This window comes from Balaenoptera physalus (assembly GCF_965194825.1).
Source record: "Balaenoptera physalus genome assembly, chromosome: 9".
NCBI lineage: Eukaryota > Metazoa > Chordata > Mammalia > Artiodactyla > Balaenopteridae > Balaenoptera > Balaenoptera physalus.
The window spans coordinates 107,476,184-107,620,362 of record NC_138888.1 but is presented as its reverse complement, the minus strand read 5'-3'; the positions used below and the strand labels follow the sequence as shown (position 1 = coordinate 107,620,362).

The 144,179-nt window shown below is 37.5% G+C and overlaps 1 protein-coding gene across 9 annotated transcripts; it reads left to right on the top strand.

The window, feature by feature from the left end:
* Window positions 1–36,048: 36,048 nt before the first annotated feature.
* On the top strand, window positions 36,049–133,927 carry PHF3 (PHD finger protein 3). Of its 9 annotated transcripts, none has more exons than XM_082474058.1 (16): window positions 36,049–36,685; window positions 48,761–49,029; window positions 88,968–89,129; window positions 99,019–100,759; window positions 106,401–106,710; window positions 109,279–109,462; window positions 112,298–112,445; window positions 112,528–112,684; window positions 113,934–114,050; window positions 123,016–123,147; window positions 124,012–124,147; window positions 125,912–126,107; window positions 126,641–126,788; window positions 128,993–129,082; window positions 131,107–131,302; window positions 131,525–133,927. In XM_082474058.1, exons 2-16 carry the CDS (start codon window positions 48,786–48,788, stop codon window positions 133,630–133,632), a joined length of 6,069 nt encoding a protein of 2,022 aa, XP_082330184.1. In that variant the 5' UTR covers window positions 36,049–36,685; window positions 48,761–48,785; the 3' UTR covers window positions 133,633–133,927. The 9 variants fall into 9 exon arrangements, with proteins under 9 accessions (XP_082330184.1, XP_082330186.1, XP_082330188.1 ...); XM_082474059.1 differs by lacking the exon at window positions 36,049–36,685 and adding an exon at window positions 37,419–37,543; XM_082474060.1 differs by lacking the exon at window positions 88,968–89,129.
* The last annotated feature ends 10,252 nt before the right edge of the window (window positions 133,928–144,179 follow it).

Here is a 144,179-nt window from a genome sequence, read left to right as displayed (position 1 = left end):
ACTAACTGGCTGACTACCTGTGTCACGTGTGCTACTTAGAGGAGCTCTTTACAAGCCGTATACAGGGGACATGTGTTATTTTCTATCAGCACTTCAGAATCTTAACCCACTGCCTAACTTTGAGAAATTTCCCACTCTCAGGGTCTTGGTGGGGGTTAGAGCCCGTATTCCTCTAGAAAGTTGGAAGAGGCTGAAACCTTCCTCCCCAGGCACCGTGTAAGTGGGGCCTGGGCTCCACTTTTAGACGCGTCTTTCCTGACTGACCTTGGAGCTGGTGGCACAAGAAGCGAGGAGAATGGAGCATCCTCCTTGGCTGCAGGGACAATTGCAACAAGTATTTAGCTTCTCTTCTTTCCTGTGTCCAAATTTGAGACCTAGCCCTGGAAAATCTGTCTTCAGAGGCATTAAGGAGGTCTCTACTTGGTCCTTTCGTGTCTGGAATATACCTTTGAATAATGTTGATACAATAAAGGCAGTTGTATCTTCATGTTTAGAGTTTAGAAAAATTATTAGAAACTTGAGATTTCAACCTTTTTCTGGGAATAATGTTGATACAATAAAGGCAGTTGTATCCTCATGTTTAGAGGTTAGAAAAATTATTAGAAACTTGAGATTTCAACCTTTTTCTGGGAATCCTGCAAGCAAGCTCAATGTTTTTTTGAGTTGTGGCTCAAGGATAAAGTAAATTTTCCAAATATCCACCCCTTAGCTGAGTTATTATTTGTGCTGCCAAGAATTAGCAACCGTTTAAAATGCACTTATTTATTTGTTATGGTGTTGGTAGAAAAAGGCCATTGGAAAACTTCTAACTCTAATTAGATGTGAAGAAAAGCTGAGATGAAAATAATTCAAAAAGTAAAGAAAAGGATAATTGAAGTAAGGCAGATTGGATGTAATCTTAAGGCCAATGCCCACAGTTATCCCAAGAATATCTAAAAGACTCTGAATGATAAGCTTAACTTCAATTCATTAGACATTTTTGTTTTAATGTTAATAGCTGTAATGTACTAAGTTCTCCTTACCTAATAAGTGAACTTTTGTACTGCAATATGTTTGTATTAAAAACTGATGAAGTTGTAATAGAAATACGCTATAACTTTGTTATCACTTTAGACCTGATTTATCTTAATCATATAAGATATAGGCATTATAAGGAGAAAATGTACTTCCCAACCCTAGAAGTGTTCTCTTTTGTACTAAGATAGTGCCAAAGGTATTTAGATTGTTGAGATCATGACACCAGGTAGAACAACAATTCATTTACACATTTACTCAAGTAAAACCTGACATTTGGTTTACTGTAATGTCATGACTGTTAAGCAGAAGTTAATTACTCTAGAACACATTATGAGTTCTGAATGTCTTTTTTTTTTTTTTTTTCTATAAAAAGTGTTCAGTCATGTTTCCTGCTGCTTCTTGTTCACTGGGTTTCAGTATCACCCACAAATGCTCTCCTGGTTTCTTGCTAACATAGGAAGCAATCAATAACAACTATGTGCACATACTGAAGAAATAAACTTGATTAAATAAAGCTAGTATTTGCTCGTGTGTTAAGGAATTATTGGAAACCTGCCATAGAATTTGAAAATTGAATAAAATTTGAATAAAGATCAGAGCAAGGCATTTTCTAAGGTGCAAATGTTTGCAATACTTGCCTCTGTGTAAATATATATATATATTTTTCAAATATGATTTTCTAAAGCTGGTAAGAATGCTTATTTATTTTGAACTCATGGAAGTTATTTGCCCAAAATTTTGGTATTTAAGTGCATGAAGCATAAAATGACTTTGACTTAACATTTATTGTTTTGTCTTACTGCATATGTAGTTCATTACTTTTAAAAATTGTAAATATTTCCCAGTGCTATCACCAAACTGAAATTCTAGAGTGATAAATATAAGGGGAATTAGGTAAGATAATTTTCCTTGCTGGAATTTGAGCAGCTATTAGCTGCTGTACCATATTACAGCATTTATTAGTTATCCTACACTAATTTATAAAACTTTTGTCTTATATAGGCTTCCACTTAAACTTCAACTGACCTCACAGAGAATGAAAACAATGATGTAATAAATACAAAATGAAAGTATTTAATTAAGGGATTCTTTCCATTGTACTTTTTGACATCTGGGAAACATTTTGTTACATTCTTAAAAAAAAAAAGTAGGAAGAAAAGGGAAAGATGGAAAATAAAAGAAACCTGATATGGCGCAAAGTAATAATTTTAGAAGAATGAGTAAGACCTGAATCTAACCCCTTTGGAACTCATCTACTACGGGAGTGAGCTAAATCTTCACAATAAAAAGTGATGGGGCTTCCCTGGTGGCGCAGTGGTTGGGAGTCCGCCTGCCGGTGCAGGGGACACGGGTTCGAGCCCTGGTCCGGGAAGATCCCACATGCCGCGGAGCAGCTGGGCCCGTGGGCTGCGATTGCTGAGCCTGCGCGTCTGGAGCCTGTGCTCCACGGCAAAGAGAGGCCGCGATGGTGAGAGGCCCATGCAGTGCGATGAAGAGTGGCCCCCACTTGCCACAACCCACAACTGGAGAAAGCCCTAGCACAGAAACGAAAACCCAACACAGCCATAAATAAATAAATAAATAAAATTTAAAAGAATAAGGCTTTAAAAAAAAAAAAAAAAGTGATGAATGTGTTTTCCACTGTCATGGTAACCATAGATTTGGAGCCCAAACTCCAGAGAAAATTCAGGAGAACACCCTTAACTTCTGACCTCCAAATTTTGGAATCTTTATTCCAGGTGAGCAGGGGGAAACACTTTGATAAGTCTCAGCAGTGTTCTCAATTTCTAAGATATAACACTTTTGAACATTTAGGTTCCACTCAGTATTTTTCAATTGTATGCACACTTTCTAAAATCTTCTCATGTCCACTAAAACAGGTAGTAGATCTGAATGTAGTCAATATTTAAGTGTGTATTAAGATAATTAACAAAGACAAGTTTCTTTTTTTTATTGAAGTATACTTGGTTCACAATATTGTGTTACTTCCAGGTGTATAGCATAGTGATTAGTTTTTGTTTGTTTGTTCTGCAGATTATATTCCATTATACAGTATTACAGATACTGAGTATAGTTCCCTGTGAGATACAGTAAATCCTTGTTGCTTATCTATTTTATGTATAGTAGTTTGTATCTGTTAATCTCGAACTCCTAATTTGTCCCTCCCCACCCCTTTCCCCTTTGGTAACCATACATTTGTTTTCTATGCCCATGAGTCTGTTTCTCTTTTGTATACAGATTCATTTGTATTATATTTTAGATTCCAATATAAATGATATCATGTAGTATTTGTCTTTGTCTGACTAAGCATAGTATTATCTAGGTAGGTCCACCCATGTTGCTACACATGGCATTATTTCATTCTTTTTTATGACTAATATTCCACTGTGTATATATATATCACATTTTCTTAAGCCAGTTATCTGTTGATGGGCAATTGGGTTGTTTCCACGTCTTGGCTATTGTAAATTGTGCTGCTATTAACACTGGGGTGCATGTATCTTATTGAATTAGTGTTTTGATTTTTCCTGGATATATACCAGGAGTGGAATTGCTGGATCATATGGAAACTCTATTTTTAGTTTTTTAAGGAACTTCCATACTGTTTTCCACAGTGGTTGCACTGATTTACATTCCCACCAACAGTGTAAAGGGTTTCCTTTTCTCCACACCCTCTCCAGAACTTATTATTTCTAGATTTGTTTGATGATAGCCATTCTTAACAGTGTGCGGTGATACCTCTTTGTAGTTTTGATTTGCATTTCTCTAATAATTAGCAATGTTGAGCATCTTTTTATGTGCCATTGTCCACTTGTATGTCATCTTTGGAAAAATATAAATTTAAGTCATCTGCCCATTTTTTATTTGGGTTGTTTGTTTTTTTGATATTGAGTTGTATGAGCTGTTTGTATATTTTGGATATTAACCCCTTGTCAGTCACATCATTTGCAAATATTTTCTCCCATTCCATAGGTTGTCTTTTCATTTTGATTATGGTTTCCTTTGCTGTGCAAAAGCTTGCAAGTTTGATTAGGTCCCATTTATTTACTTTTGTTTTTATTTATTTTGCTTTGGGAGACTGATCTAAAAAAATATTGCTACAATTTATGAAAAGAATCTTTGCCTATGTTCTCTTCTAGGAGTTTTATGGTATCACATCTTATATTTAGGTCTTTAAGCCATTTTGAGGTTATTTTTGTATATGATGTGAGGGAGTGTTCTAGTTTCATTGACTTACATGTAGCTGTCCAGCTTTCCCAACACAACTTGTTGAAGAGACTATCTTTTCTCCATTGTATAATCTTGCCTTCTTTGCCATAGATTAATTGGCTGTAGGTGTGTGGGTTTATTTCTGGGCTCTCTATCCTGTTCCATTGATCTATGTGTCTGGTTTTGTGCCAGTACCGTGCTGTCTTGATTATTGTAGTTTTGTAGTATAGTCTGAAGTCTGGAAGAGATATATCAATACCTCCAGCTTTGTTCTTTTTTCTCAGGGTTGCTTTGGCAATTCTGAGTCTTTATTGGTTTCATATAAATTTTAGGATTATTTGTTCTAGTTCTGTGAAAAATGTCCTGGGTATTTTGATAGGGATTGCATTAAATCTGTAGACTGCTTTGGGTAGTATGACCATTTTAGCAATATTAATTCTTCTGATCCAAAAGCTTGGGATAGCTTTCATTTCTTTGACTCATCTTCAATTTCCTTTATCAATGTTTTATAGTTTTCAGTGTATAGGTCTTTCACTTCCTTGGTTAAGTTTATTCCTAGGATTTTATTTTTTTGATGTGATTTTAAACAGGATTTCAAAATAACTTTCTCTTTATGCTATTTCATTATTAGTATAAAGACATGCAACATATTTCTGTATATTAATCTTGTATCCTGCTACCTTGCTCAATACATTTTTTTAGTTCTAATAGTTTTTGGGTGGAGACTTTAGGGTTCTCTATGTAGAGTATCATGCCATCTGCAAATAGTGACAGTTTTATCTCTTTCCTTCCAATCTGAACACTTTTTATTTGTTTTCCTTGTCTGATTGCTGTGGCTAGTACGTCCAGTATTATGTTGAATAGAAATGGTTAGAATGGGCATCCCTGTCTTGTTCCTGAATTTAGCAGAAGGGCTTTCACCTTTTCACCGTTGAATATTATGCTGGCTGTGAGTTCATCATAAATGGCCTTTATTATGTTGAGATATGTTCCCTCTATACCCGCTTTGGTGAGAATTTTTATCATGAATGAATGTTGAATTTTTTCAAATGCTTTTTCTGCATCTACTGAGATGAACATGTGGTTTTTGTTTTTCCTTTCATTAATGTGGTGTATCACATTGATTGACTTGCATATGTTGAACAATCTTTGTGACCCTGGAATGAATCCAACTTCATCATGGTGTATGATTTTTTTATGTATTGTTGAATTCTGTTTGTTAATATTTTGTTGAGGATTTTTGCATCTATATTCATCAAAGGTATTGGCCTTAATTTTCTTTTTTTGTAGTGTCTTTCTTTCTTTGTAGTGTCTAGTTTTGGTATCAGGGTGATAGTGGCCTCAGAATAAATTTAGTAGTGTTCTCTCCTCTTCAATTTTCTGGAAAAATTTGAGAAGGATAGATGTTAGTTCTTCTTTATGTGTTTGGTAGAATTCCCCTTGAAGTCATTTGCTCCTGGACTTTTGTTTGTAGGGAGATATTTAAATTACAGATTCTGTTTCACTTCTAGTGATGGGTCTGTTCAAATTATCTGTTTCTTCTTGACTCAGTCTTGGCAAGCTGTATGTTTCTAGAAACTTGTCTATTTCTTCTAGGTTGTCCAATTTTCTGGTATAACTGTTCTTAGTATTGTCTTATGATTTTTTGTATTTCTGTGGTATTGGTTGTTAATTGTGACAAGTTTTTTTTAAGTCAAAGATTCTTTAATTGTTCTCTCTTTTGGTGTAATTATCCCAAGCTGACATTGCAAAATACTTTCTGTGATTATAACTTATCAAATCTCAAATAGGAAATTGATGCAGTTAATTTGCAATATCTTTTGCAGAATTTCTCTTCTAAATGTATGGCATGTACCTGATTTTAGACTCATGAGGACTTGCATTTAGAACCTTGCTCTATCACTAACAAGCTGTTTGACCTAGAAGATTATTAACCACTGTGAATCTTAGTGTTCTCATCTGTAAAATAGGAATAATAGTAACTGCTTGTGCTTATTCTAGGTCCTGAGTTATAGAAAGCACTGAATAAATTACTACAACTTCATGGTCCTTTCCATAAGGCACGTCCATAATTAAGTAGTCAAAGCAATGGTGTTCGTGGCTTGAGAACCTGGAAAGTGATTAGTAAAACAGAAATTATAATCCTTGTGTTACCTACTTAAAGTCAGGGTCTGGAAGTTTATTTTATCCTTCCTACAAACTGACAAGTTAGTATGCTACTGTTTTGTGAATACTGGCCAAACACACACCACTGATGGGCAGAGACAAAGGGCTCTATTACTCACAGCACAATAAGCAGCATTAGCTTCAGGTGGATGGTATGTACACAGGGACTGGCCTGGAGACAAGAATACTGAGCTTTGGGGATCAAGCAAACCCACTCATTACCTCATACCTCAAGGTTGTTCATTGTGAACACAACCCTGAGAAATGTCCCAGGTAAGGAGCAGTAAGAGCTTTGCATCTTTGACATACCTAGCAAGAGTATGCAGGGATGTTCAGGGCCCATGGTGAATTGCCTCAACTCCTACCTACCTCATCAGTGACATTGGTACTGAATATAGAATGAAAAGTGCTTTTTGAGCTTTTTGGGAAAAATTAGTAAATGTGACAACTCCTAGAATTTAGCCTAATGCCTAACACTCAGTGTTTAATAAATGAGAAATATGCCAACAAACAATCTAATTAGTATGTTTCTTAAGTTGTTTTTTGTCATAATTTTATTTCAAAATTAAGATAAATTAGAGGACAATAATTTGTTAATTAAAGTGAAATTACTGTATTTTATAAAACCAGGAGATAGCCTGAGTCCCTAGTAGGAAATGTAGAGATACATGTCTGAGAGAGATTAATAGAAATAAAGAAGAGGACTTGGGTGTTGAAACAGGTAAGTATCCAGAATTGACAATACAAAAGTAAACACATCCATAATTATTGAATTTGCCTATTATTTTTAACTGTCTTCAACTATTCAAGTTGTAATTTAGAGAGAGGAGTAAATACAATGAGTAACTGACTGACTGTGCTGTGTTTAACCTCAAGACCCACAGGACTACTCACTAATCAATGTTGCTCTGCAGAATTGCCTTATCCGGATCTGCTCTTTGGCCTTCACATGACACCACCTCCTTTTATCTTTTCAAAGCCAACTTTCTATATCATAAGGCAGCTGCTTGATTAACCTCAGTATATTCATTGGGCAATAATTTCTTAACATGTACTGATTATTTTCAATTCTGCCTGCATATCACGTGCAGAATGTGAAGGGTGTGCTCAAGAGCTGCCGTCACCCCAAGCATAGCAGGGTGTGAATTAAGCAGTCCACGCTGTCAGAGCGGACGCTACCCTGCTCAGAGTGCACTGTTACAATTTCCAAAATCGCCTGAAATATTGAACTGCCACTAATTACACCATAAAATACGAAAACTTTAACCACATTTGGAAGATAGAGAAAATTGAGCCTTAACAGAAAGAAAATCTTACAGATGAATGATCAAACCCCACAGAGAGCAAGCAGGTTTCTTACCACTGGACCACTCCGAGTTTTCTGCAGACAGGCCTTTTGTCTCCCTCTCTCTTCTTCTCCTCCCTTAAGATCCCAGTATGCTTCTTCATCCCTTTCCATCTCTCCCCTCCCATCCTCCCCGCATACTTCCTTTTCCTCACTCTGGCTGAGCTTCTGAATCTGACTAACTGCCTGAGCTAGAGGATGAGAGAGGTAGTGGGGACAGGAGGTTAGGGGGAGGACTGCAGGCTCTCAGGTTTACACATGAGGGAGGAGAAGAGAGGAAACTGATTACCCGATTCGGTCTCAAGGTCAAAACCACCAGGACAACAAACCTTTATTTTAATATTGAATGTAGTGTGTAAGTTTGCTGAAGAGTATTATATATTTTTTCTATATCTCCTTGTATTATCCTGGCTTGGGTGAGTTACATCCCCAGCAGAGTTGTGGGTAACTGTCCAGTCCCAGAAAAGGACTGGGGGGAAGTGGGGTCTCAACAAGAATACATGGTTATTTTTACATATTTTTGGTTCACTAGCAACATCACATAATATTTCCTTATCCCCTGAGCCCTATTTGTCAACCCCAGTGATGAGCCTACATCTTAGCTTGCTTCCTGCTTGTCATGAAGCACACCATACTAACAATTGCTAAATTGCTCTATTTTTATTACATCCCTCACTTTTGTTCTGTACCAAACTTTTATCATGTGATGGTACTTACCAGATTCTATCATATACAAAAATTATTTATATTTGCGTCCATTATATTCTCTGCTAGACTGTAAACTATCTAAGAACAAGTTGCATTTCCAATTTTTTATAAGCTCAGCACTTAACACCTCATACATATTAAGGACATATAGATGCTCAATACATATGGGTTGAATAATAGTATAAATAACTATTCTCTTCTGCAACTCTGTGATGGCTCTGCCTTTGTTTGGCATCTTTAACTCTTTGGTAGTTTTACTACATAGCTCTCACTAAAATGTTTCCATCACGTTTACTTTCTCAGGCCATTAGATATTGCCTCTCCACACTGCTTCTATAGGTGTTGTGATATGGTGACACATTTTAATAGATTTGTAATGTGTTTTCGAATCTCATCTTTTATGACTATGAGATGAACTCTATGCAGCTACATGGCAGATGAGGCACTTTCAGCCAGAATGAGCTCAGATTACTTTCTCCATTTGGGGGCTATTCTCTGCAATCTTCCTAAGTATGAACATACTAATATCTAAAACTGAAAGGAAGCTATCTTTCAGTTAAGAGAACTTTTATTAAGTGTGACTGAGTGGGAAGTTTGAGAGAAAATGATAAGTATAAAATTTAAAAAATATTATGCACATATTAAATAAATTACTATAAAGCGTGGTTTAAAATGGAAAGTAAAATGAGAAGTACTCTGCTGCTCTGCCTTCAGTCCTTCTAGTAATTGCCTTCAGAGCTCTGGAGTTCTAAATAGCTTATATTTCTAGATTCATCAATTTTATTGAATATATACTATATATTGACCCCTAATACAAATTGTTTTTAATACTGCCTAATTTTTCATCCACACCTTCTTCCAATTAAATAGTTGTTTTTTATTTCCATTTGTGATCCACCATTACTAGGTATGCGAACTTGGGCAACTTACTTAACCCTCGGTGATTCAGTTTTTCTGTCTCTCAAATGGAGAAAATCTGAGTACTTCATAGGATTGTCGTGAAGGTTAAATGAGTTAATATATTTAAGGAACTGTGCCCAGCACATAGTAAATATTATGTAAGTAATAACTATTATTATTGTTGTTGTTTTCTTCAAATTTACATTTAAAAATTAACATTATATTCTTAAATTTAATTTCCCCTTCCATCAACTTAGAACATATATATTGGCTCCCTACTCTGTAAGCTACTCTTGCATTTTCCTTCATCTGTCCTTCCGATTTATGGAAATTAAGTAATAATTTAATTTAATTATTAATTTAATTAAATAATTAATTCAGTTTTGTAACCAAAATTAAAGTTTCTGCAACGAGGACCTACTGTATAGCACAAGGAACTATACTCAATATTTTGTAATAACCTATAAGGGAAAAGAATCTGAAAAAGATTCAGTTATACATGTATAATTGAATCTAACTTTGCTGTACACCTGAAACTAACACAACATTGTAACTCAACTATACTTTAATTAAAAAAAAGTTTCTGTGTTTTAAATAGAATAGTCTTGAAAATTAAAACTCCCCACCAAAAAGATAGCATTTACATTATGACAATGTAAATATTACTTGCTCTACAGTGAAGTAGATGATATGATTATTCTTCACTATATGTCTAACATCAAAAACTAATGTTTCAAACATTGATAAAAGCTTTTCTCACATTCAATCAACTATTCAAATCATTCCATATTTTAGTTTGCTATATTTAAATCATCGTATCTTATAAAGCTTTTATTTTTCGCCGGTATTTCTAATTGCTTTTCTTTTGCCTTGCTGGTAAAAGAAGCATAGCCCTTTAAAATATGCTGAAGGTTGTCTGTCTTCTACCTATTGATCTCTGCTGCAGTACTACTGCAGATTCCCCTGGTTTCCTGCTTCCATCTGGACAAACTTGGTCCTGACTTTCCTCTGGCTCAGCTTCATTGTTTTCATACTTGATCCTCATTTTCCATTTTATTCCTTGTTTTGCTAAACTATATATTCAAATAATGTTCTCAAAAAAGATTATTGGGATGCAAACTTTCTGAATTCTTGCATGTCTAAAAATGTATTTCTTTCCCTTCTGATTTCTTATAATTGCCTGATAATTTAACTGAACATAAACTACTGAGTTCAAAATCATTTCCCTTAGAAGTTTATAAACATGTTTCATTATTTGCTCATATCCAGTGTTGCTAATTAGAAGACAGATGTCAGCTGGATTCTCATTACTGTGTAAGTGAAAGTAGATTTTCTTTATGGAAGCTTTTAGAATTTTATCTTTATCCTTGGCAATTTGAAATATAATGAGGACATGTATATATGTAATATTTGATTATACTTTTTTATATAGCTTACTTGATTCTTCATAGGTATTTTTGGTTTAAAAACTTTATGTTTTCGCAGTCCCCCCAAATTTCTTTTCTCTAATAATTTCGTCTCCTCTATTTCTTCAATTCTCTTTTCCTAAAATACATTGTTAATCAAATGTTGGCATTCCAGGATTGAACCACTACATACTATCTGTCCATCTCTGTATTTTTCCTCTTCATTCTGGGAGACTTCCTTGCAGTCCTATTGATTTTTTTTTTAACAATGACTTTTGTTTCCCGAACCTCTTTGTGTCTTCTGACTGTTTACTTTTCATAGTATCCAGCATAGTTTTATGAAAAAAAAACCCTCCCCTCAAACAGCTTGCATTCTAGTTGCTGCTTGATTGGGACAGAAGTTAGACTAGTGCGTGGTGACTGAGTTCGGGAAAGCAAGTGGAACCCAATGATAAATGTCTATATATGTGTATAGAAATAGTGAGAAGGATACACATTACACGGAGTGAAATTTGGTGGTGATGGTGAGTATTAGGGGATTGAAGAATTTTTACTTTATAATTGCTATTGGGTTTTTAAAAAATCAATGGACATGTGTTACTTTTATAAGAAAATTATTAGTCCTTTTTTAAAGCTTGTCTGTGAAGGGAAGGAGAGGGGACATATGAGCATGATTACTTTCTGAAGAGAAAGGGTCAGAAGACATTAGGAGGGAAACAAGCCAGAGAGGAAAGGGAGCGACCGGTGAAGCAAGGTCTCTGTGCACCTGGGTAGGACGGTGTGCAAACACACATGGAAATATTAGCACTGGGCAGGGGAAAAAGCCTCTCCTATGTTGAAACAAGAAGGAAAAAGAGAAGGTTGAATGGAGAAGATATGTCTGAATACAGTTTGAAGCAAGTTCGGCCAAAGGAGAAAGTTTTGAGGAAAGAGCATAGCCTAGGAGGCAAAAGACCGAGGTCCAAACCCTCGCTCATGACTTGCTGGCTGGAACGCAGGGCCAGTCACCTAACTTTTCGTCTCTTCCAAATGAGGCTAACAGTCGTGTGGGGCTGTTGAGGCAATTAAACGTGATAGAGTGTGGACAGTGTTTGGCAATCATTCTCAGCAAATGGTACTTGTTTTCTCTATTATCTCTCTGCCTGGCTGCCTGAACAGAACATTTGTAGGAGTAGAATTCCAGAGCTGTTATTCCACAGCCCAACATGGCCAGTCCTGCTGTTGCTTCAGCTCTGACCTTGGCCCCAGGCCCCAGTGCATGAGTCTGTCTAAACTTCCATTCCATGTTGTTGGTGGGCTATCCCACACACCACCCCTCCCCAGGACCAGGATCCAACCCGCTCACCTGCCCTTCCAGTGACGGCTTCCCACTTGGATCCTTGGTCCTACTGTGGCTGGAGTATGTGCCATTTCATCCATGATCATACTTCCTAATACTTGTTGCCAGAATTCCAAATTTCTGCCCTCATTGCCTTTTTACCATCATGCAAATTGACTAAGGAATCTGTGGCAATGCTCCAAGGTTCAGACACCTAGCCTTCATCTAATTGTGTGGGTCTGGCTGAGTTGCACATACTGATCTCACAAATACTTCAGAACATAACTGGGTTTACTGATGCCCCTGACATTGGAATTTGTTGGGCCACTCTAACCACACCAGTTAAGAAAATTCATATTTTATAGTGAGAAGAGGTATTCTCAACTACCTACTTTATTGTAGATTCATCTCTTCTCTCCCAGTATAAGTCACACAGGCTACACTGTCCTCCATTCCCCTTTGTAGTCCAGCCTCTGCCCTGGTTACAAGCTCATATATTCAGTTTTACTTTGGTTTTGGCCTTTCTTTGGAAGCTCGAAGAGCTGAATACCTTTTTCAGCATCATTCTGGGCATCCCTGAACTTTGTATATGATCAGTGATTCTATGAGCACACAGATTATTATCATAAGCAATAAGTCTGACAACCTACTAAAAAAACTAAGCATGTCATTTGGATGTATTACTGATACCTGAATATGCACCTTAAAATATAGGTACGCTTCCTAGAAGTAGAGTAAGCATGTCTTAATGTGCTTTATATTTTGAAGTTTATCAATTACTTGAAGTATAAATATACATTTTTATTATTACAAGAATAAACAATGGGGGGGGTAGAGAGGATGGCGGAAGAGTAAGACACGGAGATCACCTTCCTTCCCACAGATACATTAGAAATACATCTACATGTGGAACTGCTCCTACAGAACACCCACTGAACGCTGGCAGAAGACCTCAGACCTCCCAAAAGGCAAGAAACTCCCCACGTACTTGGGTAGGGCAAAAGAAAAAAGAAATAACAGAGACAAAAGAATAGGGATGGGACCTGCACCAGTGGGAGGGAGCTGTGAAGGAGGAAAGGTTTCCACGCACTAGGAAGCCCGTTCGCGGGCAGAGGCTGCGGGTGGCGGAGTGGGGGGAAGCTTCAGAGCCATGGAGGAGAGCACAGCCACAGGGGTGCGGAGGGCAAAGCGGAGAGATTCCTGCACAGAGGATCGGCGCCGAGCAGCACTCACCAGCACGAGAGGCTTGTCTGCTCACCCGCCGGGGTGGGCGGGGCTGGGAGCTGAGGCTCGGGCTTCGGTCGGATCACAGGGAGAGGACTGGGGTTGGCGGCGTGAACACAGCCTGAAGGGGTTAGCGCACCACAGCTGGCCGGGAGGGAGTCCGGGAGAAAGTCTGCAGCTGCCGAAGAGGCAAGAGACTTTTTCTTGCCTCTTTGTTTCCTGGTGCACAAGGAGAGGGGATTCAGAGCGCCACCTAAACGAGCTCCAGAGACGGGCGCGAGCCGCGGTGATCAGCGTGGGCCCCAGAGACAGGCATGCGACACTAAGGCTGCTGCTGCCACCACCAAGAAGCCTGTGTGCGAGCACAGGTCACTCTCCACACCGCCCCTCCCAGGAGCCGGTGCAGCCCGCCACTGCCAGGGTCCCGTGATCTGGGGACAACTTCCCCGGGAGAACACACGGCGCGCCTCAGGCTGCTGCAATGTCATGCCGGCCTCTGCCACCGCAGGCTTGCCCCGCATCTGTACCCCTCCCTCCCCCTGGCCTGAGTGAGCCAGAGCCCCCGAAGCACCTGCTCCTTTAACCCCGTTCTGTCTGGGCGGGGAACAGACGCCCTCAGGCGACCTAAACGCAGAGGCGGGTCCAAATCCAAAGCTGAACCCCGGGAGCTGTGTGAACAAAGAAGAGAAAGGGAAATCTCTCCCAGCAGCCTCAGAAGCAGCGGATTAAAACTCCACAAACAACTTGATGTGCCTGCATCTGTTGAATACCTGAATAGAAAACGAATCATCCCAAATTCAGGAGGTGGACTTTGGGAGCAGGATATATTAATTTTTCCCCTTTTCCTTTTTTTGTGAGTGTATATGTATATGCTTCTCGGTGAGATTTTGTCTGTATAGCTTTGCTTTATAATAGCTTTATTTTACTTCACTATATTACATCTTCTTTCTTTCTTTCTTTCTTTCTTTCTTTCTTTCTTTCTTTCTTTCTTTCTTTCTTTCTCCCTTTTACTCTGAGCCGTGTGGATGAAAGCCTCTTGGTGCTCCAGCCAGGCATCAGGGCTGTGCCTCTGAGGTGGGAGAGCCAACTTCAGGACACTGGTCCACAAAAGACCTCCCAGCTCCACGTAATACCAAACGGCGAAAATCTCTCAGAGATCTCCATCTCAACATCAACACCCACCTTCACTCAACGACCAGCAAGCTACAGTACTGGACACCCTATGCCAAACAACTAGCAAGACAGGAACACAGCCCCATCCATTAGCAGAGAGGCTGCCTAAAATCATTATAAGGCCACAGACACCCCAAAACACACCACCAGACATGCACGTGCCCACCAGAAAGACAAGATCCAGCCTCATCCACCAGAACACAGGCACTAGTTCCCTCCACCAGGAAGCCTACACAACCCACTGAACCAACCTTAGCCACTGTGGACAGGTACCAAAAACAACGGGAACTACGAACCTGCAGCCTGTGAAAAGGAGACCCCAAACACAGTAAGATAAGCAAAATGAGACGACAGAAAAACACACAGCAGATGAAGGAGCAGAGTCAAAACACACCAGACCTAAAAAATGAAGAGGAAATAGGCAGTCTACCTGAAAAGGAATTCAGAATAATGATAATAAGGATGATCCAAAATCTTGGACATCGAATAGACAAAATGCAAGAAACATTTAACAAGGACGTAGAAGTACTAAAGAGGAACCAAGCAACGATGAAAAACACAATAAATGCAATTAAAAATAGTCTAGATGGGATCAATAGCAGAATAACTGAGGCAGAAGAACGGATAAGTGACCTGGAAGATAAAATGGTGGAAATAACTACTGCAGAGCAGGATAAAGAAAAAAGAATGAAAAGAACTGAGGACAGTCTTAGAGACCTCTGGGACAACATTAAACGCACCAACATTCGAATTATAGGGGTCCCAGAAGAAGAAGAGAAAAAGAAAGGGACTGAGAAAATATTTGAAGAGATTATAGATGAAAACTTCCCTAATATGGGAAAGGAAATAGTTAATCAAGTCCTGGAAGCACAGAGAGTCCCATACAGGATAAATCCAAGGAGAAACATGCCAAGACACATATTAATCAAACTGTCAAAAATTAAATTTAAAGAAAACATATTAAAAGCAGCAAGGGAAAAACAACAAATAACACACAAGGGAATCCCCATAAGGTTAACAGCTGATCTTTCAGCAGAAACTCTGCAAGCCAGAAGGGAGTGGCAGGATATACTTCAAGTGATGAAGGAGAGAAACCTACAACCAAGATTACCCTACCCAGCAAGGATCTCATTCAGATTTGATGGAGAAATTAAAACCTTTACAGACAAGCAAAAGCTGAGAGAGTTCAGCACCACCAAACCAGCTTTACAACAAATGCTAAAGGAACTTCTCTAGGCAAGAAACACAAGAGAAGGAAAACACCTACAATAACAAACCCAAAACATTTAAGAAAATGGGAATAGGAACATACATATCGATAATTACCTTAAATGTAAATGGACTAAATGTTCCCACCAAAAGACACAAGCTGGTTGAATGGACACAAAAACAAGACCCACATATATGCTGTCTACAAGAGACCACCTCAGACCTAGAGACACATACAGACTAAAAGTGAGGGGATGGAAAAAGATATTCCATGCAAATGGAAATCAAAAGAAAGCTGGAGTAGCAATTCTCATATCAGACAAAATAGACTTTAAAATAAAGACTATTACAAGAGACAAAGAAGGACACTATATAATGATCAAGGGATCGATCCAAGAGGAAGGTATAACAATTGAAAATATTTATGCACCCAACATAGGAGCACCTCAATATATAAGGCAAATACTAACAGCCATAAAAGGGGAAATCGACAGCAACACAATCATAGTAGGGGACTTTAACACCCCACTTTCACCAATGGACAGATCATCCAAAATGAAAATAAATAAGGAAACACACGCTTTAAATGATACATTAAACAAGATGGACTTAACTGATATTTATAGGACATGCCACCCAAGAAAAACAGAATACACATTTTTCTCAAGTGCTCATGGAACATTCTCCAGGATAGATCATATCTTGGGTCACAAATCAAGCCTTGGTAAATTTAAGAAAATTGAAATCACATCAAGTATCTTTTCCGACCACAACGCTATGAGACTAGATAGCAATTACAGGAAAAGATCTGTAAAAAATACAAACTCATGGAGGCTACACAATACACTACTTAATAACGAAGTGATCACTGACGAAATCATAGGGGAAATCAAAAAATACCTAGAAACAAATGACAATGGAGACACGACGACCCAAAACCTATGGGACGCAGCAAAAGCAGTGCTAAGAGGGAAGTTTATAGCAACACAAGCCTACCTCAAGAAACAGGAAACATCTCGAATAAACAACCTAACCTTGCACCTGAGGCAATTAGAGAAAGAAGAACAAAAAACCCCCAAAGCTAGCAGAAGGAAAGAAATCATAAAGATCAAATCAGAAATAAATGAAAAAGAAATGAAGGAAACAATAGCAAAAATCAATGAAACTAAAAGCTGGTTCTTTGAGAAGATAAACAAAATTGATAAACCATTAGCCAGACTCATCAAGATAAAAAGGGAGAAGACTCAAATCAATAGAATTAGAAAAGAAAAAGGAGAAGTAACTACTGACACTGCAGAAATACAAAAGATCATGAGAGATTACTACAAGCAACTCTATGCCAATAAAATGGACAACCTGGAAGAAATGGACAGATTCTTAGAAATGCACAACCTGCCGAGACTGAACCAGGAAGAAATAGAAAACATGAACAGACCAACCACAAGCACTGAAATTGAAACTGTGATTAAAAACCTTCCAACAAACAAAAGCCCAGGACCAGATGGCTTCACAGGTGAATTCTATCAAACATTTAGAGAAGAGCTAACACCTATCCTTCTCAAACTCTTCCAAAATATTGCAGAGGGAGGAACACTCCCAAACTCATTCTATGAGGTCACCATCACCCTGATACCAAAACCAGACAAAGATGTCACAAAGAAAGAAAACTACAGACCAATATCACTGATGAACATAGATGCAAAAATCCTCAACAAAATACTAGCAAACAGAATCCAACAGCACATTAAAAGGATCATACACCATGATCAAGTGGGGTTTATTCCAGGAATGCAAGGATTCTTCAATATATGCAAATCAATCAACGTGATACACCATATTAACAAATTGAAGGAGAAAAACCATATGATCATCTCAATAGATGCAGAGAAAGCCTTTGACAAAATTCAACACCCATTTATGATAAAAGCCCTGTAGAAAGTAGGAATAGAGGGAACTTTTCTCAACATAATAAAGGCCATATATGACAAACCCACAGCCAACATTGTCCTCAATGGTGAAAAACTGAAACCATTACCACTAAGATCAGGAACAAGACAAGGTTGCCCACTCTCACCACTATTATTCAACATAGTTTTGGAAGTGTTAGCCACAGCAATCAGAGAAGAAAAAGAAATAAAAGGAATCCAAATTGGAAAAGAAGAAGTAAAGCTGTCACTGTTTGCAGATGACATGATACTCTACATAGAGAATCCTAAAGATTTTACCAGAAAACTACTAGAGCTAATCAATGAATTTGGTAAAATAGCAGGATACAAAATTAATGCACAGAAATCTCTTGCATTTCTATACACTAATGATGAAAAATCTGAAAGTGAAATTAAGAAAACACTCCCGTTTACCATTGCAACAAAAAGAATAAAATATCTAGGAATAAACCTACCTAAGGAGACAAACGACCTGTATGCAGAAAATTATAAGACACTGATGAAAGAAATTAAAGATGATACAAATAGATGGAGAGATATACCATGTTCCTGGATTGGAAGAATCAACATTGTGAAAATGACTCTACTACCCAAAGCAATCTACAGATTCAATGCAATCCCTATCAAACTACCACTGGCATTTTGAACAGAACTAGAACAAAAAATTTCACAATTTCTATGGAAACACAAAAGACCCCGAATAGCCAAAGCAATCTTGAGAAGGAAAAATGGAGCTGGGGGAATCAGGCTCCCTGACTTCAGACTATATTACAAAGTTACAGTAATCAAGACAGTTAGGTACTGGCACAAAAACAGAAATATAGATCAATGGAACAGGATAGAAAGCTCAGAGATAAACCCACGCACATATGGTCACCTTATCTTTGATAAAGGAGGCAAGCATATACAGTGGAGAAAAGACAGCCTCTTCAGTAAGTGGTGCTGGGAAAATTGGACAGATACATGTAAAAGTATGAAATTAGAACACTCCCTGACACCATGCACAAAAATAAACTCAAAATGGATTAAAGACCTAAATGTAAGGCCAGGCACTATCAAACTCTTAGAGGAAAACGTAGGCAGAACACTCTATGACATAAATCACCACAAGATTCATTTTGACCCAGCTCCTAGAGAAATGGAAATAAAAACACAAATAAACAAATGGGACCTAATGCAACTTAAAAGCTTTTGCACAGCAAAGGAAACCATAAACAAGACCAAAAGACAACCCTCAGAATGGGAGAAAATATTTGCAAATGAAGCAACTGACAAAGGATTAATCTCCAAGATTTACAAGCAGCTCATGCAGCTCAATAACAAAAAACGAACAACCCAATCCAAAAATGGGCAGAAGACCTAAATAGACATTTCTCCAAAGAAGATATACAGATGGCCAACAGACACATGAAAGAATGCTCAACATCATTAATCATTAGAGAAATGCAAATCAAAAGTACAATGAGATATCATCTCATACCAGTCAGAATGGCCATCATCAAAAAATCTAGAAACAATAAATGCTGGAGAGGGTGTGGAGGAAAGGGAACACTCTTGCAGTGTTGGTGGGAATGTAAATTGATACAGCCACTATGGAGAACAGTATGGAGGTTCCTTAAAAAACTACAAGTAGAACTACCATACGACCCAGCAATCCCACTACTGGGCATATACCCTGAGAAAACCATAGTTCAAAAAGATTCATGTACCAAAATGTTCATTGCAGCTCTATTTACAATAGCCAAGACATGGAAGCAACCTAAATGTCCATCATCGGATGAATGGATAAAGAAGATGTGGCACATATATACAATGGAATATTACTCAGCCATAAAAAGAAATGAAATGGAGGTATTTGTAATGAGGTGGATGGAGTTAGAGTCTGTCATACAGAGTGAAGTAAGTCAGAAAGAGAAAAACAAATACAGTATGCTAACACATATATATGGAATCTAAGGGGAAAAAAAAAAGTCCCTGAAGAACCTAGTGGCAAGACAGGAATAAAGACACAGGCCTACTAGAGAATGGACTTGAGGATATGGTGAGGGGGAGGGGTGAGATGTGACAGGGTGAGAGAGTGACATGGACATATATACACTACCAAATGTAAAATAGATAGCTAGTGGGAAGCAGCCGCATAGCACAGGGAGATCAGCTCGGTGCTTTGTGACCACCTAGAGGGGTGGGATGGGGAGGGTGGGAAGGAGGGAGATGCAAGAGGGAAGAGATATAGGAACATATGTATATGTATAACTGATTCACTTTGTTATAAAGCAGAAACTAACACACCATTGTAAAGCAATTATACTTCAATAAAGATGTTTAAAAAAAAAGAATAAACAATGTATTTTAAAACCTGTTAATTTTATGTATTGAAACAATTTCTGAGAACTTTCAAATGATTAAATACATAAGGCAGTATATTTTATAATTAATATGAATGTTAAGAGAAATAATTGCTAGATAACTTTAAGAACGTTATATCCATCTTGAACTGACAGATGTTTATAAAAATTTAAATAATAATAAAATAATAACAGATTAGATTTTATCATCATTATAGTTACAATTTTTGTAAAACGTTCATAGAACTGTTTGGTGTACTAGAATTCATAGCAACAAACAAAATAATCTTTAAGAGGTATATTTCATTGTTAGCTATTTAATTTCATTTATATTTTAAAGTCTTTGTAGAATAACATTCCTTTTGGGATTTTTTTACTTCTGTGAGGAGGAATTATAAATAGAATATTAATTTCTTCAACTCAGCTTTTTGAGTTTCTTGTTCACACTCTTATACAAATTGTTCAAGTGAGATAGGTTATCTGCTATTACTTATACAAAAGGCTGATAGAACAAAAGAAAGCCTTTTTATTATACTTTGAAGATTACAAAACTAGCGTAATAGGATTTACTAATAACCAATGCTTGCCTGCAAAAGAAGTTCATTTGCTGCTGAAGAAGTAAACCGATATGCCTGGAGAAGGCAAGTATTTCTCACATGACACCTGCCAAAAAGTCCTTCCTCTCACTCACCTCCAAGGAAGATTTTGCAGTTGGTATGCATGTAATGAAAACTGAGAAGAAGATGGGAATTCAGTGTTGATTTTATTTTCCTTAAAGCCAAATCCATGTTCCATTGTCACATTTTTAGATCTAAAGCTTAAGGAAGAGAATGTTTGTGTAAAGGAAGTAGTTCATGAAAATATATTAAAATACATGTGTTTATTAAAAGCAAGAATTTTAAAAGTTCACTCTCTATTGTGAAAGTTTTCAAATATGTGCAAGAGACCCTCTTGTACCCATCACCTAGCACCTACAATTATCAGCATTCTATTATCTGGTCTCAATTCATTACTTTTAAATTTTGTTTCTATTTTCTGGAGTCTTTTTAACTTAAATTCCAGATATTGTTCACCCATATGAATTTCCATATCTAAAAGATAAAGATTCTTTAAAAATAACATAATTAGTTTTAATCAGCTCATGGTTCCATAGCTACCAAGAGCCAGATCCAGGACTGGACTTAGGCTTCCTGGTTTCCAAGTTTGAGCTCTTAACCACTCACATGTACTATATATGATTCCTTCTAAATTTCTATTATAAATATTGGCTTTTAAAAAGGCCTAACAGAGGAGCTGAGAGACAAGATGGTGGGGTAGAGACTTGAGCTCGCCTCCGCTCATAAAAACACCAAAAAAAACCCCTAACTGCTGATCAAGCACTGACAAAAAAGGCTGGAACCTACCAAAAAATATATTCTACATCCAAAGATGAAGAAGAAGCCACAACAGGATGGTGGGAGAGGCGCACTTGCAATACAATCAAATCCCATACCCACCAGGTGGGAGACCCACAAACTGGAAAATAATTATATTGCAGAGATTCTCCCACAGGAGTGAGAGTTCTGAGCCCCACATCAGGCTCCCCTGTCAGGGGGTCTGGCATCAGGAGGAGGAGCCCCAGAGCATTTGGCTTTGAAGGCCATCAGGGCTTGATCACAGGAACTCCATAGGACTGGGGTGAACAGAAACTCCACTCTTGGAGGATGCACACAACGTCTTGTGTGTACCGGGACCCAGGGAAAAAACAGTGACTTCATAGGATCCTGGCCAGACCTACCTGTAGGTCTTGGAGGGTCACCTGACAAGGCAGGAGTTGGCTGTGGCTCATTGTGGGGACCAGAACACTGGTGGTGGAGGTACTGGAGAATATTCATTGGCATGAGCTCTCCTGGAGGCCACAATTTTGACACCAAGAGCTGGCACCACCCAACAGACTGTTGGCTTCAGTGCTGGGATGCCTCAGGACAAACAACCAAAAGGGCAGGAACATAGCCCCACCCATCAGCAGACAGGCTGCCTAAAGCCTTCCGGAGCCCACAGGTGCCTCTAAACACACCCCTTGACACTCCGCTGCCCACCAGAGGGACAAGACCTAGCTCTACCCATCAGGAAACCTGCACAAGCCTATTAGACCATGGGTGTCACCCACCAGGGGGGCAGACACCAGAAGCAAGAAGTACTACTATACTGCAGCCTGCACAACAGAAACCGCAAACACAGAAAGTTAGACAACATTAAATGCACCAACATTTTGGGACAACATGTTGGTTGGGACAACACTTTGGGACAACATTAAATGCACCAACATTCGCATTATAGGATTCTCAGAAGGAGAAGAGACAGAGAAAGGGCCTGCAAAAATATCTGAAGAGATAATAGCTGGAAAATTCCCTAATATGGGAAAGGAAACAGTCACACAAGTCCAGGAAGTGCAGAGAGTGCCATACAGGAGTAACCCACAGAGGAATACACCATGACACACTGTAATAAAAATGATAAGAATTAAAGACGAAGAGAAAATATTGAAAGCAACAAGGGGAAAGCAACAAATAACATACAAGGGAATCCCCATAAGGTTATCAGCTGATTTTTCAGCAGAAACTGCAGGCCACAAGGGAGTGGCATGATATATTTAAAGTAATGAAAGGAAAAAACCTACAACCGAGAATACTCTACCCAGCAAGGCTCTCATTCAGATCCAGTGGAGAAATCAAAAGCTTTACAGACAAGTAAACGCTAAGAGAATTCAGCACCACCATATCAGCTTTACAACAAATGCTAAAGGAACTTATCTAGGAGGAAAAGAAAAAGCCACAACTAGAAACAAGAAAATCACGAATTAGAAAGCTCAGCAGTAAAAGCAAATAAACAGTATAGGTAGGAAATAATCCACACACAAATATGACATGAAAACTAGCAATCATGTGGCTTCCCTGGTGGCGCAGTGGTTGAGAATCTGCCTGCCAATGCAGGGGACACAGGTTCGAGCCCTGGTCTGGGAAGATCCCGCATGCCGCAGAGTGACTAGGCCCGTGAGCCACAATTGCTGAACCTGCACGTCTGGAGCCTGTGCTCTGCAACAAGAGAGGCCAAGATAGTGAGAGGCCCATGCACTGCAATGAAGAATGGCCCCCACTTGCCGCAACTAGAGAAAGCCCTCGCACAGAAATGAAGACCCAACACAGCCATAAATAAATAAATAAATAAATAAAATTTTAAAAAAAACAAAAAAAAACTAGCAATCATGAGAAGAGGAGAGTACAAATACAGAATACTGGAAATGCATTTAAAATTAAGAGACTGGCAACTTGAAACAATCTTGTGTGTGTGTGTGTGTGTGTGTATATATATATATATATATATATATATATATATATATATATATATATATATATATAGACTGCTGTAGCAAAACCTCATGGTAAGTGCAAACGAATATACACACAAAAACGAAAAAGGAATCCAAACACAACACTAAAGAGAGTCATCAATTACATGAGAAGAGAAGAAAAAAGACCTAAAAAAACAAATCTAAAACAATTAACAAAATGGCAATAAGAACATACATATGTATAATTACCCTCAATGTAAATGGATTAAATGCTCCAACCAAAAGGCATAGACTGGCTGAATGGATAAAAAAACAAGACCCATCTATATGCTGTCTAAAAGAGACCCACTTCAGATCTAGGCACACATACAGACTAAAAGGGAGGGGATGGAAAAGGTAGTCCATGCAAATGGAAACCAAAAGACAGCTGGAGTAGCAATACTCATATCAGACAAAATAGACTTTAAAATAAAAACTGTTACAAGAGACAAAGAAGGACACTACATAATGATCAATCCAAAAAGAAGGGATCAATACAAGAAGAAGATTTAATCATTGTAACTATATATGCACCCAACATATGAGCACCTCAATATAAAAGGCAAATGCTAATAGCCATAAAAGGGGAAATCGACAGTAACACAAAAATAATCAGAGATTTTAACACTCCACTTTCATCAATGGACAGATCATCCAGACAGAAAACCAATAAAGAAACACAGACTTCAAATGACACATTAGACCGGAGGGACTTAATTGATATTTATAGAGCATTCCATCCAAAAGCAGCAGAATACACATTCTTCTCAAGTGCATATTGAACATTCTCCAGGATAGATCACATTTTGGGTCACAAATCAAGCCTCAGTAAATTTAAGAAAATTGAAATCATATCAAGCATCTTTTCCAACCACAGTGCTATGAGACTAGAAATCAATTACAGGAAAAAAAAAAGATGTAAAAAACACAAACACATGGAGACTAAACAATATGTTACTAAATAACCTATGGATCACTGAAGAAATCAAAAAGGAACTCAGAACAGTACCTAGAGACAAATGACAAGGAAAACACAATGATCCAAAAAAGCAGTTCTAAGGGGAAGTTTATAGCAATACAATCTTACATCAGGAAACAAGAAAAATATAAAATAAACAAGCTAACCTTACACCTAAGCAACTAGAGAAAGAAGAACAAACAAAACCCAAAGTTAGTAGAAGGAAAGAAATCATAAAGATCAGAGCAGAAATTAATGAAACAGAGACAAAGGAAACAGTAGCAAAGACCAATGAAACTGCTAAACAAAATGATAAACCTTTAGCCAGACTCATCAAGAAAAAAAGGAGAGGACTTGAATCAATAAAGTTAGAAATGAAAAAGGAGAAGTTACAATGGACACTACAGAAATATGAAGGATCATAAGAGACTACTACAAGAAACTATATACCAATAAAATGGACAACCTAGAAGAAATGGACAAATTTTTAGAAAGGTACAACCCTCCATGACTGTACCAGGAAGAAACAGAAAACATGAACAGACCAATCACAAGTACTGAAATTGAAACTGTGATTTAAAAACTTCCAACAAACAAAAGTCCAGTTCAAGAAGAATTCACAGGTGGATTCTATCAAATATTTAGAGAAGAGTTAACACCTAAACTTCTGAAACTATTCCAAAAAGTTGCAGAGGAAGACACACTCCCAAATTCATTCTATAAGGCCACCATTACCCTGATACCAAAACCAGAGAAAGATACACAAAAAAGAAAATTACAGGCCAATATCACTGATAACATAGACACAAAAATCCTCGACAAAATACTAGCAAACTGAATCCAACAATGCATTAAAAGGATCAAGTGGGATTTATCCCAGGGATGCAAGGATTCTTCAATATCCACAAGTCAATCAATTTGATACACCACATTAACAAATTGGAGAATAAAAACACTATAATCATCTCAGTAGATGCAGAAAAAGCTTTTGACAAAATTCAACACCCATTTATGATAAAAACTCTCCAGAAAGTGGGCATAGAGGGAACATACCTCAACATAATAAAGGCCATATATGACAAACCTACAGCCAACCTCATACTCAATGCTGAAAACTTGAAGCATTTCCCCTACAATCAGGAACAAGACAAGGATGTCCACTCTCGCCACTTTGATTCAACATAATTTTGGAAGTCCTAGCTATGGCAATCAGAGGAGAAAAAGAAATAAAAGGAATCCAAATTGGAAAAGAAGAAGTAAAACTATCACTGTTTGCAGATGACATGATACTATACATAGAAAATCCTAAAGATGTTACCAGAAAACTATTAGAGCTAATCAATGAATTTGGTAAAGTTGCAGAATACAAAATTAATATAGAGAAATCTGTTGCATTTCTGTACACTAACAATGAAAGATCAGAAAGAAATATTAAGTAAACAGTCCCTTTTACCATCACATCAAAAAGAATAAAACACCTAGGAATAAACCTACCTAAGGAGGCAAAAGACCTGTACTCTGAAAACTATAAGATGCTGATGAAAGCAATCAAAAATTACACAAACCGATGGAAAGATATACCATGCTCTTGGATTGTAAGCATCAATATTGTCAAAATGACTATCCACCCAAGGTAATCTACAGATTCAATGCAATCCCTATCAAATTACCAATGGCATTTTTTGCAGATCTAGAACAAAAAATCTTAAAATTTGTATGAAAACACAAAAGACCCTGAATAGCCAAAGCAATCTTGAGAAAGAAAAATGGGGCAGGAGGAATCAAGTTCCCTGACTTCAGACTATAATATAAAGCTATAGTAATCAAAACAGTATGGTAGTGGCACAAAGACAGACTTACAGATCAATGGGACAGAATGGAATGTCCAGAAATAAACCCACGCACCTATGGTAAATTAATCTATGACAAAGGAGGCAAGAATATACAATGGAGGAAAGACCGTCTCTTCAATAAGTGGTGCTGGGAAAACTGGACGGCCATATGTAAAAAAATGAAATTAGAACATTCTCTAACACCATACACAAAAATAAACTCAAAATGTTTTAAAGTTCTTAATATAAGACCAGATACTATAACACTTTTACAGGAAAACATAGGCAGAACACCCTTTGACATAAATTGCAGCAATATCTTTTTGGATCCACCTCCTAGGGTAATGAAAATAAAAACACAAACAAACAAATGGGACCTATTAAACTTAAAAGCTTCTGCAGAGCAACGGAAACCATAAACAAAACGAAAAGACAACCCACAGAATGGGAGAAAATATTTGCAAATGAAGTGATCTGCAAGGGATTAATTTCCGAGATATACAAACAGCTCATGCAACTCAATATCAAAAAAACAAACAACCCAATCAAAAAATGGGCAGAAGATCAAAATAGACATTTCTCCAAAGAAGACATAAAAAAATGGCCAAAAAGCACATAAAAAATGTTCAACATACCTAATTATTAGAGAAATACAAATCAAAACTCCAATGAAGTATCACCTCACACCAGTCAGAATGGCTATCATCAAAAAGTCTACAAAAAATAAATGCTGGAGAGGATGTGGAGAAAAGGGAAGTCTCCTACACTTTTGGTGGGAATATAAATTGGTACAACCACTATGGAGAACAGTATGGAGTTTCCTTAAAAATCTAAAAGTAGAGGGCTTCCCCGGTGGCGCAGTGGTTGAGAATCCACCTGCCAAGGCAGGGGACATGGGTTTGAGCCCTGGTCCACGAAGATCCCACATGCCGCAGAGCAACTAAGCCCATGTGCCACAACTACTGAGCCTGTGCTCTGGACCCCATGAGCCACAACTACTGAGCCCACGTGCCACAACTACTGAAGCCCATGCATCTTGAGCCCGTGCTCCGGAACAAGAGAAGCCACCGCAAGGAGAAGCCCGCGCACCACAACGAAGAGTAGCCCCTGCTTGCTGCAACTAGAGAAAGCCTGAACACAGTAACGAAGACCCAATGCAGCCAAAAATTTAAGAAATAAAATAATAAATTAATTAAAAATAGAGCTACCATATGATCCAGCAATCCCATTCCTGGGCATGTATCTGGAGCAAACCATACTTTGAAAAAGTACATGAACCCCAATGTTCATTGCAGTACTATTTACAATAGCCAAGATGTAGAAGCAACCTAAATGTCCATCAACAGATGAATAGATAGGGAAAATGCAGTTCACATATATATGATGGAATATTAGTCATAAAAAGAATGAAATAATGTCATTTGTGGATTATCATACTAAGTGAAGTAACTCTGACAGAGAAAGGCAAATATCATATGATATCACCTATATGTGGAATCTAAAATAATGATACAAATGAACTTATTACAAAACAGAAACAGACTCAACAGACTTTGAAATCAAACTTATGGTTACCAAAAGGGAAAGATGGGAGGAAGGGGTAAATTAGGAGTTTGGGATTAACATATACACACTACTATATAAAAAATAATCAACATGGACCTATTGTGTAGAACAGGGAACCCTACTCAATGTTCTGTAATAGCCTATATGGGAAAATAATCTGAAAAAGCATAGCTATATGTATAACAGAATCACTTTGCTGTACACCTGAAAGTAACACAACATTGTAAATTAACTATACTCCAAGATAAAATAAAAATGTTAAAAAAAGAAAAAAATACCATTATCACAACCAAATTTTTAAAATGCCTTAAATACCTAGTCTATGTTCAATTTTCCCTGATTACTTTAAAAGCATTTTTATAGTTTAGTTATGTTTGTCCAGATATTAGTTTGTTCAATTGTTTATTAGTTTGTTCAAGTAAGAATCCAAAGAAGATTCATACCTTGTATTTATTTTGTGTGTTTTTAAAATTTCTTTTAATCAATAATATTTCTTCCTTCTTTTTAGTTCTTTTTTTTAATTTTTGAATTTTATTTTATTTATTTTTTATAGAGCAGGTCCTAATCAGTTACCCATTTTATACATATTAGTGTATACATGTCAATCCCAATCTCCCAATTCATCCCACCACCACCACCACCCCTGCCACTTTCCCCCCTTGGTGTCTATACGTTTGTTCTCTACATGTGTGTCTCAAGTTCTGCCCTGCAAACCAGTTCATTTGTACCATTTTCAGTTTATTTTAAAAAATGGTATTAAGTTGTTGAAGAAACTCTGTGATTTCACTTGTAGAATTTTCCACATTTTTGATTTGCCTATTGTATCTTTGTAGTGAAGGGAACAACAATCTTCAGACTGCTTCTGAAAATAATCAGAAACATCTTTTTGAGGTAGTTCACAAAGCTTTATATCATAGGATGGTCTTAAAAATATACACATATTGAAAGCATCAACCAAATCTTCAAGCCCAGAAGTAAAACAAAATCTTTTCTTTAGTCAGTTACTACTGGAGAGGAAGGAAAGCATAATCCCACCAGCAGCAGCATCAGAGTCAGCAGTACCTACTCTGGCAGACCTGGCCGTAGATGTATGTAGCTCCTCTAATGATCTCAGGTGAAAGTAAATTATCACAAAACCCCCATTTGATACTTCGTCTCACAAATGCACATAGAGTGACCATAAGAGCAACATCGTGGATGTGGTTGAGCAATGATTTTTCCTGCACTGTAAGATCAAACTGTTAAAATTGAATTAATAATAAACCTAATAACAATGAAAAGTTTTTAAATTTCAGATTAATTACTGTTTTGTAGAAGTTTATTCTTTTGTGGTATCATTTGGTTTGGCATGCAGTTTTGCTGAACATTAACTTTACCATTCAGACATTTGTTGTTTGCCTAAAATGTTAATCTGTGCATGTCTAAATACTTCATTATAGCATGACAGCGATGCCCACTTCCTTCTACCTCAGCAGAAGCTGGAGCTGGGGTGCTCCAGCCCATCTTTAATGTACAGGTATTTGATCTCCTCATCCTCTAGGCAGTGATAACATATTTAAACCAAATATCCCTCTTGTCACCTTTAGTGGGAACAGGCTAGGGATGCAAGGGTCTCACTATTCCATAACAAATGTCAATGGCTAAGGTTTCTGGTTTAAACGTATTTGACTCAATCTGCACTTGAGCTCAGTCTTCTGCTATTATCTTGCCCCCACTTTCCTCACGTTCATTACCTACTAGGTCACTACTATTGTATTTGGGGAGAGGGAGACATTGCAACAATGGTGATGGTTGGACTAAGGTCACGTCTCTCAGAGCCTCCAAAACTGTGGACCCTTAAGTTACCAACAAACCACCACATCCCCTGAAGTCTGGTAGGTGCTAAAGCCATCTGTGTTCTGCTCCAGAAATGGATGAAATGACTCCAACCCTTCTACACCACACTTGGTCTTCTGGTACCAATGGAGCTGAGCGTTGTACCTTCATATCTCTCAGATTCCTTTATTGAACACAGTTCCCTTGGCTTCTGTCTACAGAAACATTGGGACAAAACTATACTGGACCTGGCTCATGAGAGGTGTTCAGTCTCATGAGACTGGCTGTTCAGTCTCCACTCCCTTTGATGCCTGGTGTCTGGGGGGGTGCTGGAGTGGGTTGACTGGGGCATCAGTGGGTAAGGACAGAGTGATGATGATGACACACAATAAAACTCCTTTCATTGATACATTAAATGGAAAGATATCCCGTGTTTGGGATTAGAAGAATTAATATTGTTAAAATGTCCATACCACTGAAAGCAATCTACAGATTTAATGCAATCTCTATCAAAATACCCATGACATGTTTTGCAGAACTAGAACAAATAATCTTAAATTTTGTATGAAACCACAAAAAAAACCAAATTTCCAAAGCAATCTTGAGGAAAAAAAAAAGAACAAAGCTGGAGATATCATGCTCCCTGCTTCTACAAAGCTATAGTACAAAGCTATAGTAATTAAAACAGTATGGTGCTGGCACAAAACCATAATCATAGATCAATGGAATAGAATAGAAAGCTCAGACATGTAACCATTAAGTAGCAAATCCCCAGTCTCCCATTTCTGTCCTTATTCTGTTAATTGACCATCTCTCTGTTCCTCAGACAGTCTCATGCCATTTTTTTTTTAACTGTGATAGTTATATTAGCTCTTCCATTCTCCTAGATTAACTTCAAAATCCTCTTGCTGAATTAAAAAAGGAATGGTAATACTTTCATGGGTGATTTTGGGGAGAATTGGCATTTTTATTATATAATTGGCATTTTTATTATATTTTTATTATATCCTACAACATAGTATATGTTTTCATTTATTCAAGTTTCCTTTTTTAAAAAGTAACAGTTTTATTGAGGTAAAATTTACATACCATACAGCACCCATTTAAAGTGTATAATTCAATTGTTTTTAGGAGATGCACAGAGAGGTGTGACCATCATGACAGTCAATTTTAGAACATTTTCATCATCTTGAAATGAAACTGTAAACATTTAGCCATCACCCCTCTGTCACCCCTTCCCCTCCTAGTTCTAAGCAACCATTAATCTACTTTCTGACTCTATAGATTTACCTATTTTGACCTTTTCATAAAATAAATTTTGTATTTTGTGACTGGCTTCTTTCATTTAGTATAATGTTTTCAAGCTTCATCCATGTTGTAGCACATATTGGTACTTTTTAAAATTACCATATCATATTCCATTGTATGGATGTACCACATTTTGTTTATTCATACATTTACCTTGTTTCCACCTTTTGATATTATGAATAACGCTGCTATGAACATTCATGTACAAGGTTTGGCATGGACATATGTTTTCATATCTCTTGTGTATAAACCTAGGAATGGAATTACTGGGTCATATGGTAACTCTGTGTTTAAGTTTAAGAACTGCAGACTGTTTTCCAAAGCAGCTGCACCATTTTACATTCCCACCAGCAGTGTACAAGTGTTCTGATTTTCCACATCCTCACCAATAATTGTTATTATCTACCTTTTTGATTATAGAAATTCTAGTGTGTGTGAAGTAGTATCTCACCTTTTTTTTTTTTTAATTGAAGGAGAGTTGATTTACAATATTATATTAGTTTCAGGTGTACAGCATAGTGATTCAGGATTTTTACAGATTATACTCCATTAAACGTTATTACAAGATAATGGTTATATTCCCCTGTGCTGTACAATATATCCTTGTTGCTCATCTATTTTATGCTTAGTAGTTTGTATCTCTTAATTCCCTATCCTTACTTTGTCCCTTCCCTTTCCCTCTTCCCTTTGATAATCATTGGTTTGTTTTCTATATCTGTGAGTCTGTTTCTGTTTTGCATACATTTATTTGTATTATTTTTTAGATTCCACATATAAGTGATATCATACAGTATACTTATTTCATTAAGCATAATATTCTCTAGGTCCATCCTCACTGTGGTTTTGATTTACAGTTCCCTAAAGACTAATGTTGAGCATTTTTTCATATGTTTATTGGCTATTTGTATATCTCCTTGAGAAATGCATATATAGATACTTTGTCCATTTTAAATTGGGTTATTTGCCTTTTATTGTTCAGTTGTAAGGGTTCTTTATATATTTTGGATACAAGTATCTCATCAGATTTATGATTTGCAAATATTTTCTCCCATTATGAGTTGTCTTTTCACTTTCTTGATAGTGTCCTTTGAAGCACAGAAGTTTTTAATTTTGATGAAATCCAATTTATCTATTTTTGTTGTTGTTGTTGCTTGTGCTTTGGTGTCATATCTAGGAAACTATTACCAAATATGAGGTCATGAAGATTTACTATCATGATTTCTTCTAAGAGTTTTATAATTTTTTCCCTTCACTTAGGTCTTTGATCCATTTTGAGTTACTTTTTGTGTATGGTGTGAGGTAAGGGTGCAACTCCATTTTTTGCACATGTCTATCTAGTTATTCCAGTACTATTTATTGAAAAGACTATTCTTTCCCATTGAATGATGTTGAGATCTTTGTTCAAAATCACTTGACCATTACCCATGGATTTATTTCTGGACTCTCAGTTCTATACTATTGATTAATATGTATATCCTATGTCAGTATCACACTATCTTGATTACTGTTGCTTCATAGTAAGTTTTAAAGTTGGGAAGTGTGTGTCTTCCCACTTTCTTCTTTTTTTTTCAATATAGTTTTGGCTACTCTGGGTCAAGTTTCCTTTTAAGTATAGTTTTTCTTTTTCTGCATACATGAAAAAAATGCACATTTTTTTTCTTGTTAGGTTAAGTGTTATATATTTTTGTTGGAATTTATTTTCCCAATTGTATTATAATTGGCGTTTGCTGTTAATGGGAAAGCTATTAATTTTTTTTACTGATTTTTTAATGACTGGCCTAGTACTCAGGTAACTCCTTTTTGCTAGTAGTCATTTAATTGATTCTCTTTGGTAGGCAGTTATATCATATGCAAATAACTGTCATTGTGTCTTTTCTTTTCCTATATCTATGTATTCTTTCTTTTCTGGCCTTTTTGTATTGGCTAATATTGAATAACAGTGGTCATAGTAGGAGCCTTGCTCATCCCTGGCTTGAGTGAGGATGCTTCTAATGTTTCATCATTGAGTGTGATGGATTCAGACAATTATCATCGAACTGCATCTTAAAAGGATGAAGGAGCGATCTAGATAAAGTGGTGGGAGGAATTGTGGGGACGTTTGGGGTCAGTTGGGTGGAAGGCATTCTTGTCAGAGGTAACAGCACGAGCAAAGACTTCAGGTTGAGGGACAGTATGCGTGCATGTAGGAAACAGCAAGAAATTATATGTTGCTGTATCATAAATTATAAAAGTAGAGACTAGGGAGAGAAGAGGCTGAGGAGCTGGAGAAGGACCAATCCTACAGGATCTTGATGGCCATATTGAATTTTATTCTTTTTATTTTGGAGAACCATGGAAAGATTTCAAGTAGGGAGGTGACATTGTCACTGAGGGACATTATCACACCTTCTTTGTTAAAAGAATTTAAATTATTTTCATGGCTACAATATGTCCAACCAGGTAATGAATCATTTGCAGTTCCTGAAATGCAGCAGATTCGCTGGTACTTTCTTGCCCTGGAAGGCATCCCCTCTGTCAGAAATGCCCTCTGCCCACTCTGGGCCAGGTAGAGCATGAATACATGTCTCATGTGCCACCTGCTGTCAAAGCATTTACCAGGTTGCAGTGTAATTGTCCACTGGCCCATCTTTCTCACTCTTCTGAGTTCCTTGAGGCCAGGAAGAAAGCTTTTTATTTCTGAAACCCACTGGGGGTGCATAATGGAATGGATTAAAAAAAGGACCAAATAAATGTAACAGCTGTGGATTGGCAGGGAGAGTATTGTAGAGGGGTTGGGAGAGGTAAGTCATACGGATCGTTAAGGACACAACTGGTTAGAAAACTGGTGTCTCACGTCTCTCTTTGCTCCTTCCTTGTACCTTAGAGTTGCTGAAGTGTGCAAAGCTTCTTTTATACCTTGTGCAGTCCTGGTGCATGGAAAAGCTTTATGGTATTGTTTGACCCACGCTCTCTAGATCTCCCTGAACTCTGGTATGCTGTGCAAATTATTCACCCTGGGATGAGGCATGCAATTCCTCTTCACCCATTGTTTGCTGCTGAAAGCCTGAGTGGCTGGGAGCCATCTTTCTGAATAAAGCAGGCAGAGAAAGTGTGGGAAGGGAGCAAGCCCGTCAGTCATGAGGTGCACAGCGTTCTGGACGAAGCGTCTAAATTCCATGATGATCTCAGTAAAATGAGTTCAGGATATTTTAACCCCACTGTTTTGATCCCATGTTTAGGAATAAAAACATTTACATCTCTCTTAAACTAACTTGAAAGTGTGTCTAGTGTATGGAAAGTATTTTCCAGAGAAAACCCCATTAAATAAATTTAATATTTTTACTGACTTTCTGTTCATTGCAGTTAACCCTTTCAATTTTTCCCCATCTTTACTCTGATGATACTGTAGGGATCAGTGTTTTAGTGATGACAAGCATTTTTTATGCCAGAATTAACCTTCGTATCTGCATCGTGAGCTGTCTTCCATGGCCGCACTTTCTGCCAGACTCAATTTTGCAAGATCCAAATTTTGTCAATTTTCATTCTTTCATTTCTTTATAATCAATTATAAATGTACTGTCAGTTTTTGCTATTGTTAGTTGTCTTGTTTTCTATCATATTTAATTTTCCTAAGTTAATTTGTAGTTTTCAATATTACCAATACAATCTGACTTTTCAAAACGTCTTTTAACTGAAACAGCGTCATGCATTAAGTTAGAGCTGTTCCCAGTATTATTATGCTGGTCCTTTCTTCTAGTAACCTTTCTATGGATTGGGTAAAAGAGACATAGTTTGTGTTTACATCTGGATGCAAAAAGCAAGACAAATGTGAACCTGGGTTCTTGGCTGGTTCAAAATAATAGAGTTAAAACATCATGCTCTGTGGCAAGCTGGTTGGCTTTTTAAGGATAGAAATTTTTGTTTTGTAAATGTGACAGGCTTATGGTTCCTATATTTTTTACTTCCATTTTGTTTTTTCATAAATTTATGAAAATTTCTCTAACAAGGTAAGTTTTCCCCCAGCTCCTCTAAGGGGATTTTCCGTCTAATGATTTTCCATTCAAGCTCTACTGTATTGAATTCCTTTAGGGTGGAATTTTGTTTCTGACAATAATCTTATTCTTTTCTAATGACTTTTGCAAATTTCACATTGAGGTCCAGGAGAAGAGTAAAGATAAAGTTAGATTTATTTTGCAATTCATCCTAGACATTGCAAGTGAAAAAAACCCTTGACTATTCATTTCTTTTCTCCTTTCTCAGAAAAACACTTTAAAAAAAGAGAGATTGTAAAACAAGGTTCTGAGGGATTGATGAATCAAGACAGGGGATTGAATTCTAGGATTCCAGAATTAGGACAATCTAAACCTTCTTTGTGGAAGAGCATTTGGTTTGGAGAGTGCTTGAAATGCCACAAGACCGGAGAGAGTAAAGAACAGATCTTCACCACATGCCTGTGAGCTATCATTCTACTTGGCACTGCATCCTACAATGTGGCCTGCTGCTGGCTTGAGGCTTAAATCAACAAGTAAAGGTTTTAGAAGAGCACAGCAGGTGCTGGCTGGCTATCATTTTTTAGTGGGTACTGTCATGGTCCCTGCAGTTAGGAGACATTCCTGGTCCTTAAGGGGCTCGTCTTGGTCTGGGGGACGACTAGCAACAATTACCCGACAGTGCTTGTTAAGGGCTGAGATTAGGGGTCCGCCCAAGCTGCTGTGGAGGCACATAACCTAAACCAGTGGTTTTCAAACTTTTTGGTCTCAGAACCCCTCTTCGCTCTTAAAAATTACTGAGGGACTTCCAAGAGTTTTTGTTTATATGGGTTAGTGATATGTATTGATATTTACCGTCTTAGAAATTAAACCTAAGAACAATAAAGAACATTAAAAAAACCCGAAATTCATTGTTACCATAAATATTTATTATGAAAAATACGTTTACCAACAAAATTTAATGAAAGAGTGGCATTGTTTTAAATTTTTGCAAATATCTGCATTGTCGGGCTTCACGGAGGATGGCCGGATTCTCCCTTCTGCTTCTGCCTTAAATCGGTTGCTACCCGTTGTTTCGGTTGAGGGAGATGAAGAAAATTGGGCCTTATGCACGTGCCATTGCAAAAGAACTGCAGACCCTCTGAAAGGGCTTGGGGCCCCCTCCGGAGATCCTCTGGCCACACTTGAGAACTACTTAGATCGGGAACATTTCTTGGAGGAGGCAGCTTGAGTCCTGAACGCAGGCCGGCTTGCTAACAGGGGAACGACGAGGGCGAGGCGATTCACGACGGGACTGCAGTGCAAAGCCCGCAGGGATTCCTGGGCAAGGGGCTCAGTCCGCGCCACCCTCGCCCGCCATTCTGGAACACACACTCAATTCGTAAAAAGCACCTAAGGGGGAGCAGATCTGCCCATCAATATCACGTTAAGCAGGAAGCTTTAGCGGTTACTACAACCGAGAGAAAGCAACTGTGTGTAGCCTTAGCCCTGGCCCGCGGGCGGTGCCGCGCCCTCGGAAGCCCGGGAGGCTCGCAGCGCGCAGGCGCGGCGCGGCCCCGGAACGGTAAACAGTGCGGTCACGTGACGCGACCCCGCTCCAGCCCCCGCGCCGTCGCCGCACGCCGATGGCTGCGGGGTCTCGCGCCGCCGCACGGTCCCCACGAGGCGAGCGACCCTCGGGCCCTGGGCGGCGGCGGCTGCAACGAGGATAAGGAGGGCGGCGCGGAAGACGGGACGGCGTGGTCCGCAGTGGCCGCCCGGGCCGCGAGGAAGCAGAGGCTGTGGCAGCGACGCCTGCGTCCTGCGCGTACCCCCTCTCGGCGCAGCCGGCCCCCTCCTCCGCGGCGGCGCGGCCACCATCTTCCTCTCGCTGCCAGTGGTAGCGCTCGTCGGCGGAGCTGGTGAGTTGCAGCGCGGCCGGGCGACGGGCGGCCCTCCCCTCCCCCAACCCCAGCCCCGCGCCTCCGCGGCCTCCCGCCCTCCCGCGGTCGCGCTCCGCGCCTTCCTCCCGCGCAGCGGGAAGCAGCGGGAAGGCGCCTCTCGGCTTTTTGCGCGCCACCCTCGGCCCGCCCGCGCCGCCTCTGCCGCCCAGGACCGTTTGGGCCGCTGTGGCGGGGCCGCCGGGCGGAGGGTCGGGGCCGCGGCCTCCCCGCCGGCTCCGCGCCCGGGCCTTGGGGTGAGTGCGCCGCCGCGCGGGCGCGCAGGCCGGGCTGCACGGCGGGCGCTGCCGGGGAGGCCCAGCCCGCAGGCCCCGACCCGGCCCTTCGGCATCGAGCTTTGGGCCCCGGCCCGGCAGCCGGCGCTGGCCTTGGCCGCGAAGCCGAGCCGGGTGCCCGCTGGTGGGGACGAGGAGTCGGCGCTCCATCCACCCTCCTGCGACCGCGCGCTTTTGTGCCCGGGACCCAAACTGTCGACTCCTTTTGCATAGTTTGAAATGAGAAACCTGGAATCTGGCCTTCGATAATACGTGTAATTTAATGAGCCACTTGTCGATACGTGGGTGTTCATGGTGCTAAATAACTGATCACCTGACCCGGGGGGCGGGGAGGAGGGAGAAAGGGAGGGAATGTTGGTACCGCGCACAGTCCAGTGCCCCTTCTTTTCCCCAGCTGTGTATTGCCGGGTCCGATGACTTTTTCCCCATCTTTGAGTTTTTAAATGCTGTTTCTCGAAGACCGTGATTCGAAGTAATTTGAGTGTGTGATTATTGGTGCTGCTCAGGAATCGTTTGCAGAACATGATCATGAATAGTCATTAATGTAAGTGGCAACAACGACTTAGTATCTTCCTAGTCCTGATCTTCATCACATATAGAGATACTTAATTTAAAATGAAACATCGGTAGCTGAGCCTTAGCAAATACGAACTTTACCACGTTATTTTGGGATGGGGGGGTGGAGATACAGTCAGCTACTTAGGGAGTGCTTAAATAGTACATTGTTCTACTTAGTTACTGTTTTGGGTTTTAACTTGTCTTCGCTTTTATAAACTGGTGGTTTGAGATCTTCCAAAACTGTGTCTCCATTACTCATTCATTACCTACCATTTTTTGATTCTTGAATGAAGTGTTTGGGATTGTGAAAATGTTGGTGGTAGATGTGTTTCTCTGGTAAAGACACTAGTCAAAGAACCAGGAAATCTTTGCAGCATTCTTGTTTTTGAATTTGTCTCTTCATTCCAGAGCATAAAAGGTGTGTTGTGAAGATTATTGTTTCAGATAGTGATTACTTAACGGTCATTACCACTTAGACCTTTCTTAATTTATTATTATTTCTCCCCAGTTCTCTTTACTGGCCATATATTACGATAATGAATGTTCTCTTCATCAGCATCTTCATCATCACTATTTTAAAATATATACTCCATTTCCCCATGATAGTAACAGAATTTAAGGAAGTACTTTTAATAGCTATCATTGCGCTGATGAAGCCACACACAGTTCAGTCAGTTCCTTAGCAGCAGAAAGACATCCACTCAACTGAAGTGAGCCACTTGTTAAGTATGCAGAACTACAGCCTTAGAGTTTAAGCTTTATTTGGCAGCTGTATGGGAGATTTGTGAGAAGGATAACACATGAGTTAGTGATGGGACAAGTTTTCCCCTGTTCTGTGCATGTTTTGTAGGTCCATTTACTGAAGAGCTTGAAAATATAATTTATTATACTGCTTTTGCATCCTTTGGGAGGATAGTGAACTTCCTTATCGATCACACTGAATTAGTTATGCATTCTGTGCTGTGGGGATAGACCTCAGATAACTGTCTAGCTGATCCTGTGATATACTCATCTGTTGCATGTTCAGTTAAGTCAAATCTATGAGAAGTGGTTTGTGTAAATGTAGGTGAAAAATAGCTTTGGTCCGAAGTAACTTTAAGGATAGAAAAATGGAAAGGAACTTGTCTTTATATTAATCATTTAAAACCATAATATTAAAATTTCAATTGTATTGAGTATTGAAATCAGGGAAGATTGATAATTTTTGACATATAATAGCATGTTAATAAAACTGTTTTTGATAAAAGTTAGTTTTGGGGTACTAAAATATAGATAATGGTTGTCTTCCTTGACATGGTAACTTGGTGCTTGCCTTTTTGATACATTTTGCTTTCTTAAATGTGCTATTTTTATTATTTTTTTTCTTTACACAGATTTCTCATGAAATCTTTTTTACTTAATTTTTGTCTGGAGGTAAGATCTTTATTATATTTAATGAAGAAATGAGGTTTATTGATTAGCATTTCAGGTTTGTGGATTACCACCACACAGTGTCAGGGAGTGCAAGGTTCTTGGAGTGCTGACCTCTAAATATTTTTGTTCATCTACATTTCATCAATTCTTTTGGACACGTGGTTGCTGGATTTCTTTTCTGCAACAGTACATCTTGGGCTCTATTTCTTTCATTTCTTCTTTGAGCACCCTCTGAGAATCCTGGAGTATCTTTTCAGAAGCATAGACAACTTATTTTTTAACTACAAAAGACTTGGCAAATTGTTACACATTTCTGATGCTGTTGCATTTTTAAGAACAGTAAAAAAAACTTCTCTTTTAATGTTGCCCTTTGATTACACAGCGAATGTTATTTGACAGTATTGATTTGATTCAAAATATTTGAGACCCAGGTGCTGTTTGTATGCTCAAGGAACATAATCTAGGTTGAGAAACCAGATTCAGACATGAGATGTTAAATCACTGTATTAGAATTAAAAAAGGAAGATATTTCAAGAGTTACAAAACACATTGTGTGAGGAATTGCCAAATGTATAGACTGGACAATTATGGTCATGCATCGTGTATTTAATTTAGATCATTTTTTAATGGTCGGGATTAAAATTTTTATGGTCGTTTGTATAATGGAGAGAGGATGGAGAGAAATAGTTAAGCAAAAACTTCAAAATAGTATCCTGAAGTTTTATCTTTTGGCACAGTCTAATTTTATTAGGAAAATTTTGAATGGCATAGTAGATTGTACAGAAAAGCTAAAGTTTTAATTCACTCATAATTTGTGTGAGATGGCCACATGAAACCATTCTAAAATTGTAGTTTTTGAAAATAAATTGTGAAGTTCGTGGTCGATCACTTCCAAAATGATGTTTGTTCTATAGACACTGAGGACAGCCATTTTATTTTTTATATGTAGGGAGTGGCTAAGTGCATATTTCCCAATTTATTTTGGAAGTGGGCATGTCACTTTGTTTCCAGTATTTTGATATGTGTTATGAATGTAGACTGCATAAAGTATAGTAGTTTAAAAGTGCAGGCTCAGGAATCTCACTGCCTGGATTCCAGTTTGGGTATACGGGCATACCTCTTGTATTGTGCTTCGCAGATACTGCGTTTTTTACAAATTGAAGGTTTGTGGCAATCAAGCATGGAGCAAATCTATTGCCGCCGCCCATTTTTTAAACAGCATTTGCTCACTTTGAGTCTTCTCTGTCACATTTTGGTAATTCTCACAATATTTCAAACTTTTGCATTATTACTATATTTGTTATGGTGTTTTGTGATCGGTGTTGATGTTACTATTGTCATTATTTTGGGGCACCACAAACCACAACTCTATAAGATGGTGAACTTAATTGTAAATGTTGTGTGTTCTGACTGCTCCACCGACTGGCTGTTCCCTGCCTCTCTCCCTCTCCTTGCGCCTCCCTATTCCTTGAGATGCAACAATATTGAAATTAGGCCAATTAATAACGCTACAATGGCCAGTAAGTGTCCAAGTGAAAGGAAGAGTCCGTGTCTTTCACTTTAAATCAAAAGTTAGAAATGATTAAGCTTAGTGAGGAAGGCGTGTTGAAAGCCGAAATAGGCCAAAAGCTCGGCCTCTTGTGCCGAACAGATAGCCAAGTTGTGGATGCAAGTGAAAAGTTCTTGAAGGAAATTAACCGTGCTATTCCAGTGAACACATGTATGAAGAAAGTGAAACAGCCTTATTGCTGTTACGGAGAAAGTTTTAGTAGTCTGGAAAGAAGATCAAACCAGCCACAACATTCTCTTAAGCCAAAGTCTAATCCAGAGCAAGGCCATATTAACTCTCTTCTATCTTGTGAAGGCTGAGAGAGGTCGGAAGATAACAGAAGGAAAGCCTGAAGCTAGCAGAGGTTGGTTCATGACGTCTAAGGAAGGAGGTCATCTCCGTAACATAGAAGTGCAAGGTGAAGCAGCAAGTGCTGATGTAGAAGCTACAGCCAGTTATCCAGAAGATCTAGCTAAGATAATTCATGAGGGTGGCTACCCTAAACAGCAGGTTTTCAGTTTAGCCAAAACAACCTTGTATTGGAAGAAGATGCCATCTAGGATGTTCATAGCTAGAGAGGAGAAGTCAGTGCCTGGTTTCAAAGGATGGGCTGGCTCTCCAGTTAGGGGCTATTGCAGCTGGTGACTTCAAGTTGAAGCCTGTGCTCATTCACCATTCTGAAAATCCTAGGGCCCTTAAAAATTATGCTAAATCTACTCTGCCTGTGCTCTGTAAATGGAACAACAAAGCCTGCGTGACAGCATGTCCCTTTACAACATGGGTTACTGAATATTTTAAGCCCACTGTTGACCCACTCTCAGAAAAAAAGATTCCTTTCAAAATATCACTGCTCACTGACAATGCACCTGGTCACCCAAGATCTCTGATGGAGATGGACAGTGGGATGAATGGTTTTCATGCCTGCTCACACAACATCCATTCTGCAAGGAGTCACTTCAACTTTCAAGTCTTATTTTTTACGAAATACGTTTTGTAAGGCTGTAGGTGCCATAAATACTGATTCTTCTGAGGGATCTGGGCAGAGTTAGTTGAAAACCTTCTGGAAAGGATTCACCATTCTAGATGCCATTAAGAACATCATGATTCATGGGAAGAGGTCAAAATATCAATATACACAGGAGTTTGGAAGAAGTTGATTCCAGTCCTCATGGGTAACTTTGAAGGGTTCACAGCTTCAGTGGCAGAAGTAATTGTAGTTGTGGCAGTAGCAAGAGAACCAGAATTAGGAGTGGAGCCTGAAGATGTGACTGAATTGCTGCAATCTCATGATAAAATTTGAATGGATGAGGAGTTGCTTCTTATGGATGAGCAAAGACACTGGTTTCTTGAGAAGAAATCTACTCTTGGTGAAGATGCTGTGAAGATTGTTGAAATGACAGCAAAGGATTTAGATATTGCATAAACTTAATTGATAAAGCAGCTACAGGGTTTGAGACTACTGACTCCAGTTTTGAAAGAAGTACTGCAGTGGGTAGCATGCTATCAAACAGTGTGTCATGCTGTAGAGACATTGTGGAAGGAAGAGTCAGTCATTGCAGCAGACGTCGTTGTCTTCTGGTTTCAAGAAGCTGGCAGGTGCGCCAGCCTTGAGCAGCCACCACCCTGATCAGTCAGCGCCACCAACATGGAGGCAGGACCCTCCACCAGCAAGACGATTACAGCTTGTTGAAGGCTCTGATGATGGTTAGCATTTTTTAGCAATGAGGTATTTTTAATTAAGTTTTGTACCTTTTTTTTAGACATAATGCTATTGGATACTTAATAGACTATACAGTATATTGTAAACATAGCTTTTATGTGCACTGGGAAACCAAAAAATTGGTGTGACTTGCTTTATTGTGAGCAATATTGACTTTATTGTGGTGGTCTGGAACCGACACTGCAGTATCTTTGAGGTACATCTGTCCTGGGTATGTGACCTACACAATGGTCTGGACCTCAGTTTGCTCCTCTGCAAAATAGAAGTAATAATTGCACCTACCTCACAGGGTTGTTGTGAGAAACTAATGAGAATCGCATACAGTATAGTTAGCACAGGGCCTGGCACATAGTACATGCTTAGTACATGTTAGCTTGGTCTCTTATTACTTAGGCCAGTTTTGATGACTTGTACTGTTGCTGTGGTTAATCCAAACTGCTAGAGCTTCTCATAATGACAGTAGGGTATGGTTGTAAACTTTGAAGGTAATTTTCTTACTAATAGCTAAGTAATTCTGCTTTTGCCCGTTTCAACTTGCACTCGATAGTTCTTTTTCGAGGTTCTTAGGTCTGCTTTGGTCTTAGTATGGCAGTCATCTTGGATTCTTATATATTCTTTACCTGATAAATTCAGAAACAAAGTTATGATCCTTTTTTTTTTTCTTAGTTAGTCTTGCCAGTAGATTCTAACGAATGAAACTGGACCAGAATTTGAAATGGGTGTGTAGAGCAGGTGGGGAGGTTGCATTGCTGCTAGAATTGTACTTTTTAAAATTGTGTTATACCACACGTCTTAACCATTTAGTGACTTTCCTTGACTTTGTCTTGGAAGGATAACTTATTCATCTTTAACATTGTTATATCATGGTGGTGAAGAACTGACCTTTGTGTCAGTGGATTTGAGTTCTAGCTCTGTCACTTATTTATTCTGTAATATTGGGTGTAACTTTGCTAAGCTTTAGCTTCTCTCTTATAAATTGAGAATAATAATAATAGCTGCTTAATTGTGTGGCTGTGAAGTTTAATGACATTATACATTTAAGTTAGCACGGTGCCTGGCACGTAATAAATAGTGAATTTAACTGTGTGAAGAGATAATTCAGGGCAGTGGTAAGTGCATTGACTTTTGATTGAAGATTTTTGCCTTCAGATTTCAACTCCACCACTTACTATAGCAAGTAATTTAACCTCTTTGATCCCAGTTTTATTTATTTTTGTATAATCAAGATTATAATATAGCATTGTTGTGAGGAGTAAATTAATAAATGTAGAGCAGAGTTTCTTAACCTCAGCACTGTTTTTTGGCTGGCTAATTCTTTGTGGTGGGGCTTTCCTAGTGCATTGTAGTATATTTACTAGATGCCAGTAGCATGCCCTCCAGTTTTGATGACCAAAAATGTCTCCATTTTCAAATTAAGCCAGAAGTCCTCTGGAGAGGCTTAATCACCTCTGATGCTCTGATGGAGAACTAATGTAAACCATGTCGACCGTTGCCTGGTCTGAAGTTAGAGCACATTAAGTTTTATATATTATCATTGTTTTAGTAGTGGTACCTTTTTTTTTTCCTACTGCTCCTACTACAGCCTGTTAGAAATTTGCTAATAGTGAGCATGCCTGATGAATTGACAGCTTAATTTATTTAATCTATGGTGTAGGGGTCGGAAGGCAACAAGCAGTTCCATTCTCAGTGCCTTTGCATTTAGGTCTTTGCCTGAATTGCTGTTCCCCATTTATGCATGGATCACTCCCTCATTTCAGGTTTTGGCTCACATGTTGCCCTTATTAGCAAGGCCTTCATTTACTGTCTTACGTAGAATGCTCTCCTTCTCCCATCACTATTACAGTGTTTAATTATTCTTCATAGATTTTATAATCTCCTGATATATATTTGTCCTCCCACCAACATCCTCATACACACTCACGCGCGCATGCCTTTGATAGCTTTAGTGATTTATTGGTAGGCTTATTCTGTGCAATTTTTTAAGGAAAATAAGATAAAATGCATAGTTTTACTTCGAGGATGTTTCTGAGAAGTTGAGGTAGTCAATTTTAGTTTGCTCTTAATTTACAGGGGATTTTGGTAGAAGTGTAAATTTTTTCCCCTGTTGGCGTTTTCTAAATCTTTTCGCATTCTATTCATACACGAAACACTTAGAAAACAATATACACTGGTTTTATCAGTGTAAATGAAATTTGGCTGCAGTATAATTCTCTGAGTGACAGGTGACACAAGTGGGAAATATCTCTGGACTCAGATTAAATTTTATTCAGGGTGTTAGTACTGATACTTATTTTTAGTTGTATTCTGAATCTTTCTAAATGGTCCATTAGGACCAAACTCTGGTATTCATAATTAGCACCTGCTGTTCTTTTGCCTGGAGTAGCCTCTGGACCTTTAGGACCAAGCTCACATGTCACTTACTTACCCTTTCTTGGCCTCATGGATTTTACCTTCCTCTGTGGTACTGAGCCCTTCAGTATGACACTTTCATATTTTGTTGTGATGTTTATATGTTGTCATATTTGTTTATATGTCCATACTTGATTTTGGATTATGAGTTCCTTGAATTTGAGACTGGGGTTTGTTTCACTGGTATACTTATGATAGTACTTTTTTTTTTTTTGATAGTACTTTATAGTAGATACTTGATAAATACATGAATAAATGAGTAATTTTGAATTAAGCAAATTATCCAATTCTCTGACTTAGCTGGATACATCCTATTGTCTGCAAACTTGAGGTGTGACTGTGAACCCATAAGTAATTTCTGATTTGAGCATTATGTATTCCCAAGTTAATAGTATCAATTCAGTTGCATACATGCATATCATTAGCCTCTCAAAATACATCCTAGATAGGTTTGTTATGTTCTGTTATGTTTTAATTATTAAATTTGTAATGCCGAATGTAAGGAAGCATTTAAGTAAAATTTCAGTGTAAGAAACAGGAATTTGTCTATTTATTTACTTATTTTTTGACTGTTTTGCACGGCCTGTGGGATCTTAGTTCTCCAACCAGGGATTGAACCCGGGCCCTCAGCAGTGAAAGCGCAGAGTCTTAACCACTGGACCGCCAGAAATTTGTTTAAATCAAGCAATTTGTTTAATTAACAGACACTGAATCATCTCTTAAATTTTTCCTTAATTAGATCGATTATCTTTATCTACATGGCTAGGTATTTCAGGACATTGTATTTTAGGTTAGTGTTCTTTTTTTTTTTTTTTTAAAAGACCTTATTTTGGAGTAGTTGTAGATATATAGAAAAGTTGCAAACATAGTGTAGAATTCCCATATACCCTTTATCTAGTTTTCTTGATTGTTACATTTGACATAATGTTAATGTCTTTATCAGAACTAGAGGTTAACATTATTATTAACTAAACTGAAGACTTTATTCTGATTTCACCAGTTTTGTTTTTCCACTACTGTCCTTTTTCTGTTCCATGACCCAAATCAGGATACCACATTGCGTTTAGTAGATGAGTGTGTTCGTGTTAAGTAAGGTTAATATTTCTACAGTTGGCTAACATTTGTTTAACAATTTGGCATGGAGAGTTTTAATTTTATTTTTGATATATTGAACACTTGATATCTAAAACTGATTTTTTAAAATAAATGACTGTTTTATATCTGCATTCATTGTCACTTTTAAGATAACCTTGCGATATGGCTGTATACTGTGATTTTGGGCATTCTTCCTTTGGAATTGGTTCCAGAGCCTGTTGGAACGACTTAAGAAAATTCAGTCTTACCAATTTATAACAATTTCACAAAACACTTCTGTAAAAATTGTTTACTTTGGATCCATAAGTTTGGGGTGCTTTATACCATATTTTTTCCTGTAAGATCCCCAGTTGCATTGGTATATTAAAGGTGTCTTGCACAATGGTAGCTGGTTAATGAACACTTTTTGAATAAATTAAAGGTATTTCTCGACATTTGACGCTTTTATGCTAATCTGTTTATTTAATCCAGGGTAACACACTTTATATAAGTCATACTAGTTTTGGCTGGAAAAAAAACACCCCATACTGGAAAATTCGGTTCACCCATCTTATTTACAGTATGCTTTACTTTTTTTAAAAAAAATTGATCTTTAAATATTGTCTGCTGTTGAGATTAAAAAATATGCCACAGGCTCTGAAGGCACGTTTTAGTAAAAGAGTTTGGGATGATTCACTAATAGTATCATTGAAAAAACAATGTATTGCTCATTTAGATCACCCTTTAGAATGGGCTGGTGTTCTGTATAGCTAGGTGATTTCGAGCCGTGTAACTGTACCTTCTGAATGTTGTGAATGTCCCCACCACTTAAATGTACATAGGCAGAAGTTGGTGCAACAGAAAGACTAACCTCAGGTGAAGTATGTAGAATTTCCCAGACTTGTGTTGCTATGGGAATGAGTGTGTTGTTAGTAGATTCAGCATATTGTTTTTATAAGGAAAGTCAACCATTTGTTTCTAGAGCTGGAATTGCCTTTTTTTGTTTGTTTCATCTGGGATGCAACTCTGAAGAGGAGGTTGTTTCGGCTTGTGGTAAACTTGGATCCCAGCATATTCAGATAAACAAATTTGTTGATAGTTCTAGCTAATTAATTTTGTAGACATTTAGTAATGTTTTTGTAAATTATTTTTAATTACCAGAAATTTATTATACTAAAATTTCTTTGGAACCTAAAAACGTATTAGTGGAAGTATTGGTGATATATGATAATTGAGTCTTTCTTAGGTACTGAGATCAGATAGTTTCAGGGAATTAAAACTTTTCCTGACTTTTCATCACCATTGTAGCTGTTTTCTCTAAATGTTATAAAGAATGCATGTAAGATAATCAGCCAGTCAATCAAACAGTTAACATTTTATTTTGGTGCTTTATTAATATTTCAATATAAATAAGTTGCAAAGTTTGAGAAGAGATATTGAAATCCTATATTTAGCAGAGGATTAACTTTTGTGAGAATGAGGAAATTTTCTTTCCTTTTGTTTAAATTTTGAATTGAGTTACAGTGAACTGCATCCATTTAAAATGAACAGATTGGTGAATTTTGGTGGGTATATACACTCATAAAACCGCTGCCACAATCCAGATTTAGGACATTTTCATCATCTTCCAAAATATATTCCTGTTCCTTTGCGGTTAGTCCCTCTCTTATCCAAGGCCCCAGGCACTTACTGATTTGTTGGAAAATGTTTTTAAAGAAGAACCTTTAATGAGTCAAATCTAGTCAATTTCTAGCTTTGTAGCTCAGTGTGAAAGGGGTAGAGTTACCACCTTGGGCTATGTAGCCTTGAAACCTGGGTTTGAATCTTTGGCTCTGTTTTGTGACTTTGGGGAAGACGATTAAACTATTTAAATGCATTTTGTATACAAAACAAGGATAGTAATAGAGTGTATTTATTATCACTGGGCATAAATGAATTGAAAATGTAGGTAAAATGTTTAGTAGCATATAAAATATACCTGGTAAATTGTATAATATTTTTGAACTTCTTATTCTCTTACTTTTATAGGGGAAAGAATTCAAGGACAGTTTGAGGAAATTTTGGTAGATTTGGAGCTAAGAATTTTGGAATCCAAGAAGTTCTGTGTTAATTAGTGGAATTTTGTAGCTAACTGAATATTACTAAATTTTATTTAGTTGACTCTTGCCCACCACCCAAAATACATTGGTTCAGTATTCTCTGAAACCAACTTTTGATAATCGAGGCTCCTCCAGAGCATGAAGTGACCTTTGCTGAGCAATGCCTGGAGTGTAGGTATAGTTCAAATAGGAGATCAGCTCCATATCTTTATAGACCGCACATAACTCCCTAAAATAAATTTAAGTCTCTGGTATATTGCTTTGTTGTTTATCTCATTTTATCTTAAAAGGGGTTCTCCCCCAAAATGTGTGTATGTGCACGTCTGTGCCTGCGTGTATGTAGTTTTTTGAGTTTTGATTTGTTGGGTTTAGTTAATAGATTCTTTCCGTTTTTTTCTCCTTACCCCTACAAAAAAAAAAAAAACCTTTTTGTTTTTCTTTAAATAATTTAAATGCATTGTAAATAAGACAAGGCTATTTTACAGTTTTAATAGGTATGGGACAATAATTTAAATGATTTGGTTTTAGCTCTTTTATATGGATTTTTACTAATAAGCAGTGTCTGAGTCTTAATTTATGAAAAGATTATGGTTAAAAACATATGGTTTTTATGGTTTAAGCCATGTAATTCTTTCAGATGTGTCATATTAATGGACTATATATACATAGTTTTTTTTTCCCTAAAAAAGTGAATTAAGTAAACATTTAATAGGATCTCTGGTAAAATGAAATTTTACATGCATGATGAAGAAACATTGTGTAGCAAAGATTCATTCTACATGTCCAAATGTATATTCTAAAAGCAGTGAGGATTTTTTTTTAAACCATTCAGAAATACCAAAGTGTGTTCTAGACTCAAAACTATTAAAATAATTTGGTTTTAGGTGATTATCAATTGATAGCTTTATTTCTTATGGTATTTTTTTTGTCTTTCTATAGGGCTGAAAGACACACAGAAGTCTTCATGGATATAGTTGATACATTTAATCATTTAATTCCTACTGAACACTTAGATGATGCCCTATTTCTAGGATCCAACCTGGAGAATGAAGTCTGTGAGGATTTTAGTACAAGTCAAAATGTCTTAGAGGACTCGCTGAAGAACATGCTCAGCGATAAGGATCCTATGCTAGGATCTGCAAGTAACCAGTTCTGTTTGCCTGTTTTGGATAGCAATGATCCCAATTTCCAGATGCCTTGTTCAACAGGTAATTCTTACTTTTTTTTTTTTTTTTTTTAGTCTGCAATTTAAAGTAAAGATTTTTTTTTTTTTTTAGATGAGGGTAGTGCATTTAGGGTTCTTTTCTTTGAATTTAGAGCTCCTTTTCTAGGCATCACAATTAGAATTTAAAATTTAAATTTTCTTTCAAGGAATGTGGAATTATCTTCAAGGATATTACGGATATAGATAGGGTTACCATATAATTTGTCCAGAATGGGATGCTTTTTTGAGAATCCTAGGGGGTGCTGTTAATAATTACATCATGACAACAGGTCATGATTGGGACTCTTTCTAGCAAATAGGGATTGCCTCGCCAGTGGGGACATGATGTCATCCCAGGCCTATTGGAGTCAAGGGGAATGGCTGAATTGACCTTTTTCAGTGCCCCTCCCTGCCCTTCAAATTTAATACATTGTGTGCTCCCATTTCAGATCTTTTAGTATTTTGTATTTGTATCTCAAAACCAGAGAAAGAACTGTAGACCTTTGCTGTCCAGCATAGCATCCACTAGCCACTTATAACTGTTGGCCTAATTGGAGATGAAATGAGTCTTTTCCTAACTGGAGATGTGCTCTAAAATGCACATTTGATTTCAGTGTGAAAAAAAGATTGTAAAATATTTCATCAAGTTTTAAAAATTTAGATTACACGTTGAGGTGATATTTTTGGTTAAATAAAATATTGTATTGAAATTAATTTCACCTGTTTTTACCTTTTTTTTTAAAGTGGCTCCTTGAACATTTAAAATTACTTATGTGGCTTGCATTATATTTCCATTGGACAGCACTGCTTTAGGATATATAGTTGAAGTAACTGAAAGATAGTAACTTTCAGAGGATAATAACTTTCTGTAGGGCTAATCAAATTCTTAATAAGAGAATACTTCAGAGATACATTAATATGTGGAAAAAATATGTAGGTTTTCCTTTATAAAGCAAAGAAAATACTACAACAAACTTTGGAGCAATTAGCTATTTTGTAAGCTAAAATTAGACAAAGGAAAATCAGTTTCACATGGAGAAGTTAGGCTTTTTTTCCCCTGTCCGTTCCCTAGAGTAGTTCAGGTTTATGTGGTGGTGTTCAGTTTTTTAATAACTCTAGACTTCTTCTGCACTACAGTTTTTCAGTATTTTTCATTTCCTTTTAATATTTTCTACATAATATTTTGATATAATAGTACTTAAAGTCTGGATTAGGTGGCCTGGTATTCATCAGATTTGTCAGATTTCTCTGCCTGAAGACTCAACACTTTGGCTTCTAGGAGTTTTTTCATTTTAACAACTCCTTAATACTGAAGTCTTTTGAGTTGTTTGCTAATAATGGTATATCTCTGAATTATATACATTGTGTTGTGTTATCGCATAGGTTTACATTGTTTTTGTTGTTGTATTCTTAAATGTTTTAAAGCTTTTAAAATTTTGTTTTATGTATGCACTGTTCCTGTGTCAGTACAATATATCTAATTATTGTGAAGCACTTTTGACACTGGTTATATGCACAAAGTTTAAAGTTTATGTGCACAGTTTAGTCTAAATTCAGGAAGAACGTTTATTGAATACATATGTGCTTATTACTAGAAATACAGTAACCTTTTCAGGGATGTTATATTGGGCCTGGAACTGGCAAATGTATCATCCTTTTAGACTTTCTTATAAAATTACAGCCCCTTAGAAATACTGGTATTCTTACTTGCAGTCTTTTTTTTTTAAATTTCTGTCGATGTGAAAAGTTTTTTTTTTCATATGAAAAGTCTGTTTGGTTGAACATTTCTTTTGCTAATAGAAGACTTAGAACATCTTTAGTGAAGTACTTAAATTTTTTTGAGGTCTGATTAACAGTTGTGTACGATTTCATTGTAAACTAACTTTTATTTAAGAATCTATAAGTAGAAATATTTTCTCAATTTTCCTATTTTAAATTTGTTTGCTACAATTATTTATTTTGGTTTTAAAACAGAACTATTTGTGTTAATATATGTGGTATATATCTATATGCTTTTAAGATATGTAAGGGAATATGTGGGGGAAACTTAAAATTGTAAAGCTCTTTATAGGATTGCTTAGATTTCATTGTGCCATCAGGCAGGGGATTTATTTTGATTGTTTCAAAGTTCCTTTTGCCCTTTGGGATATTTGGTTTGGTAAAAGGCCAGTATATTTTCTAATGATAGCAAACTGGAAAACATTAAAATTAAAAAAAAATTTGTTTTGAAATAGAAATTCTGTTGTAAACTATTTAGTGAAAACCATACATGTGTAAGTTTCAGCTATTCACAAACGGCTTCAACTTTTTGCTATAAGATAAAAATTACATAGTTCTTATCCAGATGTTTGTACCTGGCTCTATACGTTTTTACTACTTGTCTTGACTGAAGCATAGCAGGGAAATGGCTCTATCAGTATTCCTCAGGCCATTGAAAGCTATAGATCATGGTTATTTTGTAACCTTGGTCTTAACAGTGCAAAAGGTAGCAAACAATAACTGCTGTCTTGTTCTCTACTATTCTGATGTAGGTTGGTTTGCTGTAATTGTTAAAGACCAGTTGTTGAATGTCTTGCATTATATTTCAGCTGTCTCCAGAAATCATAGAGAAGCTTTAACAATTATAAAAATAGGAAAGAAAATGGTAGATCACTTTTAGTGCTCTACAGGTGCACAAAAGTTAGGATGCTTATTATTTCATTTTGAGAGACAATAAGTAGATTTCTCATCCTCTTTTTGAATGCCTTTGACTCCATAAAGTATTTCTTTATGAAAATGCAGTGTTTGCATCTGGTTTTTAGATTTACCCAGTAATACATTATATTTTTTTAATTTGTTATTTATTTTTTACAACATCTTTATTGGAGTATAATTGCTTTACAATGTTGTGTGTGTTTCTGCTGAACAACAAAGTGAATCAGCTATATGTATACATATATCCCAATATCCCCTCCCTCTTGAGCCTCCCTCCCACCCTCCCTCTCCCACCCTTCTAGGTCATCATGAAGCATAGCGCTGATCTCCCTGTGCTATGCAACAGCTTCCCACTAGCCATCCATTTTACATTTGGTAGTGTATATATGTCAACGCTACTCTCTCACTTCGACCCAGCTTCCCCTTCCCCCGCCACGTCCTCAAGTCCGTTCTCTACGTCTGCGTATTTATTCCTGCCCTGCCACTGGGTCCATCAGTACCGTTTTTTTTTAGATTCCATATATGTGTGTTAGCATATGGTATTTGTTTTTCTCTTTCTGACTTATTTCACTCTGTATGACAGACTCTGGGTCCATCCACCTCATTACAAATAACTCAGTTTCGTTCCTTTTTACGGCTGAGTAATATTCCATTGTATATATGTGCCACATCTTCTTTATCCATTCATCTGTTGATGGACATTTAGGTCGCTTCCGTGTCCTGGCTATTATAAATAGTGCTGCAGTGAACACTGTGGTACATGTCTCTTTTTGAATTATGATTTTGTCAGGGTATATGCCCAGTACTGGGATTGCTGGGTCATATGGTAGTACTATTTTTAGTTTTTTAAGGAATCTCTGTACTGTTCTCCATAGTGGCTGTATCAATTTACATTCCCACCAACAGTGCAGGAGGGTTCCCTTTTCTCCACACCCTCTCCAGCATTTATTGTTTGTAGATTTTTTGATGATGGCTATTCTGACCGGTGTGAGGTGATACCTTATTGTGGTTTTGATTTGGATTTCTCTAATGATTAGTGATGTTGAGCATCTTTTCATGTATTTGTTGGCAGTCTGTATATCTTCTTTGGAGAAATGTCTGTTTAGGTCTTCTGCGCATTTTTGGATTGAGTTGTTTGTTTTTTTGATATTGAGCTGCATAAGCTGCTTGTGTATTTTGGAGATTAATCCTTTGTCAGTTGCTTCATTTGCCAATATTTTCTCCCATTCTGAGGTTTATCTTTTTGTCCTGTTTATGGTCTCATTTGCTGTGCAAAAGCTTTTAAGTTTCATTAGGTCCCATTTGTTTATTTTTGATTTTATTTCCATTACTCTAGGAGGTGGGTCAAAAAGGATCTTGCTGTGATTTATGTCGTAGAGTGTTTTGCCTATGTTTTCCTTTATGAGTTTTATAGTGTCTGGCCTTACATTTAGGTCTTTAATCCATTTTGAGTTTATTTTTGTGTATGGTGTTACGAAATGTTCTAATTTCACTCTTTTACATATAGCTGTCCAGTTTTCCTAGCACCACTTATTGAAGAGGCTGTCTTTTCTCCACTGTGTATTCTTGCCTCTTTTATGAAGGATAAGGTGACCGTATGTGCGTGGGTTTATCTCTGGGCTTTCTGTCCTGTTCCATTGATCTATATTTCTGTTTTTGTGCCACTACCATACTGTCTTGATTACTGTAGTATAGTCTGAAGTCAGGGAGCCTGATTCCTCCAGCTCTCTTTTTCTTTCTTAAGATTTGTTTGGCTATTCGGGGTCTTTTGTGTTTCCATACAAATTGTGAATTTTTTTGTTCTAGTTTTCTGAAAAATGTCATTGGTAGTTTGATAGGGATTGCATTGAATCTGTAGATTGCTTTGGGTAGTAGTCATTTTCACAATGTTGAGTCTTCCAGTCCAAAAACATGGTATTATCTCTCCATCTGTTTGTATCATCTTTAATTTCTTTCGTTAGTGCCGTATAGTTTTCTGCATACAGGTCTTTTGTCTCCTTAGGCAGGTTTATTCCTAGATATTTTATTCTTTTTGTTGCAGTAGTAAATGGGAGTGTTTCCTTAATTTCTCTTTCAGATTTTTCATCATTAGTGTATAGGAATACAAGAGATTTCTGTGCATTAATTTAGTATTCTGCTACTTTACCAAATTCATTGATTAGCTCTAGCAGTTTTCTGGTGGCATCTTTAGGATTTTCTATGTATAGTATCATGTCATCTGCAAACAGTGACAGTTCTACTTCTTTTCCGATTTGAAATCCTGTTATTTTTCTTTTCTGATTGCCACGGCCAAAGCTTCCAAAACTATGTTGAATAATAGTGGTGAGAGTGGGCACCCTTGTCTTGTTCCTGATCTTAGAGGAGATGCTTTCAGTTTTTCACCACTGAGAATGAGGCTGTGGGTTTATCACATATGGTCTTTAGTATGTTGAGGTATGTTCTCTCTATGCCCACTTTCTGGAGAGTTTTTATCATACATGTTACCCAGTAATACATTAAAAAAAAAATTCCAGTAAGTGAGGAAATTCATTAAGTATTTGGGAAGTATTTGATCTTGATGGTCAGACCAATTATTTGTATTCTTAAAAATTCTTGTTATCCTTAAAATAAAACTAATATTTTCCCAAGTAATAGGTTCAAGATACTGACTATGTTGGTTATATACTATGTGAGGAATGTATTAAAAATCATTGAAATGGTGTTGGAAAAACTGGCATTATCAGTGTCATAAAGAAATGTTAATTTTATCTTACTTTACAAACAAATGTGCCCCTTTTATGTAGACAGCTATGATTCATAAGTGTGAAACAAATCTTGTATTTATGAACCATTTCTTTACATGATATATTGAATAGAAACGTTCAGTGGCTGTAATTTGATTTATTTCTTTAAGACCAGGAAGATGGGCGCACTGTAGATAATATGGATATTCAGAGCAGCCTGTCATTCACGTAGCGCTTGTAGCTACTGCATCCTTCAGTGAAACCAAGATGTCCTTTCCAGGCTATATCATGGCTTACAAAACCATCATTCACTAAATTGAAAAAAATAAAAATCCCTTCTGTAGCATGACTTTTGGAGATTAAAAACATCAAACAGTTATTGAATTCAGTATCTTACATATTTGTTAAGAGTTGATTCATATTGTGTACTTAAGTGTTTTTTCAGTTGTATAGAAATTCATATTGTTTAGTTTCTTCAATTGTAAATTTCTGCTAGCATGCATATGTGATAGTTGTTTCCTATCAAGAAGGCCATTGATAATATATAACATCAAGTAGCATTGTTTAATAAGAATTTTAGCTTGTGCTGCCTTTCTTTTGAGCAAAGTATTGTTAATACATGTTAAGACTGGTTTTACAAGTTTCTTAGCAGTAGTGTGATTTGGTCCTTTTTTTAGCACACAGATTTTTAACTTTTAATCATGGCTCTGTAGTTCGGGGCTTCTTCATCATTAGAGGCAGAATTCATCTGTGTAATACTTTAAAAATTATGATACTTTTTCTGAAAAGATGATTGTTGTCCTTTTGCATCATTGAGATTTGCTTAAAAGGTATTTATAAGTTTTCATGGCTTCGTGCTTCTCTTGGACAACATTTCAAGTCAGTACATTGAACTAAACACGGTGGACCCCTGGTCCAATAAAATTCAGTTGTCAGTTATTAATTATTGTTTTCCTTATTTGTACTTTATTTGTGGGGACAGTAAACTCTTAGTGCAAATTTATTATACCTGTGGATCCAACTACACATATACATTCATTACGTATTTGCACTGGGGTCTTTTTTCCACTGTTTTTATTATTCTGAGTAGTAGTGTTTATTGATTTTTTTAAAACTTATGTGCCTAATGAACATCTTTTTGCCATTGATCTTATTTTTGAGAGTTGCATTTGAATAAGAAGATACAAATTTAGTACATGTAAAGTAGTCATGCAAATGAGATGAACATATATTGGTTAAGATAAAGCGTATGCTCTTTAGCTGAATGTTAGTGGCGAGTAACTGATCAGCCTTGTAAGAACATTCATAGTCTTTAAGAATAGAACTTTATTTCTGTAAGATTGATCATTAATATTATATATTTTGAGTTATACTTAGAGGGGTTTTGGTGAAAGTGGGTGTGTATAGAAGAGAGCAACCAGAAAAGAGAGGCAAAAACACCTTGTAGAATTAGTGGAGAAGAGAAAATGCTGGAAAGTGGAAAGAGTAGGACATGACAGCAGCCATAGCTCCTTGAAAGTTTGTTACATTGGTAAGAGATTTGACTTTTTTATGGAAAGTGGGAAGGAGCTAGATCCAGTAGGTTGCAGTTAGAGGGAGACAGTGATTGGCTAAAAGGAAGAACTTGGGGTTCCCTCAAATAGAGTAATAGGTTCCCAGGGGACATGGGATTTACACTCGCTGGGTATGACCACCTTGATCAAGGTATTGTATTTCTTTGGGGGTTCATGTCTCATATAGTTTCTGTTAGGTGACTTTTTATGGCCAGTGTCCTCCTAGCGTCCTCTGTCATTGTGTGTTCTAACATAAAGTGTCTCTGTTTTCTTTATTAGAAATTAGATTGTTTGCTTTAATCCTAAATCTCATTTGTAGGCTTACTGTATTTCATTGCTTCTTTAAATTATTTGAAATACAACTTTAAAAGCATAGTAATAACTACATTTATGTAGGCAATTTTCATTGCTCTTAATTCACTGTTTCTTTCCATCGTATTTCTTCTGCTCTTTCTATGTTCAATTTAGACATTTTAAATAGATTGTCAATTCTTCTCAAACAGGTAGTTTTCATTAATCACTGCTACAAGTGATCCTTACTACCAAAAGAACAGAATTGAACTCAGAGATAAAACAAGTCCTTTAATACCAACACTAAAATATCACTTTCTAAATTCAGAAAATGCAGAAAGAGGGAATTTTTGGACCAAGGCTAGAGTTTTCCAGTTTTTGGTTTTGTGGCCTTTCTCTGGTTTATGTCTATTTGATTCAGTTGACTTTTGCTTTCCTTAGCTTGATATAGTATAAAGTGGAACATACTTTAATTTTACTTTGCATTGACTGAGCATTTAATTTTCTGTCTTTTAAATTAAAAATGTGGAATAAAATTAATCATGTCTTCATCACTATGCCCCTAATATCTTTCCATTTCTTCCTTTCACCTGTTACTTACAGTTCACTCTGTATTACTATTTTTTAGCTTGCATTTCTGTGCTGTTGTATAGCAGGCCTCTCTCTTTATCCACGGTCTTGGGCATGCTTCTGGAGTTATTCAGTCTTCCTGCCTCCCAGCACCCTTTGTCGCTGTCCTGTCCCTATCTGGGTTTGCCGTTCTCCAGGCCTGTAGTATGTGTCTGTTGTCCCTAGTGTCTCTGCCCTCCTTGAGTGGAGCTGTTGTCTTCCTGGATTTCATCTCCTCTCTTTATCTATGCCCTCTTAATGACATCCTTTTAGTACCTTTCTAATATTATTACACTTGACTAATAATTTGTCTTTATAGAGAAAACAGAATTGATTATCACCTTTTCTTAAAATTCTGTGTCTGATATTGCTGATGGGTTGGTTGCCTGGGTTTGTATAAGGCTTGTTGCTTTGTCAGGTGGCCTTTTCTGCACCCCCACTTTAGGATCTTCTTATCTTTTGGTGTTTAGTCTTTGACTTATTTTTGCTGGCACTTGGTGGGCCTTTTCAATTTGGAGAGTGATCAGTTCTGGGAAATTTTCTGTGTTTTCTCTGCAAACTCCTAGGAGATGTTGACCCTTCTGGATTAATTGCCCATGTTTCATGTCTCTTTCTTGCATCTTTACCATCATTTTGCTTTATGTCTTTTTAGAGATTCACTGCCGTATTTTCCATTTCTTTGAATATTTAATTTTGGCAGTCACTATTTCTAAGAAGTCTTCTGTTCTCTTTATTCATACCATTTTAAAGTAGTGTTTTGTGTCATAAATATATGTAAGAGTTTATAGTCTGAATTCATTTTCCTATTTGTTTATTTTGATGTTTCCCATAGTGTTGCAACCTTTCCCCAAATGATTATTTTTGGTTGCTTGTTGTTTAAAATGGGAGGAAATAGGACGTTTCAGTTTTGCCTTCACATACATGAGTGCTCTTAAGATCAAGGCTCTAGAAAAATTAGGGTACGTTTTCTTTTTTTTAAGTTCTTTTAAAAGAACAAAGGAGATAGTAGGTATTCAGTAAATTTTTTTAAAGGTAAAGTCTGTATATATATATATATATTTTTTTTTTTTTTTAAATTAATTAATTTATTTATGGCTGTGTTGGGTCTCCGTTTCTCTGCGAGGGCTTTCTCTAGTTGCGGCAAGTGGGGGTCACTCTTCATCGCGGTGTGTGGGCCTCTCTTGTTGCGGAGCAAGGCTCCAGACGCCCAGGCTCAGTAGCTGTGGCTCACGGGCCCAGTTGCTCCGCGGCATGTGGGATCTTCCCAGACCAGGGCTCGAACCCATGTCCCCTGCATTGGCAGGCGGATTCTCAACCACTGTGCCACCAGGGAAGCCCCTCAGTAAATTTTTTAACTGAAAAAAAAAAAAGTTAAAGGAAAAGAATACAAGGAACAGAAAGAAGTAGGGTAGTGGGACCAGAGGTTAAGATAGTAAATAAAGTGCTGTCTGCAGGTGGGGTACAACTTTGGCTCTCAGATTTCTAGCAGTTGTGGAAGAGGAAAACAGGTAAAAACAAATCCGGTGCCCAGGAAAAGGAAGACTAATTCTGATACTAAAACTAGGAAGACATTTTATCCACAGTTTTATTGTGATGTGATATAATAAAAGATAATCCTTAACAACATACTTTCAATGAACATAGGGCTTTTTCTTATGATATCCCTCATTATGTGTATAAGCAGTATTACAGGGACTAATACAATGAATGGTCTGACCCAGTCCCCTGTTAGATTTTAGGTTATTTTTCAAACAGCTCGCCTTGGATACCATTTTTTAACACCAGATTTCTAAATATATTGAGAAATATAATGTTCTGTCTGAGAACTGTTGGGAATGCAATTATCCCCCTTCCCCCCGCCACCTTTTTTTTTTTTTGCCAGCTAAGTGCATAGACAAGCTTTATAAACAAACAGGGCTGTGATGGGATATGAAAATTTAAAGGCACTGATGGGGGCATCTGTGTGAATAGGAGGCCGCTCTGTCCTCCCTGGGTAGAGCCAAGATTTTTCTCAGAAAATGATTTTGGGACCCTCTGTAATGGATGAATAGTCAGGAGAAGCCTAATTTCAGACATAAATGAAGAGCATTCTGGCATAGGTGACTTTTGTTTTACAGCCGTGGTTGAAGTGGCAACTTGTTGAGTAAAATTCATAGATTTCTATCCCTTTTAGTTCCAACTGATTATTCTTGCAGTTTTCTTCCAGTCATGGAAGGACTGCAGAATCCCTTGTTGCCATTTTCACCATAATCATTGCCTAGATTCTTTTTTTTTTTTTTTAAACCATCTTAATATGGTTTTTAAAGGCACAGGGTTTTTTTTCTTTTTTCTTTTTTTTTTAAAGATTTATTGATTGATTGATTACTATGTTGGGTCTTCGTTTCTGTGCTAGGGCTTTCTTTATTTGCGGCAAGCGGGGGCCACTCTTCATCGCGGTGCGCAGGCCTCTCACTATCGTGGCCTCTCTTGTTGTGGAGCACAGGCTCCAGACGCGCAGGCTCAGTAGTTGTGGCTCACGGGCCTAGTTGCTCCGCAGCATGTGGGATCTTTCCACACCAGGGCTCGAACCCGTGTCCCCTGCGTTAGCAGGCAGATTCTCAACCACTGCGCCACCAGGGAAGCCCAACCTAGATTCTTTTAAAACTCTTTAGGCCTGTACTTTCTACTTCTTCCCCTTGTACTTTTCTCTCTTCCATATTTATTATGTTTGCTTTAGTTGAGAATGTTCTGAAAAGATTTCTAAAGTGGAGCTATTGTTGTTGGTACTGCCCTCTGTGGTCTCTTCTTCCCTAAAATACCTTCGTTCTCTAATTTTGACTTTTTATCATAGACTTCTGATTATGTCTCTAAGTCCATCTTGAATGATAAATCAGTTATTCAATGTATAATTACATAGCAAAGAGGTAAATTGTCATGGGATGATTAATTAGAAGTTTACTAAAACAGAGGAATCCAAAATGATGACATTGTTCTAAACACAATTGATTTTATTCCTTTTGTCTGGTAAAGATATTTTCCTGTAACCAGTTTAAGATTAGGATGAGAGCATTTTACTGCTTGGTTTGTACAACTCCAGTGAGTACCAGTCAGAGAATACAGTGTGAATCATGCCCCCTTGAGTGGATAGCAGCCTAGGATAGTTTAAGGGAGTGAACATTAATTTATTTTTAGATATTAGATTTAAAAAAAAATAAGTTTACTTATTTGGCTGTGTTGGGTCTTCGTTGCTGCACGTGGGCTTTCTCTAGTTGCAGCGAGTGGGGGCTACTCTTTGTTGCGGTGCGCGGGCTTCTCATTCTGGTGTCTTCTCTTGTGGAGCATGGGCTCCAGGCGCGCGGGCTTAAGTAGTTGCAGCACGCGGGCTCAGTCGTTGTGGCTTGCGGGCTCTAGAGCGCAGGCTCAGTAGTTGTGGCGCACGGGCTTAGTTGCTCCGCGACATGTGGGATCTTCCTTGACTAGGGCTCAAACCCGTGTCTCCTGCATTGGCAGGCAGATTCTTAACCACTGTGCCACCAGAGAAGCCCCTATTTTTAGATATTTTAATTTAAAATGATGTCTGATAATTATTTGTTCCATTATGGTAATTTAAATAGTTTTAAGTTTTCTTAAGTAGGAGAAATAGCACATCTGACAAATCTCACTGTAAGACCACTGGTTTGGCACTCTAGTCTAAAACTTCATTTCTGTCTGTGATTATTGGACTGCTACCTCCTGGTGGTGGTGTACTCTAATTGCAAGAAAAGAGAAAACTATCCCCTGTGTTTTGAGTCAGAAAGGCAAGGTGTTTTCTTCTCTTGTCAGAACAAAGTATAATCTGATAATTTTATTGCTTTTATCACAGTCCGGAAATATTCTTTTTTGGTTATTTAAAAATGTAGAATTCATAAAATATGGTTGGTACAATATTTTGAAGAGAATACATGTCAGATTTTAAAGATATCTTATATTGTATTAAAATGCAATTTAAAATACGAGAAGAACATAACGGACATGAGTCAGTTCTGAAGATGTATAAATTTGAATTTACTTTTCTCTTTAACAAGGTTAGGATTGGGCATATTTTCAGATTAGCTTTTCACAAGCTTTTTAAACCCATAACTTTGTTGATTTAGAATAATAATACAATGAGCCTGACCTGTGAGTCCTGGTTTTGTGCAGAGGTATGAAAGAGAAGTGTTTTTAAACCCCTTATCCTACACCATTTTGAAAACATGTATTATGCTTGTTGTTGACCATCTTTTATTTTCTGAATTCACTCACCTTTCTACCCCTTCCTTTCTTTTCAGCTGAATTCCTTTCCACCTCATTCTTTATCTGCAAAATGTTTAATATGTTTTTTTTCCTCCATAATTAACTGCTTACTCTGTCTATAATGAAAATTAATTTTTATACCTTGTCTGTGATCTTAGCTCAGAATTTAAGCAAGTAGGCTTATCCCATTAGTATATAGCTAATTTAAACATGATTGTTAACTCTCTAACAGTTCCAGAACTGTTTGCATTATTAAATGTTTTCTAATGCAAGTGATCTCGCAATTTATTGAGGTTTGTACATTTTAACATAGTGGAGTAAAAAAGTTTTATGGTACCATGTGTGGATAGTGGGTAGTGTTCTTCGGGCAGAAAGGCTAATAGTCTATGATTTTGCAATTTGAAAGATTAGGGTTCTTAATTTGGTAATTGTTTAATGTGGTACCAACCGATCAAATATACTTTATTTCTCATAATCATAGAATATTGTTACATACTAGAGGTGCAAAAGTTGGTTGAACAGTTGGTATTTATGAATGGTTTATGAACAGCTTTTTAATCTTTAAAGTAGAGAATTATTCTACTTTGTAATTTGAAAATAATTTTGATATAAACAAAACTAAGGATCCTTGCTTCCTTGATCTTGATTTTCTATTCTTGTCTAATTAATCTCCATAATTTTTATTCTTACCATTTTTTGTTCCCCATCAGGGAGAAAAACGAATAATAAAATCTCTAAACTCTGTACTTTGCCATCTTTTGAGGATATTGACCAAAAAGGAATTCTGATAACGGAGCTGCATGTGCAGTCTTCTTATGAGATCTCGACGAGCCTGTTTGACTTAGGGGCCAGAGAGAGAGATGAGCTTGTCTTAGGGCCCTATCCCTGGCCCACCCTCCCTATCCTAGAGATGGGTGTACCTGGCAGCCAGAGGAGTTGAATTTCATAATTGCTTGGCAATGGCAGATCCCTGTTATTAGAGAATTAGGGAAGTCTGGTTACCTGGATTTTCCCAAATCGTAGACCTAGGCATCCTCAGTCTCCTGGCTGATACCAGAAATCCTTTACCTATTCAAGACTTCCTGTTCTTTTCCTAGTCTGTTGCTGTCATGGATTTGGTTCTCATGGATTGTGACTCACTGGGTCATCTTAATGAAAAAGTTTTGGCCTTTTGGCCTAGGATTAGGTTCAGCTGGGAGTGACGGAATACTCCAAATAACAGTGGTATAAAGACAGAAATGCTGCCAGCTGAGAACTCCCTTCAGAATTGCCTTGGTGGTAGCGTTGCCTCACCCCAAATCACACCCTCTTCCCAGAGCAACCTGCATCCAATGACTGGTTGCCATGGGGGTACAAAAGCCTGGTACCATCACCACAACTCAAGCTGACTCTGAAGATTCGCCCCAGCTTCCAAGCTCCCGAAGGGTTGGCCGAGTTGAGGCCTCTGTTCCCGCTGCACCACATCTCAACCTTTCCCTCACTCCAACTCTGCTCCCTCCCTCCTTCCCTCCCACAGATGTCCCTCCCAAGAGCACTCTAATAAATCTGCATGCATTCTCATCCCACCTCCGTCTGGCATACTGGCATAGAGTTAAGCACCCCACATGTGTTTGGTAAGATAAATACATCTTCTGAAGTTTGAGAAAAAAAAAAAATTCATTTTATCACGTAATAGCTCAGAAGAAAGTGACTGAGAGCTGGTTTGGGGCTCCACAATGTCAGGGACCTAAGTTCCCTCTTCCTTGCACTACCAAGTATGATCCCTATCTCCAGATTCACCTCATAGTTTCAGATGGCTCTTCCAGCTATCAAGTTGGAGTCTAGCCAGTAAAAGAGAAAAGGGAAGGGGAAGGTATGTCCCCTTTCTTTATGATCATCTTCTGAGAGTTGCACGTACCATTCGTCCTTTAATTCTGGTGGTCGTTACTTAGACATTGGCCACATCTGGCAGTAAGGTAGATTGAAAAGTGTAGTCTTAATTTGGATGACCATGTGAAATAACAGGAATTCTAGTGAATGAGGAAGGATGGCTGAATGGACATTGGGCAGCTGCTAGCCAGCTGGCTCAGGCACAGTTTTTTTAGTTCACTCTGTGGGGATGCTGAGATCAGGACCTTTTTCTTGGTAGGCCTGTCCCAGCTCACAGGTCAGCCTGGGTTTGAATACTTGGCCTGTTTAGAGGTGAGCCTGCTTCACTCGTCAAAGATTTTTCTAGGCTGAGTATTTTTCACTCCTAACTAATGGAACTTAGATCTTAGTTTGTAAAATTTAGGTCTTTGTTCATAGATCATGATCATCTGCTCATATCAGAAATTTTAGAGGGAGAATGAATTCTTGTGTTGTTTCAGCCCAAAGAGGGGGTGGGTGTCAGAATTACTATTTGTATATCAGAGGCTTCATTTCATTGAGGGAATGGTGTCCAAACCTTTTGACTGTACGTGTTTATCAGTAAGACATTTTCGAGTACTCATTCATACTTGCATGTGTGTTTATATACTTGTCCTACTTTACTAATATATTAATGTCCATTATATAACACATACAGTAGATATTTTAAATGAGCTATAGATATCATAAATGATATTTCTACTTTAAAATTAATTAGAATTATCAATTGTACAAGAACTTTTTTGGAGTGCAGTATGATTGAATATATTTTTGAGAATTTCACTTTGTCATTCTGATAAAATCTTTTATACATCAGATTCTAAGTTGAGTTTATTGAAGTGTCCAGATAAAAGTTTTCATAGGTGCCACATTTCGTTTTTAGTCACAAATTATATAATGATGGAAACATTTTTAAACGGGCATTTGCTTAGCCAAAGTTTCTTTTAGAAAAGCAATTATTTTCTGACTCATTCCTAAAATGTCACTTTCATCTAGAAGGGACAGACTAAGGTGCTTATTTTTTCATATAACTTATCATTTACAGCTGCTTTATAATAAAAAAGGCAGTATATTTGTAGCACTTGTCTCATTTGTAAAGTATTTGTCTCACTTTGTGTGAAAGAAAGATGTATAACTCACTCTTAGGTAAAACAGTTTTTCAGGACTTTGCTGTGAGTTAATGGAGAACCTCTGTGTGGTATAAAGATTTTAATAGTCATTTCCCATTTCATTAAAATTACTGTAAGCAATCTACTGTTTATAAAGTTTTTTAAAAAATATAAATAAAAAGCTACATTGATGACATCCTGAAACACAGCAAAATGTTGAAGGCAAACAAATGCCATTAAAGGTGTCAACTCCTCCATTTTATGAAATTCTCACTCTTCTCTCAGATCTTTCTCTTTAGATAATTGTGACTGACATGAATACAGCAGAGATTACTAGTGTCAGTTTGATTAACTATTGGTAAAGTTTAATTTCTTTTTAGTTTTTAGGTAACAGTTAGTATACATAGTAATATTTTCTTCCTGGTCACAGATTGATTGTGTATGCATCCCTTTAGGTATAGTCACATCCTTAGGAGACCACTGGCTTAATGTATACTTAAAGTCTAATGAAAGCTGCTATATGGGTGTCTGTTGAAATGGTAAAGTATTTTACTTAGAGGCAGTACTTTTTAAATGTATAATGACTATTTTTTCCCCTGAAGTGTTTTGCTAAGTGCCTGACAAACTTTGACTTTTAAGCTTCATTAGAATCAGGGAACTCCTACTAAAATGTAAATATTTGTAACTCATTCTGGGTACTGACATCATCCTTGACTTCACCTTAGTTTCTTACCTGTACTTTTCTTTTGCTTTTTCTTCCTTTTTTTCTTCTAAAATATTACCTTATATTTTTTATCTCTTTATTTTTTATTTTATTTTTTGGTTTGAAAGTAAATATTTATTTAGAATGAAAAAAGAAATAAAACGCAAAGTTTAAGAAGCTTTCATATACCACAACCATTACAAAATCCAGAAAAATAATAAAATTATTTTTGTTAATTGCCTGACACATCTCTATAATGCTTTTTTGGGGGGGGGAGGGTGCATCCTCTTTGATTACCTCGTCATATTACATTTTGTATAATCATTTTTCTATACAGAGAAGAGAGAGAGAGAATATTCAGTCTTGTCTTTAGCATGGTAAATTGACATTTGGTTTATTTATTTTTTTTTCACTGAAATTTTCTTTTCTTAGACTTAACATACCCATGACAAAAAAATATTAAAAACCACAATATACATTACAGTACAAAAAGGACAAAAGTAATGGATTAATATTTTTAGGAACATTACTATGTTCTTTAACATGTGGAAAAAACACATGAAACATTGGTTCCAGTAAGTAAACTCTGCAAAGATGAGAGATTGATTTGCACTAAGAATAACAGCATTGAAGTAAGTAATTCAAGTTGTTTCTTCAGTTTTACAATCACTGTGCTATCTATCACTGCTTATTTAAGAGCTACTGTTTAAATGCAGGGTATATATTATCACAGAGGTTAAAGACACATCTGTGTTTGAAGCAAACTGAAGTTATTCTGCACCATTATGATGAACCTACTCTCAAAAAGACATGTGTGGCTGCATCAGTGTGTGTCTGAGGGTACCTGTATAACTGGGAGTTTATCAAACATGACTCCCATGTGGAATAGAATGCTCATTAAAGGATGGGTAATTAAAAATGGACTAATTTAACCTGTATACAACTTTTGTGTTATAAAATCTCAATAGTAAAGGTAGCCATGGCTTTGAACTTAGACCAACAGAAGACTTTGTGAGAGAGGATTTTTTTTTATCACTAACAATGTTAAGAGTTACAGGAATATGGCAGTATTAAAATCTGGATTTTTGTTGATGGTTCAGGAAACTTCTTGCAGCTGTACAGTTCACTGTTGAAACATGATATAAATTTTTAAGATTGTTATCAAATCTAGGAAAACCTCTATCAAGTTTTTTTATATGAGTTATAAGATTCCAGGCCTTTCAAGTTTCCTGTAATTCTCAGTTACTGTAATAGTGACCCATCTTAAATGCTCCTCCAATTGACAGTTCTCATTAACCATTTTGCCATTAACGTTCCTGTGGTAGTCATGTATTCAGTTTTTTTTTTAAATTTAATTAATTTTTTTATACAGCAGTTTCTTATTAGTTATTTTATACATATTAGTGTATACATATCAATCCCAATCTCCAAATTCATCCCACCGCCCCCACCCCCCTGCTGCTTTCCCCCCTTTGCTGTCCATACGTTTGTTCTCTACATCTGTATCTCTATTTCTGCCCTGCAAACCGGTTCATCTGTACCATTTTTCTAGGTTCGACATACATGGCGTTAATATATTTGTTTTTCTTTTTCTGACTCACTTCACTCAGTATGACAGTCTCTAGATCCATCCACGTCTCTACAAATGACCCAATTTCGTTCCTTTTTATGGCTGAGCAGTATTCCATTGTATATATGTACCACATCTTCTTTACCCATTCGTCTGTCGATGGGCATTTAGGTTGCTTCCACGTCCTGGCTATTGTAAATAGTGCTGCAATGAACATTGGGGTGCATATGTCTTTTTGAATTATGGTTTTCTCTGGGTATATGCCCAGTAGTGGGATTGCCGGGTCATATGGTAGTTCTATTTTTAGTTTTTTAAGGAACGTCCATACTGTTCTCCATAGTGGCTGTATCAGTTTACATTCCCATCAACAGTGAAAGAGGGTTCCCTTTTCTCTACACCCTCTCCAGCATTTGTTGTTTGTAGATTTTCTGATGATGCCCATTCTAACTGGTGTGAGGTGATAACCTCACTGTAGTTTTGATTTGCATTTCTCTAATAATTAGTGATGTTGAGCAGCTTTTCATGTGCTTCTTGGCCATCTGTATATCTTCTTTGGAGAAATGTCTATTCAGGTCTTCTGCCCATTTTTGGATTGGGTGGTTTGTTTTTTTTAATATTGAGCTGCATGAGCTGTTTATATATTTTGGAAATTAATCCTTTGTCCGTTGATTCATTTGTAAATATTTTCTCCCATTCTGAGAGTTGTCTTTTCATCTTTGTAGTTTGCTTTGCAAAAGGTTTTAAGTTTCATTAGGTCCCATCTGTTTATTTTTGTTTTTATTTCCATTACTCTAGGAGGTGGATCAAAAAAGATCTTGCTGTGAGTTATGTCACAGAGTGTTCTGCCTGTGTTTTCCTCTAAGAGTTTTATAGTGTCTGGTCTTACATTTAGGTCTCTAATCCATTTTGAGTTTATTTTTGTTTATTTTTGTGTATGGTGTTAGGGAGTGTTCTAATTTCATTCTTTTACATGTAGCTGTGCAGTTTTCCCAGCACCACTTATTGAAGAGACTGTCTTTTCTCCATTGTATATCCTTGCCTTCTTTGTCCTAGATTAGTTGACCATAGGTGCGTGGGTTTATCTCTGGGCTTTCTATCCTGTTCCATTGATCTGTGTTTCTGTTTTTGTGCCAGTACCATATTGTCTTGATTACTGTAGCTTTGTAGTATAGTCTGAAGTCAGGGAGTCTGATTCCTCCAGTTTTTTTCCCTCAAGACTGCTTTGGCTATTTGGGGTCTTTTGTGTCGCCATACAGATTTTAAGATTTTTTGTTCTAGTTCTGTAAAGAATGACATTGGTAATTTGACAGGGATTGCACTGAATCTGTAGGTGGCTTTGAATAGTACAGTCATTTTCACAATATTGATTCTTCCAATCCAAGAACATGGTATATCTCTCTGTTTGTATCATCTTTAATTTCTTTAATCAGTGTCTTATAGTTTTCTGCATACAGGTCTTTAGTCTCCCTCAGTAGGTTTATTCCAAGGTATTTTATTCTTTTTGTTGCAGTGGTAAATGGGAGTGTTTCCTTAATTTCTCTTTCAGATTTTTCATAATTTGTGTATAGGAATGTAAGAGATTTCTGTGCATTAATTTCGTATCCTGCAGCTTTACAAAATTCATTGATTAGCTGTAGTAGTTTTCTGCAGGCATCTTTAAGACTCTCTATGTATAGTATCATGTCATCTGCAAACAGTGATAGTTTTACTTCTTCTTTTCCGATTTGGATTCCTTTTATTTGTTTTTTTCTCTGATTGCTGTGGCTAACACTTCCAAAACTATGTTGAATAATAGTGGTGAGAGTGGGCAACCTTGTCTTGTTCCTGATCTTAGTGGAAATGGTTTCAGTTTTTCACCATTGAGAACGATGTTGGCTGTGGGTTTGTCATATATGGCCTTTATTATGTTGAGGTAAGTTCCCTCTATGCCTACTTCTGGAGGGTTTTAATCATAAATGGGTGTTGAATTTTGTCGAAAGCTTTTTCTGCATCTATTGAGATGATCATATGGTTTTTCTCCTTGAATTTGTTAATATGGTGTATCACATTGATTGATGTGCATATATTGAAGAATCCTTGTATTCCTGGGATGTACCCCACTTGATCATGGTCTGTGATCCTTTTAATGTGTTGTTGGATTCTGTTTGCTAGTATTTTGTTGAGGATTTTTGCATCTATATTCATCAGTGATATTGGTCTGTAGTTTTCTTTTTTTGTAGTATCTTTGTCTGGTTTTGGTATCAGGGTGATGGTGGCCTCATAGAATGAGTTTGGGAGTGTTCCTTCCTCTGCATTTTTTGGGAAGATTTTGAGAAGGATGGATGTTAGCTCTTCTCTAAATGTTTGATATAATTTACCTGTGAAGCCATCTGGTCCTGGACTTCTGTTTGTTGGAAGATTTTTAATCACAGTTTCAATTTCAGTGCTTGTGATTGGTCTGTTCATGTTTTCTGTTTCTTCCTGGTTCAGTCTTGGACGGTTGTGCTTTTCTAAGAATTTGTCCATTTCTTCCAGGTTGTCCATTTTATTGGCATAGAGTTGCTTGTAGTAGTCTCTTAGGATGCTTTGTATTTCTGTGGTGTCTGTTGTAACTTCTCCTTTTTCATTTCTGATTTTATTGATTTGAGTCCTCTCCCTCTTTTTCTTGATGAGTCTGGCTAATGGTTTATCAATTTTGTTTATCTTCTCAAAGAACCAGCTTTTAGTTTTATTGATCTTTGCTATTGTTTTCTTTGTTTCTATTTCATTTATTTCTCATCTAATCTTTATGATTTCTTTCCTTCTACTAACTTTGGGTTTTGTTTGTTCTTCTTTCTCTAGTTTCTTAAGGTGTAAGGTTAGATTGTTTATTTGAGATTTTTCTTCTTTCTTGAGGTAGGCTTGTATTGCTATAAACTTCCCTCTTAGAACTGCTTTTGCTGCATCCCATAGGTTTTGGATCATTGTGTTTTCATTGTTACTTGTCTCTAGGTATTTTTTGATTTCCTCTTTGATTTCTTCAGTGATCTCTTGGTTATTTAGTAACGTATTGTTTAGCCTCCATGTGTTTGTGTTTCTTACTTTTTTTCCCTGTAATTGATTTCTAACCTCATAGCATTGTGGTTAGAAAAGATGCTTGGTATGATTTCAGTTTTCTTAAATTTACTGAGGCTTGATTTGTGACCCAAGATGTGATCTATCTTGGAGAATGTTCCGTGTGCACTTGAGAAGAAAGTGTAATCTGTTTTTGGATGGAATGTCCTATAAATATCAATTAAATCTATCTGGTCCATTGTGTCATTTAAAGCTTGTATTTTCTTATTAATTTTCTGTTTGGGTGATCTGTCCATTGGTGTAAGTGAGGTGTTAAAGTCCCCCACTATTATTGTGTTCCTGTCGATTTCCTCTTTTATAGCTGTTAGCAGTTGCTTTATGTATTGAGGTGTTCCTATGTTGGGTGTATATATATTTATAATTGTTATATCTTCTTGGATTGATCCCTTGATCATTATGTAGTGTCCTTCCTTGTCTCTTGTAACATTCTTTATTTTATAGTCTATTTTGTCTGATATGAGTATTGCTACTCCACCTTTGTTTTAATTTCCATTTGCATGGAATATGTTTTTCCATCCCGTCATTTTCAGTCTGTATGTGTCCCTAAGTCTGAAGTGGGTCTCTTGTAGACATATATGGTCTATCTTGCCTATTTTCATCTTGTCTATCTTTCTGTGAATGTGGTTTTTGTTCCACAGGCTGCAGGATTGTAGTTCTTGCTTCTGCTGTCTGCCCTCTGGTGGATGAGGCTATCTAAGAGGCTTGTGCAAGTTTCCTGATGGGAGGGACTGGTGGTGGGTAGAGCTGGGTGTTGCTCTGGTGGGCATAGCTCAGTAAAACTTTAATCCATTTGACTGCCGATGGGTGGGGCTGGGTTCCCTCCCTATTGGTTGTTTGGCCTGAAGCGACCCAACACTGGAGCCTACACGGGCTCTTTGGTGGGGCTAATGGCGGACTCTGGGAGGGCTTATGCCAAGGAGTACTTCCCAGAACTTCTGCTGCCAGTGTCCTTGTCCCCATGGTGAGCCACAGCCACCTCCTGCCTCTGCAGGAGACCCTCCAACACTAGCAGGTAGGTCTGGTTCAGTCTTCTACGGGGTCCCTGCTCCTTCCCGTGGGTCCCGATGCGCACACTACTTTGTGCTCTCCAAGAGTGGAGTCTCTGTTTCCCCCAGTCCTGTCAAAGTCCTGCAATCAAATCCTGCTAGGCTTCAAAGTCTGATTCTCTAGGAATTCCTCCTCCTGTTGCTGGAACTCCAGGTTGGGAAGCCTGACATGGGGCTCAGACCCTTCACTCCAGTGAGTGGACTTCTGTGGTATAAGTGTTCTTCAGTTTGTGAGTCACCCGCCCCCCATTTATGGGATTTGATTTTACTGTGATCGCGCCCCTCCTACCATCTCATTGTGGCTTCTCCTTTGTCTTTGGATGTGGGGTATCTTTTTTGGTGAGTTCCAGTGTCTTCCTGTTGATGATTGTTCAGCAGTTGTGATACCGGTGCTCTCGCAAGAGGGAGTGAGAGCATGTCCTTCTACTTCACCATCTTGAACCAATCTGTATATGTTTTTAAAGGCCACTTTAAATCTGTCTTGGAACAACGTGGATTGTAAATCATTTATATTATATGCTGTTTAGATACCTGATTAAGGATAAACTTCTATATTGGCCTTTTTTTTCCGCTAAAAGTTCAATTTTGTATTTTGAAAACTTAAAATATACTGGAACAAAGAAAGGTAGAGTATACACACATTTACCCATCACCAAGATTCACCTGTTAATATTTTGCTGTATTTGCTGCATCCATTTATCAGTTTGCCAGTTCTTTCACCCAATTAGTTTAACTTCATCATGCATCTCCAAGCAAAGGATTTCTACTTAGCAATGCCATAATCACCCGTAACAAATAGTTTCCTAAAATCTAATATCTGTCCATATTCAAATTTGCCATTTGTCCTCAAAATATCATTTTCACTTGATTTTTTCAAATCAAGATGCAATCAAGGACCTTGTATTGTCTTTAGTTATATTTCTGAGGCCTCTCACACCCTTTTCCAATGATACTGACTTTTTGAAGAGATAAAACCAAATGTCTCTTAGGATTGTCCCAAGTTTTAGATTTTAATTTTTTTTGTGTGTTTGGTGTCCTTTGGCTTATTCCTCTATTTCTTTAATTTCCTGTAAATTGGAAGTTAGGTTTAAAATAAGCTTGATTAGATTCGGGTTAAACATATTTTGGCAAGACTCCTTCATGGGTGAAGCTCTGTAGTTAATGTTATATCATGTTAGGAGTCTTACACTGGTTTTGATGATAGATTTGATTGCTGGATTAAGGTGGCAGCAGCGAAAGCTCTCCTTCCTAAATACTTGAGTTATTAGGTAATTTGTAGGGGTATAACTGCAACATGGGAGTATTTTGTTCCTCATTAGCCTTTAATGGTTTTGTGCATCCCTTGATGATACTTGATGGAATCAGTTGTAGCAACTAGATGGTCCCATCTGGGGGTGATGGGAGACAGTGATACCCAAAGTGTGTTGCGTATGTCCAGTCTACTCTGTAAGATGCAGCGTGATAGGGTTTTGATATGAGTCTGCAAGCAGTTGATTGATTATGGTCTCTGTGCAGTCAAACCTCTCTAACGAGAATCTGTATTTGCAGCCACTCCCCAGCACTAGCGTCACCGCCTCAGCTCCACCTCAGATCATCAGGCATTAGATTTTCATAAGAAGCGCACAACCTAGATCCTTCGCATGTGCAGTTCACAGTAGGGTTCACGCTCCTATGAGAATCTAATGCCACTGCTGATCTGACAGGAGGTGGAGCTCAGGCGGTAATGAGAACGATGGAGAGCGGCTGTAAATACAGATGAAGCTTCACCTGCTCGCTGTTCACCTCTTGCTGTGCGGACCGGTTCCTAACAGGGGTTGGGGACCCCTGCTCTAAACTATAGTTCCTACTGAAGAGGCAGATTAAAGGGAAGGAATTAACATTTGGTTATGAATTTCCAGAGTAAGAGTTGGTAAAATGATCACATTAATTGCCTGAAGTGGCAAATTATTATTATTATTATTTTCTTTTTAGGTTGTCATAATGAGTTCTTAGATTTTAAAAATACGTTTTGTTACACTCCTTTTTATTTTTCATCCCAGATACAATGAATGTGTGTTGATGTCCAACTGTGTAAGTTCTAATAGGGAGAATTATGTACACTGCCATTGTTGCAGAGGCAGAGTGCTTCTTAAAGTACTTACTGATTTTTTTTTCCTCATTCTTAGGTTAAATATTTTAATTTTGGCTTCAGAACCATAATTTCCTGTTTTATGTGTATAATTACAGTTGACCCTTGAACAACACGGGTTTGAAGTATGGGGGTCCACTTACATGTGGATTTTTTTCCATAGTAAATACTGCAGTGCTGCACGACTCGCTCATACAGAATGGTGGGTGGCTGACCATAAGTTATGCATGGATTTTCGGCTGCGTGGAAGGCCGCCACCCCTAACCCCCGAGTTGTTCAAGGGTCACCTGTACCGTTCCTTTATGAAAGATTTCCTGATATGCAACTTCACAAAAAGTACATCTGATGTCAGTTTGGTTGCTGATCTGTTGATTGGTTTGGTAGAAAATTCTTTTCTGGGTTTAAGGTTTAACATTGATAGAAGTGCTTTAAGTCAAGTTTGATAACACACTGGTCACAGGAAAATTGTCAAACAAATGACTTTGACTAATGGGCAAACAGTGTTGTCTTTAATATGAAAATATTCATGTGATATTTCAGGAAAATAGTTATTTCATATAAAAAAATTTGCCAAGGAACACAGTTTTAAAACCATTTTTTACTTTAACCATTTTGGATGGGTTATTTTCTAAAATATATTAATTAGAAAGCTCTTCCTTTTTAAAAACAATATAATGAACATAATTTAACTTTTAACTGTTGATTGAATTATCTTAGGAAATAAATTATTATTCATTATTAGTGATATCCTTAGGTACTGTTTTAGTATTAGGTCTTTTGGTCCCTACATTAATTGGACCTGAGACAAATATACTTGGAAAAATTTTTTTAAATGGTTTCTTTCTCTTTTTTTAATAATAATATCTTTAGACCTAATAGTGTATCTTTCTCAAACATCTGATATAATTTCGTCCATCTAATTGAGAGGCCAGGAAACTGAGATAATTAGAGAAATGTGAAATAAAATTAACGTACATGCTTTTGAATTATGGTGTGTGCTTGAATTATGGTGTGTGCATGTGTAACACATGGCGGGAATAAATTTTATTAAATTAGTTTTTCTCTGAAGGCTGCTATTTACTTGATTTTCTTTAGGAAGGGCTCTAGAATTAAAATGTTAGCTAAAATGAACTTGGTAAGGGATCACCCGGTCCATTACTGCTCATAGGAACCCAGAGAGACTATTGAAGGTAACAGAAAGTATTTACTGACTTATAAACCTACATTGTGGAATGGAACAAGATACATTTTGCTATATATAGTTGATATAGACTAAATACATAAAATATTAATTCATTTTTTACTCATTAAGGCTCTTACCTAGGTATATTCAAAGTTTATCCAGTATGTTTGTTTATTAGAATTCTCTTCTTGTAATCTTCAAGTTCTTACAATTCTCTTATGTGTTCTAAATTTATTGCTTTGTTGATGCTTTTTCTATCAGGTTTTTAAAATTTTCAGTTTTGCATTATAAGTGACATATAAAGTTATACGATATTTAAAGTGTATATCATGGTGATTTGATATACATTGTGAATTTTTTCCCCTCATCTAGTTAATTAATATATCCTTCATCTCATATATTTATCTTTATGTATGTGGTAGTAAGAACATTTAAGTTCTATTCTTGTTGCAAATTTCAGTTATACTGTGCAGTGGTATCAACTATAGTCGCCATGTTTTTACATGAGCTCCTCAGACCTTATTCACTTTATAGCTGCAAGTTTGTAAGCTTTTACCAACCTCAGCCTCTCCTTATTTCCCCCTGGAAACTACCTTTTACTCTTTTTCTCTAAGTTTGACTTTTTTTTAGATTCCACATATAAGTGATAGTCATGTAGTATTTGTTTTTTTCTCTGTCTGGATTATTTCACTTACCATAATGCCCTCAGGGTCCATCCATGTAATCCCAAATGGCAGGATTTTTTCTTTCTCATGACAGTAGTATTCCATTTATATATACCACATCTTTATCTAGTCAGCCAGGGATGGACTAGGTTGTTTCCATATCTTGACTGTTGTAACTAATGCTGCAGTGAACATGGGAGTGCAGATATCTCTCCAATATCCTGTTTTCACCTCCTTTGGATATACACCCAGGAGTGAAATTGCTGGATCCTATGATAGTTCTATTTTTAATATTTTGAGGAACTTCCATACTGTTTTCCATAGCTATTGCAGCAATTTACATTCCTTCCAGCAGTGTGCAAGGGCTCTCTTTCTCCACATCCTTGCCAGCACTTGTTTCTCTTGTTTTTTTGAAGATAACCATTCTGACAGGCATGAGGTGATATTTCATTGTGGTTTTGATTTGCATTTCCAGATGATTAGGGATTGTTGAGCACCTTTTCATATACCTGTTGGCCATTTATTTGTATGTCTTCTTTGGAAAAATGTTCAATTCTCGCCCATTTTTTAATTGGATTGTTTGTTTTTCTGTTGAGTTGTGTGTTTTTATATATTTTCCATATTAACCTCATATCAGCTATATGATATGCAAATATTTCCTCCAATTCTGTAGGTTGCCTTTTCATTTTGTTGATGGTTTCCTTTGTTGTGCAGAAGCTTTTTAGTTTGAGGTAGTCACACTTGTTTATTTTTGCTTTTGTTGCCTTTGCTTTTGGTGTCAAATCCAAAAAATTATTGCCAAAACCCATATCAAGGAGCTTACTCTTTCTGTTTTCTTCTAGGAGTTTTATGGTTTCATGTCTTATGTTCATGTCTTTAATTCATTTTGTGTTGATTTTTGTGTATGGTGTAAGATGGTGGTCTAGTTTCATTCTTTTTTTTTTTTTAAATTAATTAATTTAATTTTGGCTGTGTTGGGTCTTCATTGCTGTGTGTGGGCTCTCTCCAGTTGCAGTGAGCAGGGGCCACTCCTTGCCGCAGTGCACAGGCCTCTCATTGCAGCGGCCTCTCCCGCTGCGGAGCATGGGCTCTAGGCCTGCGGGTCTCAGCAGTCGTGCCATGTGAGCTCAGCAGTTGTGGCACATGGGCCCAGTTGCTCCATGGCATGTGGGATCTTCCCAGACCAGCGCTCAAACCTGTGTCCCCTGAATTGGCAGGTGGACTCTCAAACACTGCGCCACCAAGGAAGCCCTAGTTTCATTATTTTACATGTAGCTGTCCAGTTTTCCCAACACCATTTATTGAAGAGACTACACTGATTGTATATTCTTGGCTCTATTGTCATAAATTAATGACCATATATGCGTGGATTTGTTTCTGGGCTCTCTATTCTGTTCCTTTGATCAATGTGTCTATTTTGATGGTTATAGCTTTGTAGTATAGTTTGAAATCAGGGAGTGTGATGCCTCCAGCTTTGTTCTTCTTTCTTAAGATTGCTTTGGCTATTCAGGGTCTTTTGCGGTTCCATACAAATTTCAGGATTGTTTCTTCTATTTCTGTGAAAAATCCATTGGAATTTTGTTAGGGACTGCATTAAATCTATAGGTTGTTTTGGGTATGTTAGATATTTTAACAGCATTAATTCTTCCAATTCATGAGCATGGAATATCTTTCCACTTACTTGTGTCTTCAGTTTCTTTCATCAGTGTCTTAGAGTTTTCATTGTACAGATCATTCACATCCTTTGTTAAATTTATTGCTAGGTATTTTATTCTTTTTGATGCAATTAAGGTTATGTTTTCAATCTCAATTTAATGTACTTCATCAAAGTTCCTTTTAGGTAGAGACTTTTATCTGTTGTAAAGAGGCTTTAGTTCTGACGCATTACTAATTGTATCTTTATGAGCGGGTAGCTTTTCTGTTTGGTTGTTTCATGTTGGGATATTTCCTTCTAATCTGTGGTTTTTAAAAACTTAGCATTCTTACTCTGAGTTCTGCAAGGGGTCAGTCAACACTACTGTGATATGGAGTAGAGGTTTGTTATTCTGTTTCTTTTGTTTACTAATGGTAACTTCCTGATTGGAGTCCAATTTAACAAAGTGGTTCTAATCTCTTGAGATAAAAATTTGGGAACCTTGAATTTTTGTATACATTCACACATTTTTCATCCAAGCTGTGCTTAGGACTGAATACTCACTGTATGTTCCAGCTGCTGTTATAGGAGTTACAGATATATCAGAAAGCAATGACAAATTCCTGCCCTCATGGAGTTTATATTCTATTTAATGTTGTGTATAATATCATTAAAAGTCTTGTCCTAGGCTTAAGATTAAGATTGTTAATTGTTTCAGTCTTACCTACTGAAAAATATTTAATCCTTTAAGAACTTTTTGCTTGGCCTTGTTTGTCTGGGTAAAAGCAAACAAAATGTTATGAAATAAAGTGCCTAGTTGGGATCTGGTTCATTGCAATGTGAAACTCAATAAATAATGGTAAGATCCATATTGTAAGAGGGTTAGTCACATTTTTTTCAACCAATTCCTGTTTTATGGTAACATTCTCATTACATAGCATCGCAGGCATCAGCAGTTTACCGCATGATCCCACAGTTGTGAGGTATAATGATTTGCTTTGGTGAAAAGTGGTTGGTAGTGCTTGTTCATTTAACAAACACTTGTTGCGTACCCATCATATGCCAATGCTGGAGGATACAGTTGTGTTTGAGACAAAGTCCCTGTCCTCCTGGAGCTTCCAAGTAGAATGTAAGGTGATAAAGACTATCTGGTTGGTTGTTTGGTGGTCAAGACCGTCTATTTGAGTTGGGCTGGTCAGGGCAAGTCTATGTGTGGAGGTAACACAAGAGTAGCAACATGTTTAGACCCATGTAGTGGCCAGCCTTTTGAAGATCCTGGGTTCCTGGGTAAGGGAAGTACACTCCCAGTAGAGAAAGAGCAAATGAAAAGTATACATTAATTTAAGTGTTGATTAGTCAGTCTTTTGTCAGATTAAAGTAATCCAATGTTAATAAATAGTTCTACAGTTGACCCTTAAACAGTGTGGAGTTAGGGATGCCAGCCCTCAGCGCAGTCAAAAATCTGAGTATAACTTACAGTCTGCCTTCCATATCAGAGGTACCTTCCTGTCCACAGTTCCACCATATCTGCAGTTTCATGTCCACAGATTCAGCCAGCAATGAATCATGTGATGCTGAGTATTTACTATGAAAAAAAATCTGTGTATAAGTGGACCCTCACAGTTCAAACGCATGTTATTCAAGGGTCAACTGTAGTATCACCTCGGGTTGTATTTATAGGAATACATTCATGTTTAGTTTTTCACCCAAGTTGAGTCTGTAGTTGGTAGACTGTGTAAATGAACTGTAAGACAACGATTTCCCCATATACTATCCCACCAGAAGAGAAGAAACCCTAAGAGATAAAAAAAGGATTTAAACAACCAAGAAGCAAATCCTTAAGCAACTAAAATAATCCACAGTACCCCCTAAACACTCAAGTTTTTATTAATGGTGTTTACCTGGTCACTGTAAGTTTTCCAGAATTGGCTGTTGGGTGGCCAAGTGCCCCTCCTCTCTCTGCTTGTTTTTAGAAATACGGAGCGGAGCTAATTCAACTGAAAATTTGTTATGTACATTTTGATATTTTCCTTAATTTCATAATAAATGTTGCCTGGTAATTAAAAAAAAAAACAATTTAGGTACATTTTTTGCCCTTATATCCTATATTTAGGTACATATTGAGATATTTATGAAATCAGTTATTTAGATATTTATGAAATTAGATTTTCATGTTTTCTGATTAGGTTTCTATTCTCTGTTTTTCATGGATATGGTTTGTAGTTACCATGATGTGATATCTACTCTACTTTTTCTCTGTGCTTGATAGAATTGAAAAGAAGTCTGAAAGAGTCTCTGTCAAAGTCCTTACAATTGAATTTCAGTATTAACCACACATCATGTTTTATAATTATTCATCAGTGTATTTGTCTTGCCCTGTTCTTTTTGCTCTGTTTACAGCAAACTCCTGGAAGAAATTTTAATGCTCTCTTCCCCAATATCTCTCCTCCACATTCTGATTTTGCTCTCACCAGCTGCACTGGGTTGCAGGCAGTGTCACTCTGCCAGGTTCGATCTTTGGTTCGCCACTCGCGGTTATTCTCTCACCTTGCTGTCTTCTTCCTCTCAGTTTCTTCTGATTCTCCTCTTCATCTTCCAGACCTCTAGGTACCGGAGTATCTCAGGGTTCAGATTTTAGGCATCTTTTCTATTTCTACTCACTTCTATGGTGATGTTATACAATTTTATGACTTAAAAAATGCTTTATAATTCAGCTCCCAAATACATATACTCCAGACCCCTGCGTTTACTTCTTTGGATGTCTCTTGGGCATCTTAAGCTTAATGTCTAACACTGAATTCTTTTTTTTTTTTTTTTTGTAAATCAACTGTACTTCAATAAAATTTTAAAAAAATAGAAGGAGCACCAGTGCTATGTCAGTGTCCTGGGGCCACCCTAACAAATCACCTCAGCTTAACAACAGAAATGTGTTGTCTCACAGTCCGGAGGCCAGAGTCCAAGTTCACAGTGTCGGCAGGGTTGGTTCCTTCTGAAAGCTGTGGGGAACAGTGTGCCCCAGGCCTCTTTCCTAGCTTCTCGTGACCTCAGGTGTCCTAGGCTTGTAGACGTAACACTGAATTCTTGGTACCTGCTTCCCCACCTCCCAGTCCCCCTTGTACCACTTACGCCTACAGTCTCCCTCATCTCTAGAAATGGCAACTTCTTTCGAGTTGCTCGGCAGAAAACTTTGAAGTCATTCTTTATGTACCCTCTTTCACGTTCTGTATTCAGTTGATCAGCAGATCCTGTTGGTATTATTTTCAGAATACATCCAGAATCTGGCAACTTGTACGTCTCACTTTCTTCACTGCCACTGTGGTTTTAGCGGTTACCATTTCTCATCTGGATTAGCCTGGAAGTGGCTTCCCTGCTTCTGCCCCTGAGAATTCTCTCCCATCTATTCTAAAAAGAGCACCAAGAGTATTCTTGTTAAAAGTTAGATCCTATCACCCTTGTGTTCACAGCACTCTGGTAACTTTCCATTTCACACAAAGGCAAAAGCTAAAGTCCTCATGGCCTGCAAGAATGACTTTAGCTTGCTGCCTTACCTCTCTATTTTTATCTGCCCTTCTCCCCCTTTTCCCTAATCTGGCCTCACAGACCTGACTCTGTTCTGTTCTTCCACCATCCTAGGCACACTCCTGCCTCAGAGTCTAGGTACTTGATGTGCCTTCTAGCTAGAAAGCTACTCCCTCGACTTGTTCAGCTTTGGCCGAGAAGTCACCTCAGCGTTGTCATCCCCAGACTCCTTCCAGCCTGCACAGCGAGCTCCTTTCTTTTGGCCTGGAAGCTCTTGTGCAGGAGACAGCTGGAACCAGTACCCCTGGCTTTCCCTGGCCATTCGGTTTAAAATTACAGGCCACCCTGTGTTCCCTTCTTTGTACTCCCTGTTACTCTTGCCTTTTGTTCCTATGGCTTATCAGCTAACATGCCGCGTATCTTATGTATTTGTCTCACCCTCGTTAAAATGAAGCTTCATGGGAACAGTTTTTAAAATTTTTTCTATTTTATGGAAAACATCAAACAAAGCAGCGAGACTTGTATAATGACCCTCGTCTACCTGTTACTCATACAGTTAATAGTTGGTCTTTTTTCATTTATACCCCACTCACTTCTCCTTACCTCCCCCCAACCAAGATTATTTTGAAGCATAGCCCAGAAATCATATCATTTATCTGTAAATATTTCAGCATGTATCTCCAAAATATAAGAAGTCTTTATTTAAAAAAAAATAACAACACTAATATTATCCTGCCTAAAACAATTAAAGATAGTTTTTAATATTTCCAAATATGCAGCCAGCATTCAGTTATTTACCCAGTTCCCACACATTGTTTTCTTTTTACAGTTTGAATTGGAATTGAAATAGGTCAATCTGTTCATTTGGTTGCTGTGTAATTTTGGTATATTTCAGTCTATGTAAATACCACCCCCTTACTATATATATACATATATAAGAAACCAGGTCATTTGTCTTCAGAATTCTGTATCACTGGTATATGGAATAATCTAGGCCAGTGTGCGACACATAGTAGGTGCTCAATAAATATTTTTGAAGGAATTACCTTAAAGGTACATAACTTACGGTATTTTAGGATGGAATTAAAATGTTAAAAATTTAGGGAATGATTACCATCTCACTCTTATAGTAGCCTGATAGAGTCATGTTGGCAATAAGAGAAATTATTTTGACAGTTGGGAAGGGGTCAAATGAAGGGCACTTAGGGCTACAGAAAATTGTTTGAAAAAAATCTGCCAGGATATAATAATGACTACAATCTTACTGTTTGCATGTCATGCACTGTGTAGGAAACTACAATAGTTTATTCAGTTTTCACAGAAACCTTTCAGCGGAGGGTGGTAATGTCTGCATTTTCCCAGTGAAGTAATTGAGGTTCAGTGGGGGAAGTGGAGGGGGACGTGCGTGCTGAGCATTAATGTTTTTCTTAATAAACTTCATAGAACCAGACACAACTTTTTTTTTTTTTTTTTTGGCAGTGTGCTCTTATTTTTTTTATTACTTTTTTTTTTAACATCTTTATTGGAGTATAATTGCTTTACAATGTTGTGTTAGTTTCTGCTGTATAATGAAGTGAATCAGCTATATGTATACATATATCCCCATATCTCCTCCCTCTTGCATCTCCCTCCCACCCTCCGTATCCCCCTCTAGGTGGTCACAAAGCACCCAGCTTATGTCCCTGTGCTATGTGGCTGCTTCCCACTAGCTATCTGTTTTACATTTGGTAGTGTGTATATGTCCATGACACTCTGTCACTTCATCCCAGCTTACCCTTCCCCCTCCCCGTGTCCTCAAGTCCATTCTCTATGTCTGTGTCTTTATTCCTGTCCTATCCCTAGGTTCTTCATTTTTTTCTTTTTAGATTCCATATATATATGTGTTAGCATATGGTATTTGTTTTTCTCTTTCTGACTTCACTCTGTATGACAGACTCTAGATCCATCCACCTCACTACAAATAACTCAATTTCGTTCCTTTTTATGGCTGAGTAATATTCCATTGTATATATGTGCCACATCTTCTTTATCCATTCATCTGTCGATGGACACTTAGGTTGCTTCCATGTCCTGGATATTGTAAATAGAGCTGCAGTGAACATTGTGGTACACGTCTCTTTTTGAACTATGGTTTCTCAGGGTATATGCCCAGTAGTGGGATTGCTGGGTCGTGTGGTAGTGCTATTTTTAGTTTTTTAAGGAACCTCCATACTGTTTTCCATAGTAGCTGTATCAATTTACATTCCCACCAACAGTGCAAGAGGGTTCCCTTTTCTCCACACTCTCCCCAGGATTTATTGTTTGTAGATGTTTTTATGATGGCCATTCTGACTGGTGTGAGGTGATACCTCATTGTAGTTTTGATTTACATTTCTCTAATGATTAGTGATGTTGAGCATTCTTTCATGTGTTTGTTGGCAATCTGTATGTCTTCTTTGGAGAAATGTCTGTTTAGGTCTTCTGCCCATTTTTGGATTGGGACGTTTGTTTTTTTGATATTGAGCTGCATGAGCTGCTTGTAAATTTTGGAGATTAATCCTTTGTCAGTTGCTTCATTTGCCAATATTTTCTCCCATTCTGAGGGTTGTCTTTTTGAGAACCAGACACAACTCTTTAAAACCATGTGCATGTATAATAACTTAAAAAGGAAAGCTTTAAAAAGTGGCACCAATGATACTACTTCTCCCTGCATGGAAAACCTTTCCAGCTTCTTTTTCTAGGCATTCACACATGTATTACACATTTTGGGGGAAAATTGTTTTTGACAAAATATTTTTAATGTGAGATGGATTAGAAAGTGTGAATAAGAAGAAGGGAAAAATCCTTTCTGAAATAACCATCATTAGCATTTTGGTGTATGTTTTATTGGTGTGTGTGAGAATATAAGGCTTGGGAAACAGTTTCATCATGTGCAGTTTTTTCCCCTCATAAAATGCCTTTATTTAGCATATTGAAGGCTCTGAAGATCTGAAGTGAAGAAACTGTTTTAATGTCATTTAACCCAGTGTCTTTGTTTTAGATTTGTTTGATAGAAACCCCCTTTCTGTGAAATACTAATCAGTTTTTTCCCAAAGTATGAATTGAGTTTGACAGAAGTTGAAATGTTTGTGCATGTTTAAATATAAGACTTTAGAATGTGTTAAATTTCAGCAGAAAGGATGGATAATTTAATAGTGTTGGAGTAACTGAAGGCAGCATTCTGAAGAAAAAAAATGACACCAGATAATACTAAAATAAGGTAAGCGAGGGAAAATACTTGCATCAAATAGGTAACACAGATATTACATGAAGAGTTCATATAAATTATTGAGGGAGAAACATTTATTAAGACCTGAGTAGGCGAGTAGGCAAAGCTAAAGAAATACAGAAAGGCAGTATATATGTCAAGCTTTTTTAGTCACCATGTTTCTTTTAAAAATCTCAAACTCAGTGCTAGTAAGTTCTTAATTGAGACTTAATGGGAAGCTTTTTGCACTGTAAATTGTTTATACTCTTTTGAAAGCCATGTGATGAGATTAAAAATGGTAAAATCTATAAATTTGCCTTCTTTGACTCAGTAAACCTGTGTTTTAGAGTTTGTTGTAAAGAAGAAATTTAAGAGGGAAAAAAGATAACATTATTTGTGTTGTTCAGCTTAGAAACATAATATCTAAAATGATAAATTCACCCACAAATGACTGATTGTATATAACACAACTTGATGGTGTGTATCTGACGTGGCCTCTTTTGGAAGGGTGTATGAATCATCCGTAAAGGAAAGAACGCTCCCGAAGGGAGGCTGAGGATGGGCTGGGTGGTGGCCTCCTGCGGTGGTGGAGGCGGAAGCTGTGGGGACTGTGTTGCAGGGGTGTGTTTGTGTGCCTTCTTACTCTCCTTCAGGTCCGGGCCCTGTAAAGTACACACCTGACCTCTGTTGTCCTGACACTGGAAGGAGATCATGCTCTTTGGTTTTTTCTCAAGTCTGACATCTAGTGCCAGGTTTCATAGCAGAGGAGGTAAGCGTCCTAGAAGCGGTTGCGCTTGGCCTCTGCGCTGCCAGCGTGAGTTAAGGCACGCCAGATGTGAAGAGTCCCTGCTGTACTGTGGTTCTCCCTTTTGTGTGGAGTAAGGTGATTTAAACTAAACCCAGTTGTGAGAAATTCAGTAAATTTAGCTGTAAATAGTTCCGTTTTATTCTTTTCATCTCATTTACCTCCTCTCTTCAAGAAGATAGGTGTGAATTAAATAGTCTCGATTTGAATAAAGTAGTATTTGTGTCAGGAGGACTTCACATAGGCCTGACTCAGCAGATTTAAGGAGGGCCATTTGTGGCTGATGATGGGAGGAATTTTAATGTGATCTAAATTCAGGCTCAAGGAGATTTTGAGTATGATTACAGATTTTGTGCCAGAATTTCAAAATGGGAATGACACCTAATTCTGAAATGTGGGAGGGAGGAAAAAAATATTGTTTTCCCGCATTATTGCACTTGCCTCCTACATAATTCAGGCCATTGCTTTTTTTTTTTTTGATAACCCCAATTCCCTTTTTAGTGGATGTGTTGAGTAGGACTGGCCACTTTTTAAAAACTGGATATCAAATACTGAATCTTAGTTTGCTTGTAGCTGTGGGAGGGGCAGATGTGGGAGGTCCCTGAGAATAAGCAGTGTTTTGAAAAGAACACAGATTCTCCTTCACTTCTTTCTATTCATTTTCTTAGTGGAAACTAAGAAAGTTAAGCTCAGTGGAAGTTGAATGATTTAAAACGTAAATACCTAATTGGGAGGGTTTTGCCAGAGATAATTCATTCTGTACTCTGAATTACTTTAATCAGATAAATGGATTAGAAGAAAGAAATTTCAGGTACTTTTTTTAATGGTTGATTTGTTCTGGGGGGAGTTGAGGGAAAAAGTAAGGGAAAAAGAATACATAAATTTTGATGGTGGGGTCCATGATGGGGGAGACTGTGAACAGAAGTCAGCATTTTGTAAGTGCCAGGTTCTGTTCCAAGCCCTTTACACACACTAATTTAATCATCACAGCACCCCTCTGACCGCTAGCATGATCTCCATTTTATAGAAGAATTTGAGGCATAGCTAGGTTAAGTAGTTGCTTTGGTGTTGGGGGCCTACACCTGCTTGAGAGCCCTGGAAATGTTGGAGACAGTGTTAGAGCTTGATTTAATGTCAGGGTGACTTTTTGAGATGAAGGAAACATATTGCCAGGAGCAACAGGAGTACAAAAAAGATTGCATTCTTGGAAATCTCACTTCTGAGAAACGTCTCAAATGCAGTCTTAAGTGTTCGAATTGTAGGTTTTTGACTTAAGAGAGGTTTTAAGATACTGCGGCCTCAGGCGTCACTCAGCTTCCAAAGTTACTTCCAGCAGTGGAAGATGCTCAGATCTCTTGCTTTTTCCCTCCTCCCGTTCCCACTCTCCTCTTCCCTCTTTGCCCATTCTCTCTCCCTTCTCCTTCCCTCACTCCCTCTTTTGTGTAAAGGGGACTCTACCACCTCACCTTCCCCCCCATCCCGTTCCTTTTACTTACACAGAAAAATCATCTTTCATCCCTTTAACCTCCTTCAGCCGATTGTCCTCATTTTCTTTTACCCTTAAATTTCTTAAAAATAAATGAAAGAGAAACTGCCGTTGTCATTCTCCACTTATTCACTTATTCATCTCTTGTCATCTGGTCCTCTGCTTCTGTGTTTCAAATTAGTGGATTTTTCTCCTTCCTTTGTCCTCTCTATAGCAGTTAACCTTCCTGATCCCTGGAATTCTCCTTACCCTTCTTTTGTGATGGTGCGTTACTTTGATGCTTCTTTTGCCTGCTCTTTTTTTTTCATGTCACTAACATTCAAAAAGTTAAGTCATTACCTTACTTTCAAATTTGTTTTTTCTAACTTCTCTCTTTCAGTTAATTGAAACATTTCGCACTCGATCATCAAAGTTTAAATTTTCCAGGTCCCTTGTTTCCCCTAATTCTTTTATGCAGCAAGTGTTTCTGGAGTAGCCACTGTATACCAGGTTATGATTCTGGGTTCTGGAGTTTCAGTGGTGAATAAGAGACAAAGTCCCTGGATTGTAGAGATTACATTCTAGTGGAAAATTAGATGTTTCATTGGATAGGGAAACACATTTTAAAGGATAAAATATGCTAAGGTGAGAGAATGCTGTGTTGGATAAGATGCTCAGGAAAGGTTTCTGTGAGAAGGTCGATTTTGAGTGAAACCCGAATGAAGCGGGAGGGTGAGCCATGTGGCTGTCTGGGAGGAGAGCGCTCCGGGCAGAGGACGATCAAGTGAAATGACCCTGAGGTGGCCTTTTGCTTCCCAGTGTGCCTGGAGCACCGCCAGTCAGTGGTAGGAGAGAAGTCAGGGAATTTGGTGGCGGAAGCCCTTCTTAGGATACTGGAGACCCTGGCTAGGATTTTAACATACATCTAAGTGTGTTCGTAAGGGTTTGGAGGGTCTCGTCAGAACAATGGTAACGCGATACAACTTTATATTTTAGAAGACTCTAAAGTATAGTTATGACTGTGTGGAGAATAAACTGTGTGTGTGTGTGTGTGTGTGTGTGTGTGCATGTGTGTGCGTAGGAGGTGGCCATAGAGGAACCTGGGACACTAGGAGACTCAGAGTAGTTTTGATGGGAGAAGATGGTGATGTGGAGTAGCATGTGAGCTGTGGAGGTGATCAGTGGTGATCAGGTGGGTGACGTGTTCTGTAGGTAGAGCTAGCAGGTTGGGCTGACCTCTTGGATGTGGGATATGAGGAGAGGGGAGCTGGGGATAGTTCTAGAGCTTCAGGATTGAGCAGCTGGGTGAATGGAGTTTCCATTACTGGGACTATCTTAGGAGGATGGTTTTACTGAGGGGAGGGGGAATGGGTGGAATCAGTGTTTATTTTCTATTTGTTAACCTTGAGATACCTGTTAGACAACCTAGTGGATATGTCAAATTACACTCTTCCAGAGGTCAGATGTGAGCTTGGGGCTGGGGAAGATAACTTCGGGGAGTCACGCGAGTATAGATTGACTGGATGAGATCATTTAGGGAGGGTTGAGTGCGTATAAAGGATAGGTGGGAGTACTGAATCCTGAAGTCCTGTCCTGTGTGACATCTGCAAGAAGAGCTCCATAAAGGGTGTTGAGCAGAAGTAGCTAGTGAGGGAGGGGCGTGTGCTGTTCAGAAGTTAAGTGAGGAGAAGGGATTCAGGAAGGGGCGAGGGGTCAGCTGCTGCCAGGAAATGGAACAAGAGAGAATCTAATAATTGACCTTTGGATTTGGCTTCGCTAAATCCTGTTGATTCTGCTTTGCAATATAGCCCTAAAGTTCATAACACACCTTTTTACTCCCTGCCAGCGAACACTGTTAGTCAGATTTTAATTACCTTTCTCCTGGACTGTTTTTTGAATTATTACTTTCTCTCCTGATTACAGTACAAAACTCATGTTTATTGTAGAAAATGTGGAAAACACGGAGACAGTGTCACAGTGATTAAAAAACCCCCAATTCCTTACCCCACCTAACCACTAGATGGTCATTGATAACACTGTGCTGCCTTCCCCCATCCATTTCTATCTCTGCATACTTGTAATGCATATAATGCATAACTTTGGCTTTTTAAAATGAGCATGGTGGAACTATTAATCTAATGTTAAAAATTCTTTGAGAATGTGTGTGAATGTGTGGCAACATAAGTATTCCATCATGGTGGAGTAGCCTTCTAACTGAACTCCCCACCTGTTTCCCCCAATTACATCTTAAATGAGTCCTGATGAATTTTCCTAAGACACATTCTTCTTCTCTAAGCTTTTAGTGCCTATAGCTTAGTGATTAAAAGCATGGACTCTGTTTTTGAGAGTAATTCCATGCATATAGCAGGAAATGTGCAAGATAGGAAAAAAGAATACTTATCTTTTATAGAATAGCTATTGTTATAATTTTCATCTGTTTCCTGCGAATCATTTTTGTTTGTCTAAATGTACCTACACAACATTTCATTTGTCTGTTACTAACAAGGATCACACTATGTTTTCTAGCCAGACTTTTTTTTTCATAATTTATTCTCTCGTCTATACTTTATAATATATTGGTCAAAGTATATAAGCAGTTTTGTGATTCTGTTTGTTGTGAAATTGCTCTTCGAAAAGATTGTACCATTTGAAAGTATATTTATAAAAAATTTTGTTCTCTTTAAATTTTAGGGTAGACCACTATCTTGTTGAACTCTTAAATGAAGTTCTACTTGGATACAAAGATGAGGACTAGATAACTTCTTGAGGTTCCTTCTAACCCCTAGGATGAAGATAATAACTAACATTTGTGTAGTGCTCTAAAGTTTACAGAGTGAGTTCTCTCATACATCATCTCACTTGATCCTCACAACAGCCCTGTGAGGTAGGTAGGACAGGTATTGTTATTCTCATTTAAGAGATAAACTAGAGAGGTTAAGGGACTTAGTCAGGTTTTATTTAAATGTTTTAGCAGAGACTTGAAACCAGGATGTATGATCTAAATAATCACATTCTTTTTACATGATTTCAGACAACTGCACATTTAGAATTGCTGTATGTCAGCTAGTTAAGTGACATTTGTTACATACAGAAATAAGCCTGTTGATAATATAAATACAGTGTTCCCCAATCGTTTTCCATGCCCCCTCCCCTGCTGTTAAATGAATGACTCTATCTCTCTTTTGACTAGGGGAAGGTAATTTAATTGTATAGTTCTATATAAACACCTATTTTCCCTAGCATTTGGGGGAGGGGAAGTTACATTATGTTTTTCATTTCTGTGTGTGTGCGTGTGTGTGTGTGCTTGCTACAACTTAAGAGTATATCTCCATTACTTTCACACATGTAGCATAAAGTCTTCAAGGAATAGATTACAGTTAGAGCTAGAATCTTTTGGTTCTAGCATGAACCTAGAATCACAAGCTTTTCAGGGTATTTACTCTTTTTTGTACTACTTTAACCAATTGGGATAATTAAGTATCCAGGTATAGCTGCTTATGATGTTCACAAAGGTACAGTGAATGATAAGTGACAGTGAGTGATAGTGGAGGTCAGATCAAGAAGAATTACAACTAATCTTCTCTTTGACTAGCTGCCTCATACGGTAGAAGTTTGTAAAACTGAACTGGGAGCTTGGTAGTGGCATTATCACATTTTAGGAATAGACCTAGATTTTCAGGACTACTTGGTATTACATTAAACTGTCTCACAGTGTTTTCTGTACTGCCTTTAAATACTTAACATCACCAATATTTTCAAAAAATTTTGTATTTTTGTTTTTTTTCCTAGTTGTTGGTCTTGACGATATTATGGATGAAGGAGTTGTAAAAGAAAGTGGCAATGATACCATTGATGAAGAAGAACTGATTTTACCTAACAGGAATTTGAGGGACAAAGTAGAAGAAAATTCAGTGAGATCACCAAGAAAATCACCTCGTTTAATGGCACAAGGTAATCCTTCCAGAGAGGACTAGCTAGAAAATCAAGTGTAGGGACAGATGTGATAGGTTGTAAAGTTGCTGAGCAGTGATAGTAGTTTCTTGGTGTTTGCTAATCGGAGCATTTTGATAATCAATTTTGAGATTGTATCAATTTGTTGGTATGATTTTTTAAAATTTTTATTGAAATTACACATTCACATGATTTAAAGAGTTGACTGGTTCTATGAGTTTCCAGTACTTGCCATCCTACTACTTATTTCCCTTTCCCCAGAGGAAACTACTATTACCGCTTTCATCTGCTTTTGTTAATTTTTTGGTATTTACTTCCATGTCTCTAAGTAACACATGTATGTTGCCACTCCTTGATTATTCTGATGTATGTATCTATTGATTTCCCATTCTGGATGGTGAATTTAGCATTCTTTCTCCTCTTGTTCCCCCATCACACAAAAGAACATTTTCTCATCTTTCTGATATATAATTTTGTAAGATCAGTAGTAATTACGTACGTTATTGTGACTCAGTATGCTGTTAGTGATGATCCATTTAGTGAACTGTAGTCGCTTTTCCTATACAGCTTTTTGTCTTTCTGATTTAATAATTGATTTTGTTGTTCATTTGCTTATAGTTTTATGCATTCGCACACACAGTTTTCAGTGTACGTATCGGTAATTCCACCCCAACTACTCTGCCAGTTGTCTGAATCTTTCTTAAAGATATTTGAGCATATCAGGTGTTCTGTCATTTTCATCTTATTGAGGAAGTGTCTCTGGGGGCCTTCTGATCGGCTTCCGTGTGCGCTGTCGTGTTAGCTCTGTGTAAGTCAGATGCATGGCTGTTGTCCAGAGAGCTCTCTTTACTGTTCTTCTGAGGATTCTGTTCTGTATTGCAGTTCCTGTTCACTTTTCTTTGAAGTATCTCCTTCGTTTTGGTGACATACCTCTTCTAGTACTTTTGTGAGAAAAAGGAATATGGTTATATATTTTTGAAACCTTGTACGTTTGCAAATGTATTTAATATGTTCTCACATTGGAATCATGGTCTGATTGAACATAGACTTCAAGGTTGGAAATTGCTTTTCCTCAGAAATTTGAAAGTGATGCTCCGTTTTCAGTTCTGGGAAAATCTCTTGAATTATTTCATTGATTATTTTCCTCTTTATTTTGTCAACTCTTGCTTCCTGGAACTCCTGTTATTCAAGTATTAGATAGCAGGGACTGGCTCTTCCATTTTCTTCATCTTTCTACCTCTGTATTCTTCCTCTACTTGCTGAAATTTTCTCATGTTTATCCTTCAACTTTTTCATCAAATTCTGAATGTTCTTTTTTTGTTCCGGGAATAGTCCTTTTTGTAGCATTCTGGTCTTGTTTCATGCATGCAGTATCTTATGTTGTCTTTCGTAAGATACTCACGGTGTTTTAAAGGTTTTTTAGTCTTTTTTTCTTTTTTTTTTGGTTCTATCTTTCATGTTAAGAGACTTTGCTAAATGTCTGATCATTGATGGTTTAATGTTTTGTCAGCTGTGAGCATCACCGTATGGTAATCTGGCTGTGTTACTTTCTGGAGGAATCCCTGTTGTTAGACTTTAGGCTTGTTAGATTGTTAGCATATCATGGGAGCCCTTAAGGGAAGCTGATGGGGGCATCTCATCTTTCAGTACATACAAATACACATAATCTTACAGATTTCAGTGTACTTTACTGCTGCTCTTATCTATGCTGGATGTTCCTTAGTCTAGAAACTCTGTTTTTACACTCCCCAAAGAGTAAGCCTCCAGTCTTCGATTAGGACTTGGGAGGGGCAGTTGCCCAATGGATGGAGTAGGGGCGAGGGAGCTCGGGGTCTGACTGCTTTTTAAACAGCTTTCGACTCATCCTCATTTTAACTGCCTGCCTTCCTCCCTACTTTAGAATTATCTGGGATCACCAGTTCCTAAGCCTGTTGAGGTGTTAATGGTATTGGTTTGGCCAGCAGTGCCAGATTACTGTTTATCTTTTTTTGGATGTCCTGCATCAGTTACTGCTTGATCATCTTTTGTTTGGCTTCCAAAATCATCAGTGTTTTCTCTTCTCCTGCCCTTTCTTTCCTTTTGTTTTACTGTTTAAATTAAAAAAAATTTTTTAAACATCTTTATTGGGAGTATAACTGCTTTGCAATGGTGTGTTAGTTTCTGCTGTATAACAAAGTGAATCAGCTGTACATATACATATGTCCCCATATGTCCTTCCTTTTGCATCTCCCTCCCACCCTCCCTATCCCACCCCTCTAGGTGGTCACAAAGAATCGAGCTGATCTCCCTGTGCTATGCGGCTGCTTCCCACTAGCTATCTATGTTACATTTGGTAGTATATATAAGTCCATGCCACTCTCTCAGTTCCTCCCAGCTTACCCTTCCCCCTCCCCATGTTCTCAAGTCTGTTCTGTACGTCCGCATCTTTATTCCTGTCCTGAACCTAGGTTCTTCATTTTTTTTTTGTTTTTTTTTTTAGATTCCATATACATGTGTTAGCATATGGTATTTGTTTTTCTCTTTCTGACTTCACTCTGTATGACAAATTCTAGATCCATCCACCTCACTACAAATAACTCGATTTTGTTTCTTTTTATGGCTGACTAATATTCCAGCTTCTTTATCCATTCATCTGTCGATGAACACTTAGGTTGCTTCCATGTCCTGGCTATTGTAAATAGAGCTGCAGTGAACATTGTGGTACGTGACTCTATTTGAATTATGGTTTTCTCAGGGTATATGCTCAGTAGTGGGATTGCTGGGTTGTATGGTAGGTAGTTCTATTTTTAGTTTTTTAAGGAACCTCCATATTGTTCTCCATAGTGGCTGTACCAATTTACATTCCCACCAACAGTGCACGAGGGTTCCCTTTTCTCCACACCCTCTCCAGCATTTATTGCAGATGTTTTGGTGATGGCCATTCTGACTGGTGTGAGGTGATACCTCATTGTAGTTTTGATTTGCATTTCTCTAATTATTAGTGATGAGCATTCTTTCATGTGTTTGTTGGCAATCTGTATGTCTTCTTTGGAGAAATGTCTATTTAGGTCTTCTGCCCATTTTTGGATTGGGTTGTTTGTTTTTTTGTTATTGAGCTGCATGAGCTGCTTGTAAATCTTGGAGATTAATCCTTTGTCAGTTGCTTCATTTGCAAATATTTTCTCCCATTCTGAGGGTTGTCTTTTGGTCTTGTTTATGGTTTCCTTTGCTGTGCAAAAGCTGTTAAGTTGCATTAGGTCCCATTTGTTTATTTTTGTTTCTATTTCCATTTCTCTAGGAGGTGGGTCACAAAGGATCTTGCTGTTATTTATGTCATAGAGTGTTCTGCCTACGTTTTCCTCTAAGAGTTTGATAGTGTCTGGCCTTACACTTAGGTCTTTAATCCATTTTGAGTTTATTTTTGTGCATGGTGTCAGGGAGTGTTCTAATTTCATACTTTTACATGTACCTGTCCAATTTTCCCAGCACCACTTATTGAAGAGGCTGTCTTTTCTCCACTGTATATTCTTGCTTCCTTCATCAAAGATAAGGTGACCGTATGTGTGTGGGTTTATCTCTGGGTTTTCCATCCTGTTCCATTGATCTATATTTCTGTTTTTGTGCCAGTACCATTCTGTCTTGATTTACTGTGCCTTTTTAGTATAGTCTGAAGTCGGGGAGCTTGATTCCTCCAGCTCCATTTTTCGTTCTCAAGATTGCTTTGGCTATTCGGGGTCTTTTGTGTTTCCATACAAATTGTGAAATTTTTTGTTCTAGTTCTGTGAAAAATGCCAGTGGTAGTTTGATAGGGATTGCATTGAATCTGTAGATTGCTTTGGGTAGTAGAGTCATTTTCACAATGTTGATTCTTCCAATCCAAGAACATGGTATATCTCTCCATCTATTTGTATCATCTTTAATTTCTTTCATCAGTGTCTTATAATTTTATGCATACAGGTCTTTTGTCTCCTTAGGTAGGTTTATTCCTAGATATTTTATTCTTTATGTTGCAATGGTAAATGGGAGTGTTTTCTTAATTTCACTTTCAGATTCTTCGTCATTAGTGTATAGAAATGCAAGAGATTTCTGTGCATTAATTGTGTATCCTGCTACTTTACCAAATTCATTGATTAGCTCTAGGAGTTTTCTGGTAGCATCTTTAGGATTCTCTATGTATAGTATCATGTCATCTGCAAACAGTGACAGCTTTACTTCTTCTTTTCCGATTTGGATTCCTTTTATTTCTTTGTCTTCTCTGATTGCTGTGGCTAACACTTCCAAAACTATGTTGAATAATAGTGGTGAGAGTGGGCAACCTTGTCTTGTTCCTGATCTTAGTGGAAATGGTTTCAGTGTTTCACCATTGAGGACAATGTTGACTGTGAGTTTTTCATATATGGCCTTTATTATGTTGAGGAAAGTTCCCTCTATGCCTACTTTCTGCAGGGCTTTTATCATAAATGGGTGTTGAATTTTGTCGAAAGCTTTCTCTGCATCTATTGGGATGATCATATGGTTTTTCTCCTTCAGTTTGTTAATATGGTGTATCACATTGATTGATTTGCATATATTGAAGAATCCTTGCATTCCTGGAATAAACCCCACTTGATCATGGTGTATGATCCTTTTAATGTGCTGTTGGATTCTGTTTGCTAGTATTTTGTTGAGGATTTTTGCATGTATGTTCATCACTGATATAGGCCTGTAGTTTTCTTTCTTTGTGACATCTTTGTCTGGTTTTGGTATCAGGGTGATGGTGGCATCGTAGAATGAGTTGGGGAGTGTTCCTCCCTCTGCAATATTTTGGAAGAGTTTGAGAATGATAGGTGTTAGCTCTTCTCTGAATGTTTGATAGAATTCGCCTGTGAAGCCATCTGGTCCTGGGCTTTTGTTTGTTGGAAGATTTTTAATCACAGTTTCAATTTCAGTGCTTGTGATTGGTCTGTTCATATTTTCTATTTCTTCCTGATTCAGTCACGGCAGGTTGTGCATTTCTAAGAATTTGTCCATTTCTTCCAGGTTGTCCATTTTATTGGCATAGAGTTGCTTGTAGTAATCTCTCATGATCGTTTGTATTTCTGCTGTGTCAGTTGTTACTTCTCCTTTTTCATTTCTAATTCTATTGATTTGAGTCTTCTCCCTTTTTTTCTTGATGAGTCTGGCTAATGGTTTATCAATTTTGTTTATCTTTTCAAAGAACCAGCTTTTAGCTTATGGATCTTTGCTATCGTTTCCTTCATTTCTTTTTCATTTAGTTCTGTTCTGATCTTTATGATTTTTTTCCTTCTCCTAACTTTGTGTTTTTTTGTTCTTCTTTATGTAATTGCTTTAGGTGTAAGGTTAGGTTGTTTATTTGAGATGTTTCTTGTTTCTTGAGGTAGGATTGTATTGCTATAAACTTCCCTCTTAGAACTGCTTTTGCTGCATCCCATAGGTTTTGGGTCATCGTGTTTTCATTGTCATTTGTTTCTAGGTATTTTTTGATTTCCTCTTTGATTTCTTCAGTGATCTCTTGGTTATTAAGTAGTGTGTTGTTTAGCCTCCATGTGTTTGTATTTTTTTACAGATTTTTTCCTATAATTGATATCTAGTCTCATAGCATTGTGGTCGGAGAAGATACTTGATACAATTTCAATTTTCTTAAATTTACCAATGCTTGATTTGTGAACCAAGAGACGATCTATCCTGGAGAGTGTTCCATGAGCACCTGAGAAGAAAGTGTATTCTGTTGTTTTTGGATGGAATGTTCTATAAATATCAATTAAGTCCATCTTGTTTAATGTATCATTTAAAGCTTGTGTTTCCTTATTTATTTTCATTTTGGATGATCTGTCCACTGGTGAGAGTGGGGTGTTAAAGTCCCCTACTACGATTGTGTTGCTGTTGATTTCCTCTTTTATGGCTGTTAGCATTTGCCTTATGTATTGAGGTGCTCCTCTCTTGGGTGCATAAATATTTACAATTGTTATGTCTTTTTCTTGGATTGATCCCTTGATCATTATGTAGTGTCCTTCTTTATCTCTTGTAATAGTCTTTATTTTAGAGTCTATTTTGTCTGACGTGAGAATTGCTACTCCAGCTTCCTCTTGATTTCTATTTGCATGGAATTTCTTTTTCCATCCCCTCCCTTTCAGTCTGTATGTGTCCCTAGGTCTGAAGTGGGTCTCTTTTAGACAACATTATCCGGGTCTTGTTTTTGTATCCTTTCAGCCAGTCTGTGTCTTTTGGCTGGAGCATTTAATCCATTTACATTTAAGGTAATTATCGGTATGTATGTTCCTATTACCTTTTTCTTAATTGTTTTGGGTTTGTTATTGTAGGTCTTTTCATCCTCTTGTGTTTCCTGCCTAGAGAAGTTCCTTTAGCATTCGTTGTAAAGCTGGTTTGGTGGTGCTGAATTCTCTTAGGTTTTGCTTGTCTGTAAAGGTTTTAATTTCTCTGCCGAATCTGAATGAGATCCTTGCTGGGTAGAGTAATCTTGGTTGTAGGTTTTTCCCTTTCATCACTTTAAATATGTCCTGCCACTCCCTTCTGGCTTGCAGAGTTTGTGTTGAAAGATCAGCTATTAAACTTATGGGGAGTCTCTTGTATGTTATTTGTTGTTTTCCCTTGCTGCTTTTAATATTTTTTCTTTGTATTTAATTTTTGGTAGTTTGATTAATATGTGTTTTGGCGTGTTTCTCCTTGGATTTATCCTGTATGGGACTCTCTTCGCTTCCTGGGCTTGATTGACTGTGTTCTTTCCCACATTAGGGAAGTTTTCAACTATAATCTCTTGAAATATTTTCTTAGTCCCTTTCTTTTTTCTCTTTTTCTTGTGGGACCCCTATAATTTGAGTGTTGGTGCGTTTAATGTCCCAGAGGTCTCTGAGACTGTCCTCAGTTCTTTTTGTTCTTTTTTCTTTATTTTGCTCTGAAGTAGTTATTTCCACTATTTTATCTTCCAGGTTACTTATCTGTTCTGCTTCAGTTATTCTGCTATTGATTCCTTCTAGAGAATTTTAAATTTCATTTATTGTGTTGTTCATCATTGTTTGTTTGCTCTTTAGTTTTTCTAGTTCCTTGTCAAACGTTTCTTGTGTTTTTTCTCCATTCTATTTTCAAGATTTTGGATCATCTTTACTATCATTACTCTGAATTGTTTTTCATGTAGACTGCCTATTTCCTCTTCATTTGTTTGGTCTGGTGGGTTTTTACCTTGCTCCTTCATCTGCCGTGGGTTTCTCTGTCTTCTCATTTTGCTTAACTTACTGTGTTTGGGGTCTCGTTTTCACTGGCTGCAGGTTCATAGTTCCCGTTGTTTTTGGTGTCTGCCGCCAGTGGCTAAGGTTGGTTCAGTGGGTTGCGTAGGCTTCCTGGTGGAGGATACTTGTGCCTGTGTTCTGGTGGATGAGTCTAGATCTTGTCTTTCTGACGGGCAGGACCTCGTCTGGTGGTGTGTTTTGGGGTGTCTGTGAACTTCATATGATTTTAGGCAGCCTCTCTGCTAATGGGTGGGGTTGTGTTCCTGTCTTGCTAGTTGTTTGGCGTCGGGTGTCCAGCACTGTATCTTGCTGGTCGTTAAGTGGAGCTGGGTTTTAGAGTTGAGATGGAGATCTCTGGGAGAACTTTTGCCATTTGATATTACATGGAGCCCGGAGGTCTCTGGTGGACCAGTGTTCTGAACTTGGCTCTCCCATCTTAGAGGCACAGGCCTGAGACCCGGCCGGAGCACCAAGACCCTGTCAGCCACACGGCAAAAAAATGAACTGCAGTTACACTGAGAGGTGCCTTATCAATAGCAAGAATGGAAGCCGGGAAGCAGTTGACTGTCATTTGTCATGTGCTGAGGGAAAATAACTGTCAGAGTAGAAACCAATGTCCAGCAAAACTTTCAGATGAGTGGTTTATTACAGAGGATGTTAAAAAGCACAGGAACCAACAGCCAGATGAAGAGATTCATAGGGTGAGGTCAAGAACAAAGAAACTTCAGTCCTCTTGGACTTGGGAGCCCAGCAAGCACTGTGGCACGTGGAGGCGTTCTACTTCACCATTCAGAAGCTCTCTGAAACCCCTCCTTTTGGATTTTAATGGTGCCTTCACTACACAGGCATGGTTCATTAAATTCATAGGCATTGGTACTTTCTTTCCTTTTAGATTCATAGCTTTTGTATAGCTTTAATGTGCGGTTTTGAGAAGTGGATTATTAGCTCAGATGCATATATTTACTTCTTCATCTTTTCCTCAGTTTTTTAAAAAATCGGTTATTTGGTATATATTTGTGACTTTGAGAAACAAAGAGTAGAATGGACATTATAGACAAATAATGGTAATGTTTGGCCTACACCGCCCGGCTTCAAACTAAGGCAGTTTATAGTTAGAGGAGAAAGAGTTACTTTATCCTTTGTCAGTTAATCAATTACTATTGGAAAACAATTTTTTATTTGAATACCTTCACAGTTGAATGTGCTATTCATTTATCAACCACTTACGTAATGGGTGTTAAAAGTTCTTCATTTATTTTATTTCAGGGCATATAAATATAATAGAGCTATAAATTATTACAGGCTGTCTTCAGAGCTTTAAAAATTATCTAAATATTAATAACAAACCATTAAAATTTTAGTTATTTTAAAATGTTATATAGCTGAGCATGAGTGGTTCATGATCTACTAAGTAAGTTTTTAAAGTTGTTGGGTACTTACCTGATGACCAAATATTGTGCTGAGTCCTGGGGAATTAGAAAGGGTCTCTAAAATAGGATGACCGTGTAATTTATTGTCCAGATGGGGACACTTTTGAGTGTCATGACTACAAGCATCAACTAGGGCTGTTAGAGACAAATGAGGAGGACCTGTGACACCTTCTGTAAGAGTTTCATAGTTCAGGTTCAGTGATACGTGACAAATTAGGAAAATGTTCTAAATACCGGTGCATAGTAGCGTTTTGCATTAAAAAGGAAGGAGACTTTTTAAAAATTTGTGATGTTCAGTTTTCATACAGTTGATTCAGAGGTATTGGATATGCATAGGCTTGGATATAGCTTCTTATTTTGTATTTCAGTTTGTGGGTTGTTTTTTTACTTAGTGAATTATTATTATTATTTTTTCTTAGTGAATTATTTAGCTTTCTTTCCAATTTCTTTTCACTTTGTGTTTCTTTTACCCTTGGGGATGTATCCAGATATGGAAAGGAGGAAAGTCTCAGTTAGTGGATTCTTTGTTAGGAGCATTGTTGCAAGTGGGAAGCTTTATTAAATTACTTTCATACTTTCTGCATTTTCCCTTATGATACAGTTTCTTGGTTTAAATCTCTTTAATTATAATTTCTTTTTTTGTTGATCTGTGTCTAGTACTCTAGTGTATATTTCATTTCTTAAAATACTCAAGCTATTCAAGGAATAGCTTGAATGCTAAAATGGAGATATAAGGGAAGCACATTCATAAAGACATTAGAGTTCTTTTGAGGCTGTGCTTTGAAACTCACACAGATCCTGTTTGTGATAGGTGGTTTAGTTCAGATTTTATTGGCACCCGAATTTGTTTGGTTTTATATACTTAAAGGTATTTAATGTTTACAACTGTATGACAGCCTTGCTGTAAGATGGGTAGTAATATCAAGGAACCTCATTGATTTTACCCCCAGCTTAGTTTCATAGAAAAGAAGCTTGATGAAAATATTTCTTATTGTAAAGTATAATATCAGTCTGAATTTTATACAGATTATTTTCTGCCCCAGAATTATAGAACTTTGATAAGTGTATAAAAAATGTAACCATCATCATGAGTAGATGTCAGTACATTTTCTTTGAAATGGGAAAATAAATTTTATAGCTCAGAATAAAGAAGTGATGTATTCTAAATTGCATTGAAATAAAAACACATGGCAAAATAACTAAGTTTTTTTTATTTATTTTTTTCCCTTGTGATAGAACAAATAAGAAGTTTGCGACAGAGCACTATTGCCAAGCGTTCAAATGCAGCACCTTTAAATAGCACAAAAAAGGCATCAGGGAAGACTGTGTCTGCCCCTAAAGCAGGGGTGAAACAACAAGAAAGGTGTCAGATGAAAGAAGAAGTTGGCGAGTCACCGAAACGCGAGCACCAGAAAGAGAGCAGGAGGAGCCGCCGACACAGTGGACCCATCGGAGCCGCAGTTCCGTCTTGTCTTGACGTGAAGGATGAAACTGGGTTAGATTCTGAGCAGAAGAGTAATAACCAGGCAGAAGCAGATGTGCCATCGCACGAGTTAAACTGTCCACTCCTTTCAGAGACTTGTGTTAGTATTGAAGAGAAGAAAAATGAAACTCTGATGGAACGGAAAGCCAAGACTATTAGCCCATTGTTTAAGTTCTCAGATAAAGAAGAACATGAACGGAACGATTCCACTTCAAGTAAAATGGATGGGACTATTGTTGAAGAAATGAAGGCAGAAGGAGAAGTTGAAGAAGAATCAAAGGAGACAATAAAATTACCCCACGAAGATGACAGTGTCAGTGAGGAACCTGCATCTTCCGTTGCTTTCTCTGGCAATGCTGCTTGTACAAACCCAAATGAGAAAGAAAAGAACCTCGTCAGTTTGTCTGGTTCTGGGGATGAAGTAAATGAATGTAGTTTGGAATTGAAAGATAGCGTGGAAGTTGCTGATAAAGCTGAGAACTCCCTTCAAAGAAGTGAAATGGAAATGGCTTATTGTAAAGACGCAGAGTCTAATGATAAGCAGTTGGAGGGCACCAGATTTAATAAATCAAACTTAGAGGTGGTTAATACTAGTGCTTTTGAACCAGAAAGTAATATTTTAGAAAATGCTATTGGTGATGCACCTGACCAAAATTCAAAACAGTTGAATATTGTTGAAAGTATTAAAATGGAGTCTCATGAAACAGCAAACCTTCAGGATGACAGAGACAGCCAGTCAAATAGTGTTTCTTGCTTAGAGTCAAAAAACATAAAACCCAAACACACAAAACCCATAATTCATTCTAAGCAAACCATGACCACAGATACTCGGAAAAAAGTTGTTGGAGCAAAGCATAACATAACTAAAGTTAATGTCAAAAGTGTGAAGCGAAATGCTGATGAATCAGAATCTAAGCAAAATTTTCATAGGCCAGTCAAAGTGAGAAAGAAACAAGTTGATAAGGATTCAAAGTTTCAGAGTTGCAATTCTGGGGTTAAATCTGTGAAAAATCAGGCTCATTCTGTATTCAGAAAGATATCACAAGATCAAAATTTAGTACAGATTTCCAAACCCTTGACTCATTCTTTGAGTGAAAAGCCTCTCGGTCACCCTGGTTGCTCAAAAGAGCCTCATCCTGCTGCACAAACTGGGCATTTGCTGCATTCCAGCCAGAAGCAGTGCCATAAGCCCCAGCCGCCGGCTCCAGCAGCGAGAACCAGTAGTCATGTGAAGGAAGAGCTTGAGCACACAGGTGGTGTAGAACATTTTAAGGAAGAGGATAAATTGAAATTGAAAAAACCTGAGAAGAGCCTACAACCCCGTCAGAGAAGAAGCAGCAGAAGTTTTCCTTTGGATGAGCCACCGTTGTTCATCCCAGATAATATAGCTACTGTAAGACGGGAAGGCTCAGATCATAGCTCTTCATTTGAGAACAAATATGTCTGGACTCCCAGCAAGCAGTGTGGGTTTTGCAAAAAACCGCATGGCAACAGGTGTGTGTGTGGGTGTGGGTGTGTATGTATATGTGATACGTACATTAAAGAGAAATTGCTTTCTTTTAGGGTCGGATTAGTGTGAGAACTTTTTATAGAAAGAGATTATTTAACATACGAAGACTTTTGCACAAACAGAAATCCCTCATCAATCCCGGATATATGATAGTAAGATGGAGCCACTGAATTTACAAATATGCCGTCCTAGAAACTTCAAAACGCATAGTCTGACCAGAAGCTGGTATATATGGAAATGTTTTATCATTGTAACCAGTTAGTGTAATTTAGTCATTGCATCTTAAAAAAAATTCAGAAAATTGTTATAGTGCTTTGGGTCTGTAAGTTATATATTATTTTGTTTGGCTTGAGAAGAACTAGTAATAAATTGTGAAGGGCATAATGGAAATTCTATATATATACTTTCAAATGAAGCACACTTACTATGACTTAATACCACTACTTCATAACTATCAAACGTGACCTTAGAATGAAATTTGATAGCTAAAACAACTGTTAAATGACACAGGGGAATTTTGTATGTAACATGGAATGGAGTGAAACATGTATTTTGTTTCTGAATGTTCTAGTGATTTGGATTTCTTGTGAATTCTAATCTTTTAGGAAGTGATTTTGTAGCACTGCCATTGTCATTCTTTCCTTAGGATTCAGTATTCCATAGTTTTATGACACTGCCACCCTCCCCACCCATGTATTTTTTATTTGCTAGCTTTTTGAGAAAAAGAGAACAAGAGGTGAAGTGGAGTTTCCAGCTACAAGATTATCCTGTTCAAGTGTTGAGATTGCTGTTGGAACTTCTATCAACATTGATATGATAAAAGAACATTGTAACTTGCACATTGTAATATTATCTTTACTCATGAAAGTAAATGTTAGAACGATTTCCCAGCACAATTAGATTACATGAAAATGAAACTCTTTAGGGAGGGACAGTTTAGTGCAGTGCGTTGTAACACATTATTTTGGTATGGAGGGTGTGGTTGGGAGTTCTTGGGGCTATTCTGTAAAAAATAACTTTTATGTCAAGGGGTTTTTTCATTTGTGATTCAGCCCATGGCCTATTTTTAGTGTCAGTGGTTACTTTATAACAGCATATTCCAGTTTTTAAAACTTGTGACTTGTTTGAATATAGTGCTACATTTGCCCTCACTTTTGTGCTGTTTATGCTTTTTTGTTTAAAACACCTTATTCAAATATTCTAAAGTGGGCCTAAGAGAATTAAGGGCTAGATGGTCCTTGTAAGTGCTCTTTTAAGTTAGCCCTCTTTTCTTTGCCAGCATCGTCTAAAAACCATCATACTGACATGTTGTCAGAGTATGAAATAGGAGCCTTAAACTGAATGAGTTTCTGAAATGAAACTTTGGCCTAGAATTGGAAGACATGTTATAATGTAACCTTTTTGGAGGTAAACTTCTGTTATGATGGCATGGTCCTCAGGAGTTTGCCCAGGCTTTTGAATGATGACTGTCACTTCACCAACATCAGTTATTTTCCTAAAGTGAAGATTGTTAAGTCCCATTGTTTTTTACCTAAGGCTGCCTTTTGGATCTAACCTATAAAACCTAGAGTTTCTTTGCCCCAGTCTGGAAAATGACTTAGAATATTAGATGTGTAGGGATTTTGAGTTTACCCTATGTAATCGACATGAATAATATGTAATAATACTGGAAACTATCAATTTTGGAAGCAGCATTTCACATTCAATTTTGTGAATAAAGAAGCCTAAGTAATTGATTGTTTTTTTCTTTACATATTAACTAGCCTTCACTACTTCTTTGATGCACTCTGCTTGTATATATTGAGGTTGCTCAAAAAATGCACCTGTCATGCAGCATGTAATTTTCCTAGTTTAATCCATGTGTAAGAATATGAATTTATTAGGAAGGACATACGTGGAAATAACTTTCTTCCATATCTTTGATCTCATGCGCCAGCTACATTCATTGAAAGCTATTTGTTAATACGACATTTTTTTAGCACTTGTGACAAATTTACTTCTGTAAAGATTATTTTATAACTCTTCAGCATTTTACATGTATTGCAACTGAGGTTAGCTTCCTATATGTGCTTCCAGTTGGAAATTATATTTTTAAATACCGATTCATTCATGGCATGGCCAAATGTAATATTTGACCATAAGCAACTTCTATATGTATCCTAAAGACAGTAGGCATTGACTGCCTCCCAGTTTACACTTCATTGCTGTTGTTTTGGCTTCCATTTATTTTCCTGATTCAGCCTTGTAGCTAAGGTATATTCATTACTTTAAAAGGCAGACTATTTAATACTTTTTTAAAAACTTACCTTTGAACGTCTTTTAAACATAAGTCAGTTGGCATTTTGGAAGGAAGAAGTCTTAGTCTTTTCATAATACCTATCTTGTAGTTTCTAGTATTTCCCTACCTCCCCAGATGACATGTGTATCTTCAGTTTGTATTACACCTTCTTGCCCAGTTGTAGGAGATTAGTTCATTGGATGAAATTTAGAAACAAAAAAATATCCTTAGCGTAATGGAGTCATAACTTTGTACTCAAACAAGAAACCTTTTTCTGAGAAGGAAATTTTCTCTTAGAGAAAGTGATTCTGGTTTTTCTCAGGAGTTTAAGAGTTTGATAGAAAAGTACTTTTCTCTGCAGATTAGATTGTTAGTGACAAAAACAATGATTTAATGTTTATGTGGAATAAAATCATTTTACCCTAGAAAAGAGTGAGTACATATACATTCACAGTAATACAGTCTTAGTTGTTACTTAAAGGAACCACTTATCAGAACTTAATGGTTCATCTTGTAACAGCTCCATTGTTAGTGAATTTGTGACATGACTTTTTAAGAACAGGAATTCTCAATGTTGCTTTTGTGGTTTACTTTGAAGAAACTTGAAAATTTTCTAAGAATATATTTTGGTTTGTGCCAAAAAGATTAGAATTAAGATTACATTTTAAATTAGGTTTTAATTATAGTAGGATTTAAAATTTTGTGTATGAATGTATAACAGTAGGAGAACAAAACAAATATTTCTGAACTTTTCCGTTTAACTGATTTCATGCTGACTTGGTCCAGTTAATTCAGAGTTAATCTTTTACCACACATTAATTTTTTTTAGTGAAATATTTAACACCCGGATTATAGTCTTACCTTTGAGTGATTTTGCCTTTTGGTAATCAGAACTTCAAGGACAGAGCAGAAAATGGGAGGGTAATTATGTTAGCTATTTGATCCATACTCCCTCTCCCTTTTTAAGCCATGAGGAGTAATATGAAAAGGGAAGACAGTGTATCTTCTATTTTTGTGATAGGCCACTTAAAAAAATATATATGGTTAATAAAGTTCATAATACTGGTAATATTTCCTTTTTTGAAATTTTCCAGTTTCACTTTCAAGTGAATCAATTACATTTACCCCTAGGGCATGTAATTATTTTTATCAATGTCATTTTTTGTTTTGATTTCTCAAGATTTTAACTGCATTTTTATATAAAATCTAAAATTTTATTATTATTATTAAGATACGTCTGGATGGCACTGTAGTTTTGTGTTTCAGAGCTTCTTAGGAGACATTTCCATAAATAAACTTGGGGCATGGTGATATAATGAATACATTCCACATCATAAAATGACTCTCTCCTGGTTGAATAAAGATTTGAAGTTTCCTAATAGGTTTGTTCGATTTGGATTTGGGGCAAAAGCATAGCCATGGTCATAGTATGTGTCCTATTGAAACTATTCCAGGCTTGCTTTGAAGAAATTATTAATATAGCTGAGATGGGAAATCACATTAGCTTTCCTTCAGTATTTCAAAAGAATTCAGCTTAGATAGTTGCTTTCAAGAAATAGGAGTTCTTACGACTTTGCAATCTGAAATAGAAGAACTTTTAAGTATCGGTATTTTTCAAACTTAGTATTTTTCTGTTGGCTGTATGATCTGTATCACTGAAACATGCATGGACCCATCTAAAGTCTCCCAAACCTAGAGAAACCATTTCTGTCTTGCAGACAAATACCACATTGTTGGAAAGTTTTCTCACTAGAGCTATGAATCCAAAATATTCTGTATTTTTATTTATTTTTACTTAAGGCATGAGGTGTTTTTTTTTTTTAAATGAATTTGTTTTAAGTTTTAAAATGAACCATTGAGGAAATGACGACTTATCTGGAAAAGCTAGCACAAGCCTCGCCAGTTAGGGTAAAGAATGGTGAATTGTAGACATGAAGAAGTCAAGTTTCCTTGGTGCACGGCAGTGGTTGGTCCACAGTGGAAAGGCACATGAGAGAGGAAGAAGAATAGAGTGGTCTGCAATTGGGGGGGGTGGGGTATTTGGCATGACTTTTTCAAGACATCCTGTAAGGTTTGAAACTCAGCATTCTGATTTTTACAGTTTCTACATTAAAACAGGACCACTGGTATATTTAGAGAGGGTTGGCCATATCACACAGTATATTACCTTTAACATCTTCCTGTTGGACGATAGGTTTTTAAAAGGACTTTTGTCACTGTTGCTTGTGCCACTATTACTGAAATCAGCACAAAGTCTTTAGATCATTAAAGAATATACTTAAATTCTCCTAAATCTTTCAAACATACCATGAATTACTAACCTGAAGAAAAAAAAAGGAAAATGTTAAACATGATTAAGTGAGCTTTGTCATTTTCTTAATAATGGGTTGAAAAGTATGTGAAAAAGGTAATTTCACCCTCAAATTGCTGTTTATATATCTGTTTTGCTGTTTTATTCTAAAATAATTACAGATATTCTTTCTAAGTTAGAAAAACAAACTTTTTAGAGTCATAAGTCTGTCCTTGGACTTTTTCATTGGTTAGTGAAATTATTTCTTAGATAAAATGCAGTAAAGGGAAAATATAAGGAGAGTGTTTGGAAATTTAAAAAAAAATTCACCCTGAATAGTAATATCTTCATGTTGATATAATTTGGTCATTATTTGGGAAAACAAGTTTATTATCTAAAGTACAAGGTCAAGAAGTAAGGAAGCCCATGCTCAGAAGTACATAAAAAGATCCTTCGGCTAAATCATTGTGACACCATGAACCAGAATATTTTGAGCTCAAAGAATAGTTATATATATATAGTTAAGGTGGTTAATAAGGAACAATTTGTGAGGCTCCACTATGTTAGTTTTTGAGTTGCATTTTTGTTGCATCTGGTTTTTCTCTTTGTTATTTAAAATGATTAGTTGGATAAGTGACTCCAATTTTATGTATGATTTCAGGTCTTTGTGGTAAATGTAGTTGTAACTTTGATAGGTTGTCTGTGATCAGATTATCACAGCTTATCGCCCTTCTCAGTGGAGAAATACTGTTATTCTATATGTTGTTATTCTGTACAGTATGCTGACAAAGGTCAGTTGCCCTTTATTTTTATCCTTGTGTGTCCACCTCCCCCCCAGTATTTTCTCACTTATACTAGAGGGGAAATGTTTGACTTCTTAAAAGATCCATTTTCATAGAATGTTCTTTGGAAACTCCATGTTGAACTGATAGAATGGGTAAAGACAGAAAACATGCAAAATACTGGAAAAATATTAAAAATTCAATTTAGGCTCACTCAGCATTGGTTTTTAAGAAAATGTATCGAATCAAAGTGTTCTTTTTTTTTTTCTTTCCAGGTTTATGGTTGGCTGTGGGAGATGTGATGACTGGTTTCATGGTGATTGTGTTGGGTTAAGTCTTTCTCAAGCACAGCAAATGGGAGAGGAAGACAAAGAATATGTGTGTGTGAAATGTTGTGCCGAAGAAGATAAAAAGACTGAAATAGTAGATCCAGATATTTTGGGAAACCAGGCTAAAGTTGAAGTCCATAGTGAAGATAAAGCAATGGAATATGAAAAGCTTGGGTTATCAAAGCACACTACAACAAATGACAAAACCAAATATATAGATGATACAGTGAAGCACAAGGTCAAAATTTTGAAACGGGTGAGCCTCTCATTAATGCATTCTTTTTATTTAAGAACTTGGGCTGACTGTGCGAATTTGAAATTTCTCTTTAGATTTCACTGTTGTGTACATTTGCACATTTATTTTTCCGTAGAAATGGGTTTTTACTTAAAATGTTTTGTCAGTCTTGGTGAAACCAGGTAGTGACATCTTCAAAACATGCAGATCTTATTTCTTACAGTTTTTTGTGCTATTTTTAGTCTCTAGTTTGGTACTTGGATTTTCTGTGGTAGAATGTGTGTGAGACTTTGTGGTGGTAGGTATAAATTGTGCTTGCTGAGAAGTTTTTCTAAAAAGCTTTTCAGTCCGTAAATATCTATGAATCCATAAAACCACATTTGGCATTATTATTTTCAAGTGGAAGAGTTCTCTCTGTAAGGAAAAGTAATCTTAGTTCTTTTGATTTTTGTTCCAATATTTGCTTGGAACCCATATCTCATAATGTTCCTCTTAAAATGTGGCCTTTTAAAAAGTTGTCAGTTTTCCCTCATCTTACATTTTCGACTACCTTCTTAAAGTATTTTCTAAATAGAAATTTCAAGATATTTAGTCAATTACAGGAGAAATGTACAAAGGACACAGCACTTTATCTGATTAAATTTTATTTTCATTGTCTACTTTTTTATTTCCTATGATTTTTCTAATCATTGATTTGTTATTCTTGTAGGTAGTGCTAGGGAGGAAACACTGGCAACAAATATATGTGGATGGTCAAGTATAATATTCCAAAACACAACGAACATAAATTAGGGACCTTGGAAATATTTTAATTCGACCATTCAGATTGAAGAACATAAGCATGTTTTCTCTAAAACCGTCTCCATTATTTACAAACTCAGCTCTTGGGACACTCCTTACGTGACAAATCTGGATTAAGTTCCAGTTTGCCAAATCCTTGTGGCATCCAACGTTTTCTGTCTGCCAAGACTTTCTGAGAATCAGATTATGTCCTTCTGATATTTACTATTACTTTTTCTGTTGATTTGATTAGCACCAAAGTAATTGATAATATAGAACTGAGTGTGCCATTGAAAACAGTTTATAGCAAGCCTTTGGAAAGGTTCTGTTAACTTTTAATCATCATTTCTTGGGTACAATTTCTTGGCCATTCAGAAATATAGCTCATTGTTTTGTCATTCAGTTGAGTTATCTCCATCTTGTCTAAAAAGACGTTATAAAACATTAACATTGTGAATGTTTTGAGAAACCCCTCTATCCAGTCTCTGTATCAGAAAAGGAACCGAGGTTAGTCTGATATTGTAAATAAATACATGAGCCAAGTGATTACTGCTTTTCTTTTCTTTTTGATACTGAACTGTTGAATCTTATTTGACTAGTCTGATTTTAGTTGATGGAATCTGCTTTTTAAATATCACTTCTTATCCCTAGATTTTATGTTGAACCATTTATTGAGTTCCTATTGTGTGCCAAGCATGGTACCAGATTTGAGTATGTATGACTGATTGACAAATGTTCCTGCTCTCAAGTAAGTCTAGTTAGAGAGGTAGAAAATAAACAAGTAAATAAAAAATTATAGGATTCTCAGTCTAGAGAAAATCGATTTTTTGTATATACTCTATCTTCTTAAAAACTATGATTATATTTCTATACACAAGTATTCTTCTCACTGGTATGATGTGATTTTTTTTTTTTTATAAATTTTATTTATTTATTTATTTTTTGACTGCGTTGGGTCTTCGTTGCTGTGTGCAGGCTTTTCTCTAGTTGGGGCGAGCGGGGGCTACTCTTCATTGTGGTGCGTGGGCTTCTCATTGCAGTGGCTTCTCTTGTGGAGCACGGGCTCTAGGCTCATGGGCTTCAGTAGTTGTGGCACATGGGCTTAGTTGCTCCGCGGCATGTGGGATCTTCCCGGACCAGAGCTCAAACCCGTGTCCCCTGCACATTGGCAGGCGGATTTTTAACCACTTCCCTACCAGGGAAGTCTGCTATGATGTGATTAATTAACTCCCAAGGGTCTCAGAATTCTGGTTTCATTTGTAGTTCTTTGTGGGTTATAATTAGGACAAAAATAGTAGGTGTCCTGATGGTTCTACCTTATAGGAGTTAAAATTGCCAGTAGGCACACTGAGAATTTGATACATTTATAGGTAAATGTGACTTCATTTGTTCTAGAAAGTAGTAAAAAATACAGATCATTGATTTCTCCACAATTCCCCCCCCCTTTTTTCATATCTGCAGCCGACGAAGAGAACTCTTACTATCTTATACCTAATTTTCTTTCTAATGCCATTATTTCTCAATGTTTTTTAGTTCCCCTTTACAGACTATTATGTGTTCTGCAGAAAATAGGTGCTTAACAAATGGATTTTGGATGAAACGGTGAAGGTCCTTTTTGCAGTTAATTGAGTTTTATATATCTTCAAAAAACAGTTATTGGGCTAAAGAGTGGAATATGTTTGATATCTTAATAGGTTGTCATACTAATTAGGTTTAATTTTTTTCATCGACATGCTCAGGAGGCTTGCTTTGTATTTAAAGATAGTTTAGTAGTTTTCATTCTAACGAATTAAATACTATTTTTCCTAGGAGTCTGGTGAAGGCAAAAACTCATCAGACTGTAGGGATAGTGAAATTAAAAAATGGCAGCTAGCTCCTCTTCGAAAGATGGGACAACCAGTTTTACCTCGGAGATCCTCAGAAGAAAAAAGTGAAAAAATAACAAAAGAGTCTACAACTGTTATTTGCACAGGAGAAAAAGCTTCAAAACCAGGTAGTAAGAATACTAGAAATTATTATATACTAATGTATTTATATTTTATTTCATACACTTTCAGTTAGTATATGTAGGGAAATTTAAAAACTTTTACATTTTAAAGGCAAGAAAAATAGTTTAGGTGATTGACCCTACTTGAAATAAGAATTATTGGTCCAAATTCTAGGGAAGTACTAATGAACTTAGTAAGATAAGGCCCCTGCCCTCATGGCACTTAAATACCAATGGGAAATGACAGATAATGGGTAGACAGATAGAATGGTGTGCTATTTTTAGAGAATTTTAGGCACTATAAAGAAAAAGTTGAGTAATGGGATAGAGAGTCAAGGTCAAGGAGAGTGGGGGGAGTTTGTTTCAGAGAGAATGGAGGCGGTAATGTGCTGTGGAATCTAAAGGGATGCAGAGTTGTTTGGGAGGAAGGAATCTAGAGGGCACAGCCAAGCTGAAGGCTTTGAGGTGGAGATAGTCTCTGCATTTGAGGAGCAAGAAAATCACTGTGCAATGATTAGAATGTAATACACAAGGGATAGAATGGTGGCGGAAGGTGAGTTTAGACAAAATTATGTAGGAACTTTGAGGCCATGACAGGAGTTTTTTGTTGTTGTTCTCAATATAATGGGGAACCTTTAGAGGAATTTGTACAAGAGAGTGATGGCTCGCTGTGGTTTTCTGTGGAGACTGGACTGTAGGAGGATAGGAGAGGAGGAGAGTAGACTGGTTAGGAGTCTTTAGCTGTATCCTAGGAAAGAAAGAGTGGTAGCTTGGAACAGAGGTACAGTGAGGGAAGTGGTCAGATTCAGATATATTTTATAGTAGACTTAATCCATCAGAACTTGCTGATGGATTAGGTGTAGGTAGGTGAAGGAAAGAAGAGTCTTAGCAGGTGATCAGATCAGTGTTGGTGCTATTTGCAGAGATGAGAAAGAGATTGGGGAGGAAAATTGAAAAATATGGGTATTTTAACTTTGAGATGGGTATTAGAGATCCAAGTGGAGATGTTTTGAGTAAATTTTTGGCTGATGAGTTCTGGACTTTGGGCAATGGTATATAAAATTTGGGGTTTATCAGTGCATAGGTTTTATTTTAAATCATGCACTTAGATATAAAGAGCTACAGAGAGAGTTTGACGATGAACGGGCAGAAGCAGAGGCCTTGGGGTGCATCAGCATTTAGAACTTGGGAGGGAGAGAGGATCCAGCAAAGGAGACTAAGAGATGGCCTTTGGGGTAAGAGAACTAAGAGACCATGGTGGCCTGGAAGCCAGGTGAAGTTCCAAGAAGGAGGTTATGATCAGTGGTGTCAGATGCTGTCTAGACAGCTGTTTTGGTGGAGCAGTGGGGACAAAAGCCGATTACAGTGGCGTATGGAAGGACGGGGAGGGTGAGGAACTGGAGACAGTGATTATGAGTAACTCTTTCCAGGAATTTTGCTGTTAAAGGGAACAGAAATGGTGTAGTGGCTAGAGGTGGATATGAGGTCAGGATTTCTCTTTAAGGAGATATTACAGCATGTTTGTAAGACTAATGGGAATGATCCAGTAGGGAGAGAATTTGATGATGTGGGAGTGAGAGAGAGGCGATACTTGAGGTTCAAAGTCCATGAAGAGATCAGAGGGAAATAGGATTCTCCTGGAGGGGTCGGTCATAGGAAAGGACGGCTGACGCATCGTAACAGCAGGGAAAGCTGCATGTGGAAGGAGCGGGGACACATGAGGTACGTTAGTAGGTTTGGTGATGGGAAAATAGCTGACACTGCTTTTGCTTCCTCAGTGAAATATGAAGTGAGAAAATCAAATGAGGTCGAAGTTGGAGGTATTATTGGTTTGAGAAGAAAGGAGAAAAAGCATAAAATACATTTTTGGAAAGTGGGAGAGCAAATCTACTAGGACAGTTTGATAGGATTAGGGTGGCAGATTGAGCTCTCTACTTGAGATTTGTGGCTGTAAATTTAAAGTGAGATCTGTCAGCACCAGTGCTTACTCTCTCCAGTTACCTTCAGCTGTTTGTAGGCTATTTGGGTGAAGGGTAAAAGTTAGCTTTCACCAGGTTGTGGCTTTCGCCAATGCAGATGTTTAAAGGAGAGAGAATTAAGATGTTCAGGCTGCAGTGGAATGGTAGGTGTTGGGCTCCCTGGCCAAAGTTGGCTGTGTGGGAAAGTGAGGACATGAATGGTAAAAAAATGATCGATTTAAGAATTGTTGGAATGAGGAGTTTGTAGGACATTGAGATTCTGAAGATGCGCATAAATTAGTAATGGTGGAATGAAAAATCATTTGAAAAGCTTAACATTCAGATTAACACAATTGTTTTAAAACCAGAAGAGATACATCAGTTTTGTGGTATTAGTAAGGACGTTACATTATCTGCACACCTAATAAGTTCAGATCAATTTTTCTAAATAGTTTTTTACAGGTATATATATTATATATATGAAAAGTAGCTCTAAAAACCATTATCTAATATGGGAAAGGGGTATATACATTTTATAGCATTAGGGCCACTTTTTACTCACTTAATTTCTAATTAAAATTCATTTAGAACTTTTTTTTCTTATTGAGGTATAATTGACATATAACATTAGTTTCAGTGGTACAGTGTAATGATTTGATATATGTATATATTGCACAGTGACCCACCACAATAAGTTAAGTTATCATCTGTCATCATACATAGATTAGAATTTCAATGTCAGGAATATTTCAGTGTGGAATATGGAGTCTGATCTTATGATTTTAAAATAGTGATTTTTAATCAGTCAACTTATATTATGCATTAAAAAGGAAAATATCTTTTTAAAAGCGATTTAGTGAGTTTTGATATTTATTTAAATTAGGTGCTCATGAGAAGCAAGAGACAAAGAAGAAGAAAGCTGAAAAGGGCCCTCCTGGTGCACATCCTCCGGCAGCTCTTGCCTCCAAGCCTTCCACAGACCAGATCCGACAGAGCGTCCGGCATTCTCTCAAAGATATTCTTATGAAAAGGTAACACGTGTTGCTATTGTAGAAGATTGAATAATATACGCTTCATGTATTTGGAAAATAATTGAATTATTCTAATTTTAAGACTTACAGACTCAAATTTGAAGGTACCAGAGGAAAAGGCAGCAAAAGTTGCCACAAAAATTGAAAAAGAGCTTTTCTCTTTTTTTCGGGACACAGATGCTAAATATAAGAACAAATATAGAAGTTTGATGTTCAATCTGAAGGATCCTAAAAACAATGTAAGTATGTTTTGTTCATGTCTGGATCTTTATGCTTCCGACTTTCCTAATTAATACATAGGGATTTATGATTTTCATACAATAGATCTATAATTTATTTCTTGAAGTGAGACCAGTAGTTTTAGTAAAGTCTTTTGCCACTGAACTGAGTTATGAATTCTGCACAGTGGTGACTAGTGTTATGCAATGTCTATTAAAATATAAAATACTAAATCTATCTTAACTCGATTGATGTGAGTTTTCTTTCCTTTATGTCCCTTGTTTAATCCAGTTTATTAAAAAAATCATTCATATGTATTCTTCAAAAACACTGTTAAACCAAAATTTGTAACACTATGTATTTAATACTTCTGATGTAAATTTGAAAATAGAGATACACTGCTTAAGAAAATAATTTACATTTTGGTAAAAATGAAAGCTGTTTTAAAATATTGTTATTAATTTAAATATGAGTAGTTCTAAGAATCTTTTAGCAGTGGAGTAAACTCTAATTGAATCCTTAATCTCTTCCTGGGACTTAGAGGAAATCTGAAAGCTGTGGGTGTAGATGCAAACTCCTTACACATTTGTTTTAAGTTTTACAACTTTTGCACATGAGTGATATCAGTTTGCCAGTTTGTGTAATGGTATTTGCTGTAGTGTGTGATATGAGGTATTTTCTTGAAGTATGCTAACAGCTACGTAAGAAAAATCTACATTGTACAATCTGCCATCATGGTGCAGGGGATCAGATACTTTTTAAATTACATAATCTGAAAGCTTTTCTTCAAGTAAATATTTAATCCTTCAGGTTTTTTCTTACAGTTGGTTCTTTGCTCTGGAGTCCCCTCTAAAGCCTGTTAGGATTTAAACATATGAAATCTTAAAAATATGAAAGACATCACGTTCAGTGAAGTTCTTTTATGCAGTATCTGCTATACAGTCATGGGTTGGCTATTGTGACAGTGTGTGTCCCTGGGAAGACTTAATACAACTTTGCAAAGGTGTTGTAATGACTTCACCATACATGCTTCTCCGTTATGTCTTGGTTTTTATACAGAATGTGTATTTAGCTACCTTAGATGCTAACTTTCCAGAACACAAGGCTGTCATTTATTCTCTTTGCAGGAGGTAATACGTGAATCATTAAACATTTGTAAATTAGGTTTCAAAATTTCATCTTCGTTTATTACAAGTTTCTATACAGCAGCTCTTCGTTCTTTTAAAAATGTTTTTCTCTCCTTTCCTTCCCATTTTTAAATACCTCCAGATATTATTTAAAAAAGTGCTAAAAGGAGAAGTAACCCCTGATCACCTTATAAGAATGAGTCCAGAAGAACTAGCTTCTAAAGAGTTAGCTGCTTGGAGACGAAGAGAAAATAGACATGTAAGATTATCTATAAATATGTGTTTGTCTCTATCAAAATATCTATGAATATGTGTTTGTCTATATCAAAACATATTTTTTCAGCCATAGAGAAAAACGATATACACAGAGGTAGTAATTCACCTCAGAATGCACAGCAGCAGACTTTTAGTTCTGTGTTTTTTTGTTACTGATCCTCCATTAGCCTATTCTTAAATTTTTTGTTGTTGATTTTTCCTGATCTCTTCTGCTTTTTTCTCATTTCCTCCAATTATCAACTTACATAATTACCTTATATTTTGTAAATCAGAAGGATGGGAAAATAGGTGTATCTTTTCTTACATTTGCATGTTTCAAAAGCATAGTTTGAAGGTTTTATGAATACTGGTAATTTGTGGAGCCAGGTTAAGTCAGAATGAAAATTTTATAGGTTTATAGTCCTTTAATATTCATTTTCAAATGCCAAAAATTTTCAAGAATAAGGGCTTTATTTTTCATTAACAATTTATTGATAAAATGTGACCCTGAAGTATCACGTATGAGTGTTTATATTCACAGAAATACCTTGTGTATAGTTAAGTAGTGCTGTCCCAGACCTAACTGGTGTGTTATATAACATATGTAGTACGTGCACTGTATTGCATTTTTTTTTAACATCTTTATTGGAGTATAACTGCTTTACAATGGTGTCTTAAGTTTCTGCTGTATAACAGAGTGAGTCTGCTATACATATACATACATGCCTATATCTCCTCCCTCTTGCATCTCCCTCCCACCCTCCCTATCCGATCCATCTAGGTGGTCACAGAGCACCGAGCTGATCTCCCTGTGCTATGCGGCTGCTTCCCACTAGCTATCTGTTTTACATTTGGTAGTGTATATATGCCCATGCCACTCTCTCACTTCGTCCCAGCTTACCCTTCCACTTCCCCATGTCCTCAAGTCCATTCTCTACATCTGCGTCTTTATTCCTGTCATGCCCCTAGGTTCTTCAGAACCATTTTTTTTTTTTTTTAGATTCCATATATATGTGTTAGCATACAGTATTTGTTTTTCTCTTTCTGACTTACTTCACTCTGTATGACAGACTCTAGGTCCATCCACCTCACTACAAATAACTCAATTTCTTTTTTTTTTATGGCTGAGTAATATTCCATTGTATATATGTGCCACATCTTCTTTATCCATTCATCTGTTGATGGACACTTAGGTTGCTTCCATGTCTTGGCTATTGTAAATAGAGCTGCAATAAACATTGTGGTACATGACTCTTTTTGAATTATGGTTTTCTCAGGGTATATGCCCAGTAGTGGGATTGCTGGGTAATATGGTAGTTCTATTTTTAGTTTTTTGAGGAACCTCCATACTGTTCTCCATAGTGGCTGTGTCAATTTACATTCCCACCAGCAGTGCAAGAGGGTTCCCTTTTGTCCACACCCTCTCCAGCACTTATTGTTTGTAGATTTTTGGTTGATGGCCATTCTGACCGGTGTGAGATGATATCTCATTGTAGTTTTGATTTGCATTTCTGTAATGATTAGTGATGTTGAGCATTCTTTCATGTGCTTGTTGGCATTCTGTATATCTTCTTTGGATAAATGTCTATTTAGGTCTTCTGCCCATTTTTGGATTGGTTTGTTTGTTTTTTTGATATCGACCTGCATGAGCTGCTTGTATATTTTAGAGATTAATTCTTTGTCAGTTGCTTCGTTTGCAAATACTTCCTCCCATTCTGAGGGTTGTCTTTTCATCTTGTTCGTGGTTTCCTTTGCTGTGCAAAAGCTTTTAAGTTTCATTAGGTCCCATTTGTTTATTTTTGTTTTTATTTCCATTTCTCTAGGAGGTGGGTCACAAAGGATTTTGCTGTGATGTATGTCAAAGAGTGTTCTGCCAGTGTTTTCCTCTTAAGAGTTTAATAGTGTCTGGCCTTACATTTAAGTCTTTAATCCATTTTTAGTTTATTTTTGTGTATGGTGTTAGGAAGTGTTCTAATTTTACTCTTTTACATACAGCTGTCTGGTTTTCCCAGCACCACTTATTGAAGAGGCTGTCTTTTCTCCACTGTATATTCTTGCCTCCTTTATCAAAGATAAGGTGCCCATATATGCGTGGGTTTATCTCTGGGCTTTCTATCCTGTTCCATTGATCTATATTTCTGTTTTTGTTCCAGTACCAAACTGTCTTGATTACTGTGCCTTTTTAGTATAGTCTGAAGTCAGGGAGTCTGATTCCTCCAGCTCCGTTTTTCTTTATCAGATTGCTTTGGCTATTCGGAGTCTTTTATGTTTGCATACAAACTGTGAAATTTTTTGTTCTAGTTCTGTGAAAAATGCCATTGTTAATTTGATAGGGATTGCATTGAATCTGTAGATTGCTTTGGGTAGTAGAGTCATTTTCACAATGTTGATTCTTCCAATCCAAGAACATGGTATATCTCTCCATCTATTTGTATCATCTTTAATTTCTTTCATCATTGCCTTATAGTTTTCTGCATACAGGTCTTTTGTCTCCTTAGGTAGGTTTATTCCTAGGTATTCTATTCCTTTTGTTGCAGTGGTAAACGGGAGTGTTTCCTTAATTTCTCTTTCAGATTTTTCATCATTAGTGTATAGGAATGCAAGAGATTTCTGTGCATTAATTTTGTATCCTGCTACTTTACCAAATTCATTGATTAGCTCTAGTAGTTTTCTGGTAGCATGTTTAGGATTCTCTATGTATAGCATCATGTCATCTGCAAACAGTGACAGTTTTACATCTTCTTTTCCGATTTGGATTCCTTTTATTTCTTTTTCTTCTCTGTTTGCTGTGGCTAAAACTTCCAAAACTATGTTGAATAATAGTGGTGAGAGTGGGCAACCTCTTTGTGTTCCTGATCTTAGTGGAAATGGTTTCAGTTTTCACCATTGAGAACGATGTTGGCTGTGGGTTTGTCATATATGGCCTTTATTATGTTGAGGTAAGTTCCCTCTATGCCTGCTTTCTAAAGGGTTTCAATCATACATGGGTGTTGAATTTTGTTGAAAGCTTTTTCTGCATCTATTGAGATGATCATATGGTTTTTCTCCTTCAGTTTGTTAATATGGTGTATCACATTGATTGATTTGCATATATTGAAGAATCCTTGCATTCCTGGGATATACCCCACTTGATCATGGTGTATGATCCTTTTAATGTGCTGCTGGATTGTGTTTGCTAGTGTTTTGTTGAGGATTTTTGCATCTATGTTCATCAGTGATATTGGTCTGTAGTTTCCTTTTTTTGTGACATCTTTGTCTGGTTTTGATATCAGGGTGATGGTGGCCTCGTAGAATGAGTTTGGGAGTGTTCCTCCCTCTGCAATATTTTGGAAGACTTTGAGAAGGATAGGTGGCAGCTCTTCTCTAAATGTTTGATAGAATTTGCCTGTGAATCCATCTGGTCCTGGGCCTTTGTTTGTTGGAAGATATTTAATCACAGTTCCAATTTCAGTGCTTGTGATTGGTCTGTTTATATTTTCTATTTCTTCCTGGTTCAGTCTTGGACGGTTGTGCTTTTCTAAGAATTGGTCCATTTCTTCCAGGTTATCCATTTTATTGGCATATAGTTGCTTGTAGTAATCCCTCATGATCCTTTGTATTTCTGCTGTGTCAGTTGTTACTTCTCCTTTTTCATTTCTAATTCTGTTGATGTGAGTCTTCTCCGTTTTTTTCTTGACGAGTCTGGCTAGTGGTTTATCAGTTTTGTTTATCTTCTCAAAGAATCAGCTTTTAGTTTTATTGATCTTTGTCATTGTTTCCTTCATTTCTTGTTCATTTATATCTGATCTGATCTTTATGATTTCTTTCCTTCTGCTAACTTTGGGGTTTTTTTGGTCGTATTTCTCTGATTGCTTTAGGTGTAAGGTTAGGTTCTTTATTTGAGATGTTTCTTGTTTCTTGAGGTAGGATTGTATTGCTGTAAACTTCCCTCTTAGAACTGCTTTTGCTGCATCCCATAGGTTTTGGGTTATCGTGTTTTCATTGTCATTTGTTTCTAGGTATTTTTTGATTTCCTCTGAGTTCTTAAGTGATCTCTTGGTTATTAAGTAGTGTATTGTTTAGCCTCCATGTGTTTCTATTTTTCACAGGTTTTTTCCTGTAATTGATATCTAGTCTCATAGCGTTGTGGTCAGATTGTATACCTGATACGATTTCAATTTTCTTAAATTTACCAATGCTTGATTTGTGAACCAAGATATGATCTATCCTGAAGAATGTTCCATGATCACTTGAGAAGAAAGTGTATTCTGTGTTTTTGGATGGAATGTCCTACAAATATCAATTAAGTCCATCTTGTTTAATGTATCATTTAAAGCTTGTGTTTCCTTATTTATTTTCATTGTGGATGATCTGTCCATTGGTGAAAGTGGGGTGTTAAAGTCCCCTACTATGATTGTGTTACTGTCAGTTTCCCATTTTATGGTTGTTAGCATTTGCCTTATGTATTGATGTGTTCCTATGTTGGGTGCGTAAATGTGGACAATTGTTATATCTTCTTGTGGATTGATCCCGTGATTATTATGTAGTGTCCTTCTTTGTCTCTTGTAATAGTCTTTATTTTAAAGTGTATTCTGTGTGATATGAGAATTGCTACTGCAGCTTTCTTTTGATTTCCATTTGCATGGAATAGCTTTTTCCATCCCCTCACTTTCAGTCTATATGTGTCCCTAGGTCTGAAGTGAGTCTCTTGTAGACAGCATATATACAAGTCTCATTTTTTTATCCATTCAGGCAGCGTATGTCTTCTAGTTGGAGCATTTAATCCATTTACATTTAAGGTAGTTATTGATATGTGTGTTCCTATTAACCATTTTCTTAATAGTTTTGGGTTTGTTATTGTAGGTGTTTTCCTTCTCTTGTGTTTTCTGCCTTGAGAAGTTCCTTTAGCATTTATTATAAAGCTGGTTTGGTGGTGCTGAATTCTCTTAGCTTTTGCTTGTCTGTAAAAGTTTTAATTTCTCCATTGAATCTGAATGAGATCCTTGCTGGGCAGAGTAATCTTGGTTGTGGGTTTTTCTCTTTCATCACTTTAAATATTTCTTGCCACTCTCTTCTGGCTTGCAGAGTTTCTGCTGAAAGATCAGCTGTTAACCTTATGGGTATTCTCTTGTATGTTATTTGTTGCTTTTCCCCTGCTTCTCTTAATATTTTTTCTTTATATTTAATTTTTGATAGTTTGATTAATATGTGTCTTGGCGTGTTTCTTCTTGGATTTATCCTGTATGGGACTCTCTGTGATTTGTGGTCTTGATTATTTTCTTTCCCATATTAGGGAAGTTTTCAACTATAATCTCTTCAAATATTTCCTCAGTCCCTGTTTTTTTTTCTCTTCTTCTTCTGGAACCCCTATAAGTCGAAGGTTGGTGCGTTTAATGTTTTCCCAGAGGTCTCTGAGAGTGTGCTCAATTCTTTTCATTCTTTTTTCTTTACTCTGCTCTGTAGTAGTTATTTCCACTATTCTATCTTTCAGGTCACTTATCTGTTCTGCCTCAGTTATTCTGCTATCGATTCCTTCTTGAGGATTTTTTATTTCATTTATTGTGGTGTTCATCATTGTTTGTTTACACTTTAGTTCTTCTAGGTCCTTGTTAAACGTTTCTTGTATTTTCTCCATTCTGTTTCCAAGATTTTGGATCATCTTTACTATCAGTACTCTGAATTCTTTTTCAGGTAGACTGCCTATTTCCTCTTCATTTGTTATGTCTGGTCAGTATTCACCTTGCTCCTTCATCTGCTGTGTGTTTCTCTGTCTTCTCATTTTGCTTAACTTACTGTGTTTGGGGTCTCCTTTTTGCAGACTGCAGGTTTGTAGTTCCCGTTTTTTTTGGTGTCTGTCCACAGTGGTTAAGGTTGGTTCTGTGGCTTGTGTAGGCTTCCTGGTGGAGGGGATCGATGCCTATGTTCTGGTGGGTGAGGCTGGATCTTGTCTTTCTGGTGGGCAGGACCGCGTCCAGTGGTGTGTTTTGCGGTGTCTGTGAACTTCATATGACGTTTGGCAGCCTCTCTGCTAGTGGATGGGGTTGTGTTCCTGTCTTGCTAGTTGTTTGGCGTAGGGTGTCCAGCACTGTACCTTGCTGGTCATTGAGTGCAGCTGGGTCTTAGCGTTGAGATGGAGATCTCTGGGAGAGCTTTCGCTGTTTGATATTACCTGGGGCTGGGAGGTCTCTGGTGGACCAATGTCCCGAACTCGGCTCTCCCACCTCCGCGGCACAGGCCTGACACCCAGCTGGAGCACCAAGACCCTGTCAGCCACATAGCTCAGAAGAAAAGGGAGAAAAAGAAAGAAAGAAACAAAGAAAAATAAAATAAAGTTATTAAAATAAAAAATACATTATTAAAGATAAAAAAATAATAAAGTAATAAAAAAAGAAAGAGAAAGAGGAGAGCAACCAAACGATAAAACAAATCCATCAATGATAACAAGCATTAAAAACTATATTAAAAAAAAAAAGGACAGACAGAACCCTAGGACAAATGGTAAAAGCGAAGGTATACAGACAAAATCACACAAAGAAGTATACACATAGACACAAAGGGGAAAAGAAAAAAATATATATATAAAAAAAAAAGAAAGGAAGAGAGCAACCAAATCAATAAACAAATCTACCAATGATAATAAGCTCTCAATAGTAAATTAAGGTAAACATAAAACCAGTAACAAATTAGAAGCAGAAAGCCAACCCCAAGTCTACAGTTGCTCCCACAGTCCACCTCCTCAATTTTGGGATGATTCATTGTCTATTCAGGTATTCCACAGATGCAGGTACATCAGGTTGACTGTGGAGATTTAATCCGCTGCTCCTGAGGCTGCTGGGAGAGATTTCCCTTTCTCTTCTTTGTTCGCACAGCTCCCGGGGTTCAGCTTTGGATTTGGACCGGCCTCTGCATGTAGGTCGCCTGAGGGCGTCTGTTCTTCGCTCACACAGGACGGGGTTAAAGGAGCAGCTGGTTTGGGGGCTCTGGCTCACTCAGGCTGGGGGGAGGGAGGGGTACGGATGCGGGGCGAGCCTGCGGCGGCAGAGGCCGGCGTGACGTTGCACCAGCCTGAGGCCCGCCGTGCGTTCTCCCGGGGAAGTTGTCCATGGATCGCGGGACCCTGGCCGTGGCGGGCTGCACAGGCTCCTGGGAGGGGAGGTGTGGAGAGTGATCTGTGCTCACACACAGGCTTTTTGGTGGTGGCAGCAGCAGCCTTAGCGTCTCATGCCCGTCTCTGGGGTCTGCGCTGATAGCCGCGGCTCGCGTCCGTCTCTGGAGCTCGTTTAGGCGGTGCTCTGTATCCCCTCTCCTCGTGCACCAGGAAACAATGGTCTCTTGCCTCTTAGGCATGTCCATACTTCTTCCCGGACTCCCTCCCGGCTAACTGTGGCGCACTAGCCCCCTTCAGGCTCTGTTCACGCCGCCAACCCCAGTCCTGTTGCTGGGATCTGACCTCCGACGCCCAAGCCTCAGCTCCCAGCCCTCACCCACCCCGGCGGGTGAGCAGACAAGTCTCTCGGGCTGGTGAGTGCTGCTCGGCGCCGAGCCTCTGTGCGGGAATCTCTCCGCTTTGCCCTCCGCACCCCTGTTGCTGCGCTTTCCTCCGTGGCTCCGAAGCTTCCCCCCCTCTGCCACCCGCAGTCTCCGCCCGCGAAGGGGCTTCCTAGCGCGTGGAAACCTTTCTTCCTTCACAGCTCCCTCCCACTGGTGCAGGTCCCATCCCTATTCTTTTGTCTCTGTTTTTCCTTTTTTCTCTTGCCCTACCCAGGTACGTGGGGAGTTTCTTGCCTTTTGGGAGGTCTGAGTTCTTCTGCCAGCGTTCAGTAGGTATTCTGTAGGAGTTGTTCCACATGTAGCTGTATTTCTGATATATTTGTGGGGAGGAAGGTGATTTCCACATCTTACTCCTCCACCATCTTGAAGCTGTCTCCTGTATTGCATTTTTAAAACTAAAAAATTCTGAAAGTTACCAATGCTGAGAGTTTTCATTGGGAGTTTGTGAACTTGAAATATCTTTGAACATGAGGTGAATATGTGAGTTCAAATTATTGTGACCGCAAGATAGCCATATTATCCACTGTTTTTATTACAATGGCCTTAGAGTATTAGCCCTTTATTCTAGAAAATAGTGGTTCCTTATACATTAACTCTACACTATTTACCTGGTCTTAAGCATTAAGCCTCCATGTTGATCTACCAAATTTAGTTTGATGTGCAAAAGGCCTTAATTTGATACATTACACTCAGTCACATATTTCTTTACTTTCCCCTTGTATAATTTCTCGTATTTTGCAAATCGTATCACCATCTCTTTTTTCCCTTTGTATCCCAAATGTTCACGTGCCTTTCTTCTTCTTTGAAACTGTGGCTGCAGGTGTCATCTGCATGGGAGACCAGCTGTTTCTTTCTTTGGGCTGTGTATCTGATTTCTTTCTTTAAAGGAAGATTTGCACTTAACAGTGACAAGACAAATGGCCAGATCCATCTTTACCTTCCTTAACCCATTCCACTCTCAGCTACCTTTTACTAGTTCTGTCTGCTCTTGCGTATTTATTATGCTTTGTTGCTGAGCTTGTTCACTGTCACAAAGTATGCTCTGTCAGGAGCCTTCTGATGGGGGACAGCCCGTTTCTGTTGTTTGACTAAATTTCTGCTGCTGTGGGAGATGTTAGAACATCAAGTTAGGAATCTAAGAGGAACTTGATTGTTATTTCTCTGTGGCACCTGCTGAAATACTAGATCAGAAAGCAGATTTTAAATGTAAATATCATGTTTCATCACTTTGCAAATTAGATTACACTTCAGCTGCCTCCAGTTACTGTACATGTAAACTTCTCCAGGCTGACGTATGAGGTCTAATTCTTAAAACCCCAGCACTTGAAACTGACATTTGCAAGTACTCAGTATATGTTTGTTGCTTGAGAGACTACCTAAAGGTTAAAAGTCATCTGTGATTTTAACTGTGAAGTTTTCTTTAAAATATTTCCTATTAGACCATAGAGATGATTGAGAAAGAACAGAGGGAAGTGGAAAGACGACCAATCACGAAGATAACTCATAAAGGTGAGATAGAAATTGAGAGTGATGCGCCAATGAAAGAACAGGAAGCAGCCATGGAGATTCAGGTAAATGATGATAATAGAGGTAGTAGCATGTTGTATAGTGCTCGAAACACGAAGATTCAGGAAAGATTTATTTGCCCGTTTTTGATAGAAGGGAACATGTTTATACTTAACCATTTTCTTCTGTTAATACTTACGGTAATATCAAACTGAGCCTTACTCACATTAAATGATTCACTTGAAATATAAAAATAAAGGGGGGCGGACTTCCCTGGTGGTACAATGGTTAAGAATCTGCCTGCCAGTGCAGGGGACATGGGTTTGAGCCCTGGTCCGGGAAGATCCCACATGCCACAGAGCAGCTTAGCCCGTGTGCCACAACTACTGAGCCTGCACTCTGTAACCTGCAAGCCACAACTACTGAAGCCCGTGCGCCTAGAGCCCGTGCTCCGCAACAAGAGAAGCCACTGCTTCTCTTGTTCTTAAAGTAGAAAAAAGAATTTTTTAAACGGTGTATTTATTAGAGTTGTCTATATTATTGGTTTAATGTTGTTTTGAGAATGTTGAAAGCATTGTTTCTCTGTACGTAGTGTGCAGACCACCTGCATCACAGGCCTCGAAATCTGTAGGTGCTTCTTAGATAGACTCTAGTCTGAGAGCAGGTGTGGCTTTTCTTACTTTCAAATATCAATGAGAAAATAATATGAGATCTTGTTAGAGGCCTTGAAGAATGAGAAATGTTTGAGTTTTTGCTATGTTTTATGTCATAGTTAATATCTAGCATTTATTTTTTAAAGAAATCGTGAAAAACAACCTATGAATGGAGCAGTTTCATTTTGGAAAAATATCAGTATGAAATATCAGATGATTTAAATAATTGAGGCCAAAGTTTTTCTGTTAACCTATTTTTACTCTCACTGTTGTTAGGAACCTACAGCTAATAAGACAGTGGAGAAGACAGAAGGATCTGACAAACAGAAAGAAGAGATTGACTCCTTGTCTAAAGATACCACTAGTCAACACAGACAACATCTTTTTGATCTTAACTGCAAAATTTGCATAGGTAATTTGAAGTATTTCTTCCTAAATGTTGCTTTCATTTTGAAAGGGGAATACTTGTAAATTGTAATTTAAATAGGTTTTTGTTTTCCCAGTACTGGTGGTGAGTCAGATTGTGACTTAGTAGTAGTAGTGAAATCAATTTAGTAAGTAGTTCACTAGCATTTCAAAAACAAACGAAAACAGAGAATAGAAAATATCACAGTGAATTGCACTGATAAAGATAAGTATGATTTTGAGAGACTTTAGTTCCCGTTATTTATGTATAACAAAAAACCCCACACATGCATACATACATGTATACACATACATGTGCACAGACACACAGGAGTATGTGGAGTGTGCGTGTATGTAAGTAATGGATCATGATATAAAATGTTACTTTACAGATTTTGATAAAAATTGCTGAAAACCTGCTTTGGTAGGCCATATTAAAGATTTTAGTCTTCTATCTAAGAGCAGTGGGTAGTGATTGAAGGGTTTTTAGCAGGGGAATGATATCAGATTGGAATTTTATGAAGATTTCTCTGACTTTGAGTAGAGATTATGGTGAAAGAAGCCAAGAGAAGAAGGAGTGAGGCTAGGTGGGAGGCGTTTGTACGCTAGTGCAAGAGGGAGATGAAGGTGCTTTTAATTAAAGGGAGGCTTTGAGATACTCAGGTTAGGTAATATTGACACGTGTTGGAGACTGGATTTAGGGCATAAGAAATGGGAATGTGTTGAGCAAGAGTTTAAGTTTATATTCAGTTTATTGGTAAAGGTGGAGGATGAGAGTTTTTTAAAACTCTAGAGATGTAGCTCTCGATTTTTATTTTTTTTTACTGTGGTATGCTAAAGGACTGATGCATACTTTGTTCAGTAAGCTGAAAATTTTTTCAGGTTAGTTAACATGCTGCCCTCCATCATTGTTTTAGAGACTAGGCAGCTTTCTTATAATAAAAATGACATATCTTCTCAAAATTGTGTGTTCACAGTTGGTACAATGGTAAAGACTTAAAGGGGAGGGTGTTTTTAGACATTGTTATCTCTGAAGAAAGCTATCCATGGTTTACTAGTATTTTTAGTATACTCATTAGGTTTTTTGTCTGGGAAAAATCTTAATTTTTTTTTGTTAATTCTATTAATGTCTACTAATTTTGATGATTAAAATAATATTTATAATTAATATATTTAATATTGTAATATTTCAATAAATTTAATGGTAGCACACAAAGTATTTGTTAAATACTACTGGACTTGACCTATTTTCAGAAAGTTTGAATGAGTTTTCTTCTTGATTCTGTAAAGAAAATCAGTGTCATTTTCTAAACTTTACTAGTGGTTTTTCATGCTTAGTAACTAAGTAGCATTGTAGTATGCATATGTCATGGACTGCTGCTGTATGTAACACAAAGTAGGGATACAGATTTGTTTTACTTAGTTCCTCATGTTACCTCTCAAGACTGTTGGAATGTGCTGTATAGTTTAGTTTAAAAAATGTTTGATAGGGAACCAGGAAGCCATTTTTAGGTTCTGGTTGTAATGTTTCCTTTTCAAAAGCTTGTCTGAGTTGTTTAACATTCTCTTTTTTTAATTTTTCACATCAATAAGGGAGGTGTTCTAGAACTCATTGTGAGAAAGATGATAGTTACAAATTACGCCGCCAGGAAATGTATGGTTATGCAACAGGGCAGTCAGGGAAACTGAATAACTTTAGAAGTGAAAGTGGATGAAGTTACAGAAATTTCAGTTTACAAAAATGGTATATTTTGGTGTTTTCTGACTTCAGGTCGAATGGCACCGCCTGTAGATGATCTTTCTCCAAAAAAAGTGAAAGTTGTTGTTGGAGTATCTCGTAAACATTCAGACAATGAAGCAGAAAGTATAGCAGATGCTTTGTCTTCAACCTCAAATATTTTGGCCTCTGAATTCTTTGAAGAGGAGAAACAAGAGTCTCCGAAGTCAACATTGTCTTCTGCTCCACGGTAATTTTCTGTTAGTTATAATTTCTATTCTTTATAGCTCTTTGCCATATTATACCTGGAAGTCTTCAAAAACTTTAGAAAAGTGACATGTTTCTTAAGAAAGAAACCTTTCTTTTGAGACAGTAACTGTACCTTCCTGTACTCTAATTGAGATTTTTTAAAAGACTACTCTAATTGAGATTTTTTAAAAGACTCTAAAAGTTAATTTAGAGATTTGAGTGTGTGGGGACTTGACTTTAAAACTCTCTTTAATTGCATTAGCTCCAAGAGGCAGGAGATAAGTCATTAAAGAAAAATTGCTTGCATTTCTCTGGACCATATTAGTCCACAAGACAGCCTAGAAGAAAGACTGTAAAAACATGGCTATGTAAATATAAGTACATTAAAGTGAAAATATAAACTCTTTAATCATAGCCTTTACATATTTTGGTTTTCTTGACATGCTAAAATGGAAATGATTGATGAGTAAATAGAAAATGCATTTATTCACGAGCAGATCTTTAGGCTGAAAACTTCTTAATGTCATTTTTTAGTCCAGAGATGCCTGGAACTGTTGAAGTTGAGTCTACCTTCCTGGCTCGATTGAACTTCATCTGGAAAGGTTTTATCAACATGCCATCTGTAGCAAAATTTGTTACCAAAGCCTACCCAGTGTCTGGTTCCCCTGAGTACTTGACAGAGGTACTGTGAACTTCTCTACCCTTCTGTGCCTGGGTTGACATATATGTTTCTGAAGCCAAAAGGCAAAGAAACAACATAATAAAATAAAAGTATTTAATTTTCATTCATGATAAAAATATTTATTGACAGTGATCCTTAAACCATTCAATTAATGGAATTATGAGTCCACAAATGGAGTTTTAGTACTGTAGAAAGTTGTGCTCTGAAAGTATTAAATCCACATGTCCTGTACTCTTTCCAAGATGTATTCTCTGTCAGAATTAAAGATTAATGAGAGTCTGCGTGGATATCTAAGTTTTTCTTTAAATACAGACTTAAGTAAAAGATGGACAAATTTATGGCCTTCAGTGTTAGCTTGTCAGGGAGAGTTTTTCATTGTTATCAAGTCTTATAATTCCGCTACTGCTTAAATTTCCCCAACTTCATGACTATGGTTCTTACCTGCCCATTTCTGTGAATATAGATACACACCCAGTTGACCCTTGAGCAACACAGTTTTGAACTGCGTGGTCCACTTACACATGGATTTCTTCAGTAGTGAAAACCACGGTACCACATGACCCGCAGTTGGTTGAATCCTCAGGTGTGGAACTGTGTATACGGAGGGGCAGCTGTAGGTTATACTCGGATTCATCAGCTGCGCAGAGGCGGGGCACCCTTAATCAAACCCTGTGTTGTTCAAGGGTCAGCTGTCTAGTTGAGACTCTCCAGTTAGCTGACAGTCCTGAGAGCAATGACCTTGGTTGCTGCAGTGGTGCCCTTGGTTGGTTTTATACCTGAGGGGATAGGAAGGGACTACTATGCAGTATTTATGGGAAACAAGCAGCTGTAGTATTATAGTATTACGATTAGTGAGAAAGTACGATGTTTTCTGAACTCCTTTGAATAAAGTTTGTATTTCTCTGTGTTTATGCAGAAGGAAAATAAATCAGTATATGTGTACTGTATTCTTGTTGAGATTATATTTTGCTATTATGTGCATATCTAACATTTTTTCCATTCATTCTCAGTCTGCTGACCATAGAGGCAAAAGTTTTTTAAAAAATGGTTTTCAGTATTTTATAAAACGTAAATCATATATATGCCTGTTCTTTTTTAAGACTAGTATAAACTTTTCTTTGTATTAGGATGAAATTAGTTTGACTCAATGTGATGTTGCTTATCTAATCTCCATCAGCTTATTTGTCTAGTTGTGTTTTTGATTAATAAACAACTTTATTTTACATATAGTTTGGTTGGCAAGTAATATTTTAGATACACTGATTTTATAAGAAAAAAATTCAGTGCTTTTCTTTTTGAACAAATCTGTTTAGAAATTTAGTCTTTGATCAGTCCATGGTGAAGATAACTCTTCTTTTAAATGGATAATTAAGTCCTAAACTATGGGACCCTTTTGATTTTAAACAAAACTATTATTTTCTGAGCCAGTTTCTGTGTGATTGCTTTCCAGAACTCCACCTCTGCTTTCTACTTATTTTTAGTTTGATTTGGACTAAAATCCCAAATAAAATAAAGCAATTAATCATTTAAATTTAATTGAATTTATATTTCAGTTAATCCAGTTCAATTGAATTGATTTGATTAATTATGTTTTTTATGATTTTTCTCTTTTCATAAAAAACAAATATACTGATTAAAGTTTCAAATATTCTTAATTGTACAGCTCTTGATTGATTTTATGTATAGTCATCTGTTCTCAGAAAGATTGTGCCTTTAAAAAAAAATGAACCTTGCATTATTACAATGTTATTCTCTTCTGTGCAAAAATATACTCTATAATTAAGCTTGATAACTTCTGAAATCCAGCTGTTAGTGATAAAGGCATACCCCAACTCACTACCACCAAAAAAAAAGGAGGGGGAGGTGGAAGGGGAAAAACAATGTCCCCTAATATTCTGAAATCTGTTGTACTCTTCTTCCTGGATTGTCAAACTGGGATGCTTGCACTGCTTCTTTTTCTTGACCTCAGATTCTTTCTTAACTGTATTTTGGGCATCCATCTCAGTCATTTGGAATTGACATTTGAGGTAAAGCCTAATTGCCCTTCCTGTACTTTCTTATGTTCTCTGATGCATTTTATAATCTTACTTACTTGTTTTTTTATCACTATTTCAAATTAGTCTTAGAGCTAAGTTTGTATGAGGTATAGACATTATAATAAATATAATCTGTATACATTGATCACCTTCATGTCGTTACCACAGGATCTACCAGATAGTATTCAAGTCGGTGGTAGAATATCACCTCAGACAGTTTGGGATTATGTGGAAAAAATTAAAGCCTCAGGAACCAAGGTGAGGAGAACTTTTTTCACTCTACTAATATGAGATAATATTTGAAAAGTAAACCACTGAGAGTTCTTGTGCAAGGTCCCCTGGGGAGGGAGCCAGTACAAGTACTAAATCACATGATATGCCTGACAAAGCTGAACTATATAGCCATTTGCTAGAGCTCAAAGCCCAGCATTCCTTTTGTGGTATGCTCTCTCAGTAATTTCTGTCATTGTTTTGAAAGAAGTGTTTTAAAGTAAGTATTGAGATTCATCCTGGAATTTTGCCTTGCTTTGATTATAGACATTTGTTTTAGTTGGGGCATAGGCTAAGCTGTTGGGACAAAGAGACCCTAAAATATATTTATAGAATATAGTTGTTTATTTTCCTGTTATGTTAGGTAGGTCATAGTTCAGGGCTTTAGGTCATTAGATTATTCAGGGATTAGTCTCCTCTGTCTTGTTATTTTGCTGTTTTCAAGACTGTTGGCCTTATCATTCAAGCAGGGTCAAAGCTGACTTATCAGCACCAAGTGGGAAAAAAAGAATGTCTGTCCAGTTGTTTTAAAAGCAAGACCTAGAACTTGCAGTTATCTTTTCACTTCCTCTAACTTCCATTGGCAAGAGCTTACTCATATACCTCATATGGCTACTAAGGAGGCTGGGAAGTGTGATCTCTATTGGATGGCCATGTGCCCAACTAAAAGTTACGGGTTCTCTTTGTAATAGGAGGAAATGAGGAGGATGGATGCTGGGAGATAATTAGTAGCCTCTGTAGCAATACCTCTCTTTTTCTTTTCTCTCTCTATATCTTCTATCATTTCTTTAACTCAAAGAACATAACTATACAGGAATATTTAATCATTAGAAGAAATCATTTTTCCCTCCAAGGATGATAATACCCAGCATATTATAGACACTCAAAAAATAAATCTTGAATAAACGAACATTAATTTTTTTATCTTTTATGATCAGAAGTCTTTAGTAAGATTAGTAATGATCCATAATGGATAATCGTCAGCTGAAAATAATATTTTTTCCAATATAGATTTTAGAATTTGATACTGTATTAGAATACAAATAAAACTTTGAAGCAGTATAAAAAAAGTTACTCCATTTACTTGCTTTCACTTTCTCATGATAGTAAAAGTCATAGGAAGGTATTGGGAGGTACTACTCTTGGATGTTTTGGGAACGCTCTAGATCTGCCCCTCTGGTACTGCACAGTGTGCTTCCATCTGGAGTTGTTGGCCCCAAAGGAGGACACTCTGGATGACAGACCTCTTAGAAGAGGTGGAGCCATAGTTCAGCTCATTCATGTGTCTTCTCTAGGATCTCGCATCAGTTTAGGCTTTGCAGTAGATCTGGCTCTCCCCATTTCATGTTGCATGAAGAAGCATCCATTTTTCACACTACCAAATTAACACCAAATTGGGACTGTCTTTTGTATCTGAAACAAAGCCAAGAACCCAGAGGCAAGCAAATAAGTTCCTCAGTAAGCCAAATGCTTTTACAGAATTTATGGCTGTGTGTATTTGAGGTCTTTCACCCAGCCCCCTTTATTCCTAGATTCAGTCCCTGTAACTTGGATTATCCGTGGATTTGTGCGTTTCTGTGTGTGTGTGTGTGTGTGTACGTGATGGGGCGCTGGTGGTGGCTGCTATTGATTTGCAGTGTGCTGAGAATATAGGCAGCCCTCTGTAGGAGTTACAACATTGGACATAAGGACACAGTATAGATATCGGGAGACGTGGCTTTAAATATCTTCCCTGCCACTGACAGGTGTGTCACCTTGCACAAACTAATTACCTTGGGACTCAGTTTCTATGGGACAGTTTCAGATAAAACAAATCCACCAGTGGATCAGCCAGGATCTTTTCCTAAGAGTTGTTTCCTTTTAGTATTCATATCTGCATTTAAGTTGTAAGCCACGTTACTTGGTAACAGTCATAAAACTCAGCAGATCATTACTAATTGAGAATGGTATTTAAAACCAGGCTGCTGTTTAGGTTATTGTTTTAAACAACCATTTGTTATTTGCTTGAATAGGAAATTTGTGTGGTTCGCTTCACACCTGTGACTGAAGAGGATCAGATTTCTTACACTTTGCTGTTTGCGTACTTCAGTAGCAGGAAGCGCTATGGAGTGGCCGCTAACAACATGAAGCAGGTTAAAGACATGTACCTAATCCCTCTGGGCGCCGCGGATAAGATCCCACACCCTCTTGTGCCCTTTGATGGACCTGGTAGGTATCCGTTTAATAATAGAATATGAGTGAAGTGAGGTGAGAGGCAGGGCCGGAGCAGGAAAGCTGACTCTGCTTTCCTTCTCGGGGCCCAGCCCTTGAGGTCTGCCGTGACAGGGACAGGCACCCGTTGAGGAGGCTGTCATAAGCTAGATGCAGAATCTTACTCTTTCTTGTAACGATTGACGATGACTGTCGATTGATGTTCTTGATCTTGTACAGGCCTTGAACTGCACAGACCTAATCTACTGCTGGGCTTGATTATCCGTCAGAAGCTGAAACGGCAGCACAGTGCCAGTGCCAGCGCTGGTCACCCAGCCGAGGTGCCTGAAAGCGCACCGGTAGCATTGCCGCCTGATAAAAAGAGTAAGATAGACGTTTCCACAGAGGAAGCCGCAGAAGAAGAAAATGACTTTTTTAATTCTTTTACAACTGTGTTGCACAAGCAAAGAAATAAGCCTCAGCAGACTCTTCAGGAAGACCTTCCAGCGGTCATTGAACCTTTAGTGGAAGTCACCAAACAGGAGCCACCAAAACCTTTAAGATTCCTTCCTGGGGTCTTGATTGGCTGGGAAAATCAGCCTTCTACTCTGGAATTGGCAAACAAACCTCTTCCTGTGGATGATATCCTTCAGAGCCTTTTGGGCACTACTGGTCAAGCCTATGAACAAGCTCAGTCAGGGACAGAACAAGACACTCTTAAAGAAATTCCATTTATAAATGAGCAAGCCAACCTGAAAGCAGAGAAGATAGATACAGTGGAAGCAACTGATGGTGAAGCCAAGGAAGTGAAGGTGAAAGGAGATAAGCCTTCAGAGTCGGCAGGTAGTTCAGTAGGAGAAGAGGCATCCGGAATGGGGACCTCTTCTGTGTCTGCTGGGCCTTTGACAAGTCTTAGTCTCAGAGGTAAACCACCAGATGTTTCTACAGAAGCATTCCTAACAAATTTATCGATGCAGTCAAAACAAGAGGAGACTGTGGAGAGTAAAGAGAGAGCGTTAAAAAGACAGCTGCTACAAGATCAAGAGAATAACCTGCAAGATAATTGGACTTCAAATACTAGTTCTCCCTGCAGGTCTAATGTAGGAAAAGGAAACATAGATGGTAATGTGAGTTGCAGTGAAAACCTTGCTGCTAATACGACACGGGCCCCCCAGTTTATCAACCTGAAAAGGGACCCTAGGCAAGCAGCAGGGCGAAGTCAGCAGGCGTCTGCTTCAGAAAACAGGGACGGAGATAGCTGCCGGAATGGAGAGAAGCAGCCCCTGCCTGGCCTATCGCACAAGGAGCACTTAACCGAACAAAGCAGTGTCGAGGAAAAGTTGCCTTCTGTAGAGAAAAACTCATGTATTCAGCAGAGTGATGATTCCGGGGTTGTACAGAACTCGCCATCAGTAGAAAACGTACACACTTCTCAAACGGAACAAGCAAAACCCTTACAGGAGGAGATTTTAATGCAGAATATTGAAACCGTGCACCCGTTTCGGAGAGGATCAGTAGCAGCCGCATCTCATTTTGAGGCTGGAAACACATGTCAATCTGAATTTCCTGCTAAAAGCATCAGCTTCACTTCCAGAAACACCAGCCCCAGAACAGGTGCAAACTTTTCACCCGTAAGGCCACAGCAGCCCAACCTTCAGCATCTCAAGTGTAGCCCGCCTGGATTTCCATTTCCAGGACCTCCGAATTTCCCCCCACAAAGCATGTTTGGATTTCCGCCACATTTGCCACCCCCGTTACTTCCCCCTCCAGGCTTTGGCTTTGCTCAGAATCCCATGGTTCCCTGGCCACCTGTTGTTCATCTGACAGGCCAACCGCAACGTATGATGGGTCCCCTTTCACAAGCGTCAAGGTATCTAGGCCCCCAAAATTTTTACCAGATTAAAGACATTCGGAGGCCAGAAAGGCGCCATAGTGACCCTTGGGGTAGGCAAGACCAACAGCAACTGGATAGACCATTTAACAGGGGTAAAGGGGATCGTCAGAGATTTTATAGTGATTCACACCACCTGAAGAGAGAGCGCCATGAGAAGGAGTGGGAGCAGGAATCTGAAAGGCATAGGCGCAGAGACAGAGCCCAGGACAAGGACAGAGACAGGAAGAGCAGGGAGGAGGGGCATAAGGATAAAGAGAGGGCACGGCTGTCACATGGGGAGCGAGGAGCAGGCCGGGACAGCAGGAGTGTAGACAAGAAGGCAGACAAAGCTAAGGGTGAGGACCAGGAGAAGGACAAAGAGCGGGAGAAGGGCAAGCACAGAGAAGGAGAGAAGGACAGAGACAGGCACCACAAGGACAGGGACCACACTGACAGAGCCAAAAGCAAAAGGTAAAGCCGGCAGGCTGCTCCAGGGGCGCGTTGAAATAACTGTTAAGTGTTGTATCTTTAAACCTTTGTATGATTGCCTGCTAGGATCGTGCCATCTTTTACGTTTTTAATATTGGTGGTTTGCAGAACAGTAAATTCTGTGTGTCGGTGCAGACTGCTCTGGGCCAGGGCTCACCGTCCCTTCTTCACACCAACTGCCCTAGTTATAGGAATTTAATATTTTTAAAAGTTTTACATTGCTGTATATTCAAAGATTTGTTTTATTAATATGCAATAAAGGCTTAGAAATTTTAGTTTTATTCCTTAATTGGTAAATATGGTTAATTATGGAATATATTTACTGCCTCTAGTGAATGTCCTTTATATAATGACTAATTTGAGAGTAACGTGTCCTCTGTAAGTTTGTTTTAAATTGCACTGTTTTCAAAGAAACTGTAGAGGAGCAACAAAAAGCCAAGCAACTTCGTAATTGGATTATATTAATCATTTAGTGGAGCAGTTTTTGACCAAGAATCAGAAACCCAAGGAGTACATTTATTGCTTTAGTCTGCACTCATTGAAGGCGTTTGTTACCGTACTACAGCTTTGTGGTAGTCCATTGTTTTCCTTTTCCTTTTTGGCTCTTCAGAAACTTGAATACTTAAGCTTGTACATGATCTTGTGTTTTGCTATCCTTTTTACTGTAAAATGTAAATATTTTAAGGGATATTTTGATTCTAAATATGATAAAAGAATTTCTCACCTATTTTGTGTGTGTGATTTGAAATTCAGTAGTAAAAGAATTTCTTCTTTGAGGCTTTAAATACCTTTAGACATTGTTCTTCTCTTACTCAGCCAAGAGCATATAGGCTAAGATGAGGAGAAAAACGATTTCTTTATCTTAGATTGTAAGGTATTGAGATAAATCGTGTAGTTCTGAAGAAGCTAGAATTTAAAACTACCACTGAAAAACTGTGCAGCTATAACCCACTTTGTAGGTATGTTTCTGAAAACTGGTACACCATCAAAATTTGGTACACTGACTAATCATTGTAAGACCACAGAACTTTTGTTTAAGAGAAACGTGTTGTGAATCTTTCTGTAAAATGTGTAATTAACTGTAATTTGTTTGGGGGGTAAATAACTACAGTGTCGTATGCTCGTTTTTCTTGAAAGCACAGGGAGGCTATTGCTAATCTAAACCTAAATTTATTTACATCCTTAACTACATATACTTTATTGACTGCTATAAGTTAAAGCAGTGGCTACCAAATGATACTAACATTTGAGACCAAAAGGAGGGAAAGAAAAACCAGTATTTTAACTTACCTGTATTAATGAAGAAAAATATACATGACTTCACAAAATTAAGAAGATAAAGTTTGTTTTCCTAAAAAGTCTACAGATTAGAGTTAAAAATGGGTTTTGAAACTGAATCAGCCTTGCTGTTTTTACTGAAGAGAAAATGAGTGGAAATTCAAAACCAAACCATTTTGTCTAACTTGCAGCAACTTGAGACCCCCCCCTTTTTTTTTTGTCATCCATATCCTCTGAAATTTATCATCATATATGTTCTAAAACAGAGGACTTGTATTCAAATAAAGTTTTTTTTAAAATTTGCTCTACTTTTCTTTTCAAGCTGACTTGTTAGAAAACGAGTCTGTCTGCCAACAAAAAAAACCGAAGGTCAGTCAGCTTTTGCACCATTATGAAGAAATTATTCTCAAGGTTTTACCAAAAAAAGTCCCCAAACCAAAATAAAAATTAGGCTCTTTTATTTCAAATACAGTAATCCCTTGGTATCCTTGGGGGACTGGTTCCAGGAACCCCCAACCTGTACCAAAGTCCGCGGATGCTCAAGTCCCTTATATAAAAGGGCATAGTATTTGCATATAGCCTACGTACATCCTCTTGTATGCTTTAAATCATCTCTAGATTACTTACAATTTTATAAACCTAATACAATGTAAATGCTATGTAAATAGTTGTAAATGTGATACAAATGCTATGTAAATAGTTGCTGGTGCACAGTAAATTCAAGTTTTGCTTTTTGGAACTTTCTGAAATTCTTTTCTCCTATCTGGTGGTTGAATTCAAGGATGTAGAACCCACAGATACGGAGGGTCAACTGTATGTATGTCAGTAAATCTGCTTTCACTGATCTATCTGGTCGAGGGGTTGATGAGACACCAGGTTTCTTTTGCAAGGTACAAGAAGAATGGATTAACCAACGGAAGAAAGCCTTTTGAGTCAGTTTTTGATTACCTCTTAGCCAATAGTTTTTTATACATATTGTTGGGAAATTTAAAATTCTTTCTTCATATCTCGTAGAATCACAGTAGATCCCATACAGCCCTCTGTTAGTAATGACCACGTCTTCTGGTATTACAGGGCTGCTAAATGCTGGACCAGGTCTCCTAACCCCTGGGGCTGAAATATTGTGGAGAGTAGCTATGGACATGTTGAGTATTTTGAGGCATTTAACTTGTGAGGAAGGAAAGGGAAAAAGAGAAAAGTTCTCAAATGAGTAGTAGTAGCTCCAAAGCCATTCTCATTCTTTCAGTTTCACCTACCAACCATCCTTACACAAACTAGTAGTTATATGAAGTTCATCTTTTAGTTTCTCCTGTTTTAAGAAAAGCTTGCTCTTTAAAAACAGTTTGATGTTTTCAAAAATTTAGAACCATCTTAAGACAGTTTATACAGACCTGTTAAGTAAAATGTACCAGGATGTCTCAGTACTTACCAAGGCCGCCCCTTGTAATCCTTGTGTCGGTGAGAAAGCCTCCATGAACACCCAGTTTGTCAGACCTCATGTTGAGCGCTTTATGTGAACCTCGGTCAGCCTGCAAGGTGATGATTTACCTTAGAGCTGAGGCAACTGGGACTTAGAAAAGTTGGAAAACACAAGCAAGGTTAGACTGCTGTTGTCAGAGCTGGAATCCTAGCTCAGTTCTACTTTTCTCCAAAGTCTGAATGTGTGGTGGTTGTGCTCTGAGAATGGAGAATGGTAGAGGGACAGAAGCCTGATGATTACACACACCTTTCACAGCCCTTTTTCTCGCCATCCCACCAACCTGTCTGAAACGCCACCTGGCCACCCGTTCCTCAGAGTGAGCAAAAAGACATAACCAAAAGTCTGGGTTCTCCTGTACAGATTTGCAAAGTTTATATTCATTTCAAATCCTAATTCTCCAGTCCTCTTTTATTAGTTTTCTATTGCTGCTGTAACAAATTATTACAGATTTAGTGGCTTGACATCACACAGGTTTATCTTACACTTCTGTGGATCGAAGTCTGATGGGGATCTCAGTGTTGTCAGAGGGTGCGTTCCTTTTCTGGAGGCTCTGGGAAGAACCCATTTCTGTGCGTTTTCCATCTTCTGGAGGCCACCCACCTTCCATGCCTCATGGCCCCTTCCTGCATCTTCAGAGTCAGCAACATGGGGCTGAGTCTTTCTGCCGTCTCTGACCCTCCCTTCTGATTTCCTCTTCCACTTCGGAGGACCCTTGTGAGCACAGTGGGCCCACAGAGAAAATCCAGGATAATCTTATTTTAAGGTCCACTGATTAGCAACCTAAATTCCATCTGTGACCTTAATTCCCCTTTTCCTGTGTAACCTAGCATATTTACAGTTTCCAGGGATTGGGATGTACAACTTTGAGGGTCGTTATTTACCATAGCTCTTAACTTGCTAATTGTAGCTTAAATTGTAGGTGAACCAAATCCTAGTTACATGTTTTTTGGAGTTATGAAACATCTAAGGCCATAGTAAATGTTTAAAAATTAAGAAAAATAATACCAACAATAGGAAAATGGAGTGACAAGCCACTTGGATATTATTAACGTGTTTATGGATGTGCAATAACATAAAACTACTTGCCAGCTGGTGAATTTGCATACAGCTGTTCTCAGTTTTTTTAATAGCAGCTGTGTATACATCAAGTTTAAGTGCATTGTGAGCTTACTGGTGAACCGGATCTTATTAAAGCAAATAGTTTAATTTAAATGTTTGAACATACCGGTTGCATTATTCCCATCTCCTCAGATCCCTCTAAAACAATGGTCAGGTTGCCACTTAGTAATGACCACAAAAGGCAGTTCACATAGTCAACACTTTTGTCTCCCAAGGCAAATCATGAATAAAATTGGTTACTGCTCTTATGAAGGTGCCAAACACCCTGATTCTTTGACTTCTGTTTCATAAAGAATTTTAATTCATGTGTAGAGCAAGAGGGTACATGGATGGGTGAATTGAAACACAAATATTAGGTCAATAGCTAGAAGTGTCTTAAAAAAATGAGTTCATTGTTTTATAGGTAAATATTTCTATCTCTTGGCTAAGGTATTTCAGCTTACTTTAAAAAATGTTCTCATGTTTACATTCTACACTTTGTTTCAGAAGCATCATGATGTTATAGTAAAATGATCTGAAAGGTCCTTATCAATTATTTTTATTTTGTGATGGAAAAGCATATCACATAGGAAATCTTCAACGCCATCATCACTAGGATAGCAAAAACAAATAATGTTGATAACTTACCACACGAAATTTTGGATCTTAAGGTGAAAAAATATTTTAACCAGGTCATTCTGACTTACAGGAGAATCTCTAAGTAGCAATGTTCAGTTCTTTTGTGCCTATTCAGGCATTTGCTAGGTTCTTAGAATTCAGTGGTGAGCAATACCCTAACCCTCCAACCTCTTGGAGCTTGCAGTGTGGTGTAGAAAGGCCAGCGGTCACATCTGAATGTAAGACTACAGCTGTGAGAAGCAGCTTTAAAGCAACAATTCTCAAACTTACTGGATTCAAGACCCCTTTACACTGTTAACAGTTACTGAGACCTCTAAAGAGCTTTTGTTTTTTTGGATTGTGTCTATCCTTATTTGGCGTATTAGAGATTAAAATTTTTTAGATTGTAAAAATACTTGTTTGACAGTAATCCCATTATATGTTAATAACATTTTATGTAAAATAACTTCCAAGCTAAGTCAATTTAGTTAAGAGAGTGGTCTTTTTCATGTTTGTATGTCTCCAGTGTCTGACTTAAGACACAGCTGGATTCTCTTATCTGCTTCTGCATTTAATGTTTGGCAATATGTCATTTTGTTTGAAATACATGAAGAAGATCTGGCTTCACAAAGATTTGTCGTTGGGAAAGGAAGAATCTGTCTGGATCCCCTGAAAATGTCTAGGGGCCCTCGGGTCCTTCGACTGTACTTTGGGAAGTGCTGCTTTAAAGAAAGGCACACTGTATTATGAGAAGATGTGGCCAAATGTGATGGGGGTGTGGTATAGGCAAAGTTTCCTTGAAGCTTTTGTAGCCTTCCTAAAACAGCTTTCTTGCCTTTTTGCATAAAATGTGTATCTTTTAAAGTCAGCTATCAAAAGGAATTTTTTTTAGAACATTATGATCTCAATAACTCCAAAGTTGAATGGTATGGACCAAAGCAAATTTAGGTCACAGTTTTTCAGCATATGTTGGATGGAGTTGTCTTGTGTAGTTTCTATTAAAAAAACAAAACCTTTGAATTGATGCATAGACCTTCTGCAGTTGTACCTTACATTATATTTTGCTCACACACTTTCTAATGTTGATACGAATAGTATGTCTGGGGACACTTTGTGTCCCAACGAATAATGCCAAAGTTCTTAACTTTGGTTTTGGGACTTTCCAAGACTGTAGCTTTCTGATTGCAATGGAGTGGCAAAAATAACGAGTCAAAAAAAATAAATAAATAAAAAAAACAACCGTAAAGTTCTGCAATGATAAACTGTTCATCTAGCTGCTTTGTATAGACTGGAATCTGTACAGGCAGATTTTGATTATTAATAGCATTGGCAAGTTAAACTATGCATTAATCCTATGTGTATAAAATCTTTTCTCCATTTAATAGATAATTATAGATTTTTCCTTTTCAACTTTACATGCTCCTATTACCAAGATTTTTTCCTCCACACGGTCCTGTTCTACCTGTTAGAGCTTTATGTCGGTCATGTGTTGTCAGTTGCTTTCCTGGTGGCAAAATTGTCATAAATACCAAACTCTGAAAATGTTAAGTAACAACAGCAGCAATGACTGTCTCCCAGTCTGAACAGTGGGCGGGTGAAAATGCTCTTCACAGTTACACCAGTAACTGGTGTTTGGGCAAAATGTACTTTCTCAAGTTATGCTTTTAATAGCACAGATATTATCAGGACAATAATTTTCAATAACATTATTCAGAACCTGTTTTATGCTCAATTTGGAGACCTGTAGACTTGAATGGTTAAATATAAATGAAGTTTAATTTTAAAATTTGATCGGTTATATAAGTACATGGTTTAAAAAGTCAAGAAATTCTACAACATTTATAAACAAAACCCAACAGTGTCTGCACTGCTCTCCAGAGATAACCACAACCAATTCTTCTGGACATTTCTTAGGATATTTGTAAGTGACATGTATATGCTATCTTTTTAAGTTAAAAAAACACTATAATATCTATTGATAACGTACTGTGGAAGACAAGGATGTAACTTTCACCAGGTAACTCTCCTTTCCCCCATCTTCCGCCTCCCTACATTCATTCAATGATTTTTGGTTTAAGTCTGTATTCAGATTTCACATTATTTCAATCATATGACTCTTCATAGCTGAACAATGTGATAGACTATGATATTTCCTTTGTTAATAATTTTAATTTTTCCTTTGGTTAATACTTTTTGCCTTTTTCTTATTTTTCTTTGTATGTATCACTAATTCATTTTCACCTAAATTTTATTTAAAAAACAGTTCACAGATGAATAAACACTAAATGAACTAATGGAGTGAAAATTCAGGACTCAGATAAATGGGATGTAGGAAAAATGACCAAAATCTTTTCTTCAGCTATATTTTATAAGCTTATTAAAAAAAAGAAGTGTTAACATTTAGACTATTTCAGGTAATAGTAAACAGTTGATTTCCAGTAAACAGTATGCCAAAGAAATAACTATCAACTCTATTTACAGATATATTTTATATATTTAAATTGCTAGTTTGTTTGTTAACCTAATCTTGTTCATCACCATTATAAACATTGTATCCTTCTGATTTAATTAACTCAATTATTTTTGAATCCTGAAAAAATACATCTTTAATTTTGCCAACAAAACTTCTTTTAAAAATCTCTTGAGTAACGATATTTACCTTTCGGCCATATTCAAAGCCCCCTAGATAACAAATACCATCATAGTTTAGAGCAACAAACTTTTTGTGTGGATCAGTATCCTCAGAGAGAATTAGATTGTCATCTAGGTAGGCCTTAATAAGAGTCTGATTTTGAATTATAATTAAATGGTGCCATTTATTGCAACAGAATGTACCATTGCTATAAATCATAGGTACAGAGATGCTTTCTCCTAAGTTAACTGCTATTTTCAGGGTCTGATTATGGAGACCAATGGCCAGAAAATCATTTTCTTCATTTTGAGCTTTTCCTATCCATACAATTAAACCTTCTGTTTCAGTAGTACTGAAATTTAAGGATATAGTAGTGAGCTGAAGATTTCTCATTCTGTAATCTGGATCAGTGTATTTAATGTAAGAATTACCCATAAATTTTGCAGTTGAAAATGAAGTGTTGTTTTCACAATACCTTCCCACCCAACCCAAAGTACACAAACAACTGTAAGAAAATGATTGGTCAGGTATACATAGAGATTGATGGAGGCAAAGATTATTCAAACAGTACACAGACTGGTCACATGTATTTCCTGCCCAATGTGGTAAGCAGCTGCAAGAAAAAGTTGTGCCATTTACTATACATTCACCCCTGTTTTTGCACACATTGTACCCACAGGCTGTCCCATCACAGTCACCTACATTTGAACCACCTTTTGCTCCTAATTCGGTTAATTGTAATTCTTGGTTATTTATAATAACTTCTCGAACACAACCTTGAAAACCTACAGGTTCTTTCCCTGTTGCCACGGGATTTACAAGATTTAAGGATGACACTCCTCCAATATAGAAGTCGGTATTTGTGTCCAGGGAGGTCATTTTAGCGTTGGCTTTTTCTGTTACATTTATCCCATCCAAAGCCAGGTAGCTTTCTGCACCATCTCTTCCTGCTTTTATCACATGCCAAGTACTTCTATTAATAGTTACTTTTTGGAGAGTTTCTAGAACGATAGTTCTGTCACCAAGATTGTAGCGGAGTTGAACAGAACCGTTTACTAAAGAGATACATAAAAAATCACCTGTGGAGAAAGAAAAGCAACAGTAAAATGTCACTTCATTAAGAACTCTTGCCCCTTTTTGGAGAAAAAAGATTACAAATCTTGATCACAGTTATGTTAGAGAGTTTTGTGTCCATTTACAGATCAAAATATATCTGTATACATTCATACACATATCCTGTATTCTTTTGTTCTGGAGTTCGCCACACGTTTTCCCTGGTTGTAAATATTTCACACTGAATGAATGTATTGTGGTACCAAGTTAAAGTGAGGTTTTTCTTTAGTGGTTTAAGTTAAGGATGAGTGTGTAAAAATTAAGTTGGATGTTTTACTCTGAGCCACTGAGTCTGTTTTTGACAGACATTGGTGGTGGGGGGAAGATAAGAGAAGTGTTGACTGGAAAAAACGCACAACCTACAAGTTGAGAATTATGTTTTATTTGGCGGACTTTCTGAGGACTTAAAGCCCGGGAGACAGGACTCTCAAATCACTCTGAGGGACTGCTCTGAAGAGGCGGGGCGGGGCCGGGGTGTGGGGAGATGGACGACAACAGGATAGAATCAACAAGGACCAGGTGGTCAGAACATCAAAAGATTACTGTTAGTTAAAGAAAACCAGACATCTCAAGCTAAGGAATTTAGTGCTTTTCTATGTATGGGAAGATGCAAGAGTCTGGGCTCACTGAAATCATTCCTTTGACGTGGCACCTCAGCTACCTGGGGCCAGTGTCCTGTGCTTTCTCATCCTGAGTCTCCTCAGGGTGCACCGTCGGGGGCGGCTGCAGCAGCTGACTGCTTGATGCCGGGCATCCTGTTTCCATCCTGCGTTCCCTCGGGGCTCACCTGGGGAGGCTGCAATGTGGTGGCTTGATGGCTGCAACATCCTTTGTTTACTGATAGGACAGCAACATTTCTCCTTCACAGAAGTAAGAGCAGTTAGTGGTGGTGCTATGAAAATCTCATATCATGTGCTTTCCAAAGTTTCAGCCATGCTCTTGGCAGCAAGCTCTATCTACAAGTACACAAATCTCTATGAGCTCTCTGCTTGGGTGTTTTAAAGGCACCTCAAGCTCCAGAGTTTCTCTCAGTTTGTGAACTTCCTTCCATACACCTGGTCTCCTTCAGTCTTTCCAAACTCAGCTAATTCACTCCATCCATCCAGTGATCAAATGAAATATTTGAGTGTGATCCTGGGTCTCTAATCAAACAGATTTTACTAGCATTTTGGTGCATTGTAAACATCTTCATTCTGCCCACTTTATAACTCTATAGTCATGTCTGAACAAATCTGAACAAATAGGATCCAGCATGTGTATGAAGTTGCAGTGGGGCATTCAGAGGAAAAGCAAATGCAACTCTCCATTCCTGGGAAAAGAATGTAGCCCTGCAAGGTAAGATTACTTCCAGAGGGCAGCAAAGTGTTTAACATAGCAGACCATGTAGAAATCTTCCTTGAGACTGTATTTTCCCTTCCCCCTAACATTTCACAACCAATAAAATTTTCCCTTTTCTTGTCCAGGGAGATTTCTTGACAAGTGCTACTCTCCTCCTACATGCACGGTCCACACTGTCTCACCTCCTTCCAGCACCCAATGTCTGTTCCTTTTCCTCCCCTTTGTGGTCCACACCAGGCTATTCAAGGATGGTTGGGAGACCTAGCAGCTCTAAAGTCACGCACCTCTCATTTCCACCTGTATGAGCCCATGAAAAATATTGTTGTCTGGTTTTTAATCATTTTCCTCATAGAGAATTTCTAGTGAATATAATCTACGTCATTACATCCGTGATTATTTGACTAACAGCTGCCTTATCCACCAACTTGTAAGCTTCATGAGAATAGGATCTGTGCTGCTTTGGCTCAGCACTTTATCCCCTGCACCGTGCACAGTGTCTGGCACAGAAGATGCTCATAAGTAATTGTTCAATTAGGAAATTCCTTTTGTATACTTGTGGGGTGAGATGACTCGGTATTTCTCAACAGCTAGTTTTAGGCTGAAAGCAAAAAACAAAAAAACATCTTTTCCTTGTAATATACATAAGTTTAAAAATTTTCCTGACAAAAGAAATTCAGTTTATTCATGGATTTTCTAACATAAACACCATTTTAAGCCTAAAGAAAGAAGCTGCATTATGAGATTTTAGGTTATATATGAAAAAATTAAATACAGATTGAATCATCTAAATTTTTATACCACAGAACCTAGAACAATGAAATATAATTGATATTAAGTTTTAAAATGTATAACACTCTGAATATACTTTATGGCCTGCAAGTGGGCACAAACCTCTTTCACAGGATCATGGAAGAAGTTTCTCTTGCTACTTGTAGCATGTTCTATAGTAAATAATCCTCAATAAAGAGCTACGTTG

What these genes read in the sequence shown, in the direction of transcription:
- PHF3 (XM_082474059.1), top strand. An exon ending in CCAGATGCCTTGTTCAACAG is followed by an intron (nt 49,030 to 88,967) that starts GTAATTCTTACT and finishes TTTTTTTCCTAG; the next exon opens with TTGTTGGTCTTGACGATATT. An exon ending in GACGAAGAGAAAATAGACAT is followed by an intron (nt 114,051 to 123,015) that starts GTAAGATTATCT and finishes ATTTCCTATTAG; the next exon opens with ACCATAGAGATGATTGAGAA.